This window comes from Metopolophium dirhodum, chromosome 2 (assembly GCF_019925205.1).
Source record: "Metopolophium dirhodum isolate CAU chromosome 2, ASM1992520v1, whole genome shotgun sequence".
In the NCBI taxonomy this organism is placed as follows: Eukaryota; Metazoa; Arthropoda; class Insecta; order Hemiptera; family Aphididae; genus Metopolophium; species Metopolophium dirhodum.
The window spans coordinates 29,419,146-29,563,324 of record NC_083561.1 but is presented as its reverse complement, the minus strand read 5'-3'; the positions used below and the strand labels follow the sequence as shown (position 1 = coordinate 29,563,324).

General features: G+C 33.3%; 2 protein-coding genes and 1 pseudogene across 3 annotated transcripts; 1 reads left to right on the top strand and 2 right to left on the bottom strand.

Annotated features, from left to right (window-relative positions):
* Positions 1-24,719: 24,719 nt before the first annotated feature.
* Positions 24,720-52,189, bottom strand: LOC132938870 (tigger transposable element-derived protein 4-like). The gene is made up of 2 exons (XM_061005864.1): positions 50,807-52,189; positions 24,720-24,944 (listed from the first exon to the last, which is right to left on the bottom strand). Exons 1-2 carry the CDS (start codon positions 52,187-52,189, stop codon positions 24,720-24,722), a joined length of 1,608 nt encoding a protein of 535 aa, XP_060861847.1.
* Positions 52,190-64,486: 12,297 nt separating this feature from the next.
* On the bottom strand, positions 64,487-124,879 carry LOC132938065 (LIM/homeobox protein Lhx2-like). 2 transcript variants are annotated; one of them, XM_061004731.1, is made up of 6 exons: positions 124,351-124,879; positions 110,251-110,441; positions 105,018-105,739; positions 87,972-88,441; positions 75,163-75,401; positions 64,487-65,341 (listed from the first exon to the last, which is right to left on the bottom strand). In XM_061004731.1, the coding sequence occupies exons 2-6, from the start codon at positions 110,296-110,298 to the stop codon at positions 65,090-65,092; spliced, it is 1,731 nt and encodes a 576-aa protein (XP_060860714.1). In that variant the 5' UTR covers positions 110,299-110,441; positions 124,351-124,879; the 3' UTR covers positions 64,487-65,089. The 2 variants fall into 2 exon arrangements, with proteins under 2 accessions (XP_060860714.1, XP_060860715.1); XM_061004732.1 differs by having other exon boundaries at positions 105,018-105,736; positions 124,351-124,877.
* Positions 124,880-141,938: 17,059 nt separating this feature from the next.
* Positions 141,939-142,755, top strand: LOC132938868 (uncharacterized; annotated as a pseudogene).
* The last annotated feature ends 1,424 nt before the right edge of the window (positions 142,756-144,179 follow it).

The window sequence follows — 144,179 nt, the reverse complement described above, 5'->3', positions numbered from 1 at the left end:
ATTTGGCGCCGTCATTTCGTTTTGATCGTCGCTTGCGGGGAACTTCCCTGGCGGCGGCGGCTGCGGCGACATTGCACACCGCACACACAAAACCGCGATATTATATTATTATATTGTTATATTGTGTGTTATTATTATTATTATTATTATACTCGCAATTATTGCCTATGTCGCAAGTGCCGCCAATAGCGTGTAGACACTAGACGCCGCGCATTATAGCGCACATATCGTGCGTCTCACGGGGTCCCGGACATCCGCATGCGACGTGTTAAGTTTGCAATTTTACAGTTTCCAACAATGTATTTAATAGCTATCGTAGACGTAGGCCAATAATAATACCCACATATTTATTTTTCTTATAATATAAGAAAAATAAACACATAATATTATGTTTCAAGTGCAAATGTTGACGTGTTTTCGATGTAGGTAGTTTACTGCATAATTTATAATAGGTATAGGTATACACTGAAAAAAATATATTATATAGTTTTACCAAATAGGCTTGTTAGAGAATATATCACGCGTATAGTTACTACTAGAAAATTTTAATACGCACAACATTACATTGTTTTTACTACGCAGCCCGAAAAACTATGACCACATATAATAATTCCACGTTTTAAATACGGAGTAATCCATTTAACGCAATACATTTATTATTTCCGTAAACACTAACGTTTTGGAAATATTGCTTTTACTATTTCTTATATTGTTGTTATTTTTTTAAGTTTTTACTCTTTTTAATGACAGCGTGCGATTTTAATTTCATTTTCTGAACCTCAATATTATTCGGAATATTTCGATCTATAAAACTCAAATTGCCGGAAAACTAGTTTATAATTTTTATTAGTATTATAATTTATAACTTATATACCTAAGTATTTAAAGTTTAGGTGATTGGAGTAATGGACCAACATTTTGAGGAGTACGCGTCTTCTCTCCGCTAATCTAAACTTTAAATACTTATAACGGTTATAGGCGAGTTATAATTTATAAACTATATATATAGGTACTCGTCCATTATTCGATTTTTATACATCGAAGTACTCCAAAAAATATTCTGTTTTGGAGTTTGGAATAAGAAAATTAAAATTCATGTTGTCTTTAAAGGAAATAAAAAAACTAAAAACTGAGAAAGATAAAATAGTAAAAATATATGTACTTTTTAACAATTAAAAATTATATTTAAAAAATGTAAATATAGTTATTTAAATAATGATAGTGTCCCGTTAAATGGATCACCCGATATATACCACGAGAATTAAATACTCTGCGACAGTCGTCGGCTCCTCTTCTTGACATAAAAATAATATAGGATGGTTATTTTACCGTGGATCTGCCGTCGCTATATCTTAAAAAATACAAAGAATATTTTTATCTACTAGGTATTTCAAGAGAAATTTTCATAGAAAAATGTCGAACAAACCTATGCTGGTAATCGTTTTTAGAAAAAAAAAACAGAGAAGAGTTCAGAAAATCCAATAGGATATCCTAATAGATTTTGCCTGATCCACGATTAAAATAAACACCGCCACCGCCGGCAACAATATTGAAGTGTACAAATGAATATATATAATAATATACATTATTATAAATAAAACAATATAATAATCACGCGAAAACTGGCACCGCTGGAGCGGGTAAGAGTGACGTACTCCGCCCGCAAATTTGATTCGCCGCACGCCCGTTTCCCAAACGAAGCTCATCATCGTCCCGTCGTGACGGCCCGTCGACAGACACATTTATGTACGTATTATATATATAATATATTTAGGCGGTATATACACGTAGGTATACACATTATATATATATTTATTATTTATAATATACTGTACATTTGTACATAAAATACAGAAATGTTCACGCTCTCTATATATATATTCCCACCGCGCACGAGAATACACTCTTCTCTCGAAACGTTAACGCTTATCCCCGGCAAGCGCACGTATTCGATAAACATTATTTATTTGATTTTGATTTACCAACCGTGGCCCGTGGCTGCACGAACCCTTTGAATTGTGCAGTAGACAAGTGCGAGTGAAGTATAGGTACTCCGCGAGATGTACCTATGTATTATATTATAATAGTATGCGCTCAATCGAGATGTTTAATATAAAACAACAAGTGTAACGCTGCGATTATTATGATTCGCCAAAAAGTTTATGTATAATACAACATTTATATGCGTCTACGTAAATGATGTGATTTTTTTGTTTGACCAGCACTAATATATTAATGTTTTGAGCCAATCTTCGTGACGCGCATCCCAGCCACAATGGAATAAATTAAAAAAAAAAAAATGTTTGAAAATATTTGAAAATATTTTGCATGACCATTTATGATTCAGGTAGGTACAGTATTATATAGGAATAATATTTCACCTACAAATTTAACTTTCATTGAGTGTAAAGTTTAAACCTAGATTCTATAACACGCACGTCTAAAAAACAATTTTAGATTCGTATTTCGATTTGTATCAGGTGTACTGCAGCTAGTGCTCGATGTATAATGTATATTATACCCCGTTAGGGAAGTCTTTGAGATTCTGAACGGAGCAATGAATGACATATTGATTTTGCAATGATGTGTGTGTTTTTTTTGCGTTTGTGTACACGTTTTATATATAATGATTCGATCTCCAACTTTAAGGGTAATTTCTGATAGCAAATTGAATTTAGTTGGTTCATCGATAGTGAAAATAATTCTTTGTCTTCGCTCAGTTTTTTCGAACATTATATAATTACCAACTATCATTTATCTATAATATCTGCAGCTATAAAACTTGGAATATAGTTCAATAATTTCATGTGTTATTAAATATTTTATCATTTAAATCTTCCTCTCATTTTAATCTTTTATATAGTGTATACTGATTACAGTATATAGTGTATGTACTTACCCCAAAATACATATATTAGTATATTACATAATATAAAATATAAATATAGTTATTAATTACATTATATGTTATATCGTAGTAAAGGTGGACATTAACTAGTTTCTTTACTGTCTAATCAACTTATGAACTTAAAGAGTTTAATTGGCAGTTAAAATAACTTAGCTTTCCTTAGTCGATTTAAATATAATCCATCAAGTTAAAATTGTTTTGAATTATTTTGTTTTTAAGATTTTTTACTAAAATATTAATATTAATATAAAAACAAAAACAACCCAATACTACAATAATACAAACATTTCTCTTATTTTTCTTGATAAAATAATTTTGTATATAGAAATATTTTAGTATGTTAAATACCCAGGTATAAAATTATGACTTTAAATTGCTAATTGATATTAAAAAAATTAATATTTGTTAATTTATTGATTGAGATGTGTATAGTTTAAATATTTAATTATTATGTAAAGTAAAATAGGTAAGTAGATATACACTGTATATTACGATTAAAGTTGAATAAAATAAAACAATTTGTTATAATTTAGGAAATGAGAAATAACGCAGTCACTGTTTATGTGAACCCCAACCCACATACTAATTAAAAAAAAAAAAATAGAATAACTTTTTTAAACTGAGTTAAGTTAATATTTTATTCCATATTAAGTTTTAAGTTTTAACTAATCAAGTTAAATTTATGATTTGTTAACTGTTAGCTGTTAACTTCTAAGTATTATATGTACGCCAGACTTAACGCACGCCAATTGAATAAAAATAAAAAGCGTGTAAGTGGATGTCGCTCTGATGTACAGTAGGTTACAAGTGGGTCAATGTATAATGATGACTTGAAAATTCAATTGAATTATTCAATGATATGATATCATTGTATAAGAAAACGATTCTGAGCGGAGCCGGTTTGTCAGTCTAGATAATATTTTATATTGTTATCTAGTATTTATTATAGCTTGTAAGTTGAATTAATATTATAAAATTATTATTTTTTATTCGTTTCTATGGCGATAGGCAAAATCTGTGTATAAAACTGCATCCAAACGAGATTTATTTCAAAATATTTAATATTGACTACATATATATATATATGTGTATACTGCAGTCTATTTATATTAAATGTAGACTTAAGTTACGGACAGTGGCATACTATAGTACATTTTGGGAAGTCTTAAATCGGGCGAGGTTTACTTACCAAAGAGAGGGGAAAAAATATCCTCGTCCATATAAAATATGTTAGCTATATCTTCCAACTCCCCCTTCAACACTGGTTTCATTTTAATGTAGGCACTGTTTTCTAGGTATTTTATCGTATTACTTCTTAAATCATTGACTTAAGTTTTCCGGAAACATTAGGGATATAACATGCAGCCCTCATTATTAACGTTATCTTCACAGGAAAACAAAATAACGTTGAACGAATTAAATTCCCTATATTTGCACGGTAAGGATAAACCCACGAACCCATCGAATTCTCAACCCTGATTATTATATTACGATATTGTATATTATACATTTTAACCGTAGGTACCTATATGCTATATCTATTAAATCCATAACGTAGAATTATTTTCTCAAAATACATTGGTTTCGCGCGTAAAACGATATCGGATAATAATAATATGCACGTGTATGCACACCCTGCACACCGTTGTATTAATATATTACAAGATCGATTACCGAGGATTACGTTACGTTTTCGGTATTACTTTTGGATATATCTACCGTCTAAATTATAATATTATGATACACGTATAGTCATGTAGACATCGTAGCGGAGCAATTATTAATTTAACAGGTGATTTAGTGATTATATAATATATTATGTACCTATAGAGTATAGGTACCTTATTATTATGATTTATGAGACAAATCGCGTTTTGGACATTATTTTCGACAAATTGTACATTTTTACCATTGAAACCTTCTCAAAAATGATCGGAACATTGTCACGGAGCAAATTCTAACATAAAACTCGTTCAAAATTTTGTATCGGAATAAGTATATAGACTACGCGACGGAAATTTTGTTCAACAAACAGGAGCATATTGTACGCAAACTGTACCTATACTTACGAACATTGTTCAATTTGTTTGTTTGTATGTATGGAAACGAGGCTAAGTAGACCCAACAAACTAAATTATTAAGGCCCGTTTCCATACAAACAAACAAATTGGACTGCATGTTCAGATCAATAAGTTTCTATATAATATTATCCGATACAAAATGTTGAATAATATGTTTTATTGGAATCAGACGAAAATTTGATGTGTGACTATGTTACAATGTTTAATTAAATTGTTTCTATACGATAACATTTCTTAATAATCATGTATCAAACAATATTCGGGATGCGATTTGTTTGCGCAGAAACTCATCCAAATCGAATGTCATATATAATGGCAATGCACTGGCTCAAACAAAACACTAAATTGAGAAAAATCATCAACACCATATTCGGCTGCTATAAATCCTCCTTTGAACAGAAGAGATAAAGTAATAATTATCAACAGACTCCACGTCGGCCACGTCCGTCTTGCACAGGGATACCCCAAGGAAAAGGAAGAAAAACTAATGTGCAATAATCGCAGAACCGAACCCTCATTCAACCACATAATTACAGAATACGTATAGTAAGTAGACGAACTCAAAAACCTGGGGATCTCCAACACCTTACATACAGTACTCGGACAAGACGTGGACACTATCACACAAGTTTTAAAATTCTCAAACAATACTAAGTCATATACAACTCAATTAAAAAAATAAATAATAATAATCGTAACTATGTATAATGGCTATTGTTTCTGATGTTAATTAATATCAAAATAAAAAAAGTCTACTGTACGTCTATACACCACCTCAACCACTGTTTGAAAAATGTCTAATAAGTATAGGTAGGTACATGGATATTGGATACCTATAATTTGACAAAATAATAAATATTGACCCAGGTGACGCAAAGAAATATTTACCTATATAATATAATTGTAATTAGAAAATAATAATTCAATAAAATTAACCACGAGTAATAACATTGAACGATTAAATCATCGTACGACTTATTATACAATAATATATTTTACGAAGAAATTCATTTTATTTCTGCAGAATAAATCATCAATTCGAAAATAATTATAATATATAAGTTAAGGAACGAAAGAACGCATTTCTTATTGCTGATTCAATGTACTTATATATGCTGGATTAACGTTTTATAAACGAAAATGGCATCAAAAATCTGATGAAAAAAAAACTATTAGTTAAAATGAACTAAACGCCCATTCACGTATAATATATGCACATTGTATATTATACACGCGTGTAAAATGTTTAAAAATCATTTTAAAAAAATTAATAAAAAAAGGGGGAAACTATTGGTAACCGCTCTGATGTACAGTAGTTGTAGCACTCGAGTGTACCTCATCATTGAGCAGGCACTGCGGTAATGGGAACGTGTTAAATTTGAATCGGATACTGCGCAAATAATTATTCGAACGTCATGGTTTCTCCATAAATTTATATTTTTAAATAAGACGTCATTTTTAATCGTTTTATCACTCTCGGCGGTCTGTCTCGCGTAGTATGTAGGTACCTGCAAACGGACGCTATAATAAACAACAAAATAAATAATAACTACAAAATATTATAATAATCATATTATTATGTGTCCTTATGAGAGGTATAACATTACGGCGCAACAATACGCGTTATAAGGCACACGGCTACAGTTATGTACGTCAGTCGTTATTCGCGAGTACTTCCTGCGCTGCTCGGTACATAATATTATTATTATTGCGCGATGATGGCCGTTAATTGTTATCGTACTTATTATTATATTATTATAAATAAACCGTAATATAATGTTTTGTTTTATTAATATAATAATAACAATTACTTACAATAAACGCGGCGGGTCGTCCCGGTGTTATATAGGTAGGTGGTGGTTGTACACGGAGAAATGATTCATTGGCAACGGACGAGAATGTTTTGTAATTACGCGTGTGTGTTGGCTCGCATCCGGGCGAATCCATAAATTACCGGAGCAGACAACGCGAGCTCACACACACACACACACACACACACACACACACACACACACACACGGCTGGATCAAGTGTGTGTGTACATAAAATTGTGACTAGTGAAAAATAGCTGGTTAGCCGCCGCCGGTTAGTTCTATCGTGTTGTAACGCGTCGTCTCCGTCGAATCTACATATATATATATATTTAAATTATATATACGCGTATGAGTATTAAATGTGTACGAGTGTAGGCTATAAATTATTTCCCATAGTTTTCCATTATTTTATTTTTGTTATTTTTATTATCAATCGTTTTTGCGTTTTTATTTTTCTTTCTCCGTCGATATGATACACGCGCGGAGAGTTTCGCTGTGTTTGTTCCCGTCGATAATTGTTTTTTTCTATTCAATTCTTTTGAAAAATCGTTACACGTAACTGTTAACTAAATGCATGCACTTATGCACTAGTAAACGAGTTCATGCGACTTGACTTAACAATGAAAGGAAATTCTCTAAAACTGTGCACTAAAAATTCTAGGATTCACAAAATTATATGCGTAGTATAATATTATAAATTCGTGATAAAGTTTATTGCTTGAAAATTGCCTATTAATAATATAATATGTAAATCATGAATATGTATACAAACAAAATGTATATTATGAATTTTGAAAAAAATATGATATAAATTCGTTTCCTTAAAATAAAACTTTTCATACTAAAATTTTTTATTCGAATATTATTTATAACGGTAAAAATGCAAAATTCATCATTCTCTCCCTCATCACTCTCCAAATATAGGTACACTAAAAATTATTAAATATGTAGCAAGCTATTAGATATATTTTTCCTCTGCAAGGAAAATCTAGTAATTAAAGATATTATGTTTTTGAGTACAGCAGTGCATTCGAAAAATATCTATAGTAGCATACTAACATGCTACATTTAATTTAATTTAATTTTTTTGTTATTATAATAATTTATTTGTATTTCTATACGGTAATAAACTAAGTGTTACAAAAATCGGCCTCGCAAAATCGATTAGGAAAAAAAGTCTCCAAAATTATCTAAAATTATACATAATATGCAATAAACAATTTCATCTTTGATATGCTTTGAATCATGTAAGCATATCACTTATTTTGAGAGAAAAATAATTAAAAAATATATTTGTGTTCTAAAAACTAAAAAGTATTTATACATATATAGGTACATTTACTCCACAAGTTTTCGTTCATATTCTAATATACGTATTTACTCTTTAAACCAATACTTTTTGCCTAGATTATACTGACTGTCAATGCTGCTTGAATCGTCCAACTTTAGTATAACTAAATGCTCGATGGAAACCATCAGTAATTATTCTACTAAAAAGGTATTATTAATATTTTAAAGAAATTGAAAAAAAAATATTAGGTATATGATTTTTATATAAATTAAGTATAAACTAATATAACAGAAATATATAATCAAGTTATTATAGATATATAACTTTATCATTTTAGTTATTATGATTAACTTTAACTAGTCCCTTGAATTTCATTATAAACGGTTTCTTTTATATACATATATAGGAATATATTAATATGTATGACTCTTAATCATATTCATAAATCATATATTAACTATGTCATCAATTTACAGGAAAAAATGGATGCTTTAAAGAATAGCCTGACAAAGCAGTCTAATACAAGATTCATGTCGGTAGGAGATCTGAATATAGGACAGCTATACCGGATAATAAGGATGGAGAATCGGTAGACACAGTACGGTCTCACCGTACACTGTGTATTAGAGGGTGGTGATGACGGAGGGTTAATGGAAGTTTATCTACCCAGATCAATTAAGATCAGTGATGAAGACATCCTTCAATTCAACCAGGGTGCAGGAGATGATAAAGTGTTGAACCTAATTTTCAAAGGACGGCGTGGGCAGTCGTTTAATATCAGATTTCAATAATGTATAATATAAAATATAAATAAACATGTATAAATAATTATTGTTTTATCATAATAAATCGATCATATTTAATTTGATTGAAAATATGTTCTATCTTTAAACCTATTCGTTATGCTCAAACCCTCTATACAATTTAATATAGTATATATAACCATTTAAGTAAAGAGTTTAATTATAGTTATAACGTATTAATTACATTACTATAATTACATCGTAGTAATAGGTTAAAATATAAAATATTATATATATTCACGTATATGGTATATATTATAATAGATTTTAAGTTATTAACATTCAGTCTATATGTTAGAGGTATTATATATATTCACCTATATATAATAGATTTTATTATTTTAAGTTATTAACATCGAGTCTATATGTTAGAGGTGATAGTATTTGAAATATATAATATGTAAATGAAACAGTTGAGTGTAATGAGAATAATACGAGTGATATTCTACTAGTAATAAGCGTATAGTATTTTATAAATATTATAAAACTATGAATTTAGTGTAAAAATAATTTAAAGTGATATTATATAGTTCTCAGGTAGTGAAAAGAATATCAATATCGAGAATCTTGATATCATTATCATATCATTATCATCATTATCGTCTTTAAAACATAATAACCATCGTGATACGAAAATGGATATTACATAATATTATCCTTATCTATGCATGACATAATCGTGGGGGGGGGGGGTACACGTATGTCATCGTGCTCGAAATACTATTCTATCACGAAGGTGTCTATCCTCACCCTACCTCACCCCATCAACTTTCTTTCCATACGTAACCCAATCATGTTAAATCTTACCCCCTCCCATCCTTTCTATATCTATTTCATACACGTTAAATACTTAAATCCCCCACCCTTATCATCAATTCTTATATATATATGATACGAGTGATATTAAAAATTGTTCCAGTGGTTGCTTGGAAGTGAATCTGTTCGATACAACACATTATTATTATTTAAAAAAAAAAAATCCGTAAACTAATTCATCTATAATATGTCGTCAACCATCTTAGGCGTTCACTGTATTCTCGGAGTCAACAAGGAGTACTTTATTAAAGAAATGTCTATAATAGACATCGACTCATCGTTCAATCAACACTGGATATTTAAACATACATCTTTGAAACAAGATGCAAAAAGTCGAAGTGTAAACAGTTGGCTGCAACGGCTGCATCACGGTTTATCGTTAGATTACGGTGATGTAGAGTATGAAGAAATACATAAAATACTCCAATCGTTAAAATTCAAGAGAATTTACGTAAAAGGTCTGTATAAACAACGGATTATCATTGACTTTATGCTGCACGCCACCGTATTCGACTTAGAAAACTTTGAATGCCCCCGGATGTGTCAATTGACCAGAGACACACTACCATGCTGTGATTTTCATACGGATTTTAATCCACAACAATGTACATTGAATAAAGTATTTGCATTGAAAAAATGTTGAAATTTTGTACAGAAATTTTCTACTATGTATAAATTACCATTTTTTTACATTATCTATCTACAACAGTTTTAATTGTTACATACATTATAAAATATATACAGTTTTTTTTTTTTTTGAAAATAATTCCTAAACCCCTAATAAAAACCATTGCACGGCCACTCACGGAACGGTATGGACACTCACGGAACGGTATGCCCGCCTACCGTCAATTCAATAAGGATTCAATTTAATTTTAATTTATATATATATATATATATATATGTATTTAACTAGCATGTGTACAATTATATATTTTATTTTTAATTTCATATGATACAATTATTACATTTATTATTACATTTTTTTTTTTTATTATTATTTAAATTTGATATGGGGATATTACACACATAGTTTACACATAGTAGTATGGGGATAGTTCACACATAGTAGACAACGCGTTTATCGTCAAAACGATTAAGGGTCATTTTCATACATATTATAAAAATTACACAAATTATAAATATTATAAAAATTACACAAATTATACATATTATACAAAAATAGTTATAAATCAGTATTTTTCGGTTGAACCTCTCCGTTTTTAAATTAGTAAAATACGAGAAAATCTAATATTTCAATGTTTTTTTTTTTTTTTTTTTTATTGAAAGACTTAAACGATACGAGTACTACTGAGTCCTCACGATATGTTTATGTGTGGAAAGCAATAAAATCGTTAATTTCGCCAAGTACCCCGGAATTAATGAAAAATACAATAACAAATTCGACAAAATCCAGAATATATGACAATAATAACATAACCAATAATAACATAAGGGGACGGAGTGGCCAACCCGAGTTCGATACCTTGGCCGCGGGCGGCATTTTTCTTCGGGCAAGTCACGGTGTCCGGAGAACAAGTGCCGCCATCCCCCCACCCGGGGCACGGCAGAAACCTACAGGTACCCCATTAGAAATTCTGCCAAAACACAACACACACGTGTACCAACCTACAGTGCCCTCCCCCACACCCAATGGCCTATGTTGCCGCGGGTTACCCAATAAAAAAAAAAAAAAAATAATAACATAACCAATATTTACTATAATTGTAACCATTCGAAAAATAAGAGGTGAAATTTTCAACTCAAATGTTTATTTCACTGATTTAAAAACGGAGAGGTTCAACCAGGGAGGCAATTATTCATTTTACTATAAATACAGAGGGAGAAAAGAAAACAGTTTTTACTATGTGTGTAAGTTTAAGTAGTTTAAATAAAGGGTTTTAAGTTTTTAGGTCGTTGCTTATATTTGGTGTCACCTTGTACGTTTGAGTCGGATCTGAAATCGATTAATTTATGATCGTTGAGGACAAAGGTACTATATTTCGCATTTCTATCTACCTTTGATAACAAAACTAAAACCGGTTAATTCAAGGTCTTTTTGTTACTTAATCAAAGGTAGATGTATATGGATTGAAAAATACATATACGACAATAATTAAAACACCCTTAAATGTTTGTGCAACTGCTACGGGAGTAGGTAATATTAGTCGGTTCTATCCCCTTTTTTAAAATTACATGAAGATTGAAAAGCGTTTATCCACGACTTTCCCCCTTGAGCGATCAGATTTGTGGGTGCTTCCTATCCCCGTTTTTAACAGTTACAGGGAATTTTAAAAACGTTTATCCACAACTTTTCCGCTTGCGATGGCATTGTCGTCCCCGGGAAAATTTTTACTAAAAATTAGCAAGAAAAATATTACAGTTGGGTTATTAATAAATAACCAGATTTCAATTATTTTGCTATTGGAATGTAAACTTTCAAAGAAAATTATTATATTAAGTTTAGAAGAATGGTTTACACTTATGTCTGAATCTAATTACAATTCAACTATTAATAATTTGCACACCAAATGTAGACGTGTAAAAATAACTGATAACTTTTCATATTCAATCAATGTTAAACATAGTTCAATTACCTTGCATATAAACGACAATAATTTTTTTTTTTTTTTTTTGTATTTGTTCATTGAAACGACCTCAAGGTCTTCGTCAATGCTTATCACAAGTGGGTAGTAGGGAGATCATGTGATCTATTTATCTATGTATATATATCACTATATACATGATACTACCCCCCTTCTCCAAGAGGAGACATGTGCGGTCTTCACTCCCAGTGGAGTGGGACCTAGTTGGAAACCGGATGACGCAATCGGACGTCAGCATGGGGATTTTTGGTGGTTGCGTAGAACCACACAATTTTTTTTGCACTTTGCTATGAATCGAACCGATGACTGTGTGAGTCGTAGTCAACTGCGTGACCACTGCACCACTCCGGCCCCAAATAAATATATTACATTAGTTTGACAAACATTGACTTCGCCCGTCTCAAGCAAATACAAAATTTGATCTAGTCGACTATGACACTGGCTGTAGTATTAACATACTTACTTACCCTAAATTCAAATTTAACAAACTCTACACCCAACGCCTTAGCCCACTAGTCCATGAGCCCACAAGTTATTTAATTGATATTTGCGCATATAAGTTGAAATAACGAAGAATAAAAAACTATGATAAAAAACGAAAACTGAGTAAAATATCTTTTTATAAATTTTCCCGGGGACGACAATGCCATCACAAGGGGAAAAGTTGTGGATAAACGTTTTTAAATCCCCCTGTAATTTTAAAAACTGGGATAGAACCGAATAATACTACCTACTTACGGGCCTAGAAGTTTGTCTTACAGACGTACGAAATACATTTTCAGTTGTGACTTACCAGTATCGGTTCTGATTTTTTCCTGTCCTCAAAATGTATGACAAGTATAAGTAATAAACAAAATATAATTATAACAAAAACAACATTTAAAATTGTAGAGTACATTTTAGAGTTTTCTTTGGTTTGGATATCTTCTTCAATTTATAACATAAGAATAGTTATTAATTATTATTATTTTCACCCGAAAACTTCTATGAAACTTACTTCTACGTAACACGATTTGTTGATGTCCACTGTCTTTACAATGTTATTTATTACGAATTGAATTGATATTTACTTATATAATAATAATTCAGGTTGCCATGTTCCTAATATTTGTTATTAGCCAGTTAAATAAGGTTGTTTGAGCAATAATATTATTAACATATTTTTTAATGAGTGTACCTATATTATTTTATATACTTTTTTTTTCAATCAACATTTTCGAAGGACTTATAAGATAAGGGTAATGAATAGGACTTGATACACAACGTTATTATTTGAATATATATACATATATATTTTATTTACAATTTAAAGCTTTAAACAAATTTTTATCTTCATGTTAATAGAAGTTAATAGAAATCGTAGCAATGTGATTTAAATTTCATACTAATGTGTTAAGAAACTGAGCATATCACTCATTCTCTAAAAGGTGTGATGAGGAGTAATATGTTATATAGTCAATGTATAGCATGTTTTCATGATATTTTAGAAATCATCAACACATATTACGTAATATAACGCTAACGGAATAGTTAATATATATCACATTAAGATACGAGATTTCATTTGAGGGGGTGCATATAATTATCCAACAGACATACCTGTATATCGAACCTACACAGACTGAGAGAAAAATGGTATGTCATTTTTTTATTTTGTTTTGTTTCATGATAGGAAATAATTCTAATTAATGGTTTATAACTACTTTTATAGTTAGCAGAATTGACGGGTGACACCACTCCAGACATTTCAACGTGTAGGAAAATCATGAAATCATCGTCAGAGAGTCAGGAGATAAGAAACTCCATAATATTCGATCTATAAACGTGTAATGGTAAACTATTTAATGGCTAAGAGGAGAGAGTTATACCGTTATAATAATTATCCCTTAAACTATATCAGGAGTGGTATGTCAACGAATCGATGTGTGTATGAAAAAATGTGCACACGTACGCATACCGTTCCTGATAAGAGGTGGATTAATATCTATCGTGAGGAAATTAATAAAGAAATAAATTTAAAACTGGGTCCTGCCTCGTCGATATTAACAGATTATCATTTTATTCGCGATACTCGGAGATTACTTGATGTTCAACTGGCTGTCACGCTAGCCGATGCACTTGTATATTCAAATAAGCGGTGGGGTTATTTATGTTGTAAATGCTCCTTCACCCACCCGCGGTATCCATTCGAATATAAAAAATGTTTAGAAATATACCCATTAATTAACTATGCGACATATAAGTTTATAATAAATAATGGCTTCAAAATATAATATAATATAATATAATATAATATAATATAATCTATTGTTAATTAATTCATAAGTATTTAACATAATTTAGTATACAGTTTAAATTTATGTATATAAGTAATTTCTATTAATCTACATTGTCTTAATAATCACCACATTGTGTATATTATGTTTAATGCCTTTAACATTGTTAAAACAAATATATATATTACGATATTTTCATGTTTAGCTAGTTTATATATGATCTACTATTATGTAACGTATATCGATTAAATTGTTTTAAAATATTGACTTAATTAATAATTGATTATAATATATTAGTTGGATATCTCAGATTTTTAGGAAACACGAAATCAAAGTATATACCAACAACTATAATAGCAACCAAAAAAAAAAACTACTGCAATAATATTGCATTGGCTCTAATATAAGTATACATTATTATATTGTTATATTGTTATATTTAACACAATAATTATTATTAATTAATAACAATCATAATCAATAAAAAAAGTATAATATTATTAATTGTGTCGTTAAACAATATTGTTATATAAAAAACATGCAAATATCACATGCATAGTGTTTTGTTGACAACCCATTTCCCGCCGTAATGTTACTACCACCTCCAGGACTATATATATATTTATATTTTATATTTTTATACGTAGGTACACAATACGCCTCTGTACACATATCGGATAAAAAATATAATTTTATATTATGTAGTTATTATTATTATTTTTCGAACTCCACAGCAATAAGTATATATTTTTATAGTAGATATCTTATATACGTATAGGTATGTATATACGAAATCGGACATGATTTAAATATATTATACTTTGTGTTGAACTATAATCTCGAGATTACTATACAATAACAAATGACCTGCAGAACAAAATATTTCACTTTACGTGATTATTTATATTAAATAGTTTTTTTTTCTTTTTTCGTCCCGAGGGCTGGAGCCAGTTTAAAAAGCAATTCAATATATTATTATAGTATATATAATATGTACAAACGTGTTTATAAATCATATGATTACACGTCATAATTAATTGTTTTGAGTACCTACCTTATATGTATATATGACTAAAATAAATACGAGCCTGGACTATGCATAGGACGGGGGTAAATTAAATTTTCACAATTCTTTAAAATGTTTACCGTAGTTGTATTTAAATTAAAACAGTACCTGTATACCGGGCTGTACTATTTTACAGCTGTACATTATTATTATTTTAATTTTTAGAACCCATTTCAAACATTCGTATATAGTGCATCGTTGTATAATACTAGAGAAGATTATACGGATGACTAAATCTTCTGCAGTTTTGAATATTATGATGTTATGTTAATATACAAATATACATAATATATAGGTAGTATTGAACTGTGACCCATAACGAACAAAATATAGTCCTGCGTGACGTCCAATAAATAATAATTAAAGATTACTTCCAATGAACATTTTGAAGCAAGTAAATAAAAATTAATTTACTCGTAATATATTAATGAGGAAAAAAAATTGTTTTTAATAATTTCATCGTGATCTTAAGTACTATTATATATACAGCCGTTGTATAGGGCTGATATGAATACAGTAAACTGAAGCTATACACAGTAGGTACACTATACAGCTGAATACAGTACACTTTGGCTGGCAGCCGGAATATACGCCTTTTTATTCGGCTAGCGCTGCGAATTAAAATTCAGATTTTTCAGATTTTTATACGAAAGTATGCGAAAAAAAGGTCATTTAAATTTAACCGGGCCATTGTGACTTTTGAAGTTTTAAAACTATGACCCTTTGAAACCTTTGATACAGTTTGAATTACTTATCCCCACATTACACGTACAGTACCTATATGTATAGTCTACAGTATCTGTATACTGTAAATATACTGCAGTCTATACAACGAATTAAAAATTATAAAAAAAAATGAGAAGCTCACGCTGCTGTATAATGGATAATTTACATTTCACTGTAATCTGTAAGGATGTATTAATTAACTATCAAAAAAAAATGTATTTTATATTTGAAAAAATATTAAGTTACATATAGGTACCATCATATTTTCTTTTTTCTTCTAAGCATTGCCGTTAGCTAAATGTTACGAAAAGAGTAAAAATTGAAGACTTCAAGTTGAAATACAATCACTTACGCACAAGCAATGTCAGCGCAATGTTTGTTTTTTCGCTCTAACTCGTGTGCAACACTGATAAAACTCAATCACGTAGATCGTTTTTTATAATTTTTGAGTAATCTTAGCATGAAACAACTGATCACAAAAATTATAGAGAATAATGTTTTTAAGGGTTTGACGTATTGAATTATATTATTATTTGGCTTTATATATTCGACTTTTAAAAATAAAAACTGTTGATTTAAATGGATATTAAATTGTTTTGAGACAATATATAGACAAATCGATATAACATGTCATATCTAGCCTCAAAAATATTATTCTCTATAATTTTAGTGATGGGTGATTTTACTCTAGGGTTACTCAAAAACATAAAAAAAGTTGGTTTATATTATATAGTTTTATTTTATACGGTTATTATACTTCTAAATTTTAGTTTATGGTAATTATGTTTGTAACAACTTCCTTCCCCTTCACAAGTTAATCTTAAAGAGGGAGATATTTTCGTATTTAATTTATAAAGTAGAAAAATACAAAAAATAAAAATAAAAATGATGCATTTTGTGAAAGTGTTTTGTCTAAGTAGCGCGTGGGCCTGCAGAGAGATAAGACAAACGTGCTCTGACATAATCCTATTATATATGTATTAAAAACTTATCGAACCGTGTTGCACTAAGTAATAATTAATCAAAATATGTATACCTATGCATAACATATTAATAAATACATAAGTGAGCTGAACACATGTACCTATAGGTATTATATGCAATTTGTGTTGCAACTACCGAGTGTACCTAACGCAAAGTTAATAATAATAATATATATTGTACATATAAATATATATATATATATATATGTAATATGTATATAATATTATATGCATACTTTTTATATTTATTTTACACTATTTAACATCAGCTAATGTATTAATCATAGTTAATAATCGATAATAATGTAATTATTATTTTCGTAAACTAATCATATTTTATAATTTAATTACTACATATCAAATAATATTTTTATTGCATGTGTAAACATAGTCAATAATTAATAAACGATACATACAAATCAAAATAACTAAACGAGCATACACCTTTTTTCTGCGTGCGCTGCCCCAGGACCTCTACATACGATTTTCACAATTTTTTTTACAAATATTTAGTATGCAATATGTATGAATTGGTATGCCTATTTTTCAAGTTTGTATATCTTTAGTTTTCTCCCAACATACAAAAAAACAGAGGTGGTACTGGAAAAACGTTTACCCCGTATCCCCGCGACAACCAGTGGTGTTGGGGTGTTTTTTTCGGTCCCATAACTATTGGCTCCTAAGCAATTCATCATATGAATTTTCTTCTTTTTTTATTATTTTAATAAAAATCTATACCTATTCAAATGTTGTACAATACGCTCAAGTGGTATTAGTATAAAGTCCAGCTGGAAGTCTTGAGGGGAAAATTCACCCACTGACAGTGATGACACTTCTTAGGTACACACTTACAATTCATTTCTTATTCGTACAACTTGTGTTTTGCAGTCAAGCAGACTCTTGATTTTTTAGGACCTGTTGTTTAGCGTAGTAGGTGGTACATATTATTAGTGTTAAATATACAACATTTAATTTAATTACAATAATATATTCACAATGAATGAATATAATAAGTGTATATAGGTAGTAATTATATACCATCATACCGATATACGGAAACTCCCACGAAAGAACATAATATAGCGAGATCCACTTCAGACGACCGAACCGGCGCCGGAAAATTATTTCGCCGACTTACTGGTCGTATTAATTATACATTTGTACCTACTTGTATAAATTAAATTATTTTTATTTTCGATATAATATGGTTGGAAGAACGCGTCGTTCAATACTTAATAGACACAATAAAAGATAATAATGAAAATAAAAATGAAAATAATAAACATAATGTTATTATATATTATATATTATATTGACAGTATATGCGAGTTTGTCGAGTATGCGTTTTTGGATTCTTGCAGCTACAGCACCCTTATAACGCACCAAATACAAATCGTATGCGTAAGCCTTTTATCGGGAGGGTGTAGCAAATCCCCTGACCCGTATTATCCAAGTTATGCAAAATAATCATTGCAGGAGCCGCGTTTGATCATCTGGTTCTGACTATAGTGGGTTTATAGATTTGTTTAATAAAACGACGCTATTCAAACATATTATATTATATTCTTACAATTTAACAATCATAAACAAACATACATTCACGATGTCATATGTAATACATTATATTATTATAATATACATTAACACTGAAATATATTCAAATAATATGTCACTGCAGATGCCGTCATATTTATCAAAATATTGTTGATCATGATTTATATAATATTTGAATATAAATAGTACGCGTTTGATTTTAAACTCCATTATTTTACGTACATAAATCGTACGCTTAGCATATATATTAATATGATATTTTATTATACGAAGTTGGATTAAGTGAATTCATTTTGTGCGATGAAATATTATTTTATTTTTTTCGGCGTTTGGTAAAAAAATACAATAAATATTACGCAGGAGCAGGTATATTCACATTTATATAATAATATAATTATAGCGATTGCAAATTGTATTTACTAGTGTGTTTCGTGTACAAATATAAGAATTAACTACAAACATTAATACCCAAAGATAAATTATTATTTTTGCACATAATAGTTTTTTACGGTTTTTATATGGTATCGATGTAACACTTCATACTCTTGTTATGATGTTGCTCATGGTTTATTCTCTATTATGCGCCTTTAGATATAAGTTATTGACATTGACATTGTTACATAAATTATAATAATTGAGCGTCTTCATTTTAGAATAAATGTAGTTAATGCTATAGAAATAACCCATTATTTTACTTACCTTATATTTCAAAAAAATGTGTGTCTCATAATATTTAATGTCTGCGCTGCTAATACAATAAATGATTAAATTTTTTTTCATTCATCATAGTACTGTTTGAACTAGCTATAATCTATTTTAATTTGATGTAATTGTTAATTAATAATTTTCTCCTCCTTATATTAATTGTATTTGTTCTGTTATCAACTATGTAAAAGTGTAAGAGTGTAACTATTATGTGTTTTATTTTATATTTTAATTGCTTAAATTGGAATTTACTTCCGCAATAAAGATTATTATTATAATATTTTCACTCCGTTTACGCAATTCGGAATATCAATCCTTAGAATTATTTGTATTTTATAAAATATCTAAAATACTACATAAAACAGGACAACGGTAGCCGGTAGGTTATATACTTACGTATCCGACGTCGAAACGAAAACACTTCGAAAACAGGCGAAGCCCGTAAATACTATATTATTTGGCCTTTATATATTTCTTTAAACCCCGTGTGACGTCTGTCGTCTTCTGTTTAAGCGCCTCGACAGCTATATACATAACACTAAATAATGTTCTACATAACATTATACATTAAATCGTGTACACCTATATATATATATAAGCGTACGCAACCCCATCACGTGGTGGGCTTCTCGAGTCTACCGTCTACGCGACGCACGCTCCGGTACACATATTATTACTATTCTCCTTTGGGCAATTAAAGAAAAATAATCGTCAGTCAAGTTTTGAAGTCATGCCCATAGGTATATGCGACGTCGTATGTACTCTGCAGCCAGGAGAAAAAATGTTTTGTTTTTTTCCTCTCGAGTATTATTGTATTGTTGTTGTCACAGACATGCGGTTGCTTTCACGACCCATTACGTTTTTCCTTTATCGCCGCCCCGGCGCATCATGCTGCAGCATTATATTATATTTATATACATATTACGACTATATGTGTAATATAATATAATGTATACGGTTCGTCGGTGGTTTTTTCCACTCCGCGCGGGGAGTTTTGGTCCGTAAAAACTTTTAAAACAAAGTAATGAGTAGATAATATAATATTATACCTATGACGAATTCAAAAATAATTTCGACGCGTCTGCGATCGTAATTGTTTTCATTCCGTTATTTGGGCGGAGTCCAACCAATTTTCATATTAATTTAATATATACTGTGTTACGCGAGTGTATAATATACGCAAGTTAAATAATAATAATTGTCGAGGCGTGTTTTCAAAGTTTACCGTACAGACACTATACGAGAACGATATTTAATTATACGTATGTTTATAAATAGTTATATACATATATATTATTCCCATTTCCCAATTCATCGTACATGACTATAATAATATGTAGGTAAATGAAAAAAAAACGTATAATATTATACGCGCCAGTTGTAGGTATAGTTACCTACTACAATAATATAAGCACGTTATTACAAAATAATAATGAATAATAGGATTATATATATAAATATATTATTTTCTTATGTTATTGGATTTATTTTTTTCAATTATTACAATTTGGAATGACACGCGGGCGTTTAATATTTATAGCGTAAAAGCTTAACATCTCTCTTATAATCATATGACTTGACCCCGACGCGAGCAACGTTGTTTGTCGATATTCATAATATTAGAATATTAATATTATAGTATATATAGGTAGGTACGTGACCATAGATTAAGAAGGTTATCAGAAAAATAGCGGCTTTGAATAGGTAGGTACGCGTGAATGTCTGATGATTATAATATCTAAGTATAAAATAAAAATGTTTTCCGTGGTTTAAGGGAAAATCACATATACAATATACGGTAAAAAATTATGTCTGCAGATAATACGTGCATATATATGTATATTTATTAGGTAGCTAATTTATTGGCAACTGTGTAATACTTAGTATTTATTAATTTACTATAGGTATTCTTATAGGAATATTATTAACACATATTTTTAATCGAGATTACCAGAAAAGTTAAAAGTAAAATTAAATATATAAATAGGTAACTACTATTATAGGCACCTAGCTGCCAATAAGCTTTTATATTGCAACAAATTAATTTTATATTTTAGTTCTGAGCACCTAAATTAGTTTTGGGATACGAAAATAATTATTTCAACTTTAAAGCGGTCAGATTGGACGTTTTTGACGTCGAATTTGACAAATCAATAATTCATCTTAAATAAAAAAAGGTGCGTAACACTCAATTAGATGTCTATATACAGAAGTCGCTGTAATGGATGTGTTAAATTTGAATTCAATGATATAAAATCATCTTATACAAAAACTGATTATGAACGAAGACGAAAACGGTCGAAAGAGCGAAAGCCTATAATATTACTAAGTATATTTTGTAATATTATTGTGATTAAAGTAATTTATTTTAATACTACCTATATAGGCAATAAGCATAATCCAAAATCGATTTGGTCAAAAATTGATTTTGCGTAAAAATACCGATTTTTCCTTAGTTTTTTTTTTGTTTTTCCAGGCGCTTTTTGAAAATACTGGGAATTTTAAATGTTGCATCAACTAGATTTAATTTCCCACCAAAATAGATCTGACGTTGAAAATCGAAGTATTATTTTGATTATTATCTTGTACACGGACAAAAAAAAACACACACATAATTCTAAAATCAATATATTCATCGCTTAGAATCTAAAACAAAAAAAAATATATAATATTAAGTCATAAAATGCGTTATATAACGTGGGAAACATGTTTCTTATTGTATATATTTAGTTAGTTTATAATAATATGTTTAGCCCTAACGATTAGTTGAAAATTTAATTAATACATCATTATTTCGAGGATTTATTTCCAAAGTAGTTTTTTAACCTGTAGACTAATTAACACTCCACTATAATAACTAATAAGTATAATTTAGAAACAGCAATAATTATTTATTTTTTTAAAATTTTTATTGATCATTACGATATTAAATTATTTTGAATTCGTTCGAACTATATTGCTGTTTTCTTCATAATATTTTTATTTAAGTACAAACCACAAAAACATACTTTTGTGTTTCTCAGAATAGATAATTGATCTAAATGGATACACTGCAATGTTTATTATACTCGTGTTCCAAACATATATGGAATAATAAATGGTATTTAACGCGTCTCTTGCGACATTTTTAAAAAAAATTCAGTAAAAAGATAAAACTGTCACGTACACGTCGGCAGGTTATTACAGTATGTAAATGTATAATATTATAATATAGGTTGATTCATCAAACATTCAAAATATTTTAAACATAAAAGAAGATTTTTCATTGAAAATGGTTATGTATAACTAAATTAAAATTTGAACAATTAGTTTCTGAGTTATTGAACCTATATTTGGTACCTATGTACCTTCTAAAAATAGTACGTCACGATAATTGGCTTATAGAAGATGTGGGAGATATGGTGGTTTGAACATTTTAGTAATTAGTGATAAACATTTTATAATTTGTAAACATTTTCCGATTATAATATAATAATACAGTCGATGTCAGATAAATTGAGACGGCGGCGCTTTTCAGTAAGCATAGCCCAAACTAGTCGCTGGCAGTGTGGTGCAAAGGTCACACAGTTGTCAACGACGCGCGCAGTCTCCAGTTCGAACCCGGCTCAGTGCAAAAAATTGTATTTATTATTTTACAATTTCTACTTTTTGTTCTTAAACAAAAGATTATTATGGGGGGACGGAGTGGCCGACCCGAGTTCGATACCTTGGCCGCGGGTAGCATTTTTCTTCGGGCAAGTCACGGTGTCCGGAGAACAAGTGCCGCCATCCCCCCACCCGGGGCACGGCAGAAACCTACGGGTGCCCCATTAGAAATTCTGCCAAAACACAACACACACGTGTACCAACCTACCCAATTTAAAAACCTACAGTGCCCTCCCCCACACCCAATGACCGATGTTGCCGCGGGTTACCCAAAAAAAAAAAAAAAAGATTATTATCAGAATATTTGATTTTAAATTAATATTGTAAAATAATTTTTGTGCCAATTGTTGGTTTATTGATGTATTTTCGGTATTAATATTCAAATACAGAGAACCACTGGTTTTCCGTTAACACGCCGCCGCCGCCCTCTCAATTTATCTGGCAACGACTGTACCTACCTAATTTATACACTACATATTACATAGTATATAGGTATTTTATATTTGATAAAAATCCATTAGATGTTAAGGGTTATGATCCTTGGCACACACAGTTTAATAACTTAAAAACTATACTTAAGTATTTTAAATTTAATCTAGATACTTGATTTTCAATAATTATTTAATAATTTGCTTATCGACTAATAGGTCAATATCGACAAAGGCGGTTCTCATTTGAAAAATGGCTTAAAAACTCTAAATAATTAAAAACATACGGTGTTTAAGCAGGTGAGCATCGATATATATATATATATATGTATTGTATGCATCAAATGATACAAACTAGGGGTTAGCCTGCCGGTGATGAATCACCCTGTATAATATTCAGCATATCAAACCTACACGATCCACTTTCAAAATTACGCATAAATCGTCTAGAACGGAATACAATGATTATTACTTGACTATTTAGTCGTATTATATTATACGCGTGTGAAATGGAAGAAGATAATATACTAACTATATATGTTATTATTATATCCTCCCTCTCGGGTTCCGGACGTACCTACTCGTTTATTTTTTTCGTCGTCGCCGTCGGTTTCTAAAAAGTGCAGTAAAAACCTTCACCGAGTATTTTTATCGCCCCACCGCCGACGATACTTCTGCGGAGGCGAACCGATATTTTTATGCGTCCGCGTCTCGTTCGTGTGTGTGCGCGTATATTATTGAATCGTCAGACTCGTTAAAAAACGACTATAAGGAGGCAAAATAATATACGATACACATAATACACACCACGAGCTATGTATACATAATATAAGTGAGCGTGTGTGTGTGTGTGTGTGTGTGTGTGTGTGTGTGTGTGTGTGTGTCAGAAGGGGCCGCGGGGGAGAAAACATAAAAAAAAAAAAACTCTCGTCATTGCTTTCGGCCGCACTGACATATTACGGTCTAAATAAAAGTTAACAGCCCGCCGTCGCCGACAGAATCTCGTTTTTTTCCGCTTTACTCGGTCTTTATTCCGATGGCGGCGGCTGTCGGCGCTGTATCAGCTGCTGTGGTATTATCACCGCCGCCGCCGCCGCCGCCCCGGCAACCACCGCGTCCTTCGTCAGGACCACTGTTGATGCTGCTGTTGATGCTTCTGCTGCTGCTGATGTGGCCGTGTCGATAATCATCTTCGCGCGCGTTTGAGGAAGTTTTTATTACACCTCCGTCGTCGTCGCCAGACTATACAGGTGGTCGCCGACCGGAGGAAGCATTTACATAAACGCGTATTTTATAATATATACTTTATATATTTTAATATACGTATATAATATATTATAATATAGTGTGAGACCGATAACTGTGCACGTACGCGAGACACGGGCGCAGAGATTAATTATAAACGATGTACATGTAAATACACGTACCTACCCGCTGTATTTATATTAGGTAAGTATTATACTTTCGTTGCTGTACGATTCTGTCACGCGAGACAACGATATACGTAAAGAGGAGAAAAAGAATATATTGAAAACAATTTCTATACAACAAGATCTCGCGACGCGTGAGGTATAAGAACTATTGAAGTACCTATACTACATATTATTATTGTTTAGGTACATACTAAACCTATTGAGTTCCTAACATACATATCTAAATAATATAATATGTAAAGTATACACACTGACAGGATTGGGGGAGGGGGGATTTGTCCCGAGGAAACACGAAAGTCATAAAATGTATTATTCAGACCCTATATCTACTCCATCCTTTTTTTTATAAATAGTTGCCTTTGCAGGCTACAGTCTACAAATTATAATTGTAAATTCTTATAGTAAAGAGCTATAAAACCTGAGCTGAGATACACAAAAACCGAGATACATCAATACATAACGCCGTATTTTGTATTAATTGCAGATAAGTTTGAATCATATAGAGTTGGCATTTTCAACGGACAATAAAGAACCCGGGTTATGCAGATAGTATATAATATATATAATATAAAATGAAATACAACTGCTCCTATTTATACTAAATGTCTAAATGTATAGCGTACAATTCATCAAACGGTTTTGATTTGTCTATAGGTGCTTTCGGGAGTGCAGGACCAAAAATTGTATAACCACAACAACATAACATCTGATACAATGATATATAATTATTGCACTAAAAGTATTATACTTTTATGTGTACGGTTAATTACAGTATAATAATAATAGTTATAATATGTCTATATTATGTTACATTATAATATGTATATTTATTAATTTAATTAATAATTACCTATATTATAATAATAGCTGCAGATCAACTTACTATAGCTCAACGGCCCCATGGATGGTCGGTCCGTGCACAGTTTGGGAACCATCACCGCCATAACGTTCGCGTACACCTACTACACAGTAATTATATTATATTATCGTGTATACCTACCGTTCATTTATGTACATAGTAGTGCGACCTCCGAGATTAATTGCCAGGTAATTGGTTCGCGCACCTATGCGTCCGAACACTGTTGCACAGCTCCTCTCATAAACAATTTGTAGTCATCGCCCGCCGCCCGACCACCCTCCGTCACCCAGCACTGCCCTGTACACGTGCTCGTATTCTGTCTGCAGTGAGTATAATAATATAGTCGTCGTCGGTAAATGAAGATGACGACGACGACGACGACGATAACGATATAATAATATTATTTTTATTGTGGAAGGGGCAGGGGAGACTGATGTCCATCAACTCTGCCGGGATACTGCAGCTAGTTTTGAGACGAACTATCGATTCCACCACCTATACTCAATTTTGCCTGAGATTTACGCCTTATAAAGTATTTTACTTGATTAATTAATTAAAAAATTAATTTTAATTTTACTACATTTTTTAGATGCTATGCGCTAAAGGAATAATATAACCTTTTATTTCTATACACGTCGCAGTTAACCACAAATTATATTTGCAGCTAACTTGTTATGGAACATCAAGCGTAGGTTTGACTTTTTGGAAATAGTTATTCAAGTAGTTATACATGCAAAATAGTCATATAGCTTATACCCAACATTTAATAATTATTAATAATTAGTTATGGATGTTTATTAGTTTAAAAATATCTAATAGATAAATATTCAATAAAAAAATAATAATTTCGGTATCAATCAACTAAATTTTGAAATCAACATTCAACACATATAGGTATACAATTATGATTTGAAATTTTTTTCGTGAAATTTATATTTTCTCAATATTTGTATGATTTGACTTGTTGGCGATGTTTTTGGTATTGAAACCTTGAGTTACTTAAACTGACAACTTTACATTGGTGGCATTGACGGCATTGACGGGTTAATTGTAACAATTTAACACCAGGAACCAAAGTACTACGCGGTTCCTGGTGTGGTATACATTTTTTCAGTTTTTAAAAAATTTAATATTCTAATAAATAGGTTATTTAACTAATTTTGTACTTATCTTTTATTAAAACAATATGACATTGTATCTGTAAGAGAACATGCACTTCACATTAGGTAATAGGTTTTGAACTTTAACATTAGAACATAGACGTCACAGTTTCGAGTTTACTTATAGGGAAATGCTGTTATACTTCTCATTTGCTAGACTGTATCCTCATTATATACTGTATCCACTGTATTTAATAATAATAATAGCCGGGTATCGTGTCTTACTAATTCCTAAGATTATATTTCAGACCAATGTGGGTTGTCAAAATACACGGGATTTTCTAAAATGATGTGAAATCAATTTCAACCAGTAAGAAAACGTCTTAACTATGAATGTATTCCAAATAACTAGCTTCGTTTTTCGCCATTTTAATAAAAAGTGTTTACACGATTTCAAGTGTTGTATAATATAAGACAACAAAAAAATAAGCCGTAAATAATTTGAAGATTAAAAATAATATGACATTGGCAGCAGCTATATCTGTAACATACATATAATAGATAGTTTCGTCAATTTATTTTATATCTAACAAAAAGCAAAATAATAATTAAATTGAGTTGAAATATCATTATTACCGTGAATTTTTTGGAGTATGAAATAATAAATCAATACAACTTTTCACCATTGCCATACCAATGATATACGATAACGTAATGTTTTGTCTCATACGAAATCGGTCAAAAATATATAAAACGTTCGGCGAAGTATATTATAGAAAACAACATAAAACCGGATTTTTAAAACAATTCCTATCATGTTTCATAAATGATATATAACAATATATTACACATCGAAGAATGACATGTATAGATACATAATAATGTGTAGTATTTTTACTTTTATACATATACAGGAGATATTGTTAATATTTTTTATTTTTATCAATTTCTACATAGTATGGGTAGTAGTAGAGTGGTAGTAGTAAATATGATTATAAAATGATTTATTTTATTCAAAAATTTGAGACTCCACGAATTCAAAAATCATGAACCGACAATAAGGCAATAATAAATTAGTATAGGTTCCTGCTACCTATGTCAATTACAGATAAACTTAATAGTTTTATTAAGATTTAAATATTATTTTTTTTTTATTATTATTGGTCAGAAAAACATTGGCTTCATAGTCAATGAGTAATTTATTATTAGTATGATATTTACACAAGATTGGTTTTTATATTTAATTTACATATTTATTTTTTTAAACTGTTCAATGGTTTTTTTTTAAATTAAATTGAATTGTATAGTTTTGTTTCTTTTAGAAAATTAATTATGTTTATATTTGATTGAAGATCCTGTCCCAGGTCCAAGGCTTATGTAATCTTTTGAGGAATGTAGTGTTTTTATTTTTATTCTATTTTTTTATTTATTCTGAATCCTCGTACAATATTGTATCCTCGTATTTGCGTCATTCAGTGATGAATAAGTGATGTGATTATGTTTAAGTAAATTTTTTTTGTTTCCCGTTAATTGGTGTATTTTTGGTGTTTTCCATGACACAAATGCAACCTATTTTTTTTTTATTTGATTATCGATTAAACTAATGAATTTTAAACTAATTTTAAGTATAACATATTCTAATTGTATAACTTATTAATTCATTAATTTAAAGAGGTTTTTTATATACCAGTACATATTGATTTTTTTTTTATTGAATCTTAAGACATTGATCACTTTACAAAATAAGTGAACTGTTTACGGCCTGTAGCAATTTTCGTAATTAATACCTGATATTATTAGGATGGAATTATATATTATTATATATGAAACTCATGTCTTATAATTTAGTTTTCACGGTGCATAATAATATAACATATCAATATATTATCCCTACAAAGTTAACGTTTCGTTACCTACGTTAAAAATAATTTGAGTTGAACATTATATGGTGTGACAAATAATTAGATACCACTATTCGCATAAAATATACGATATTTTAAACTTATTATAATATTATAGTTGTTACGTTAATGCAATAACTGTTGGAATACATTAAAATACGCTCTATAAAATATTATACATATTATTAAAAATATAATATATTATACCTATAGGTACATCACTCTTTTCATATAGTATTAAGGTATTAGATAATTTTGTAAACGAATAGCAGACGATGACGACAGCGGCGATAACAATAAGTAAACGAAATATTGCGGAAACACACAAAAAAAAAGAAACGAAGATTCGGTTAAATCGATAAAAATCATGTCCCCACATCAGAGGGGGTCGGCAATAAAATTCTATGGCGGTCCAAAAGATTTGAAAAACATTTTCGAGGGCCAGAAAAAGCTTAAAGCTAATATAGTTAATGTATTTATTTTTGTGTTAAAAATACAGTTTAAACTTTTTAAAGCAAATTATTTAATTATTAATTATTTAATATTGGCCAGTTTTTTAATATGTTGTACCTTCTCTTGGAGAACAACTAATGCGCAGAGTGTTTTGAAGGTGGTGATCAGTTAATCTTGAACGATATTTATTCTTTAAAAACGTCATTTTGGATGACGAAGTTTCATATATGTATGTGGAGCCAAAATACATCCAAATACAACATAAAAATAAATCAAAATATATCTATTATGTGTGGAAAACCAGAATCAAAATAAATATTCTTTGCGGTCCAGTTATTTCCCCTCCGGGCCGGATTGGGCCTGCGAGCTGCCTATTGCCGACCCCTGCCCTATATCTTAATATGTATTAATATATTTCTTCTGCCCGTGTGTAGAGTATTCAAACTCCTCCTAAGCGGCTGCACCGATTTTGATGAAATTTTTTGTGTGTGCTTGTGTGGTCCTCGAGTGGTTTAGATTCACAAATTCACAATTGGACCCGGTATGGGCCCAACCCGGGGAGGTGCTCGATCAGGGATTTTGAGATTTACGATAGAAATGTTTGTTAATAAACGGTTGCTATTGGTTCTTCAGGCAGATCTGGTACAAGCGCATGCATCAAATCGAATTTTCGCACATTGCCTACCAAGGTGACTATGAGTTACATTTATAGCAGATGAATCGCCTACTTGATATGCTGTCATCACACATTGCCTACCAGGGTGGCTGAGTTGCACTTACTGCGGCGAGTTACACCCTGCACGAGGAGTGGAACAATTACAATTTTCTTAAGAGTTGTCATTTTTTTACGGGCAACGAAGTGGGCGGAATCAGCTAGTATAGAATATAATACAAATTACAATAATAGCAATAATAAAATATAATAGTAATGATATAACACGCGTGATACATATTATTATAGATGTTCGAGAAATCGTCGAACTCGCGCGGCTCATAATACATAAATATAATATTATTATTATTATTATTATTATTATTATATTATACATTTTTCAGACGCTGCACCAATGAGTTATTACGGCAACATACCGAATTTGGACATGAACGGATCAAACGGTGAAAGTTATAATGACCATTTAAGGGTCGAAAATCGCGAGCGCAGCGGCCACCGCACACGCGCACTGCACGTCAAAACGCATCCGAACTCTTATGTTATATATTATTGCCGAGATGCTCAAACGTCAAACTATATACAATAGTGGTAATAACCGATATCGTAAAACCTATATAATATGTGTGTGTGCAATATATATATATATATTATTTTACTGTTCTCGCGGTCGTCGGCAAGCAAAATATAAACCGTATATACAACACTCGATATAATAATAATAATAATAATAATAATAATAATATATAATATTATAACATCGTCGTCGTCTCGTAGATAATAAATTACTGTCGAATAAATTACACACCGGACTGTCGCGGCGCGACGATTCCTCGAATCGACTTTTATTACTCGTTTGCTCGTTTAATAATAATAATTCTATAATATTATACAGGGCCGTATTTAGTGGTGGTTCGCAGGTTGCAGGCACGTGTTCGGGGGGCGAAAACGATATAGGTAGGTTGATAGGTAGGTTTAAGAAATGTTCGATTCAAATATTATATAAAGCGCGATATGGTATGGATATGAACGAGTTTTTTGACGTACTTAATTTATTTTGATATATTGAACCACGCGTCAACCCACTTATCACCAAACTTATTAGCTTCCAAAATATACATGGCAATTGGCAATCCACAAAAAATAAGGTTTAAAAAAAGTGGCAGTGCAATGACCGGCACGTGTACTGAATATTAATAAATTATTGTGCAAATATTCTAAATATATATATACGTACCTATATTATGTAGTTCATGACTATATTATATTATGTTCCTCCAATGGGAAGATCGTTACATTCTGTTTGTTAAGGTCTGTCGTTATATTCATCATACTAAATCTCATTTTATCATATATTATACACTTATTGCGTTTATTTTTCTGAACAGATTTTGAAAAAAAAAAATCTAATTTAAAAGCAAAATATAATTTATATAATATACGTTGTGTATCGTAAATATTTTTGTCTGCAGACAAATAACCAGACTGTCACATGCTTCAGTACGTTGGAATTATTGTAAATCGGTATATACCTTCCTCGTTATATTGTATAAATATATAATATTTATATTATGTGTGACGATATGGCCAACTCACACCCTGCATGATTGCAATACATTATATTATGATATTATTCATACGTCATTACTAATTTCAAACCGCACTGTAGAGCCGAAATTGAAATACTCCAACCCTCCAACCCACCGCACCTATCCGACAAACGCCACAATATTGTATAATATTATACGTGAAATAACAATTTATTATTTTATCCAATATCTCGTGATTTTATTCGCGTGATTTATTAAATCAGACGCGTACATTATAGTCGTATTTATTGATTTATACAATTAATTAACAATAAAGATTAATGGATTGTACTACGCATATAATAGTAAGTGTCTTTCGAATAATATAATAATCACTATATTATAGCCATTACTCGTTTTACGATCATTTAATTACTCTATATATAGTAAACACGCGCGTGCAATGCACTATAGTCGGACCACAGACAGTTAGACGAACAATTTTATTATACGACTTTCGGTGGCCCGAATCAATAAACCTTAAAAAAATGTCTCGGCTTCAGGATATCGTATGACATAATTAAGTCATTCTTAAAATCTATCGTCTGAATTTATATAGTAGGTATAGGTACAAAATACTTCGGGTATCCAATATCACGCTCGTAGAGTTTTTTTTTTTTTAAATTAATTTCATTTACCCATAAAAATATAAAATAATATTATTAAGTGCTTACTACTTATCATAATAATAATAATTTAATAATAATCATAATCATAGTAATGATAATAATATTAACAACACGTGTAAACAATTTATTATACTATATAGGTATTCAAAAAACAAATTGGTAGGCATATGCAATAAAGAAAACGCATATTATTATTTTAATTTTTAATTTTATTGCATGTTCGATATATATTTTGTGCACAGACTACGCTACGTTATCACTACCACGAGAACATTTTTGACAATTTGGCGTATTTCCGGGATTTTATTAACGAGTGACATTTAAGAGTACGTGCACGTTTGTAGAGTTCAACTTTAACCTATATACGAGCATAAAAATAAATTGTTTCGTTAAAAAAAAACGATGATGCAGTTTACACAATCGTTGTATTATGATAATCGCATGACATCGTGTTCGGGTGTTCGTAATTTATATATTTGGTCCTCTTGCATGTTATTATAATGTATTAGGGATATCAGCTTTATATTAATTATACTTACTCGAAAGTTTATGTTAAATTAAACTAATATTATATTATATTTATATTTTTAAATTTTTTTATAATAATCTATTCGTTTGATTGTTGACGTAATCTAGACGATGGTCTAAAATTATATGTAAATACGAAATCGTGAGTGGAATTTTAACAGCAACTATTTGTCTAAGAACGGTTTACAAATTTGCAAGAACATTTTGGAAATGTCCCAAATATTGTGTGTATGTGTCGTCTAAAAAAAACTTTGCAACGACCACTTTATACACGGACAGAACACTTATCAGATTATAGTTTTCTAACCAGGCGATATCAAAAAATAATTTCAATGTAATATTCCTAATTGTTATTTTTATGATGAGCCACGAGAATATACCCACTGTTATATTAAGGTAATATAGCCGGCAATAGGTGCAGGTATACATTTTATTATTATTTTGTTTATCAGAGAGAGAGAGAGAGAGAGAGAGAAAGAAAGAGAGAGTATGTATGATGATTGTGGAATGTTTAATAATCATTAATCATTGATAAATATACTTATATAATATATACGTGAATCTATAATAATATAGCGTATTGCAACATCATTTGCGATACAAACGATTAGTGTTTCCGATTTAAATTGTTCAAGTCAAATGAAATGTTATTTACAACCGTATTATAGAAAAAAAAAACCTATCTCTAATTATATTTCATAATACAATTATTATTTAGATCAACTTATGAAAAGCATAATATTACTTAATAAGCCTGGATAAATATAAAATATAATAATACCTAACCTTATATAAATGCTCGTATAGGCACGTCATGAGTATATTGTTTGATTTGAAAGAGTATTACTCAAAAGATCTATGAATTAATAATTATGATTGTTAGTAATTAAATATCAATGATAGGGGTATTTTTTATTTAATAATAATATTATATTATAATATGACACATTATTTTAAGGATCTTAAAAAATGTATAAGCTCCTTAACATTGTATTATTATAACTTATAAGTGTAATTGTCCTGTAGCATGCTTATTTTTAATTATAATTAGAGATTATTATAAGTATTGAAAAAAAATAATCATAATATTACCATGTTATTTTAGTAGGTAGTTATAATTTTGTTTTTTTAATGTGTACTCAAACAATTTTAATATTATTAAATTTATTTTAACCTAGGTAAGAAATAATGTTTAATCTTTAATTATGATATTTAAATTTCAAATACACTTTAATAAAAATAATGTGATGGAATTAAATTTCTTGATAAGCCTCTCATACGAAATCCTGGTTGTGGCATTTGTTTTCGTCATTGTTGTTGCAAATTGCAATATGGGTAGTGGTCAGTTGGTATTACTTATATCGTAATATTTAGGTGCATGGAAACTGCATATTTTGCTTATCATCGCTGATTTTCTTAAATTATTTACCCATTATAAGACAATGGCATACTTTAAAAACGATCGCTACGGTAATCGCCAAAACTAGCATCAATAACCCTTTCCTCGGCTGTATATTATGGGTACCCGACTTAAGACGCAAAACTGAAATCATTATGCCCTGCAAACAGTTTTTAAAAGTCGAACTGGAACAAAAAAAAAAAACACCGAATAAAGGTTCTGAGCCCTGGACCACGTGTATAATAATAATAGACAACACGCTAGTATCATTCGTATTAAACAAGGCTGGGCAAGTTTTTTAACTCAGTTAATTTAATTATAAGTTAACTCAGTTAAGTTTAAAGTTAATACACACGGTTTGTTAACTTTTTACGAAGTTAAAAAAAAGTTAATTTGTTATTTTGTTTATACAACGCTAGCGTACTTAATTTTTTTTCCCATCCCAAAACTGAATTATAGACTATAGTGTTTATACTTTATACAATATTTCCATATAAATTAGATTGGAATAATATACATTTTTTAACTTTAAACAATTCACGGTAAATATTTTTTGTCGTGAAAACAAATAGACTCAAATACCTAGTGAAATGTATTGAAATTAAAAGCAAAATAAATTAACTTACTTCCTAAAGTAAAAAATGAATCCGTTCATTTCACGTTGATTAAAAAAGAAATTTGGAAAGTTAACGGTTAAATTAATGAAAATCCAAAAGCAACTGTTTGAGTTAAAAAGTTAAATTAAAAAATTAAATCAACCTTTTAACTTAACTTAAACTTTTTAACTCGTCAATGCCCAGCCTTGGAGTTAAAGGTAGGTGTAGGTCTGCATAGTATAGGTGCAAGTCGTATTAATCTATATCCGACTTGCACAGTACGTAGGTATATACCTACGTTTATCCCGCGGCGGCAGTGGTGACCGGCCATGTTGGATTTTTAGACGGGAACGCACTCTCGCACACGCACACACACTACACACACACACACACAAACACACTGCACACACACTCACACACACACACACAAACACACTGCACACACACTCACACACACACATACAAACACACTGCACACACACTCACACACACTGCACACACACTCACGCACACATCACATCCGCACCGATGCGATAACACGTTATAGGTCTGTTGGCTGCATGTGTTGCGCATATGCAGGTCGGCGGCATACGATAAATTCGATGGTATACACACACTCACACATACATTATGCACGCTTACATATCATATACATATAGGTAGTAGGTACATACTTAGTTACACACATATATAATATATAATATTATGTATATATATAAATCATATGACATATTAATAATATCGCGTGTAGTATACACGTAGGAGGACCCCACAACGATCGTCACCGAAAATCCCTTCGACTCGTATGCAGCGTAAGTAACGGATGAACGACATTTGGGACCTCTTAAAAATATAGTGTGCGTCTGTGCAATCGTGCGATCCGGGTATAAAACGTCACACACGACTATATATTATTATAATAGTATATGTATACACGGCGAGAACGGCAGCAATATACAGTGTATAATATAATATACATGCGTTTATAGACGAACTTCCCACAAATCTCGTCTTCGTCGCGTACCGGTGCCATATTATAATGTCATATTACGCATCTATATCCTCTATTGCGCCGCGGCATCTTACCACTGCGCATGTGCCATAATAGTCTATACCTACGTGGCCTGCACGCGCGCGCGTCCCGATGTATGCGCGTACACTGTGCAATGGGCATACGCGTACGGAGGATGTAATAGGTACCTATACCGACATTTCTGCAGTGTTGGACTAAAAAATATATTTAAATACAATAGGTATATCAACTTTGAACTCGGGCACAATAATAGCACATTAATAGCTTATATCGCGAAAAAAAACCACAAAATATATTGATTTAAATAAGACAAATATATTCCTGAGGTCCTGATCCGGTTTAATAGGCCCCAACCACTCCACCTCTAAGCTTGGCAACTATTATTGTTCCCCGGGACCCACAAAACTTTATTCACGCTAACCATATTGCTTATATATTAAACTGTACCTAGACGCATGTATAACCATGCTTCAAAAAGTCAGTTACACGTATTGTTGACGTTATACAAACTCAAAGACATTATAACAGTCACTTTCACTTGATTTTACGGAGTCACTTCAAACTTAAATTATATACCTAAGATATCGTATTGAACTTATCCTTTAAGTTGACTTTTGTCAATTTATGATTTATTTTTATAATATTCAATGTATGACTTTTATACGAGAGTTGACACATTAATACAATTTTATATTATAGTAAGTCACTATGTATAATATTTCTCAAAAACCTATTTGAGACTCAAGCCTTATGTATTTTTAAACCCGGTTTTTACGTATGAGTACCTATTATTAATCCACCCTATTTATGTATTCAATGTTAAGTCGTATATATGGACATTATAATGTATATTTGCATATACCATATTATGAAGATAAAATTTTCCATAGTGCATACTGAATATAATACCCAAGTACAGTTGAAAACTCGAGTTTTAAAAGAATTTCACTTTGTACATTGAACTCTCGTGATATTATACACTGTACTGCACACATACATCACACTTTTAAATATCGGTACACGTTATTTGTTCATGAAGGAGACGACGGTGGAAGCGCTTTATGAATTTCATTCTAAGTATATATATATATAATATTATAATATATTATAGGTACCTACACTATATATTACTCTACAGCTGCGCAGTAAGTTACAATGATTTGCAGTACTTATAACAAACGTGCATTAAAATCTTTGTGAATTTATCGACAGACATTATGTAATGCGTTATGTATTACAGCTATATATATATATATATATATTATTTATATTATGACGTGTTCTAATTTCTAAATATAGGTTACCTAGGTTACAGCCAATCGTAGGTAAACTTTATACCTAAGGGGCCGCGTGTCGTTTTTTGACAGATCGTTTTTGGAGGTGCCGATGCCAATTTCGAACGTCAATTTCATGAATAAAGGTTAGGTAATTATCGTCTATATATTATTATTTATTATATACGATGACCACGGAACGTATTGATGATGACGAAAATAAGTTACTCAAACATCATAATATCGGCCTTATTATTTTCGCGTCAACTCGATAGTCCATATTATGCTCTATGGACTGCACCCGTGACCGCGACGCATACCTATATATTATTATATTATTACAGAACGAAATATGTAAACGGCGAAGTTGCAGGATTTCGTCGCACTAATAATAGTAAATAAAATATATATTATGGTACGCGTAGGTATTATATTATACCTATATCTAAGCACCTATATAGTATAATAATATCACATAGGTATATAGGTTCATAAATCAATAAATTAACAATGATATATTTTATATAGTAACACCGTATAGTCGGTAACTATAATAACTCGTATTATAATATTATGTGCACGAAAATCGTTATTCATCATGTCCGTAAGTCTGAGACTCACAGTCGCGACAGCAATGATTAAACGGTAACACATTTTCTAGTATCCCATCCATCGTTTATATAAACTGTAGCACTGCTGTACGTAATTATTATAATATTTTAACGTAAGTGTTCGCGATCTGTACATATAATCACTCCTCATTAAATCTAAAGCGAAAATCTTCAACAACTTCCAGATCATGGTTTACGCCCGGGCAGAGACTTTTATTAATAGTGTTTATTTTTTTTTTCTAGTAAGTAATTTTAAATCGTATTCAAACAACTCGTTTAGATACACTGATGTATACGATGAAATAAAAAATTAAAACTAATCCCAAATATTACACTTGTCACGAATTTAATAATAATTGATCCGTTGATATTAAAAATAAAAATCAATAAATACAAAAAATAAATATTGATCCTCATATTTTTTCGCACATATCAGAGGTTTTCTGCCCTAACCATATCGTATATATATATATATATATAGAGAGAGAGAGAGAGAGAATAATATTATATAAACATAAAACAGGTGTATTCTGAATACAGACATAATTACATGTAACTGTGTAACTGCAGTGTAAGAACCTAATTGTTAAATTAATTTTAATTAAACCAGATTTAAGTATATAGCTGTATATAGGTACCTATCGCACATGCGTTGCAGAGTAACGGGCCACTGTTTTGGGTAGGTCACTTGGACGTTCCAGTTTTAAACTGTTACCTAGGTAGGTATACATAGTCACATAATAGGTATACTTCAACACCTCGTAAGAAACGTTTCCGTCCAGACCTCCAGACGTAGGCGCATAGTTTGTTTTCCGACAACTAAGGGGCAAATCATTTGCATTCGGCATACACATGTCGAGATGTTTAAATAATTATTTAAGGAAATTATAATAATTGCAGTGAAACGCAGCAGCAACTGCATGTTGCATAGATAATGAAAGCCGGACTGCAGTGACTATATATATTATACATATATGTATAGCTTCCCTCACCTCGACCCAGGATAATTAAGACAATAAGACGTGTGGCGATAGGTACAACGTTTGAAATATGCAACGAAATGACAACGACAAATTACACGGACAATGGACATTCTTTTGATTCACAGACTATATAAAACGCACCAGCTGATGCACAGACTTTATACTGCATTTTTTTTTTCAATAATTTGGACGTTAAAATATATTAGCTCGTTATCGTATAATATTGTTACCTATTTTGTTTCCTGAAAAACTTTTGAAACGAATATAAAATATGTATTTTTTTACGACGGTCACCTTGAATAACATTCAGACTACATATTATTATAATATAACACAGCACGATGCTGTATAATATATCAAATAGTAATATGTGTGTATAACTATATAATCGAACACTACAGCAGCATTTGTATGTTTGCCGCGGTTCGCGTGAACGCCAGAAGTCAGAACGGACTTTGTTCGAAAAGCGTAAATAAAATAATAGACTTGTGTATATAGAGTGCAGTAATAATAAATATACATATATGATTAGGAAAAAATATTGATTGCATTATTAAGGTAAAAATTTTTTTTACCAACGTTCTTATCGTGTTGTTTATTAGTTGTTAGATCCTCGGCTGAAATATGCGCCTTTACATAATAATATAATCCGAGCAGGATGCTGAAAATTAAAAATACACGATATGATAAGACGCACTATAATCCGATCGACCAATTTTTTACGATGAGTCTGTCGTAACGCAGTCGTTGCCGGACGCGGACCGATAAAAATGTAATGCCGTTACACCTTGACATCCATATATAGGTAGGTTACCATATAAACACGCCACAGCACGAGAAATAGAAAATACGACAGGTTTTTCTTTTTTTTTTTTGGTTACCAATCGTCTTGGCGGACACATTCTGTTATCGAACGAGACGCACTGCTGCGGACGGCGGTGGTTATGAATCGGTATTCTCATATATATATTATATTATAGATATCTCACCATGGAGTCCAAGTATAATATACATATCCGCTAGGCTTGAATATAGATATATAATCGCATCTTGAGTTTAAAAATGTTAATTTTTTATTACTCTGAACTCGAGTTAATCACAATCTTCGCTAGACGAACTGTAACAATATCACGTGGCGAGACAGTCTGTGTACCTATATATTTTATATACTGTTTGATTAGTGTTTTCTGTTAAATATACCAACGATATGTCATGGGTATTAAAACCGTTATAATATAATATATATATATATGTTTTGGTCGGTTCAAATCGATATCGTATTATCGGTCGGTATACAAGTAAAAAATTACTTGTACCGAAAAACAAAACCTGTTTAATAACTAACACGTATATATTTTATATTTATACCTCTGCGTATATATTTTTATTGAACCAATTTTTTATTAAATTGAATAACATGTATGATAAACGACAACCAAACAAAGAGGAAACAAAACCGTTTGTGTATATTATTTTGACGACCGTGATAATTGGTACGTCCAAGCACTGTGAACGTAAAGCAATATTATAATGTTCGTGCTGAAGACGAGTATAATATACATTATACCAACTTGTTTATTTTGACATATCCGACACAACAATATTGTCGAAATTGTCGGTTTTAGAAACGTACCTATATGAATAATACGATTATTAGGTTATTATTTTGTCGACAGATTTTTACCATAAAATGTGTTTTTATACTAAAACCGACCGATTACATACATATATGTATGCTTATATCAATTTATGCATAAATATATATATCCAACGATGAAACGTATTCTCATATCAAGTTTAAACCATATTATTTAAGTATGGTACGAGTTATCAAGCAATCGAACACAGCTGTATGGAACCTTAAGAGTTTGGTTCACGGAGTTCATACCAGATCAATGTTCGAACAAAACAAGCTAAATTTAAATGAGAATTTATTTTAACGGCGATAACCGTTGGCAAGCAGGACGCAGTTATATAGATATAACACTGCGCGATAATAATGACATATCGTTGACAATTAACGCATTAAATATTCTTTGGACATTAATATCGGTCCAGTTTATAATCCCAAATTTTAAACGCATAACTTGCGTGGGACACGTTGTGACTGATATTATGTTTTTTGTATTGCCTGCAATACCCGCGTGCAGGTATATCGCATATAATAACGCTTTAACACGCTTTAATATAAAAAAAAATAGGTATGTATTATATACATACTTGCATGAGCTACGAGTTGAAATATATAATTTTCTAAATGTATATGTCAGTGTCATATTTTGATAATACTTTAGGAAAGGGTATAATTTTATTACCAATCGTAAAACAATTGTTATTGTTGAGCTCTACTCGAGATTTGAATTATTTACTACCAAGTTATATATTTATAATGAATTATAATTATTAATAATTCGATAGATGTGCCTATGAACTAAATTAATATTTTAATAAAATAGGTTTTAAAATAAATTTTACATCGATCGATAATATATTGTTTAGTTTTCATCGCTTAACCTAACTATATAATTACTAAACTCAGACTTAAAACGAGTGGCAATTATATTTTGGATTGAAAATAAAAGGCCAAGCAGCGAGATACGTATCTCACTCGTATACCCCTTTCTTTGTATACACATATAGTTAAGCGATACGTCCGAGCAAAGCTTTATGAGCGCTACGATAGAGACGGTTTTGCTGAGCCGATTAATTTATTTTATTTTTTTGTAGGACCAGAAAAGATTAAGAGATATTATGTCAAACGATCGACTAATGACCATCGTCATTGTCGTCATCGCCGAACCCCGCTAAAGCGCAGACGTGACCAGATAGAAATGGATCACAACTTTATTCGCGTCTCCCCTCAACGTTTCGCTCGCGCGGCGCCTGTGACAATGGTTTGCAGCGCAGTGCAGAAAAGGAGGGACGTGACCGAAGAGAAAGACTGTGATCGGACAGATAAAGAGGGTGATACATAAAGGGTAGATACAGAAATAGAGAAAGAGCGAGAGGAAGAGAGAGAAAGGTATAGTGGACAAAATAAAAAAAAAGATGGGCGGGTGTAAAGCTGCGTACGACCCTTTTCCGCCTTTGCCACGTCGACAATCGTCATGTCCATAGTCCCTCTCACCGCTCGCGTGTTCCGGCGCTAAAACTCTGCGCCGCGAGACCCTCGAGTAGCGATCAGTAATGGTGAGGAACGGGGGGGACGGAAAAAGTTTTGAAAATTAACGAGAGTAGTCATGGCAACAGGGAGACCCCGCACTCACCTCCAGCCAGAATGAAAAAGATTTTTCTTCTTATTCTTTATTATTATTTTTTTTTTGCCCCTATTCCCGGCGGACCTGCAGTTGAATCCCGCGGCACATCATTAACTTGACAAAATCCTCGCCAACAGCTTTTTCCCTCGACGTTCTATCTCTGTCGTACAAAAACCAACCGTCGGTGATGGTGGCCCGGTAGGTGGAGGTTCGAGGGAAACTGTATAATGTATATAATATATATATATAAATATATACACTGTAGGTGTACTGTATATATAAAAGAACGTATTGTGTCTGATTTTTATCCGAAGGGGTTTACAGATGACGTCCTCTGTTTTTTCCTACTATTCCTTTTACCATGTCCTCGAAAAAGCGGATAAACGTTGCTCTTATAATATGCTTTTTTTTACCCGTTATACGTTTTCAAACAGAAGTTGACGACTAAAACTACTTGCAGGTTTAGTCGTCCATCTCATTTAATGACAACAGTATATCGTTTTGTAAATGTAGGTACCTACAACCAAGGCTGCAGCTCTGCGAGTAATAGAATATTCTAAGAGTATAATATAGTTTGAGTTATGGTATATGAGGTCAAGAATGCAAATTATTTTAATTTTCTTAAAACCTGCACTATTTGTTGGATTAAAAACTATTATAATATATTTAATTTTTAATTTTTTTAAAATAAACTTCTACCGTTGCCATGTACCTCAATATATAATATTATATACCATAATATTATAATCATAACAAAGTTTGATAATATAATATATAGATTTCGTGTGCCAAAAGTTAAGAGCATCACATCAACAATACAACATGTGATAAATATATAAACGGAATAAAAAGGCTTTATGAAAATGCGGTAAATAGAGATGATAATATTGAGGGCTAGTAAGAACTGTAGCAAGCTGGTAACTATCATAGATACCGACGTAGATATATAAAACTTATAAATTAATATGACCATGGTTTTGTATCCATTCGACTGCAACTCCATAGTATTGGCTATGTGAATATCATTTAGAACGCGCGAATCGGGAATTCGGTTACGGTATACGGGAAATAGTTTGTGATTCATATTATAGCCACAGTCACAGAAACGAGTATATAGTTTCCGTTCGTTCAACAGATGATTGCACGTTCCGTGGCCAGTCCTCGAGGTTAAGTTTAACGTCACGCAGATTTTATTCGGCAGATCGAAGCCAGGCTGTTTGATTGTTAGATGGGTAACAATGTTTTGCCCATCAGAGTTCTCCGATATCCAATCCTGATTCCATTTAGCGTCTTTCCCTCGACAATGACAATTTAAAATGATGTAAAATGTACTTAATATTATATCATTGGTTTGACATTCCAATTTTTTTCATGCAATAGGATCGAAAATGCATCGTTAGTCAAAAATAACTATAAGCTCGTATATACGAGTTGTGTATGGGAGATACCTGTGCACCTGTATTCGACATAAATCCACATTAATCCAGAGGCTGTGTGATATGTTGCGCAGAACATGGTCGAAAAACAGTAAGGCAGATAGTGTATACGTATACGTATTACTGTAGTGAGTGGATGCCAGCTTGTTCGCCTGTGCAAGCAATAATAATAATACTATAACAGTGCAATGTTTTCGGAATAAGCAGACCGAAACGAATAACACAAAAATATTTTAATAGCCATACGGTAAACTTTGTGGGACGCAAATATAATATTATAATTTATATGACGTTCTATACAGTGTATATTATACACTGTACATATTAAAAAAAAATAAGAACAGCGAGGTCTGAATAAGTCCAATACTTGCTGAAGTCGATCGTATATATAGTCAGTACAGAATAATGATACAAGCACCCGTTGCACTCACATTGCATATTATTATATTTTATGAATTATGAGCATCACGATCGATCCCAGTGGCGTACGCAGAGAGGTGGGGCTAACGGACTGAAGCCCCCCCTCCCTATTGCCCGTATTATTATTATTTTTTTAAAAATATTTATCAAGTTTCAACTACTGTCGTCAACTAGTTAGCATGACGGACATTTATTCATATACGTCTTACCAGAATGAATTCATATTTGTACACCAATTTTCCTAAAATAATCAGTAATCTTTTTCTTATCTAAATGTCTGAAATTATTAGACTAGACAAAATAAAAATAAAATTGTAATTAATTTTCAATGGATAACGCAGACAGATTTGATAAATAAAATACCCAAACATCGTAATACTCTATAGTATTATGTCAAATAGATACTGCCAGAAACTGTTTTTTTCATTCGTTTAAACAATACGAATTTCGATTAAAATTTCAAAACCTGTCGTTAATTTATATAGCATATAATATACCTATATATCATATTATATTAAAAATTATAATACGATGACGCTCTATAGAGGTGTTGTCAGAGTGTTAAGTCTATAATCGTACGAGCATAGGTATTATAATAATATATAATATTATTATGTATAAAACGTACAGCGCATTCTATACAGACATGATAGGTGCCATAATATCTATACAGACTATAGGTACATATAATATTATAATATTATGTGTGTGCGATGATATAAAGCAATATAAAAGCGAATAATGTCATTGCCGGTAACATATAATACGTAATAATGTAATATTATGTATATATAAGTGTTTGAAGAAAATAAAATCATATCAACTTCGGTACAGTATGTACCTATTTGTATATAGAATCGCCTACAAGGTAATACAGTATTATAGTGATTCGTGTATAGAATTTACATGAAAAATATAAAGATGTATAAAATAATACCTGTTGTGCGTGAGGTACCTACTGCGTCAGTTTTCTGATCTATAACACTAAAAATATTGAAAAGATATTTAGCTTTTTGTCTTTTATAATAATCCTTTAGAACAGGAAGCATAATATAAAACATCAGAACGCAGCTTTCAATGCCTAAATAAACGTGTGTAGAAAAAAATTAATACTAATTAAGTTATATATATATATATATATATAGGTACTATATAATAATGATTGATATATTTTATTATTTATTACGTTGGAACTGAAATTGTTGATAAAACTTTAAGAGCGTCAATTTTTAAACATATAGGTAACTATGTTTTTGAGCTGGATACACGTTTTTGGTTTTTGACCAATTTTCCGTAATGTTTTTGACGGCACGGTTCGTTACTTATTATTGAAAACATATTTATATGATTCATAGGTTTGTAGACGGAAAATACCGAATAGCGCGTGCTATGGTAAGTTTTCGTATTAGGATAGCCGAATGAAAACAATTCTTTATTAATGACCATAGTGTAATTAATAAGTAGTGTATATAATATAAAACGTTTTACTATATTATCTTATTTATCTATATTATATGTATAAAATTCTTAGTTACATCAAATAAAACAGAAAATCATATTATATTATTTGGCTAACAACTGTACACCTTTCATGTTGACATTTTAGTAGCTATAAAGTGTATGTACATGAAATAAAATATACCATCTCAAGACAGTCGAGGGAGAGAAGAAATGTCATAATATTTTTATGCAGATTTGCCTGGAAAAATTAAACCCGATCGATTTTTGTGTCACCCACATAAGGATAACACATTGTTTGGTGAACTAATCGATGGAATAGAAAAGAAAAACGACCTAGAGCTGCGTGTAATCTGGAAGATAATACCTATAGACCCACAGAACCCCATTCCCCCCCCCCCCCTCGGCACATCCCAAAACATTAATTACGACACACCTTGATACATACAATATCAACAATCACAATGACATAATATGTCAATATTTACCCGCCGCCGCATTATTCGCGGAGAGCATTGAGTTAGTCGGTCATGCGGAAACGTCGATTATTTCGTGAAATCCGCCAAACAAACAATATTATGTAATGTTATATTATATTTATAATATATACGTCGAGAGGAGGTGAAGTATACTCGAAATCCGTTTGCAAACACGTGAGACCAAACTTACATACCGTCAAGTTTGAATTCTGCACACACACACACACACACACACACACACACACACACACACACACACACACACACACACACACACACACACACACACACACACACACACACACACACACACACACACACACAAACACATCTAAATATATAAGCACAACGTATGTGCCCGGAGGTTGTTAAGCAAACGTAATCAATTCCGTTGGGTATATATATCTTCAGTAGCGTCAGCTAGTCTCATCGTTATAGTTGGATTAAGTTTTCAGTGTTGTCATTAGCCCGACGCAACGGGATCAAGCGACGATAACAGAATATCTATGTTATTAAAATGTATAATTTATTATACAGTGTAAAATATAAGTCAAATGTCAATCACACATGCGCAATGACGTAAAATACGCATTCCGGTTTTCAAGTTTATACCTATTACTAGGTATCTTGTATATCCAATATACCAAAGTACGTAATAGGTACATTGTAAATTATTGTAATAATGTAATTTCTGTGCACCTACATGCAATTGTATTATTATTAGGTGGTTAGTATATGTTTTAGTTTAAGTGAAAATAACTCTCTACATAATATTATTATTATTGATTTTAAACATCAAAAATACAATATGTTAATATTTATTAATCATTTAAAATACGCAACACTTAGGTACTGAAGAAGCATATTATTACATATTATTTATTATTATGTATATTAATATTGAATAATAGATTATAATTAATATTAAATAATATATAATATAATTATAACTTATTAATTAAATGTGAATTGTATACAATTATTTTGTACCTAACATTTTAGATTCTAAGTGAAGCGAAGAATGTATTGATTTTACAATGATGTGTGTCTGTCATCACCTTTTAGGACAGTAAAATTGCTTAGCTTTTTTCAATAATATATTTTCTGATTTCGAGTTAGAAATTCATAACGATTTTACCGTACCAACCTTACCAACCACAGTTCATAATCCCTACAACAGCCAATGGTCAAAGTCGTCGGGCTTAATTTCAATTAAAAAAAAAAAAAGTTGAATAGTTATTATATTATCATAAATAACATACTTATAGTAATATAGCCATATAGTCTGATAGACTTTCATTCACTCAGAATCATTTTTCACATTTAATGATTTATTATTGAGTTAAAATTTAACACATCCATTACAGTGACCCACTCAACGCCTACATCTGTACAGTAGACTGGTCCACCTTTTATTTTTTCAAAATTATTTCTTAAGTTTCGTACAGTTTTCTATTTCAATCTTTTAGATCCAAACTTGTTATGATAAATCACCGTCAAAGTTGAAGATCGAAACATTTTTTATATCTTGAATACAGACATATCATCATTATTATAAAATCAAGACATTCATTGCTCCACTCAAAATCTAAAATATGTGTTTTAATTAAAATATGATTATTATACATATATATTACATAATAAAGATTTATTTTTCATTAATTTTAACTAGGTAATTGTTATGCTCAAAATACAAATTATATTCTGATGTATTCATATTAAAATTGGTTTTATTAAAATAAATATAATGTTTTGGCTGTACCTATGTCCTATATTGTATTTTGTTGTCAAGAATATTATATTTGTTTCCTCGTACAAACAGTTATATAATGTTTTGAATCAACCATTTATATTTGTGATTTTGACACTTGATTGTAGGTAATAGTACTTATTTTGTGTTTAGTTTGACATACTTCAACCGAAGAATGGAGAGCAAACCAAACGACTTTATTACAACTTCGGGTTCGGTAGTGTACGACAAGGCCAAAGACGGAGATGACAATATGCGTTTGACCACCCGCACAGACGTGATTAAAGAATTAAAGTCTCCTGCGGGAACGAGTAAAACGGATGATTTACCAGGGATCGAACATTGAAACTTGTACGCCGAAAGTGAAACTTGTTCTGCAGGTACGACGTTCGTTGAATTCAGTTACGCCAGCACTATTTCCACGGCGGCTAAATATGACCAAACTTTTGACGCTGATGTTGGGCTGTGATAGTACCACGCCAATTAGCAAATCAAATTCTCCTGCGGGAACGAGGGGAACGGAGGATATACCTTGGTTCAGGTAATTATTGTGTGTAGAAACCGTGCCAGCCGATCTACAACAGCCGTCAACGGCTACACACTTGACATTCTTACGCCAAAAGTCTAACGTGTTCAAAAAAAAAAAAAAATGATTCGTGGACGTTTGCAGGAATACGCACAGGAAAAGCTGCGTATAACGACATATCTCTCGACGGGACAGGCGATGTCGACGGTGAAGGGCTGCGTGCAACTACGGCTGTGGTAGAAGTGTAGATGTCTGCAGCAAGATATCGTCCGCAACAAATATTCGTCGCAGGTCACAGCTATCGGAATTTGGGAGATGACTCCTAAAAATAAGAAGGAGTTTGTGCTGATGGTGGTGTAGGATCAAATGAGGAGGCTTTGCATGGCTTTGTCGTGGAATATTTTCAAGTTGTGTAATAGGATTAGTGCATAATTTATTATTGTTATATAAAAATTAAAAATACTTATTTACAAAAAGCTTGTTGATACGATTGACTAGTAAATAAAAGTTAAAACGATTCAAACACGTTAATTTTATAATAATGTATTATTTAAAATGCAGATCTGTAGTTTTAAATTCTGAGCAGAGCGATGAATGTATTGATTTTACAATGATGTGTGTTTTTTTTTGTGTCTGTCATCATATTTTGGGGAAGTAATATGCTACAATTTTCTTCAACAGTATGATACAATACTTGTTTGACGGGAAAGTGAATCTAGTTGGTAAATTCGGGAGGTTGAAATTTACGATGGTTTTCAAAAGTTCCAGGAAAAACAAAAAAATTAAGGAAACCCGGTAACTTTTTAATTTTTACGCAAAATCGGTTTTTGACAAAATCGATTTTGGTCAAAGTAACTCTAAAATAAATCACCGTAGCTACATGACATTTTCACTGAATGCTTACATTAGCATTTTCTATACAACATACAATTTTCAAAATATGTTGACTAGTTTTGAGCTGTTTACGGACATTTCCAATTGAAAAATATTAAAAATACATAGGTAGACACAGTTTATTTTTATAAGCATTTAAGTTTTAAAGTTCAAATTTTGACAAAATACGTAAAAATCACGAAAATGTGCAAATTATTTTGAGTTAGATTCCTTATAAGTTTGTCAACCTTTATCAAAAAAAAAAAAAATCGGAAAGTTAAATTACATTTTTATGAGCGTTAGAACTTCAAATTATTACAAAGTACATTTATTTTTAAAAATATCCAATTCACTCGATTTCTCGTGTAGCGATTTTATTATTATGCTGTAATTCAAAAATGAAAAACTGTAAATATATTATGTACTTGAAATTTGCACCATAAGTTTATTTTATCAATTCCTATGTTTGGTAAAATTTTCAAAATATTTTTGGCTGAAGCAAATATCTCAGTCACCTCACCTTTTCTACGGCTCTGGTAAGTGATATGTACAAATCTACGCTTTCTTTTATCAATTACCTTAATACACAAAAATATATACAATCATGTGCAACAAATCTGTTTTAACTGTATTGCTAATCAGTATTACCAGTTTCCGATTTTGTGTCTTTGATCTTGTCAACGACTGAAATAGATTTAAATCACCCGCTGCAGGTAATTTTTCTTTGAAACCAAATGATAAGCAATAAGCAATACAATTCAAAGTGATTTGTTTCACATTCACCCAGTAAAAAAATTAGGACGTTATTTGGTTTTCGGCTGCTTTCATGGGACGAAACACTTTTATGGATTTCAGTGGTGAATGATGATAACAACAACACGCTTTACGTTTAAACATTGCGGCAATAATGTGGTAAAATTATCGCAGTAAAAACGTCACGGCCACTTTATCACATGTAATTTATATATGTCGTGCGTCATTTCGTCGCATTATCTACAATTACATCGATATATTATTATATCGATGCCCTGAACGTATTTGTACTGGTAAGTATATTGTTAATAGTGCTATTAGTATTGGTTTGGTAATACAACAAACAACAACAGTAACCATATGCAGTATATTACTAAGCAAAAAAATCAAAGTTTAAATCTTTTTTCTGCACATTTCAAAAATAACATAAAACAGAAAATAAAAAAAATAAGGTGAGTAAGTGGATGTTGCTCTGCTTGTACTGTAAGTAGGTTACATGTGGGTCACTGTATAATGAATGGTATTAAATTTGAATTTAATGGTATAATATCATTGTAGGTTTACAAAAAACGATTCTGAGCGGTTTGCCAGTGTGGATATTTTATACTACATTTATATTGTTATTATTTATTATTAATATACGGTTGCCGGTAAGTTGAATTAATATTATAAAATTACAACAAAATAACTAACACCGTTACTCTTGGTTATTTAATACAGTAAAACTCGCTTAAGACGCTCTTTAAGGGACCAGCTCTCTAAAACGTCTTATGCGGGAAAGCGTCTTATGCGGGAATGAAACAAAATGATGTGGTTGAAATATCGAGTTTATTTTTTTATTATTAAACATAATTTAATGAGAAATACACTTAAAAATTAATTATAATTACGATATACATACATACTTATATTTTTGTGCTACTGAATTTAATTTAAAAAAATATTATTATTACATACATATTTTATTATTGTTTATTAAAAAAATGATCTATTTTTGATTGTTTAAGGTTCTGACAATGTGTTTCAGCAAGAAAGTTTTCAATTTTATTAAGACAACCTAACATTTCTTCGGAATTTTCAACACAGAATAATACTTTCCGAATTTCCGATAAATGTTGCAAACCAGTAGTTATTGTAGGAGTAGATACTGGAAAGTCTTGATCTTCTTCTTCTTGATCGTCGTCTTCTTTCTCATTGTCCACTAAGTTCGTATCAGCGATTATTTCATCTAAAGTCCGAGTGCTACTGGTTACGAGTTCATCATCTACTGTTGCATAATCAGCAAAATTTTGCAGAAGCTGAAAGTCCTCTTCTTTTAAAGGTGAGCTATCAGCCTGTTCAGAGTTGTTCAACATACCAAATGCAGCTTTCCGAAAACAGTTTATTATTACATCTGGTTTAATTTCATCCCAAGCGGCACTAACGTAATGTATGGAGTCCAAAACGTTAACTTTAGTTGAAATTTGGTTGGTACTCTCCATGTCTCTCAAGTACCGCTGAACTAACTTTTTTCGGTACTTTTGTTTTATCACTTTAATGATACCCTGATCTAGGGGTTGTAACTTAGATGTAGTATTTGGTGGAAAGAAAACAAGTTTTATATTGGTAGTAGGGATATCTTTAGGGTGAGCCGGACAATTGTCGACGAATAGAATAATTTTTCTCTTTTGTTTACCGAAAAATGCATCTAGCTGTTGAATCCAGTTTATGAATAGTATTCCTGTCATCCAAGCACGACTTTGAGCAAGGTATTCACATGGAAACGTACGAACATTTTTGAAACAGCGAGGAGACCTACTTTTTCCAATGACGACCAACTTCAATTTATGGGTTCCGGTAGAATTTGTACATACTAAAACCGTGAGACGTTCCTTGCTCAACTTTCCACCATGGCATGTCTCATTTTTAAAAACAAAAGACTTATCTGGCATAAGCTTAAAAAACAATCCGAATTCATCAGCGTTGTATACATCGTCAGGAGCATAGTCACGCAGTAATGAAGGCAACACGTTATTTTTCCATGAAGCTATATCATCATTATTAACAGATTCAGCCTCACCTGATATTTGCCGGTACACAATGCTATGCCTACTCCGAAATCTATCCAGCCAACCAGTCGATCCACTAAATTCGGTTAAGTTGAGACGTGCGGCAATCTCCATCGCCTTTTCCGTGATTATACCTCCATTTATTGGATAATTTAAACTACGAGCTTGTTGAAACCACTCCAATAAAATATTTTCCAACTCTTCATACTTCCCGTGTTTTAATTTTTGTCGTTTGCTGCCACCTAACAAGCTGCTTTGTTCTATTTCATGTCTGTTTTTCAATAAAGTTCTTAAAGTGGAAGGAGGTATCCCCAGTTCATTAGCAATATCTTTTTGTTTTTTTTTCTCAGCCAATCCTTCATCGTACTTTTTCAAAATGTTGAGTTTGTCCGAAATCGTTAGCGCTTTACGTTTTATACCACTAGCCATAACGAAATTACGGTTATACACATGCGAACGAACAGCACTTACTAAATCTCATAAGACGATGAAATACAGTAAAACTGTTATAATAAGTAATGATAAAATAGGTATAGCGATAAAATAAAACGATAAGAACACGTATAATACTAAAAATTCTATTTTTATTTTCACAAAACTACTAAAATTTATCGTAATCTGCTGAAAAAAAGAGCGTTTTACCCGATTAGACAGAGAAAAACTGAGCGTCTTAACAGGTGATTTTTACATTGACTAGTATAGGAAATGTCTAGGGACCGACTAAAAACAGCGTCTTATGCGGGAAAGCGTCTTAAGCGAGAGCGTCTTAAGCGAGTTTTACTGTATGTAATTTCCTCCAAATTTGAACATAAAATAACTATAAAAAAAGGTGGGTAAGTGGATGTCGCTCTACTGTACAGTAGGTAACAAGTAGGTCACTGTTATAGACGGTGTTAAATTTGAATTCAATGATATAATATCATTGTATAAGAAAAACGATTCTGAGCGAAAACGGTCAGTCAGCCTATATGATATTACCAAGTATATTTGATGATATTATTGTGAATAAAGTAATTTATATAGGTATAACCAATTTACGTGGAACCTTGTTTTAAATTTTTAATCCTTAGCTATAAAAGTTGAACATTTTATAAATTTTCAACTACAAAATAATTATTAATTTTTAAATTTGATACATTTTGTCAAAATTTGAACTTTAAATACTTATAAAAAAAAATTGTGTCTATGTATTTTTAATATTTTTCATTTGCTATTGGAAAAATATATCAGGAGCCTTGTATTAAATTGTCACGCTTTTTTACCCAACAAATAAAATTTTATTGTTATTTATAGAAAAAAAAACGGAAATCATTGAAAACTGACAATGTCCGCAAACAGCTCAAAAAGAGTCAAATTATTTTCAAAATTTTCTCGTGTAAAGAAAATGTTTGTATTTTTTCAGTGAAATTGGCCGACTGAAATATAATTTATGTCAATATAAAAATTCCCGTTTTTCCTTAATTTTTCTTTTGTTTTTCACGTCGCTTTTGAAAACTACTGGGAAAAGTTTTCTTTTGAGTAAGTAACAACTAGATACACTTTCCTATAAGAAAAATTACTGTTGAAGAAAATCCAAGCCTTTTTACTGTACTAAAAGGCGATGACAGACACAAAAAAAAAAAATTAAAATTAAAAAAAAACACACATCATTATATTATGTATTATAACTGGGTTTTTATATTTCTGAGGTTTTTTGGTTGCAGGTTTACGTGGAACCTTGTTGTAAGTTTTAAATCCTCAGCTATAAAAGTTGAACATTAAATTTTATATTTTAACATTTAAAATTTTTAACTACAAAATCTTAACTTATCCATAGTTAAACTTAACTTTAATTTCACTGGAACTTAACTTAAATAAAACTTTTATGGAACTCAACTTTAATTTCGCTGGAACTTAACTGTAATAAAACTTTTTTGAACTTTACTTTTATTTGACTAGAACTTAACATTAAATTCACTGGAACTTAACTGTAATACATTTTTATATGGAACTTAACTTTAATAAAACTTTTATTAAACTCAACTTTAATTTCACTGGAACTAAATTTTTATTTGACTAGAACTTAACTTTAAATTCACTGGAACTTAACTGTAATAAAAAATTTTATGGAACTCTTCTTAATTTTACTAGAACTAAACTTTTACTTCTATGGAACATAACTTTAATTTGACTGGAACAACTTTTTTTTGACTGGAACATAACTTTGCTTTAAATTCACTGGAACCTAACTTTAATAAACTTATATGGAATTTAACTTTAATTTAACTTATTTGCATTTTCTATACATGATAAAATTTTAAAAATATTTTGATATGTTTTGAACTGTTTAGGAACATTTTCAGTTTCTAATTTTATTAGTATTTTTTTCGATGGATGACAATAAAACTTTATTTATTGGGTAATAAAGTTTGAAAGTTTAATACAAGGCTTCTACTATATTGTTGCAATGATATTTAAATTATTTTTTCTTGTGGTTTGTGTATGTGGATACGTATTCGTAATAAAGATTCAATTTTCGTATATAATATTATATTATAGGCACTCAGAATGTATTCATATGTTTATTTTTAGTTTAGTTGTAGGTATTTAGTAAATAATAATAGGTATACGAAATTGTGTTTTCGAATAATAATTTATTATTTGTATTATTCACAATACATATATATGACAATTAGTTTATATTCTGAAGCTGTTATGTTGTACCAGTTCAAATAGTATGAGGTACCTATCATAATATTTAAACATCGTACAATACATTATTTATACATCAAATCTATAATTTCAATATCTTATTTATTATTTTAAATAAAGCTTATAAAAATAATGTACCTAATATATAATATTATAAAAATATATAATTTTTAATATAAAATTGGTTAGAGGTAAAATTGATGACTTAGGAGTTATGGGTGGCAAGACGACTACATGAATAGGTAGAACAAACTATTGCCCCAATTAGGACTTTCCAGTATTTTTCAGGAATCGACGAAGACTTATTTGTAAACTAAATAAATTGATTTACCAAAAAATGAACCAAAATAATAAATAGAAAAAACTAATTTTGTATTTTAAAAACAGTATTAATTAAACGGCTTTTCAAATAGTTATGAAAAGAAGACATTGGTCTTTATAAGTGTATATTAGTATATAAGTGCATGATGTATTCGATTTCCACATAACCTCCACATACATTTGAAGACGTTAATGTTAAGTTGGTTGCTCCCAAAACTATATCGTTTTATTTTGCTCGAGCTCATGACTGACAAAAAATAAAAAAATAACTTAAACTAATGTTTATATTTGGTCAGCAGTTTTAGTTAAAGTAGTTCTATACTTCTAGAAACGTGATTTTGTATTAAAACTTGAGAATTGAAAATTTAATTCAGTAAAATATAACAAACTAATTTTATCAAATAACAATATAATTATATACTCGTATACAATAGTAATACAATGTAATTACTACCATCGATGAGTTATTACATTTAGGTAAACCGAAAAACAAAGATTTTGAAAAACACCAAACACCTGCGTACCTATCCAATAAAGACGCTGTGTGCCAGTATGGCGTCGTTACAGCACTGGGACGGGGGATTTGGTTTTGCGTAAAAGGGAGAGGAGTACACATTTTCTTATGGAAGGTACAATGGGTGCAAATCGGGTACAAAACAATGAGATATTTTAGGGAGGGTTTTGACGATTTATGGGTGCCAAGAAGAAGCACCTGTAAATAACCTCATAAGGAATATGTTAAATTTTAAAATCTTAGATTTAAAAAAAAAATTTTAGAAATTTCTAATTCTAAATAATTTTCACATTTTCGTGATTTTTACGCCTATTTTGTCAAAATTCAAACTTAAAATGTTTATAAAAAAAATTGTGACTGAATTTTTAATATTTTCCAAATGTCATTGTAACAATATATTAAGAGCCTTGTATTAAATATTCATGCTTTTTTACCAAACAAATAAAATTTTATTGACATTCATAGAAAAATAACTAAAAAAATTGGAAACTTAAAAGGTCCGTTAACAGTTCAAAACAAAATATCTAAATATTTTGAAAATTTTATCGTGTATAGAAAATGTTAATATAAACAACCAGTAATAATTTAAAGTATTTACGGTAATTTTTTTTAGAGCTACACCAAAAACCAAAAACGATTTTGTTGAAAACTGATTTAGCTAAAAAATTCCCAGTTTTCCTTAAATTTTTTTTGTTTTCCCAGGCGCTTTTGAACACTAATGGGAATATAATATTTTGACTTCCGTCTAACCTATTATTTCGACCACTTATCGTGTACACAGACAAAAATAATAAAAATTTTTAAAAACACACATCATTGTAAAATCATTCCGCTCAAAATCTAAAAAAAACTTGGAGATGGATTTTTGTATATAAAAACAAAATTTTGAGGAAGATTGCACTCAACTGGTGAAGCTGTTTTAAACTACTTTAAGCTACCGATCATAATTCTCCAGACATTGGAAAAAGCGAAGAAAAAGAGGCGCAATGGCAATATTTTTTCTATGATGTATTTACTGAGATATAATTGCCTTGATAATATTTCCGTGATGTTTTGACATGGATTCCAAGTGGCAGTAACAATGCTAATTAAAATTCCAAGAAGCTTCACTCAATATTTTGTCACATACATCGGCGTATAATAAAGTTGCTGCATACTGCGCACCTTATATTTATTTAAGACAGAAAATTATGTGTCTATTTTTGGAACTTACCTATAAGATATTTTTGATATACTTTACATCATATTTGTATGTTTTATTTGGTCATTTATTTTAATACATTTGGTAACCTAGTGATTTTATTATATTTATGTAAAACCATGAAGTTATTATATTTTATAGTTGATCTATACCTTATCAAAGTAGTATTTAAAAACGTATAAAATAATACCTAAATAAAACGAACAACCAGATGAACTTTTTCATTTTTTTAAGAACGTGAATAAGTTTAATTTTCAAATAAACTTTTCGAACGCTGCACACATTTTATATGTGTAAATACAATATACATTTCAAATAACGGTTGTGAGGATAGCGTGTGAATAACATTGTATGTTCCTACGATGAACCTAGCTGTGAATAATACATACCTATAGGCTATAAGTGACTACAGATAGGACAAGACCCGTTTGGATGAATTAAAAAAAATATAAACCTATTTGAATCTATTTTTGGAGACTCGTTTAACCAAATAAAAATACAATTTACTCATCGTGATTAAACTCATGCGCACAATAATATATTAAAAATTATAATATTTTGAACTATCAGTGAATAACATTTTATGTCTTGGATATAAATACTATAATATTGGACATTAAGATTTTTGAGTTATGATCCTAAATCATATTTCATTTGTTGTATTCCATTTATAATATACCTACTGTATATCTATATACCATAATACATATACATACTATAAAGTACACAGTATACATGTAATCAGTGACGTCATTTGGACTGATCTAAGTATTCCTAGGTAGTAGGTATACATTTTCGTATTTGTAATTCTATAAATGGTTATTTGGCTTCTTCAATTGGCCTGGAAAATGGATAAGTAATTACTGTATTATATGTCTAATGTATTATTAAGTAAAATATATTTATTATATACTATCTAAATGTATATCTAATGCCTAAAAATAACTAGCAGTAGAGAGATTTTTATAGGTTTAGCGCTTCAGCTCATAATAATTTTTATTATCCACCATAATTAAAAAAACATGCAATAGCAGAAAATTTATTTTTTATTTTTGTACTTTATTTGAATTAAACAATCTATACAAATTTTGTATAATAAGCTTAAGTGTTAATACAAGAAGGTTACTGTCAGAAAGATTTGGTGGAGAAGCCGCCCCCCACTGGCCACACTCCTGGAAAGAAAATGTATTTAATCCAACTGTTTATAATAAAGATTAATATAAAATATATTAAACTATGAAAAAATCAAATAATACTTTCTTGAATAGTCAGAGCTCTTTAATTCCAGCTTTCATATTGGCAAATACTTTGATTGAAAATGACCTCTCTGATCTCCGATGAACAAATGTTTGTGGGACAGCAGAAGAAAATCCTTAAGAGGATTTCAGCACACTATTTTGTTTTCACTATCGCTGACCCATGCGCGCAACATGCCAACTTGGTAAATTTTAGTTTAGCAGAACCAACCCATTGTTTTGTATTAGTTTTAGCTTTAAAGTGAATTGCCCTGTTATCAACATTTAAGCTAAGAACATTGTCTGTGTTTGTAATACAAACTTTATACGATAATTTATAAACTCATAACTTGTATAAAAATTGAAATATCATAAAAAAAACTAATGTGAAAACACGTCACACGTGTATAATGTTCTACAGATAATGTTCTCAAATTTAACTTTGATAATAGTGACCTCATTTTTAGTATACTGCAGCAAACATCACAATTAATATAGGTAGGTTCTGCTGTACGAAAATTATCCATGTTGCGCGTATAGGTCAGAGAGAGAAAACCAATAGTGTGCTGATATCCTCTTAAGGCAATTTAAACATATTATGGATATAAATCTATTCACATTCGGCATTCATAATAATAATTGTGGAATACATTTTAATTATTGTATCAGAGACTTCTTCATCAATAGGCGGCAATGCCAATAAAAATGACTAAAATTCTTCACAAAATGCATAAGCGAGATCTTCTTTGTATAGTAGTTCTCAAGTTTTATATTGAGATTCCTCGATTTTTAGGATGATAATCGATTAGGTATGAAAATGTGTGATTTTCTGACATGATAACGCATGTTGTTATTGCGTCATCGTATTAATTATAATCACAAGAGACCTTCACGACTTTCTCACTGCAAAGATGACATGTTCCCGACCTAGGATACTGTTTTAGATCGAGTTACACGGACAGCCAGTATCAATCATAAAACAAGAAGTCGTTGTGGAGCACTCGCATGCACACGACTGTGTTATCTGCCACCCATAGCGCATAACACGCCCTTAAGGTGCAAACTCCATAACGCCGCAATAACATAAATTTAGAATATAGCAAAGACATTTTATTCTGCCTCATTAATATGTCACTGGCGGTAGGTGCTAACTAGATAATACATACAATTCACACATAATCTAATATATAGTTCAATACATACAAAATATATCCCAATTCCCAAAAATATAATATTAGGTATAATATATAGTTGCATCTATATGGAGTACAATGTATACACCGTCCAACCAAAATGCATGCATACCTATTGTGTAAATCATTGGCCGTGAATCTTTTACACGAACCGACAATAATCAGCAAATAATACTTGATATTAAATAATTATCATTATAGAATTATAAATTCCAATATAGAGGCATATAAAATCGTCAAAAACCACGTTATTCTTCAAGCATTCTACCATATGGAGTTTACTTCGGGTTTTTCAAGTCTACCTATATTATAATACTAGCTGTATAGCCCAACTTGACCTTTGAAAAAATATAAAAATATATATAGCGCTATATATAGGTGTATCTTGGTATTGGTGTTCCTCGGTTAATGTGCAAATCGACGTCAGCTGTATACCTGTATGTGTACCTACTCTATCGCTTTGTGAATTAATTCGACTGAGATGGACCATTTGCCTGTGGTGGATTTGATATGGCACTTTGTGTATTACTATGGTTCAAACTATTCTTGAAACTTACCTGATATCTCTATAAGAAGAATTTGAAATTTTCATCAAAATTGGTCTAGTAGTTTTTAAGTTTATTAAAGTATACATTTAACTCTCGTATTTGTTTTAAGATATAATTTGTTTATTCTAGCCCATTAACGAGACAATGAATGTTTTTATCTCATATGCCCTAGTGACCAAAGACAACCATTTAAAAATAAAAAATTTGATTTCCATTGTGAATCTTCAAATCATTGCGTGAGCACCTCTTAAAAATAAAAATGTTGGGAAGTCCTTTCTTAGTGGCTAGTGTACATGGTGGTACGAAGGTACCATGGAAATTTCAAGTTTCTATAGCTATCATATATTTTAGGCTCTGTCTTGATCAGTCAGTCAGACAATCTATATACTTCAGGACGACCATATACATAAATGTAATAAATACAAAAAATTTTAATTTATTTCTAAATAATAGTAGTAAATGGGTATAAACAGCTATTTATTCCAACGAGGAAGCCATGAATAATATATAGGTGACTTTGTGCATCCTACCTTGACGTGTAGTCGCGTAGGCAATATGCTCGGGAAATGGACGGCACGTGTCATCGGAGGTGATCAAGTAAAATTTTGCCGAGCACAACATTATTTAAGATATTATACCTACCTGTGACCTGCCCTACTTATAAATATTATTTGTAAAATATACACAATCGGTTACACAAAAACTTTAAAATTTAACTTTAAAACTTTGTATTTTTTTAATACCCAAAGTAACAAACATTATTATAATTCAAACATTTTTATTGCTTCGAAAGATTAATGACACACACACACACGCACACACACACAGAATACATTGTAAAACGGATACATTCATTGCTTCGCTCGGAATCTCAATTCTGAAATATATATTTTGATTTTACAAAAAATAATGATCGTAAAAATGTTATGAAAACTAAAAAGCTAATAAAAATAATAATTTGTCATGATAATAATATTATTTGATGAGGTCCCTAATAATTTGTTGTGTCTCCCCCCTCCAAAAAGGTAAATAGTATTGCTGCACTGGATATATTGGTTTACCCCCTAATATTATAATATATAATGTATAAAGGTATATAGGTACTATTGTAACAATTATTTTTCAATATGATTTTTTTCTAACTGGTCCAAACGTACATTACCGCTCTTGGCTGATAATACTCAGAAACAGGCGACGCGGTGTGCCATCGAACCGTTAATGAAAAAAAAATCATGTCTTTTGAGTAGTGACTCGTCGTTTTTTATTCGGAATTCATGGGTACATCCATATGGTACTTAATTACTTTAATATTATACACGCACTAAAGAAAATGGAAAATTTTCAAAAACTGATCAAACTATAATGAACTTTAGCCTATTTTTATTTGGTGCGAAAGTCTATCAATATGGTCCTATTGACACTATATTGACAGCACAGTCATCACACATTCGCACACCACTTATTTTCCTATACCATCGTAAAAATCAGACGTCGTTGGACCGTATTCCCTTCGGGGCGACGATGAACAGAAATTTATTTTTACACGACTTCTTATATTATAGAAGTTTCTCTTTCTCTTGCACCCGTGTGAGATTTTGTTCTCATCTTGTATACATCGATACGTCTCGATAATAATGTTGTGTTAATCTTAAATTGCGATGCGGTGCCCCACCACTGCGCGACTTTGTGTAGGTACAATTTATTTATTTACAGGTAAGAGTTCTTAAAATAACATAACAGAATATTATATCATAAAGGTGAGTCCAGATGGAGCAGCTTTTGCCGAGCGTATGACATGAGTGTGTCGTGAATGCAATTTCGGCTAATATAATTATGTTAAATTATACGTCTGCAGGGTACACGCATCGATGAATGGGTACTTACTATACCTAGAAATCTGTCGAACCAATAATTTCCATTTCGTCAAGTGTATCTCAATTAAATCTAAAATCTTGAGTTTATTATGAATCGCCAATAATTTCGCATTCAGACTTTATATATTACGGAATTAATGATAATCGCACAGGAGTGGTAATTTCCGTAACTTTAATATTATTATACATTTATACCTATATAAGTATATGGTATCAATAGTTTTCGAAATGTTAATAAAATAATATGTTCAATGTCGTCAAACAAAAGCCACGTGCGCAGACGGCACGTGCAGTTATTGTCGCGCACAACTGTATTGTATTACGTGTGATATCGTAAAATAAAAAATACCGAGTGCAACTATATCAATATTATTATTTACCTATACAACCTACCTATACTGTCGATACAGGTCGGAGGTTTATTTGCTCACAGCAGAGACGATTATTTCCACGACTAACTATCAAAACAATTCGAAGCGCAGCCATTTTTGTGTTTAATATTGCAATATTCAATATTGCACGGGAAAATATTATTTTCGATTTTTTTTTCATTAAATCGTGTCGGTATGTGTAAATCACAAATTCGTAAGTTGAAAACCGTTTTCCTAGACTTTTTGATCATCCAAAATAAGTTTTCGAGCCGATCGTTGAGTATATTAAATTTTTTTAATAGTTGTTATACATATAAATTATAATTAACATAATATGTACCTATATTATACATTATGAAAAACACTTCAAAATATTGTTTAATATGTATGGTATGAAGATTTTTGGCGCGAGCCGATGTTGAGTAATATTTAGCCATCACATAGAGCAATATATACCATTGTTTCGTCTCGATCCGACGCTGGACACAATTATTTGTGACTATAGATACAATAGTGGACGCGTATGGTGGACCAACCTAACCTACTGCGTGTAGATAATACCATTGGTTATCAATACTGGGTACTACGTGGTATAGGTTCAGAATTTTTCCATACCGACCGTATAGTATAGATTAATAATATCATCATATCATACCGTAGCTATGAATAACTGCGTATGCGTATATTATATTATGGTTTCGCCTCCATGATGGAAATTCAGTCGTCCACCACGAGTGTGCACGCGTTAATGTTATGCGCGTACAATGTATTATAATAAGTAATAACATAGATTGTTATAATATATTATATTGTGCATATATCTGTACTGTGCGCCAGTCGTTGTCGTCCAATCGGGCGGGGGCCATCTCCGCTGGCGGCGCCCCTCGATATTATCGCGCGCGCGCGTACAGTCTGTTCTCACGACCGTCGTATGCAGGTACCTACCTATATATTATATTATAATATATTATAATGATAATATATACCTCTATTCCTATTATATTATATTATATTGTATGCGCGTCATTTTGAATAAAATAAAAAAACTGCGCACACTGTACGACGTCCACGATATTATTCATATTGTGCGCGTGTGTGCACGGCACTGTCGTATAGGTACCTATAGACTATTGTGGCAGATAAACAGCTATATACGTAATATTATTATTACTACTATACGCGGGGTAAAGTAAAATATAATAATAATAATAATAATAATAACGACGAAATAGCAGTATGGACGTCACGGGGAGGCGGCGTGACGGGCCGGTGGAAAGGGAAGCACAGCGCGGTCGTAGTATTTACATATATATATTATATATACAAACATATACATATATATATATTATGTGCGCACATATACAGCGCGTACCTATATAACAATAGTGGAAAACAATGGCGACACACACACACACACGCGCGCGCTCACGCCGCCGGGACCCTTCTGCTCGTCGTAAACAACAATAACGAATATTATAATGCCGCTCGCGCATATATATGTTATATATGTGTGTGTGTGTGTGTGTGTGTGTGTGTGTGTGTATAAAATATATACAGCGGCGTGCGTATTGTATATGCGTATAATCGTGTGCGGATATCATCTACGGGACTGCCGGCCATTCGTTGTTGTCACAAACGCGATAGATATACATATAATAATATATATAATATATGCCGGGTCTCTTCTTTTTTTATTTTTTTCATCTTTTTCTCCGGTCGCGCGCGCGCGCGCGTGTGTGTGTGTACGCGTTCTCTCCTGTAAACCGTATACTCGTACACACACACACACTCACACACTCACGCTACACACATAATATGACCGCGCGAGTGTATAGGAATTTCCCATTGTTGGAGGTGCGTATATATATCGTATGGTCGTATAATATGTATCCTGCTGTACCTACCGCGCCGCCCCGGGTATATAATAATATAAAGTCGGAGGTCGTGAACGCGCCACCGACCGACCGCGGTTGCTGCAGTTGGTCCACATTTGCATAGAATGTATACACCGTGAGTGTGTGTGTGTGTGTGTTGTTTGCACGGGCGGAAAACGTGAGCCCGCGTCGTCGTATATAGCCGGCCGAGGCTGTGCGCACGCGTACACGCGTCCGTGTACCTATATATGTCTACCCGTGTATATATATATATATTATGTGTGTGCGTTAAGTTTTTCTCCGGGTCTTTGTGCGCCAGCAGATTTTCTTCTTTTTTTACCCTCCCCCCCCCCTCCGGGACGACGTTTTGTTTCGCCTGCGACGACCACACGACGACCACGTCGTTCCTTCTCGTTTTTACGACGACTACAATATTATATGTTATTATAATATATTATACGCAGTCTGCAGGTAGGTAGGTGGGTGGGTGGGTACCGCGAGTACACGCCGCCGCCGTGAAAAACCTATTGTCGTATAAACATACGTTTTTTTGCGTTTGTTTTGGTTTTCTGTTGAGGGGTTCGCGTCTGCAGTGCGATGCGACGAGATAAAGTTTCGCGTTTATATTTATTTCCTTGCCTGATACAGGTCCGTTGTGGGAATGTATCGTGACGTATAGCTGTTCACATCTCGTCATGACGTTCCATATATTATTGCCAATAGGTACCGCTATACGCTCGTATTGGTTTCGCTTCAGTTCGTAATATTTATACCATGGTATGTATATATAGTCAATTCAAATATACTACAGTGTAATATGATATAATATCAGCGAAACCTATTGTTACCACACATTTTGACAAAAAGTGTAGCCCAAGAATAAATAACGATACATTTTTATAAATTATTAAAATGTCACCACAATGTTTTTTTTATTTAAGAGAAATGTACATGTTTTACAAAGTAGGTAGGTATATTATGTATAGACACAAGGGAAGTAAGGACAACATCGATTTATACAAGTTACGCTTATTAAGTATGTATTCATATATATATACATTTATATATTATATACTACTCTCGAACATTGTTACTAAAGACTAATAGTATTTTTTTTCTCTCATTATTTTTTTTTCAAACCGTTATACTTTCAACAATATAAATATTTAATTAAAAAAAAAAAAAAAACAACAACTTAAGTTACTTATAAATGTTTTGAAAATATTGCACGTATACAAAACTGGCTCATCGCTGTTCGCTCATATTTTTTTTTTTATATAAACACCCACGTTTATAATATATTATTATATCATTACTTTATTCGTAATCCCCCCTATATACACGCACACACACACACACGCACACACACACACACACACACACACGAGTTACGTATAATATACTATAATATTTCTTTATACAATAATATGATAATAATATATACTTTGATAGAGGAAACGATAATATTATTATATTATATTATTGTTTGTGTAGTAGTCGTGGTTCTCTAAGAGCCGCATTCCATCGGCGACGATGTGCTCAAATAGCTTCTGGGGCTCATCTGCATAGCGTGGTGCTGTTGTTGCTGCTGCTGCTGCTGCTGCTGGTGGAACATAACCGCTTCGATGCCGGTCGAGCCCGTAGAGCTTTCCGAACAGCTTTTGTCGGGTTTTATGGACGGCGGCGCCAACGATCCCAGACCGCCGTCTTGTTTGGTGGCCGTCCGCCTGTACTTGGCTCGAGCGTTTTGGAACCAAACCTGTAACACACAACCGTATAATTTAAAATAATATATTGTATGAGTAAATTATAACAATAAAATATAATATTGTAAGCATTCGTATGGTGCGAATATTATACGGTAACGCACGCGCCGTATTGTATATTATTGCATATTGTCGTACACTCGTACGATAATATGCGGTGGTGAAAACTATATAATATAAAAGCGATTGCGAAAACCCTTAGCGCATGGAAAAATAACAATAACGTACATGACGGCGCGTACACTGCGAGTCACGCGATCGCGTGCGCTTAACGACGATAAATAGTTTTGTCCACTTGTAAGAAAATTAATTCAATTTATTTTCCAAACCCCTAAACGACGGCACGGGTTTTTGTCCGACCGCTGCACCGACTAAAATCCGACAACGCTCGCGTAATTGCCGGCGATAAAACAATATTCCACACGGAATAAACCTACACATATTATTATAATAGGTATATTATATTGTACGTACAACGCCGCTGTTTTGACACACACGTAATAATAATTATTATGTATTTGTGTTACAATCACATAGTATACGATCGGAATACACCACTACACGTCGTCGTCGTTCGTTTTATGGTGTGACACATGTGCACACCGCACACCACAAGTGGCCTTGTGAACACAAAATCGCCATGATCTCATCAACGTCAATACACCGTGTTAGTCGTTATATTTATAATCGTATAAATAATATCATAGCGTACGCACACGAAATAACACGTATATTTATACATTGTGAGTGTAAAAATATTATGTAAGTACCTACATGGGATATTACACGCGCACCGGAAAAGCGTCGTTTCCTTACGTTATACTTTCCTTCGCACACGCCACCGGATGTATCTCATCATCTTGGGCGATCGACGCCGCGAATAAACCGTGTCGAAATCGACGGTTTTTTTTTTTTTTTTGTCGGTTTTTAGTGTCTATTCATTTCTGTAGTTCAGCTCGCCTCTCGGGTGTACGAAAATAAACGCGCCGCGGGTGTATCTGTAATGTCACAAAAGTCGTGACTGCCGTTCGTATAAAGCGGGATAACCGTCAAAAGTGCACGGGGTCGACGATAAATCATCGGCCGGTTTTCAGTCAAAAACGACAATTTGTTTTCGTAGCTCAGCCTCCTCTCCCCCCCCCCCCCCCCCAAACCTCCATTCTACTTTAAATAAACGCGGCGTACGAGCGTATATGGTAAACTAGCATATATATATATATATATATAGGTGCATACAGATTTCACAACAACCTAAGCCTTTGTTTCGGAGGCGGCTGTGGCGGCGGTTTGTAGATTAATTGACGTTCATCGCGCGGTCGGTTACGCGGCGGTCTCATCAATCTTATCGGGTGCTTGGGCGGAAGCCAAAAGATCTCGCTGGGAGGGGCAAGTGTATAGATACCTACACACGAGCACACAGCGGAATGGAAGCGGGGAGAGAAACGCGTAAAACGGCAACGAGGATTATACGTGGTATGTAATATACTGCAGCGGCGGCGGGACGGAAAACCGATTGAAAGGAAAGAAGAAAATGGCCGGAGTGGAGGGCGTAGGGTCGAAACATATATGAAAACTGGGCGCGAAGTATATAATTAGTGTCTCGTCGACGGCGGGCAGCTGCGATCATATATTTTTAAATCTCGGCTGTCGCCCGAAAATAACGCGTGGGATATCGCTTATAGTAACTGCTGCAACAGTGCTGTACGGAAATCCGATGCTCGCTCTGAACAACACGGAACAAACGGACCTGTATACAGTCGAAAAATTGGCCCGGAAACCGTGTAGGTAGGTGACGCATATTATTTGTCTGTTAATCGTGTAGCCGAGCGCGTTGTCCAAACAACAGATTTATAATAACAGACGAAACGCAAGGTTGAAGATGTGTTAAGTATTAATGTATTATAATATACGTAGATACTAAACGGTGATCGTCGAATAGTATTATATACCCGCTCGGTAAGACGCACCTACAACAAAATTGTTATAGCCATTTGTTATTTTATCATCATATCTGATTTATTACCTACCTATTCACAAAAACCAATATTGTGAAATATTATAAATACCTAATATCAATCATCTGTACAGAACAACATAGATATGTGCGGGTATTCTACGAGGTGGTTAGTATTATGACGTGTCGTGCCGCGTGTGTCTACTTAGCGTACCTACCGTCATTTTTCGAGTTTTTTGTTTGCTCAGGATTTTGCAAGTTCATTGCAATTTATAATGAAAATAGCATTTATCATTACATTGTGGATAACCGAGATAGAGATTCAAGATACAAGGCTGTTAATCCCTGTATAATATTTCACGAAATGCGAAACCAGGCTCTACAAATTATTCCGACCAATGGGGAGCATAATAATTAATATAATAGGTACACTAAATAACAATTACAACTCTGAAAATTTTATTGGTCCCAATACTAAAAAAACCCAAACTCAAAACATTGTAACGAATTATGGCGGCACGTACAAATCGAATATAGGGAGAAAAACGAATGTGCAATTCTTGTGGAACTGTACCCCGTCAACCACATAATTACCGAATGCCTCCAATGCGTAAACGAACTCAGCAGCCTCAATATACCCAACACCCTAGATGCAGCACTCGGGCCTGACACGGATACCACTACGCAAATTTTAAAGTTCTTAAACAAAACCAAATTGAACAACCTAATTTAACAAGCAAACAGAATTGAAACTATAATGGCCATTGTCACCATTAAGAACAATAAAAAAAAAATTGAATGCGCAATAAAGACGAGAGGTGCTATAAATATGCAATAAATACATTTAAAAGAAAGACACATGAAGGAATAATGCAGGTGGACATCTATAAATCCTACACTATAATTCGTTATTGAATGGTTTTTACGGTCTACATCTAAGTTTTACTTCACTGCTGAACAATTCGTTAATAAACAAATTGGTGACAGACACACATTTTCCTGCAGAAAAATTGTGATGTATTTTTGATATTATTCTGTTTAGAATTATATTTCTGTTTCCAGTCCATTATATTATCTTAGTCCGTGGTTTAAATATATATATAGCTGATTATTAAAGACAGGTCGCACATCCAGTGTAGGTACATATATTATATTTCCGAGTATATGTTAGACGAGTATACCGATATCATAACTATATAATATCATCATCGTTCTCGCAGGGCTATGTCGTGCGCGGCTATATACCTTTGCGATCGGGAAAAAGAAACATCGGCGGAGTATAATATCTATTTCGGTTAACCGACTGCGCGCGCATAGTATACATATACAGTTATTATTATAATTATGAATTATTATAATAAAACATATTTACACAAGAGCAGATAGGGCGTGATAAAAACCGTCACGGCCGTCGATCGCATACGCGCTAATTAACGGAGCTTTATTTCAGCGGCGGCCGCCACGCCGTTGCGGTAGTCACGCGGAACACGCGGCCGCGACCCTTTTCGGCTGTGTTGCAGCGGCGATGTCGCGGCGAGCGCGCGCGCGATAATAATAATATATCACATACGTCGTGCACGCCGCCGCCGCCATGCGCGTTTTTTCGTCGACCGTTTTAACGCGACACGCCTAATTGCCGGCGGCCGAATATCATCTCTCGCGGCGGTCCCTTTGCAGCGTCTCCTTTGGGCCCCGACGGCGGTCGACCGCGGACGGAAATAGCGCACCTCCCGGGGATCCATGTGGCGTAACGCTGCCGCGACCGTCCGTCTAACTCCGGTGCAGTGCGATAGAGGCGTTTCCCGCACTTGCGTACACCCGCGGAATATTCAAATAATGTTTTAATAACACGATATGATTAATATAATATTATCCTCTTGGCAACCTGCGTGTATTTCTGAGACAGCTGTTTTTCCGGTATGACCCTCGATTTTTGGGATCGCGGTTAGCCCCGTTGGCAAAACCACGGTCTTGTTGCCATCTCTCTGAGAGATCAACTCCTAAACTATTGTAGGAATCGCAGTTCAAAAGTAATCCATTGCGCGATACCCTGTAGCCGGCAGGGGTGGTCCTAGTCTGCGCACATTTACTAAAACTAAGACTCGTCTGCGCACAGATCATTTATCGTAGGTACGACTCGCACAGATTGCATTTACAATGCGATACAGTAGAATTATCCTTTGCATTATTAAAATGCCTATGAAGTGCTTCAGCCCCGTCCTTTGTGCTTGCCGGTTGTCCGCATCGTTCGGTTTACCCCTCTCCCCACTGGGATGGGTTGAAGTTTGAACTATGGGTAAAATATATACGATGCAAAAACATAATCAGAGAAGTACAATCCATCGGGTACATCAATAGCTATTACATTTCCAAAATACTATACATCTATTTCTGCAGCAGATAAACATACCTATATTGCAAACCGAAAAAATATTTAAACCTACCATTAGGAATTATTATTGTTATATCCAACAACAACTGACCACCAGCTATCTACCTATAGGTCTATCTAAGTCATACGATTTTTGCTTTGAACTATATACACCTAAAAATTATAATACATATTATATATACCTATGCAAAATGACTGTAAATGTGCCGCCATTACTAATATGCGTGTACAGACACTGCGAAGAACATTGTTGACGAATGGCAAGCGACAATTTGTTTGTTAAGAAATTTCCCACGACGAGCAAATAGATAGCCGCTACTGTAGTACGCTAATTGTTACACCGTGTGTTTTTCTCGAGGGTAGAATTATAAAATACCGACCAAACTAATTATTACTAACAATGTCGTAATTGTTTTTAATAATTATACTCTGAGCTTCGTGTAAACAACGTGCCGGCCGTTTTTATGCGGAATTTATGAGAAAACAAAATCCCAGATATTATAACCTAAATACCCGTGACCCTGTCCCGTCTACAAATTCACACATTGCACTATATTCGTAATCGACTGGTAAATTATTATTTAATTTGGCAGTAAAAATAACCGGTTTAATTGATCAAATCGGATAGGTACCAAGTGCATGGGACTATGGGAGCAGTATAATATGTAGAATGTTGATATGTATTGTAGCTATAGTGTAGGTACATAGTTTTAACTATGCGTGTTAAAAATCGTTGTTTTATTTTAAATTTAAATATTCTTCTAAGATAAATAGATGATCATTGAAAACTGCACACACGAATTTTAGAGCACCATTCCGGGTCATCGGTACGAGCAATAGGAGATGAATAAGGTTTACAATAATCGTAGTGTATACCCACGTGATGGATATAAATTATTATCCCGGTCTAACATGCGCAGCGAATGTTATATAGGTATAATACATTACAATTGTTCCCACCTGGATATGCCAATCGCGTAAGTGTATTGCGCACTGTTGGCGGGGGGAGGAATGAGAGAAAAACGGTAAGATATCGAATACGGCGGCTGGAGAAAAAGAGAGGACAAAAGAAACGGAGCGAAAAACGATCGTTCTCCTTTAGGAATGGTGACGGACGGCCATTACCGTTTGCGCGCGGTGTGTAAAACTCGGACCCCGGCAGGTAATTGTGACAAATTACGAGAGCATGCGAAATCGGTTGGCCATCGGCATCAAAGCGCCGCCGACCGCAGCAAACATGCCGCCGTCTCCGTCCGTGATGACGACGACGACGATGACGGTCTTGGAGAGGAAAAAAAACTCATATTGCTGCGCGGCGCAGAGACGGCAGCGACCGTGTGTGTGTATCTACTATAATATCTTATAGAAGGGATGTGTGCAAAGAACGACAAAAAAAAAAAAAAACAACGATTCCCGACCGAGAAAAATAGCGTACGGACGACGTAGAGAAAAAAAATAGCGAAATACACATAGTACAATATATATATATATATATACGCATAAAGGCAGATATACGCGAACAGAATGTTAAACGGCCATCAAACGGGTTTGCACTATTAATATGTCGTCTCTTCGCTCTCTCCGTCCATCTCTCTCTCAGTCACACACGCGCACACACACTGTTCACTGCTCTATGAGAATAGTGCGGCGGCGGACCATGGTGCTGGTATATATTATTATTATTATTATTATTATATACGGGAGGATGGCCGCCGCTGAATTGTTCATTGTTTTCAAACAACGCGTATTGATAAATGGATATTTCGTATCTTCTTTTTTATTATTATTATTTTTTTGTTGTACAATGTATAATGTATATTATTATATGTATTTTCATGCTCGTGTGTCGTTTGTGCGTACACCTCTCTTGCGCATCGTCCGCCGCCGCGGCCATAGTCGCGTCCTACGCCCGCCGCACTGCCACCGCCCCGAGGACGAGATGGGTTTGTGAGCGTATAATATACGGCACGACGGCAGCAGAAGAAAATGCGGCGAAGCACCTGCCATTTTCTATATGTACACGGAACGTATATACATCGGCAAACCAGTTGCGCGTACTATACATACAATGTTGTGTCCGTGTGTGTGAGTATAAACATCGACCGTCGAGGGAAAGTTTTTTTATTTCATATTTTTCTCTCCCGTTTTGTACATGATATATATATATATATATATTGTATATACTCGGGAAACGTTATATACGATGCGAATTCGTCTGCAGCGCGCCGCCGCCACCGCAGCGGGGCGGCAAAGAAGAAGCGAAGACAGTGCTTTGTCGGTCCGGGAAAAAAAATATACCGTTTTATACGCGGTCTTACCAAAGTGTATATAATATGCCTACTATATATATATACATGACGCACATAAAACAATATGACGTAGACGCGTAATTCGACCGTAGACCGCTAAATTTATATGTATATATATATATATGTGAACATTTTACTGCATATTACGATATAGTGTAACGATACTATAAGGACATAACATAAGCAGCAGCATAGTGTATATTAGAGTCACGTTTGCAAGGCTATTTTTTATCCGTCAATGACACATGCCTCCGTCAAAACATTACAATATCGTTGGATAAACAATATTTTTTTCGAGACTCAACTTTCATCACCCGCTATATTGTTGTTATAAGACACGACTTCGTTATTGTAATCATAAAACTGTGTTATAGGTACTTAGGTATATTATAAAATATATAACAAATGAATTATACATGTATAAAATATATTATATATGATTTTTTGATTACAATACACCGCTTCGTTCGATACGTATTAACATGTATTATTGTATTATTATTATTATTACTTAATATACGAGTATAATATAGGTTTACTCGCGCATGAATCGCATACGCAATTGCGACGCGTGCATAACGGAAACGATTCGACTTTGCGGCGCTGGCGGAGATCAACACAATTATTATTATATTATACTATCGAAATCGTGTAAAGCAAACGCCGTTGATTCGACGTGCCGGGGCTAAGGTGATATTGTTGTGTTGCGTGCCATATATTATAATAATAATATGTTATAAATATATATACATCGACGCGCGAGTATAGCTGTGTATAGGTATTATACCTACGTGTATTGTATATAATATATTATTGTAATTTATAATACACGTCTGCGGCGAAATAGTTTTTGTTTTGATTTACGAACCGCCGAAAAATTTATGTGACGCGCTCGTTTAATAAGGTACTGGACAGTGAGCTTTTGGGTCTTTGAAACGCAGCCGGCGACGAGTCTGCAGCGTGTCGGTAAATCTGTCGTCGGCGCTTAAAACTACTGCGAGAGACCGAACCAATTATTATTGTTTCCTCTCTGTACACGGCCGATGTCAGACGCGTTATTTGTCAAAGTTCGTGTAATTATTCATCTGGTCGGTGTTTGAAAATCTATATAGGCATTGAGCACGCGCACTGCACGCTGTAGGTACATCGAAATACTTGGCCGCGATGTGTTAACGTTTTGTCAGATTCCAAATACGAATTTATTATTTAACATTATAATGCGTGTCTGCGTGATGTATTGCACTTAAAAAGTATATGTGCACATCGCGGTAAACAATATACCCTCTATTTTTCTATACACATAATTTTAAATTAACGTTGAAGTGGACATCATTATTATTATTTTTTGAAACGGAAAAAAGTACAAATTGTACACAGGTAAAACGCATTTCTTCTTTTTATGTGCAATAAAAAATATACATGTAAATACGAGGATCACACATAAAGTCCATCAATAACTTTAACGCTTAATGAAAAAAATTGTGCATATATACACTGTATATATTAAAATATTTCACCGGTAGTAGGGTAATAATACTGTATGTTCATATAATCTATTATATATATACAGATTTATGTATAATATTCATATACAATGTATATATTGTAGATGAGTGTATACATAGTAGTATAAAATGAAGATCTGTCGGAAACAAGAGAAATAAACATAAAGGTTTATGACGTGTTAACTCTGCGATGACGGTCGTATAATATTAATTATGTATTTATACCGTACGCATATAATATGTATATTATGTAATCACGATAAGATTTTTACTATTGATTTTTTTGATTTTTTTTTTACCGGAATGTTTTTAGATGAGACAGGTACAGTAAATTAGACATTTATTATACAGTAAATAAACGAGAGTCAGCTATTCATATGAATAAACTCTTGGTAACCAAATGTTTTTCGAAAACCCACCACAGTTATAATGTATGTAGATACGTATAAGAATTATAAATATAATAAAAATATAATATAATATACCTATTTATTATAGCGCGATGTAATATAGAAAAGTCATCATTCGAATGGTCGCCGCAAAAAGCGATATCTTTTTAAAAATGGTTTGTCATCTAGGCACACGGTTAAGTGCACATAACATTAAACAAACACACATATTATAATAATATTATGTATAGTATATAATAGGTACGAATAACGTATATACGAAATGGCCACAATTGCAAATGGATTTAAACACGCGAATCCCATAAATCGTCAATACTGTGGCGGACCGTATACAGCGTATAATATGTATATAATATAATATATTACAGTGGTACACCATAATGTAATACGCATATTATAATACGGTGGTCGCCGAAAGCGAAAACGACGTCCGAGCATAAATAACTCGTGTAAATAGGGAGGGTAAGAGAGGGGCCCGAAGCGTTACTATTTTATTTTATGCGCGCGCGCGCGTCTGTGTGTGTGTTTTTTTTTTATTACTACTTTGTTTGTATTTTATTCATTCGGTGGTGGTATATATACGCACTGCCCAAGGACGATTTATATGCATTTAGAAGAAATATATACATGAATAAATTATAAATCACTTGTATCTTGACGCGTTTTTTATATTCTTCTCTTTCCTAATAAGTTTTTTTTTTATCGTTATTATTTGCCTGCCCCCGTCGAAAATCACGTGTGTCAGCAGTGGTATTTTCGTCTTACAACGGAAACGATCAAATCCTATTATAGACCCGAGCTATTTCAGAACTATGGTCGGCGGCGGTGACGAAGGTGGCGATCATAACGTATTCACCGTGCTAATAGGAATAGACAACTACCGCGCTAACATTATTATAATGCGCCATCGCAGCATTTTCCGCGAACGAAAACATTTTGGTCCGATACAATATAAAAACAAAGTTTTGCGTCGTATATTTGTACTATATTATACTCTATCAGTGCATGCTGATACGCTGCGAAAACCCATCGGCGGTGTTTTCGCATGGAATCGCGTTTACGAATCATCCTCAATATATATTACACATATTATTATATACATTAAATAATTAAAACGTTGTGTTCGGAAAATGTAAATTCAAAAACTACTGTATACAGTGGAAATTTCAAAACCCATGCATACATATAGGTATATAATATACCTCGTACCTATATCATAATATTATAATGAAAACAACATTTACCTGTAACACCCGTTTGGGAAGGCCGGTCTTTTGCGAGAGTTGTTTGAGATCCTTGGCGTCGGGGTTGTGATTGTGATGGAAGTACGACTTCATGGTACGCAATTGGTGGTGCTTGAACGACGTGCGCATGCGTTTCGTCCGCTGGTGACCGGACCCGGGACCACCGTTACCACCGCCGCCGGACAAGCCACCCGGGCCGAACGCCATTTCCATGTTGTACGAATCGCTCGAGTTCATGTCTGAAACACAACAAACCGTAAAAGAGACTATTATTACTTGTGCCGCACATAAAATAATGATAATCGCAAACGTGGGCATGATTTTCGATGAACATGAACTATGCCAATATTAGGGGATGATAAGAATAGACTTATTAGTATACATCTAATTTAACCACACAAAATCAAAGCAAATATCTTTTAAGAGCGCAGTAAACGTTGCCGAGTACCCCTCATACCCTTACCCACACCAAATTTCATCCGTTCTCGAGAAACTACTCGGGAATTGGAAATATATTACATTATATTCGACAGCAAAATATTTACGACATAGTGATTTATTTATATTATAGGTATACGCTTTTTTTTTTTGTTATCAGAAGATCGTATCGAAACTACGTCCTTCACATCCCAATGGGTTTTATTGCTTCTGAGCTTGTGCGGTTTGGCTGTGCTCGATGTTTTTCAAAACATATATGTATACATAATGTAGTAGAAGATTTGAATATTCTCGTCCTACTTACTGCTGCATACATAAATATTATAGTTGGTACACAATAGGTACACCGTCGTTCTTCGACGTGTTTTAAGACATTTTTACGTTTGTACATTTCGTGAATATTTAATTTAAAATGACGTTTAAAAGCAATACCGCACTGCGGATCAAAAAATTCAATACCCACCTACGGGATGATATTGTTTATGTATATGTTGTGATAATTATGCAACGAAATTAAAATGTTTTCAAGGAAACCTACATTTAGATCTACTACATAGGTGCGAACACCCGTGTATGATAAAAATGCATTTATTTATAATTATAAAAATGCACATCACGCAACATTATTTTTTATTATACTCTACACAGCAGTAAATATACGACCGTTACGATGCTTTTATCGATTAAAAAGTCGTCGTTGGCAGTCGGTGCAACGGTACATATTATATTATAAGTATACACACACACTCGTTTATGCGCGCCGACAGTTGATTGCAGCAAGAGGGTGTGATTGACGTGTAATGGCTATATAATAATATAGGTGTACATAATATTATATATGTATGTGGAGACGTCAAAGTATATAGTTTTACCATAATATAATACTCACCGCAAGCTGTCCGTCACCTCCCTAACGAGACCAATTAAACTTTTTCGAACTAAAATAGCTACCACGGAAGGAACACTGAAAGCGGTAACCGCAGGATTTAAGTATGTACATACACGAAAGGGAACCGTATCGTATAGTTATACCGAAGTTATGTATACACGAATAATTATTCTATTTCCTCTAACCACCTATACCTAATAATATTATTATCATACAATCCGCCGAGTTCATAAATCGACCCGTTCAAATAATATTATACACACACGCACACACTACATACATATCTCTGTATTTATAGGTATATTTTATAATATAAAACATTCACCGATGCCGATTACAAAACACGAAAAATGTGCTGCAGTTTTTTTTTTGTTCTCAGAACGATATAGGTAAAAGTACACAGTATATAATATTATTGTTAAAAACATGTTTTATTCTTTCTTTACATTATTATTATTATAATTATAACTACTTATACTGCTTTTACTATTATTACTTATTTTGATATTTTAACGGTGGCAGTTGCCACACCATAATAATAATAATAATAATATATAATAAGATATTATTATAGCACAAGTGTACATAATAATATTATCACAACCAGAAAGGTTATCGAAATGTCTTATAATAACGTACTCCGACGTGTTGGGTGTGCGTGTTCCTCCAATATTTTTACAATGCCGTTAATATTATAGTACCTATATATATATATATATATATTATAAAGAGCGCGAGTTATCACTAAAATAATCGCACTCGTACCTATGTGTGTTTGTGTATGTATATGTCTATACAATATACATATATATTACAATAAATGTTTATACATTAATTGAAGCACCGTGTGTGAAACGATTAGATAATAACGTTTCGGAATGCCTTCCATATATTATTATAACGTCCGAAAACATAGTTATGTAGGTACTTATGAAACGCGGTAGCGCGGGTCAGGCCGGAGTCATCCATCGGGTGATAAAAATTGTTACTGCCGGCTGCTGGAGTTCATCGGTGCTCGGATAACCCCGATATGCGAGCATTATGTATATTATATTTAAATATATGAATGTATAAACATCGTACATAATATTATATTTTATCGATAGCGGTGTTTATGTTATACGCTATATAATATTATCGTCGTGAAGCGACTGCAGATACCGAAAACATCGAAAGATAAATAATATTATAAATTATAATATCATGACATAGTATATTATAATATACTTTAGATAAATGGAAAAAAACGTTAGCAAATTAAAGTAAAAACTAAAAAGTATAAAATACATGTATGATATTTTATAGGCATGCCTAGTGCCTACTAATATAAATATTTTTTCCCATATCTATGTGTACACTGACACACTTAAGATAAGTCTACTACACCTATATAATATGTATATGCATAAACAAGTCTGATAGTTCAGTCATATATTAACAGTTTTAAATTTTGCACGAACTACTAGTCACACAGGTAAACACGTTTTTACGGAAACGTTTAAAAAACCATAAAACTAGTTTATTAAAAAATTATTTCTATACGCCAGCGCGGGGAAACAAAACAATTCAATTGTCACATTTGAACTACACGTCTATAGTTAGTCCAAACACTCCAAATTATATATTTAGATGTATATTATATAACATAAAAAGTTAGTGCACTCCTAATTACTATAGGTACTCCTGCTACTATACAAAGTGCAAGGTTCCTCAATTTACTGATTTTCGGCGCAATTAAACACGTTGTTATAAGACACGCAACACGTGACGGTATAAAAATAATATTGTGACATTGCGCAGTAGTTCCCTCAAGTTTTGTGTACATAATAGAAATAATGTAGAACCGTATGCACGGAAATTTATACGATCAAATTTCAGCGGCAGTTATCGTTGACCTCAGCTCTCTGTGGTGGTGTGCAGTGCATAGGTATAATGTTTGTATATCATATATTATATTCGATGTACCTACGGATTTCCCACGTATTGACTAACAGCTATTCACAGTGTTCTGCAAGACTCCTGCAAAGTGTTTACTACGAACGTTGCTAGGGCCACGCCCATATCTAGATTTTAAGATGATAATTAAAAAATGCCGATATTTCGGTGTACTACCAGAAGAGCCGAATGAAATACGCAGACTCGTTTGCGAATAGCGGAGACCGCATTCCCGGTGAAATCGCAGCCGTTGAAATGCAGAAAATATAATATACGTGTCTGTACACGTAATATTAACATTTGCATGCGTAAACAAGCAGTATAATACTAAAACAGCACGTACATATATCATATTATATATGTATAGCGCATATACGGTTTACTGGACGATGCGGACATGACGAGACAATATTCTGTGCGGATCGGATACGGCTTATAATGGCGAATAAAATATATTATATAGATAAAATATTAAATGGGTTAATAAAACACGTCGATGGCAATCGAACACACGTGTCAAACTAGTCGACTGTTAAAGTCATTTGAGACAAAATCGATTTTCTAAAGCCGGACCATGTTATAACCGCGCGCCATTGTAATATATTATTATATTATATTAACACGGCAATGTCAGTAATTTGCGCGGTTACAAACGATAATCGATTAAACGGTCGCGGAGGATAAAATAAAATATAATATCATAATTGATTTTTCTAAAGCATGTGCTGCGAAAAAAAAACAACTCGTAAACACAAATTGCCATATAGAAGAAAACTGCACGAAGTCTGCACGTGTCTCGCGCGACCGATTTCTATCGCAAATTGGTATCATATACGAAAATAACGATTTCCCGCGATACATAGGTATATTTTATTATACTACATGTATAGACGATAAGTTTATATATGATTATATTACTATACGAGCACAATTATTATTATTATTATTATTATAGTCGTAAGCGAGGTAAAAAATCAATTACGCGCGATCCGGACACTATATACGCAATACATAACGACTACGACGGAACGGAAACAACCCGAGAACGGTATTATGATATTATTATTATTATTATTGTTTATTGTATACCAGACGTGGTAACCGTTATAAGCACGCGCGTATAATATAATATGTGTACACAGAGTGTCCGTATGACCGCAACACGCGGACGCCATTATATATTGTTATGCATACAATATAGAATATATTATGTGTTGTATATGCGCAGAGGGTATTATTAATGGGCAACCGATTACCGAGCTCGCGAACGGAAGCGTCAACACCGGTGCGGGCGCCGAGGAGTGTCGCTCCCACAGACCAATCCACCGCAAGCGCGCGTGTACGCCGTCCATTCACGAAATCACGTCGGATCTCGCGGTATTTTATATGTTGTTACTGTCTCGACCGATCTATATAATATTACCCATTACCGTGGTCACGTCCTGGGGGGGGGGGGATCAGCGTAAAATAATATCATTTACCCTGCACATGCAGTGAATATTGTGATGGACTTGTTATAATATTATAATATATATACCTGTCGTAGAACGGTGCGACGGACGTTTATTGTATCGGCGTAGGTATATGTGATTCGCGCCACGTAAAACTTTAGACAAGAGGGCGTATTGAACACGATAATGTAATCTGCGCAATCTCGTACGCACAAAAGTCGTGGTCTGCGCCATTATACGCACCTCATATCGAACTTTGCGCCACTTTGATAATAATTTTTACCGATTAGTCGGCAGCGACAACACCACCCCGCGGGCGCCGACGAGGAGTGTCGCTCCGAGACCACACTCGCGCGTACGTCGTCCATTCACCAAAAATCACGCGGTCGGTCTTTTACGATAAATATAATTCTCTCGTTCGATGTACCTATGACCGCGACCACGTCCGGGGCGATCGGTATAAAAAATATCATACCCTATAATAAGATGTAATGGAATCGTAATAATATGTATTATTATAATAATATATCGTAAAATGGTGGCGACGGACGTTTATTTTACGTTTAACGTACGATACACGCGCGCGCGCACCGATTATTGGCGTTATTATTTATAGGTACCTATCGTATATAATGACATGGGCGGTAACACGCGCGTTGTACCCACATACGCTGTGTTGCGTGTATAGTATAAACAATTTGATTTCGTCCAATTTGGACACGAGACACGATGGTCGTCGCACTCGATGATGACGATGATAATAATAATAATAATAATACGCGAGTAGACCGCAACCGCGCGCGATATATCGATATCACGTACCTACCGTTTTTTTTCATTTTCATCCGGATGATTAGATTTTTATCCGTGTGCATGTGAGTATACGTATAATATACACAGAGCCTTATTATACTTGAAACGGGTAGGTTAACGGGGGTAGGCCAGTTTCGCGGTCGGCTAAACACGCGGCGGCGGCGGTTGTTCCCACGATCTGTGAACCCGACCGACGGCGGCGGCGACCGAGTCCCACATGAGCGGGCAATAGTGGAATAACAATAATATTATACACTTCTCCAACCCGCGTATGCGTAAAATAGAGGAGGTGCTTTTTTCCCTCGGACAGCATAGTATGTGTACCGCGACAACACGATATAACACACACGCGCGGGGGCTCGACGAGTGGGTTCGACATACATCATATTATTATTATATACGTTTATAATATCATATTATTTTATATATATTTTTTATGTGTGTATAACACTAGGTATATAATGTGCGTACGTGGTGCGGCGGGTCTGCTGCAGGTGATCGCACCCACCGCGGGTTCGCTCGTGCGGTTCATTTGTTCACGTCGTTCGGCCGGAACGGATTTAAAAACCACCCAACAAACGTGGTTAATCGATTAAGCACACCCGCACACACACAAGTAGGTACTTCCGACGGAATACTCGGAAACAGTCGATGAGAAACAGCGCGCGTTTTCTTTCGTATGGACCCGCGGTTTGGCGACTTTTTTCTGTGATTATTTCGGAAGAGTTAGTATATTGGATTATAAACTCCCGGGCTTTTACTTCCTGCTTTAGGATTTGGTTCCTAAAATTACAGAAAAATGGGTTTCGATTCATGTTTTAGTGAATGCCGGTACCTAAAGTACAACATTTTAAAGTGTAAGATATAATATAAAATATAAACAAATATATTTGTAAACTAAAAAATAAGTGATGACAGACACAAAAATAAAAAAAAAACACACATCATTGTAAAATCAATACATTCATCGCTTCGCTCAGAATCTAAAATAGTGATATAAATCAAAATATTATAGCCTATTATATTGAAAATCATTACGACAATTTGTATCCAAATTTACGAAAAAAATCATTGCACTGTACTTCGTGTACGGTTAGTTATTACGTATTAGTGTTATTACTTAACTAATATTAATTGTATCGATATTAGAATATAGACAAAATTTCCTGATAAAATAATATGATTGTGTTGTTTTTTTCCCAATATAGAACTAATGATAAAAATAATAAAATCAAATTTTAGTTTATAAAAAATCTGTACCACTTGGGCACCAATTTCTATTGAAAAAATTTAATAATGGTTCTTATCTACAGTTTCCTGTTCTGATTCCAATAAAGCGAGTATAATATCATGACTGGAATCGACGATACATTTTAAGGGTCCGTTTCCTGCTATAACCTTCCTTTAAACATATTGTTGTGACATATTTGACAAATCACGATCAAATATTGTTATTGAATAATATTATTATAAGGTTATCATTAAAACAATTTCATAAATATTCAAAATATTGTATACTGAAGGATATTTTGTTCGAGACTAAATCTAATGAGACATGTTCGAAATGTTGTTTCCGATAAAGTAGGGCTAAAAGTACATTTGATAGGCATACAAGATTGAAAACATGTTTTATTCAATGATACGTAAAAAAAAACGATAATAATTTATATTATAATATTATATTCATTTGTTATTATGAACTATTAAAGTGTAGTTTCACGCACTGATTGTAGAGTACTATGCGACGACCCAAAGGTACTACTGTGGTGACGCGTTCACCATAATATATTATACAGGTATATAATGTTTGTGTACTATGTCTATAGGTACATATAATAGGATGCGGCGATACAACCACAACCGCAAAGGTGCCTTAGCAGACACTCCGCACTCGTGCCTCGATTTGATCTTCGTTTACCACGGTTGTTTCTTTATTATTATTTTTTCACTGCAGTCCTCGACACATATAATAGTATCATTGGAAACACGTTGGGAAACGGTTCAGCAGCACTTTTCCCCGGCAACCGCATAACCATGCACCATAACTACCGAATGATGGTTAAGTATATAAGATATATTGTATATATAGTGTTTTCAGGTTGGTATTGAATATATATATATACAATATACATATTACATATATTATGTGTATAAGGACAACGAAGGCGGCAGAGGGGAAAAAAATAAACAAATCTTTACCGAACGAAACCACCAGACGATTCACCTTCACGCTTCATCGGCATAACTCGTGGGTGCCACCGGATACCTCAATAATTGTTTTATCTTCCCCGTTTAACCCGTGAGACGATTATTATTACTGTGCGGGCATATCAACCACGGTAATGGTTTTTGAATGAACCGAGAAAAAAATTTAAAATAAAATATCATTGTATACACGCCTCGATATTTAAAGGTCTCGATCCCGCGTTAATGCATATCATTAATACATAAAACATGCAAATTATATCGAAAAAATCAATTTTACTCGTATATATAACTATAGTATGATAAGCAATAAGCATATCACATTATCACTATAATAATATTTATAGCATTTAGCTCACGTTTTGATCAATATTTTGCGGTAACAAGTTCATTAAACGTGCGTTATGGTCAAGATGTGTATATTATTCAAAGTATAACGCGTTTATATACGATTCATAAATTCATAAGTCGGAAATTGAATAATATGTAAAGGTATAATATAATATATTATATACTTATTACTTATATTCTGCAAATATATTCGTATAATATTACGAGGAGTGCAGCTTCAGGCCCGATATAGTATAGAAAACTCATTTTTTAATATCGGATAATAGTATGTAAGGCATAGGTATAGTTCCTATTAAAAGTGTCGAGCATGTTGAAAATTCAACTACATACTCGAAGAAAGGTCTAAAACCAACCTATGCGTAGCTGGTGTAACGATGATCGACTAATACATATATACGAATGTACAGGTTGCCGGTCCCAGCCGTCTATATTACCTGCGGAGACATCTACCCCATTGACACACACACGACAATATAATAAATATACGACATACACCGCGTGCACACTATACAGTATTATTAGTATGTATACGATCTCCGAGTCACCGATTAAAACCCGGTGACCCGGGGAGGTCTTGGGTAAGCACACGCACGCACGCGAAATGTCGTGATCGATCATTACACGGGAGAGGCGTTCGTTTGTGTATTTTTTTCCCTCCGCCACACGTTATTATTATCCGGTGGCCATCGACCTGTCAGCAGGTCTCTCGATTTATTATTACGTACTAATCCGATGCTGCAGTGGACTGTGGGAATCGGATCCGATATATACGGTTTTTTTCATTCTTTTTTTTTTATATATATATTTGTTTTACATTATTATTATTACTATTATTTTTATTATTATTATTAAACCCGATAACTTTGTCGAAATCCATCGGGACGGCGTTTGAAATGAGGGCCAAGAAAACACAAAACCGGACAGACAGCATATTATTATATGTATATACCACCTATACATAAAATATATAGCATACATATACTATGGGTATAATATAATAATTAAATATATATATATATATATATGAACCGGCCTTGGAGACGCGTCGTACACGTTATATATCGGATCGTGTGTTTTCCGCGACCACGTACGTGCGTAGGTACCTATATAAACTTTAACCAAACATATGAGATGAATTTATACACGCAGAAACGACTTTCCATAGTCTCATCGATTTCGTGCACGCGCCAAGCAATATTACCTTTCTGCCCTAAATCCTACGTGACGTATAATAATATATTATTGCATGCATAAGGTACGTACATCAAAACCCGTTAAATCATACAGCAGGCGCCGTGATCTGAGATTTCCACGCACACGACTTGGGCCGCTGTATAATTTATTCATATCGATAAACGGGCATCATAAACAGTTTTCACGACGATCTTTATCGGTGCCGAAACTGCATTGCAGCGGCTTCACGCCTCTGTGGCCAACGATAATATTGCAATACAACGATAGTGCACGTTGCCAAATTTATATTTTATGACGGTATATTATGAATGGTAATAAATAAAGATAATTATACCCCTCGGTACCGAGTTGATTTTTCGACGTTATGACGTGTACCGCGGTCGATAAAGAATTACTCATAAATGACATATTATATAGGCATGGAATATAATAATATAATGTGTTTGGACATAATACTTTTTGATTACACCATATAAATTAAATATTGATTGGATGTTCGCCGCGGCGTTGTTTCAATATTTAATGAGAGCGTAAACATAAAATGTGATACTATGCAATATTCATCTAATAATAATTATGAGGCATTAACGTAACGCGATGTACGCGATTGAGTATAATATTGTATGGCATAACAATACGGTGTTTACTTTTGTGCGTGCAATTAATATATAGACGAGTATCGATGAAAATATAATCACACCACGCCCCTTCCCGATGAGGTTGTTGATTTCCTACAAATTTGTCACCCTATCCTCGCACTCTTTTCGAGAACCAATAAATCAGCTACATTGCTGATAAACACGAGATTGTGTACATGTATGGAATACTTATCTAACGTTGTGAGATATTTATTTTGCAACTTTAAAAATTCTCATAACCGATCTGCAAATTATCAGCCGACCACGCGTATGATAACAAACAATATTGCTATACGGGCACGGGAATATAATAAACGTTTTAAGTGCATACAATTTTGTAAATGACGACATACATAATAATATTATGTACCTACACGTGTCATAAAATCGATGTGCCTCTACGTCGGTATAATACTCCGTTGTCATCGGCGGCACGGCGCTACTATCGTTTTCTCACGGCACTCAGTCGGACCTCGCGGGTGAAAGCTCCACTTCGCGAGAGATGAAGACATTTCACCGCGGTCGTCGTCGGTCTCACGCGGGACTATACGGATATTGTTATTACTATTATTGTTATAACTATATTACAGTTTACACGACGCTTTTACGATTTGTTTTCATATTTTTGCCGTGTAAGTTATAATATAGCTATATCATACAGGCGGTATACGTGTGAAATGGTCGTCATCGAGAACTACCCCCTCTCCTCCTCCTACACCGCCAACAGACGAATAGAAACGAAAGGGTATTACGCGCAGTGTCCTGAGGCTTTTTTAGTAACCATGGGCAATTCTTTTTAAATTTATCACTTCTATACATACGTCGACATTGTAAGTTTAATTTGTGACGTTTAAAACTGTTTTCTTGTTTCAAAATTTTAAATGATTAGAAGTGTTTTTATTTTTTTAAGCCGATTGCCAGATAATATAATTTCGGAAGACAATTTGTTTTTAGATACATTTTTGTCATCAGTAGTACATGCTAGTCGATGGATTTAAGTTAGGTACTGACAAAAAATATCATTAATAAATAATACAAAATACAAAAGCTTTATTGACAAAAGATTTTTTTATTATAATATTATAATATACTTTCTAATTTAAGTATTTAACTATACAAGTTTAACATGACATAATTTTATAGGACTTTAAAGTGCACGATTTCGCATATTTTAGAGCATTTAAAGCATATTTTTGGCAATTTTTAGTGCATTCAATTCACAACCCACACTCGCGCCATGCTCACAATGTAATAGTTATTATAACCATTTATAATATTTATATACCTATTATGTGTAATGTATAAAACCCGCGCACCTTTTTATTATTTTATTTTTTACGCCGTCTCCACTTTGACGAGCGTTTTCAATGTATGTTTTTTTCTGCCAATCATTGTGAAATACGCACGTGGAAAAACGGTATATAGGTGTAGTACATGAATGCTCATGCGTAGGTATAGTTATTTTATATCGTTTTTTACTCGTAGTCGGTGTACATTCTCACGGGCTACTTCGTGTGAATCTGACAGATTTTAAGTTAAGTATTAATAATAATAATTAATCTCTCTTCGTTTTTATAGAGGTTATTAAAAAAAAACCGATTTTGTCGGAATACATATAAACGCTATATATTGTATACATATATTATTATTATTATTATTAGATATATTAAATAGTAATAGAACCCATAATGACTCCGGACGTATTATCATTACACGCTTATGTATATTATGTTTATTGTGTATGTATTATAATCGAAGACTTCGGCTGTGCACGATTAAAATACTATAAATCCGTAACCGTTTATCTGCAGTTATACATTAATTTCATTTCCGACGGATTTGTTTTTATACTATAAATTTGACGGTAATCTAAAACGCATTAAATACGAAACCTGCAATAGAGATGAATTTAAATGATCGGATAATAGTTATAGGATCGTATATTCAAAAACAAATAACGATGAAACCCTATACAGAGATTTATGGTGGAAATAATACTCTTAACTTAAACATATATTAAAAATAATTACGTCCCAGCAATAAAATGCACCAAATTGTAACGAAAAATTCGGATGACCTTGTCATTTGACTTGATTACCTCACTCTCCTAAAATAATGTATATACGATTAATTCTTATATTATAATATCTTAATATCGTATATCCTAGGCAGAATTTTGAAAAAAAGTATATGTAGGTATAGTATAGGATTTATTTTGAAATGCGCTAATGCCAAATTGATTTTGTACTTTAATATTTTCAAATATCTAAGATTACTATAGAAAGTAATAAGCGTTTTATATTTTATATTACTATATTTGATGAAGGAAGATACAAAAATAAATTGGAAATTGTTTGAGTAAGGAATAGTAAATCGCACATTCAGTTCGAGTCGAGTTCCTTGAATTTTAGAGTTGGGTTTGTTCTCAAAAATTTGGATTCGTAACATGATTTATATAGTAACTATATAATAATTTATGGTATGTACCTATTATAAAAACCCAATGCGATTTTAAAGAGGCTGTAACAATATATAGAGTACATTTCATGCATTTTGAAAATATTAATTTTTGATTAGAATAGTACTTTAAACACATAAAACGTACCTGTACAATAATGTTAATTTTGAAACACGCGAATAGAACTTTTGCCCGAATAACGACTCGCGGTATAGATATACCTAACTATAATATTGTAAACGGTGGCGGATTTAAGGGGGGAGGGTCAGAGGTGCCCCCCCTCCATTGGCCTAGCATCTGGGTTAATAAATTGGGTCGTTTTTAAATATTTATGTCGTAAAACTTCAAAAAAGACAATGCTCCCCCCCCCAAAAAAAAAAAAATTCTAGACCCGCCATTGATTGTATAATATTAGTTACTATCTATGTACAACTCACCCATATTGACGGTCATGGCGTCCAAGTCTTTGGGTTTGCGCTTCCTGGGACGGCCCTTCTGCCGGGGTTGGGTGGGCGCGGGGACAGCGGGCGCGCCGCCGCCACCGGTCGCCGCGGCACCGCCGTTGAAAAACGCGCCGGCGCCGGGCGCGGGCGACTCGAGCGCCCGGGACGACGGGTACGGCGACTGGACGGGCGTCATCGACGGCGGCATGATGGTCCTCGGCAGCGGCGACTGTTGCTGTTGCTGGGCCTGCAGCGACGCGGACGACGGCCCGAACTGCTGGTAATGGTGCTGGCAAAACACCGCGCCGTCGCGCATGCCGAACTGATCGCCCTTGGTCAGCACCGCCAAGCACACGGTGCAACTGAAACACGGCACGTGGAACACCGTGTCCCGGGCGCGCATCACCAGCTCCGACGGCGAAATTCCCGCGTGGCACCGGCCGCACCGCCGTATGCCGTACAACCTGCGGACACGCACAAAATATTATTAATATACGTTTCCGGTTAAAATATAGGTACTATATATGTAGGCATTTATCGTCCTGTTTATCATTAATATAGTCGACGCGATAGTGGACGAATAGGGTCCGAGATTCGGGGCAGTGCGCTTTTCGGCGGGGTCGTCGATAAAAAGCATTTGATGTCACATCGGTGAATATACGAGTAAGATTAATTTTATTGTTTCGCGTGCGTCTTTGCAGGTCTCAAGAATTGGACCTATTATAGTACACGCATTTTTTCGTCGTCTCTCAACGCTATACTCTATAGACACACGTCTTGTAAGCACTAGAATCAGCTCTTCATCATCATACGAGTATAGATTTTTAATTGGAATTATTCCAAACCAAATATTATATTAAAAAAAGTATGCGTTCAGGCACAACACATAAGTATATTATATGCATTTTAAATGTTTCTGCTGTGAAACACAGATCACATTAATGCGTTGTGTATTCGCGGGTGTATATGTGTGAGTGTGTGTGTCTGTGTTGTGTTATAATATTATTATTATCTCCCTGTAAAAATGTCGAAACATCATTAACGTCAGCGCTCAGCTCGTTTTTACAATTGATTTCCGTGTTTCCCATTCATCATACTAACATACATATTATTATATTATTATAAAATATATGCGGAGACGTTTATATACGACAACCGTGTGCGTGTGTGTGTTTATAACATGGTTATGGAAAGGTGGTCGCACAGCGTGTGTCTATTTGATGTGCCTAAAAGAGGTTGTAGGGGGAGAAGGCGACCGTTGGATCTTTTTCGCACCTCCAGTGTGGGCGTGGTCGAACGGCGAAGTCGAACAAAAGGGCCCGTTGGGAAAAATAATGCACAGAAACGTATATAAGTATATATTATATTATAATAATAATAATATACAACGTATGATTTCCTACGCGTATCGTCGTAATCGCTGCAGCTACTGCCAGCGCCGCCGACAGTAGTCCTCTCCCCGGGGTCCACAAAATAATAATAAAAATACCTCAGCGGGATACCGGCGATACCGCCCTCGTCCCTGCCCGGTCGAGGGCGCGGCGGTTTACATCCCCCCGGTGTGTGTGCGTGTGTGTGTGTTCCGGTTACCGGTTCAATGAATGTATTTACCGTGTTGTTGTTTGTTACACTAGTGTTTATCCCGTTCTAATAATATAATATATAACATAACAATATATATTATTATACACGCATAATGTGTAACTATGTGCAGCGTGTATAGGTACTTCCACCGTCACCGTCTCTGCAGTTTTGTTTGTTTATTTGCGTAATATATATATATATATATATGTATACCTAGAGGGAGACGCAATAATATGATTATTATCCGTGCACGAGAGTGTGAACTCGAGAACAAAAAACAACACCCGGGGGCATACGTGTGCGCTGGTTTTTTTAACGGTTTACTGTTCGGAGGAGAGACGGCCGCCTGATTCGAGTCCACTTGTGCGAAAACCACAGAAAAAAAAAACAGTCGTTTTATATTTGGCAAACGGATAGAAATCGTCGTCGGACGCGTCCGGATTTGGGCACGAAAACTGCGGGAAAAATGCCGATGTATATTATATGCACTCGCCGCCCGCCCGCCAGCCGTCTAGCGCGCACCAGTGTAATATATAAAAATTATATAATATGTATAACGTCCAATTACGCGTGTATAATATGTGGCGCGTGAATAATATGAAAAAAAGGAGTGTCCTCTCGACCGCAGACACATTCCGCGCGCGTAATTCAAAACGATTTATAAGCGATACGCGCACACATTATTATTATTATTACAATACAATATAAAAATACATAGTATCAATAGTATATATTGTATATCTACGGACTCTACGGAACCCGATCGGAGCGCACTTATCGCAGCACAGAGATCTTCCTAGCGGAAACGCTGCGCCGACTCTGGTGCTCCGGCCCGGCGGCTGCAGCGTCGGTGGCAGAGCACGATAATAATATTATAATATATTATATTCTGTAGGCGGCGGGTTGGCGATTTTCGCCACGATTACCATAGAACGTCAAGACAGCGCTGCACCGTACGCTGTCGGAGTGGATTACACTGCACCCGCGATTATCGCGAACTACCACCCCTTCCTCGTCCTAACCCTCTACCCACCTCACGCATCGACATTGGTCCAGTTTTCGCGTTTATCCGTATACGCGAGTTGATATCGTTAGCATATAAACCTATAAAATAATAAGAATTATATACATAGGTAGTGCAATATATACCAATAACATGCGTTTCACTATTATATTGTTGTGCCGATACCGCGCACGGTATCGTTATTGGTGCACCGCGACGGAATGGTGTGCAGTGAATTTTTTATAATTTTTTTTTTTGCGTGCGCATCGTCGTGACCCGCCGGTGACTCGGTGCAGCAACCTTGGTTCGTGCGTCCAAACCGGTATGGCACCGCGAGCGTATACCGCGGTTATCGCGTCCGACCGATCGCGCGTCGTCGGAGCGGACGGCGGTGTATATATTATTATTATCGCATTATTATATTACAATATCACGTGCGAGTTTGAAGACGCGCGTGGAAAACTAGTCGGGAAAACAACAATATTTTACTATGGGGGGGGAGGGGGGGATATGTTATCTTGTATACGCCACCCGCGTCTTGAATAGTTATTTTATCATTATTATTTATTTCATAGTAATTTCTAGTAATATTTCGCGATATTTATTCGTACAGGTATATGTATATTTTTTGTAACTAGAATTTTAACCATGCCAAACCTAAACCTAGCCCGAACGTCGGGTACGAGCGCGGTCTCGGCGTGTCACCGAGCGTTTGTTTTTTCTTCACCTCCGCGGCTGTTCTATCGTATGCGTATATATAACATGATCATTGGTGTATGATATACCACGCGAGACACCGAGAAACGCGCCTCGGAGCATTATTATTATAATATATATTATTATAAAATATACAAAACCGAAACCGAATCGACGGTCTGTGTCGCGGTGTCGCGTTTACCGCGGAACGGTTCGGGTCGGTTTGACTCGCGGGACCGTGAACCACTATATAATATAATATAGGTAACGACACACAATACAGCAGCAGCTCAAAATGTGTGTAATGTGAATAATATTAAATGAGTGTACACCGCGTTAGTTATGTATAGAATATAGTAATATAGACGTGGTTCCGTACTAGGTCATACTACGCCATCACTGCCACGACGACGACGACGGACGTGTCCCGCCGATAATTATTTTTTTTGAATTTTCATTGCAATGCGCTTCGTCGTTAGACGAAAAAATCTGGTTTAGAAATTTGACGCGCCTCGCGGTTGTTGAATACGCGAAAACAATTAACAAACGCGCCCGGTATGCATAGGTATTATATAATATTATATAGGATAAGGAGATAGGTCCGATACGAGATCTCGTCGTTTGCGCGCACTATATACATGCAGCTGCTCCTGCAGAGAGTACATAAATAACTATTATTATGGTCGCTGTCGTTGTTTTTATTATCATTTTTTTTTTTCTTAATAACCAAAAATTTTTACAGGTTTTCACGTTAAAATATAATATATAGGCGACGAGGCCGGCTGCGGCAGGAAATCCGTTTTTGGGGACACAACACGCGATGTGTTCGCGCGGCCGGTAGTAAAATATATAAATACACGTTGTTGTGTATAATATACTTTTCTCAAGACTGCCGGGCGCGCTATGTCTCCTGTTGCGAGGTTCCGGGACGCGTGAAGTCCGAAAAATCAACGGCTATATAATAATATATCATGCATGTAGCGCCCACCCCGTACGAACAAACACTAAAAAACAGGTAGGCCGTATAATAAACGACAACGATGAAATGTTTTTTAAACCTAGGTAGCAAAACACAAACGCATTGTTCCGTATATGTGTGTTATTATTACGGTGTTAATTAGGCGCATCGCTCGCGCATACATGTACAATAATAATAATAATAATAATAATATCGTCTACACGTTTCGAAAAATCGTTTTAAAACCACGAGCGTCATACGATGTGTACGGTGGTGCACGTGTGTGTGTGTGTGTGTGTGTGATAATATGCGTGTGCAAGTCTTGTTACTTCTGCAGCGCGCGGTTCTCACTCTTCCGTCCCGATGGCTCGGGTGTGCCGCACTATCTTTACATAACAACACTATCCGTCGCAACAGATAACATCAATGAGAGATTCACACGTACATGCGTGAGCATATCACACACACACACCACTGTTATTAAGTGAGAGAGAGACAGAGAGAGAGAGAGAGAGAGAGACGTAACATAAAAATAAACACGCGCGTGTAAAACAATATTTCGGAAGGCAACAAAAAAATGTGCGAGTACCGTAACGGTGGAATGTGCGGTATAAAATGGTTTTTGTGGTACCTACCTACACTGTTTCGGTCGGAGTATGACGACGAGTTGGTATTGCAGCATTAAACAAAACACAACGCGGGGAGAAATATTTTTTTTTTTTACTACGCTCTGCGCCAAATAAACTTCAATCGAATTTTAATAATTAGACAGCATATTATACGGCCTACACCTACATAAGAAACCTTCCCCTCGTACGTACGACTATATGACGTATACTTCTACTGAAAACCAAAATATTTACCGGTCGTCGCATCGTCTGCATCAGTTCGCGCACTATGTAGGTATACATTTAGATTTTCTCAAACAGTTGAACATACCTATATATAAGTGTGTATAGCCACGTAGGGTCGACACTGCTGCTGCAGCTACTGCTATAATATAATATTAATATAAACGTCGCAGAAGTACCTTGCAGCAGAGATACGAATGCGCCGCGGGAGCAGCTATAATATTATATCATTATTATTATTATATAGACGAGCTGCAAACGGGCACCGGCGTCGGGGGCACGCGTCCGAGATCGTATCGTCTCCGGAGAATACGGAGAATAATAATAAGAAGATCGTAATAATAGTGTACAAAATAATATATATAGATGCTCACTTTGACGGTTTAGTCGCGCGCCCGGCGGGGTGTCGTCGTGTTGGACGCGGTCCGCTGTCGTATTATTTCATTTTTTACTCCTCTTCGCGGTCCTACACGCGCGTCTATAGTCGTACGCATATATACATATATACATACATTTTATAATAATATAACGCGTACGACTATAACTTAAATCTTTCGGATTCCGAGCTGCGTCCGAGATTGGGTCCAAAAAAATGGTCAAGTATGCGATAAAAAAAAAACTGTCGTACGTGTCGGGCGAGCTCTTGTCAGACGGCGGCGGCGGCGGCGGGGGTTCTTCTTCTTTCACCCATCGCGTATAACGTGGTATATGGTATAACGCGGCGTAATACGACATTATTATGTATTGTGCGTACCTAGTGTCCGATTACGGCCGCCCCGGCTAGTCGAGAGTGGTATTTAAATAATATATATATAGTCATCCTCCGTCGGAATTCTAAGTCGCGTCTGCAGTCATTGTCAGAGGGCGTCGCCGTATATATATTTTCATGCAGAACGTCGTCGTCGTAGTGTTAATCATTATTATTAATTTGACGTTCGGAGATAAACTCGAGCGCGAGTAAAATAATATCGTAGCGCACATTTGTTGATTTATTTTTCGCGACGATCGTTGCGACAGTAACAACCCCCCCCCTCCCCTTTTCTCCAGCACGACCCAAACGCCGTGACCGGAGAGGAGTCGCTCGGCGATCTTTTCTCGGCGCGTTTTAACTGCGATCACGTGCAAGCGGCAGCAGTGAGGCTGCACATGTGCAGGTTGCACCGCGCGACAAGCAAAACCGTAGTACTACAACTACTTCTGCACACGATATTATTTATTATAATATTATATACACGACTTACAACTCTACTCGTATATACATGTACACATGGATCGACCACACAATTCGCCGCCGCCGAAACTTCTTCCAGACTATATCGTCGTCGTATTATATTATTATTATTGCGTCGTACGCTTCCCGTCGATCGTAAATCGTAAATCATGTGTGTGTATATATATATAATATATATTATATATAGCTAATAATATGGTGGCGTCTCGCACACGTATAGTATTATACCAGTACCCGGGGCGCGGTATAGTGAGGGTGTGAGGGCTACCTACATGTTATAATGTACGCGAACCGTTTTCGCGCGTTTCTCGACGTATATATTATTATATATATATATATTATAAGCGCCATAAATCACGCGGGTGCACTGTATGCTATAGAAAATAATATTCTGGACGCGCCGCCGTTTACATGTGTTGTACATACATATTATACATAATATAAGACCCACGTGTTTGTAGCCGCACATGACGTCGACATTCAAAGGATTTTTCGATCGTTTTTTATCTGCTCCAGTTTTTTTTTACGGGTCTTTTTAGATTTTATTTTTTATTTAAGAAGCCGCCTTTCTCGTTTTTTTTTTTTTACACGACATCTCGCTGCCAGAATACGCGTATTACACGAACGCAAACCCGAAGTAGTTTCTTTTTTTGTCCAAACCTCCGCAGTCAGTCCTCGAAAATATCACAGATGGACGTGTCGATATATGACCGTCGCGTATAATACAAAGTTACGATAAAAACGCGTTATTAAAACAGCAGACGACACGTCGAGACGATGTGTTTTATCAATCGCGCACGATACTGACCTCTATCGTAATAATATATGACAATAATATTAAAACATCATGTATGCGCACGATCTTGAAACGCATTATTGAAACGGTTTTAATCAAGGATTTGAACAAACAATATTTATTTTAACGTAGGTACACATATTTTGAATATTTTTATTTTACGAAAAAAACAAACAATAATAAAAACGTTATGATATAATAATAATGATAATATGTGTAATGACCGCGTTTGGTGCGCCGCGACCGCTGGCCAGCAGCGATCGTCATGTCATCGCGTGAATGTGTGCGTGATCAGCTTCGATCACGGTCACCCGACTGTCGGATGGCGAAAGGATATATTATTATATTATAGGTACCTATACGAATAATATTATTGTACAGAGAGAGGGTCGCGGGTTGTGCCAAGTCATAGTGGACACAATGGTACAATGCGCAATAATGCGTGCCCTCTATCGTTTGGCTGTTATGTTTTTATTAAATTATCATCGTTATTATTATTATTATTATTGGGATAACAGCGAATAATATACCAAAAGGCCGTTCGTTCCACGTGAGAACTCGCATGTGTACACCTATATACGTTTTCTGTTGTTACCCGTGACGCGAACACCATTTATCATATAAACATACATATATATTTAATACACAACTCAGGTAACACGAGTAATAAGTAGGTATATCGAGAGGAATATTGTGCGTGTGCGTCCTCAATCGCGAGAACGTCGTCCACTTAAACGGTTTGACATTTTTTCACCCCCACGCCGGAATAATGGACTTAACGATTTACGCTTCATCACGAATCGAGCGGGGTCGAGCATCATATATAATGGTGTCCAGCTCCTTCGAAAACGGTCGAAACAGAGTTGGGAAAAGTATCCTAGGTGGTCACCCAATATAATGGAAATCATGATGTCACACTCTGCAGGTTTTATACGTTCTTTGAAGACAAAACCTTTTGGAATTCGTGTACTTGAACAACATAACATATTAAGCATCATCATTTGTTATCTAAATGATGATTTTTAACTCAATGAATAAAATAATATATTGAAGACCACTTCATTTTTCTAAACACGAGTTTTAAATTTGTTACTCTTTTCATCCGGTGCTGTAGACGAAATATAAACTGGTGGTGACAAGTGACGCGCATAAGTACACTTGTGGTATTAAAATTTACTAAATAGTCCACCGGGTTTAACAGCTTAGATTAGACGTCCTGGGTTGTGGGGGCAATACATATTTGTAAATTGTAGGAGATCCGATGATATAGATCTATAATATGTAGATCTATCTACAACACTGTATACGAATACAAAACGCAAGACATAATAATATCATATGCGTTGTAGAATACTAATATAGTGTTCAAGAGGTATCTTAATAAACTTTTAGTCCTGATGTCATAGACAGCTTTTTTAACATCTGCCTACCTACGACCTACCTGGTGTCTACATTCTACCCATATTATATAATCTTCGCGCGCGCGGCGACGCTCATCGGCATAACGTCACGTATTAGGTACACGAGCACCACTCGGGGACTCCCGTGGCGCTGGACACTAAGACTTTACACAGTTTACGGCTCGGCATAAAAAGCCGGAGACGACAAAAAAATGTAATGTGTATATCGTCGTATGGCATTAACACGTTATTTATTAAGCGGAGCACGGTTGACAACGGACGCGCACGACCAGCGGCCGAGAACTAGAGACCCAACACGTAGTTTGAAATTTCGTGTTTTTCATTTTATAACTATATATATCTGCGATTCCATCATATATTTTACGAATAAACCTACTCGGTATAGATCGATAGACGATAATAAAGGTGGACTCGGAGGGACCAAAACTAAAGGGCCAAAATTATTAAACGAAAAAAAGTTGTATATTATATTATATTATTTTGTATGGGTAGGTAAGTAATATAATAATAATAACTCACTATCGGTGTAGTCCATACGCGATATTATTTTTTTAGAAAATAAACCACAATAATGAGTACAGTATGTATTTATTATTCAATAGCTGGGAAACCAAAAATTGTTTGAGGTAAATTTTTACTCAAAACTGTTTTATGAAGTAATTTGGTTAAATCAAAGGTCGGTTATATCGTTTTGCCAAATAATATTTTAAGACTAAGACCACTATTATTTTTTAATGTGTATTCGAATTGAATTGTCTGTTTTTTTTTTTATTATTATAGTTTAAATTGATTTAGCAAGTTAATAATGTTCTTAAAAGTTTAATAACATAATTATATTATAGCTTATGATATTTATGTATTTAAAGATATGATACCATTTCAGCTGATTATAGATTATATAATGTTTACAAAGCAATTTTAGATTACGTTCATATTAGATAGATATATACAATATGGCTGGGAAATTAAATATAGATAATGATAATTTTAATGAGGTTTGTGGATAAGAAATTTGATATGCAATGAATGACTCATTACTCAATGAGGATTATTATCTATTATAGGCAGTTTGTTGTGAGTTTATTGAAAAGGACGGTATAAGTAAAGAAATTAGAGGTTTTGAATTCGTTCAAAATCTTGAAATTTAATCGGAATAGTATTGGATATGTTGGTTGGTTTTATGCTGCCGTATGATGGGACGCACGAGGTTGTATTTGATACGTGACGACATGTGGAAAAGTGTTGAGTTTGAAGTTTTAATATTGGGCCCTGGTACGTATATTTAGCGCCCTTAAGGCATAAAACGTCCTAAAATAATAGGTACCTACCACATTATACATCCGGACGTGTTATTATCAGATAACATTAATGATAGCCCTGCACTATATATTGTATTATGTACTTACTACCTATAATGGTATAATAATAGTTAACAAAAAATGAATAATCTATAATAGCTACATATTACATTATTACTTATTTCAATGAGGATTGATTGTTGTTGCTGGATGTCGTTGGTCCCCCCTCCAAAAAAAAAAAAAACTACTTAGATTAAGTTTAATCTTTTCAAGGGACGGTTTCAGTCAGGTCTAAAGAGTCAACCCCTTGTACTAATTTTTTCCGATTCGAACACTATATACATATATAATATAACACACGTAAGACATTATATACACAGTGCTGCAGGGATGATGCGGTCGGCGTAAACGTATGTTATATGTATAATAATAGGGTGGTTTCGCAGTTATTATTTGTTCGTACATATTATTATATATATACATATAAACTAGGGTGAACCTGCCGCCTGCGGGGGACTCGGAGCCGTCGACGAGGCGAATTCACCAAACAAAATTATACGGTGCACAATAGTGCTCAAAATATATAATATAATCTTGTGTGTGTGTGTGTGTGTGTGTGTGTGTGTGTGTGTGTGTGTGTGGCAGCAGCAGCAGCAGCAGCAGGTCGTCCGTGTCACGTCTGTGCACGACGTACGTGAAGTTGGCACCCCGACATTCTTCGATCAGAATCCAATCAACATCATTTTTTTGCAACCATTTTGCAACAATTTGCAACGCTCATTAAAAAATTTGCAACACATTTTTTACGGTGCTACAGACAAACATAGCATTGGGGTGCCAAATTCACGTGGCACCCCGAAACCTTCCGATAGGCTCCATGTCCGTGTCAATTTTTTGCAACCAATTTGCAACAATTTGCAACGCTCATTAAAAAATTTGCAACACATTTTTTACGGTGCTACAGAAAAACATAGCATCGGGGTGCCAAATTCACGTGGCACCCCGACATCGTCCGATCGGTTCCAAATCGGTGTCACTTTTTTGCAACCAATTTGCAATAATTTGCAACGGCTTTTTTTAAATTTGCAACACATTTTTTACAGTGCTACAGAAAAACATAGCATTGGGGTGCCAAATTTACGTGGCACCCCGACATCGTCCGATCGGTTCCAAATCGGTGTCACTTTTTTGCAACCAATTTGCAATAATTTGCAACGGCTTTTTTAAATTTGCAACTTCACCCAGTCTCCGGAAAATCCGATTTACTGATGCCGTGCCAACTTATCGCAACATTCCCACTTTTGAATTTTTATATCTTCCCACACTAAAAATATTATTCATATAAGTTTTAAGTTTGTAAAATATAGAAAATATTATTAGTATAAATTCCCTACAGCCGTACAGGCCAAGTTACTTACCTACATAATAATATTCAATCGTACATTACTATCCAAATGATGATCACTCATTAGTTATTTTAATACCTTTTTAATGAATATTTTTTTAACGAACTTTTGTTATTAATTTCAATCATGTTAAGTTAATAGTATTTATTTACCTAATTCAAACTCATTTTATGTATTAAAAATGTCTATGACCTTACTTTGTAGTTGAATTGAAAAAATATTCTTAACTTAACTGAGTTGAAAAATATTCATTAATACTTTCCCAAATGATACAAATCTACTACAGCTAATAGTATATCTTGCAATATATCTATTTTTATGTGAATCAATTTGGCTTTACCATATTAACAACATTTTTACAGTTTTTATGTGTGAATATAATATTAATTTATAGTTCTCAATCATAAGTACCTTATAATTTTAATTTTAATTTTTTTTTTATATTTTTATCTAAAAAAAAAAAAAGTATTTAAATTAAAATAATTAAATGATCAAAAATCATTTGGTTTGGTGGTCATAATATAACATATATATATAATTATTAATTGTACATAAACAGGAATGAATAATGACAAAAATTATTACAATTTATAATCCTTTATTCAATGTTACAAAACAATTGTTTATTTTTGGTACTATAAACCTTTAATTATAATTTCTGTATATTATAAAACTTTAAAACCTTAGATAAAATAAGCAAGAACTTTTTACTTAATTTTACAAATATAAATATTTGAGCACTCATAAAATGTTTTTTTCAATCTAACAAAAGTTAGTTAAAAAAATATTCATTAAAAAGGTATTATAATAACTAATGAGTGATAATCATTTGGATAGTAATGTACGATTGAATATTATTATGTAGGTAAGTAACTTGGCCTGTACGGCTGTAGGGAATTTATACTAATAATATTTTCTATATTTTACAAACTTAAAACTTATATGAATAATATTTTTAGTGTGGGAAGATATAAAAATTCAAAAGTGGGAATGTTGCGATAAGTTGGCACGGCATCAGTAAATCGGATTTTCCGGAGACTGGGTGAAGTTGCAAATTTAAAAAAAGCCGTTGCAAATTATTGCAAATTGGTTGCAAAAAAGTGACACCGATTTGGAACCGATCGGACGATGTCGGGGTGCCACGTAAATTTGGCACCCCAATGCTATGTTTTTCTGTAGCACTGTAAAAAATGTGTTGCAAATTTAAAAAAAGCCGTTGCAAATTATTGCAAATTGGTTGCAAAAAAGTGACACCGATTTGGAACCGATCGGACGATGTCGGGGTGCCACGTGAATTTGGCACCCCAATGCTATGTTTGTCTGTAGCACCGTAAAAAATGTGTTGCAAATTTTTTAATGAGCGTTGCAAATTGTTGCAAAATGGTTGCAAAAAAATGATGTTGATTGGATTCTGATCGAAGAATGTCGGGGTGCCAACTTCACGTACGTCTGTGCACGGTGTGCGCGATGATCCGATACGACCGCCGATAAGAGAGCGCGAACGGCACACAACGGCCGTGTATTGTACGACTGATTCGTATAATATTATTATGTAGGTATATAATATAATAATATGTGTAATAGCCGACGGAGATGAAACTAACGAGAAGAGATCGAAGAGTTGCTGCAGAGAGAGAGCCTGTCCGGACCGCCAGTCGGGGGCGGGGTACGATGATTGGGCGATTTTCGCTCTGCCGAGTTATTCTCTTTTTTTTCTCTCTTTTATTTTTTTTTTTTTACCATACGTGATGATGGTGCATCAGTAGTGTGGTGTGTCTCGTAACGATTTCGTTGCGTCGTATATTATTTTATGTAGGTACCCTATACATATAGGTAGGTGGGTTACCCGTGTATATATATATACCGTTCGGTCTATGTAGGTATATGCGCACGTCGCGTCGTTCCCATCGTGCGACTGCGGCGGTGGCGGCGGCCGCACACAATGGCCCCCCAGCCCAGCCGGTGACCTTTTGGCGCGGGGAGGTGTATAATAATATTAAATATATATATACACAGACGAAAGAGAGAAGGAAACTAAAGAATAAAAACCGACTTTTATCCTTATATTCTTTGACGCGCGCGTTGACGCAATACCAAAGTGATAATTAAGACATCCGAATCGACACGAGGCCGCCGCGCGTTGTTCGCCGGCACAAATCCTACACATATAAAACATATACGTACACGACGACGCGCCTATATAATAATAATATAATACACTCATATTATATATACACCGATATAGGCACCCGTAACTATATAATATTGTGTGTTTAATACACGCCGGCCGACCCGCGCGCACACGCTCACACGGTCGCTGGCTGCACATACGGACGCACAGCCCGGCGCCGGCGTATGGAGGTAACACGTAGGTATATAAGATACACGGATATAAGTATAATGTATATATATATATATATATGTGTGTGTGTGTGTGTGTGTGTGTGTGTGAGTGTGTGTAACCGTATAGTAAAACGAGTTGTGCACACCTTTCAATTTCACACGTCACTGGCCGGTCCGCCGCCGCCGTCACCGGTAGTCTTCGCTGCCGGGACGGACACCGTGCGAATAATAATAATAATTATTATTGTTAATTTAGAACTTGAGACTTAATGCTCTAAAAACGTATAAAACATGCATATTATGCAGTTATTATATGAGTTAAAAAAATAAAACGAAAATATGCGCATATATTATTATTATTATTATTCATGAATCGCGATTATACATTTTCAACTGTGGCAAGTTCATTTTGAATACAATTAAAGCATCAAATATTTATAAGATTCTATAATATACCGTCTTCACCGCATCTACAATCAGTTCACAATAGATGTACACAAAATACGCGTCACACGAAGACGTATTATATTACGTAGATACACTAAAATATAAGAGCTACGGAGATTAAATATTGCCGGACATAACACGACCGGCCACAAGATTAAAATCTAAAATAAACATCTTAATTTTCGAAGTTTTTAATCTGCGTGATATTAAATATCAACAAATATTTACGTTAAAACCGTCTCTAACGTGGGCATTAGAAAATGATAAAACCTGCAGGAAATGTGTTTTCTGTAAAAACTCAACAAATAAGTAAATAATAATTGAATCTTCATTCATAAAGTAATGAAATTAACGTACAAAAAACTTACGTAACGATATCGAGTTAGTGTTATAGGCCAAAAAAAAAAAACACGCAAATTTCACAAAATTTAAACCCTATAGTTATATGTTTAGTCGGCATATATATTATATACGATGATATATATATTAGGTTTTCCCTACCTACGACCTACCTATATAATATATCGTGCACAATACGCGCGCGCCGTACACCGGGTGTATCGTGCGTATGAGACAAGTGCTATATTATAGTCTTCTATATTATATTATACGTTATAAAGTCATAAATAATTGTTATGTAATGCGTAAGAAATAATCAGACTGGTCGCGAACACACACGCGTTAAATTTCGTCGTATAAAACATCGTGTGCTCGTTGCAAAACTCGAGCGATCGTTATCGCGGCGAAAAACGGGGCGAAAACCCCGAGACCGGGTCGGCCGCGAATGTATATAGTTTCGGGCCGTCGGCATAATATATTTTAATAATTGTGCGGCGCATCCCGAACGAATATAGCAATATAAATGTAAATTATACGTATAGGTATTTGTGTGTGTGTGTGTGTGTATAAATATATACGAGCGCTGCAGTTGTCCCGTCATGCGCAGGTGCCGAGCGTTTCCCGCTGTTTGATAAATCGCCCCGGACGGTTATTACTATTATTATTATTAATTTTTTTTTCGACGCCGTCGATGAAACGATACAACGATTATAATAATAATTATTGTTTTTTAGCGAGTGTATAATAATAGTAATAATATAACACCAGACTCTGCGGCGAATCCACTATAGGACGTATATAATAGTATTATGTACATGCGGCAGGATGCGAGCACAAATTATACGCTCGGCATTACGGCGACCACCAGATACGGGCGTTCGACATAATTTCGAGACGTAAACGACCGCAAAAGAACGGTTTTCGTCTAAAAATATTTAACGATTTACTACTACATACCTATATAGCTTCGAGTGTTATGCACACAGACACTGTTATTATAATTCATTATAATATTATGCGTGTGCGTGTTATATGCGTTCTGCTCCTATTCCCGCAAGTCTAATTAAAAGCGCGAAGAATGCGTGGCGCGTGTGTGTACATTGGTGGCCACGCGTGCACCGCCGAGAGAGAAGAGACCCGACAAGAAGATATTATACGTCCGCGAGATCGAGCGGTCACGACGGAGTGGGCACGTGCGTAATATTGTAATAGTAATAATAATATATACGTATATAGGTGATCTATACGAAATAACTCGGCGGGGACGCACAGGACGAGATAATATATATATATATATTGTATGTACGGTGCGGTTGTGATGTCGTCTGTTGGTCGGGTGCCAGTGCGCGCGCGGCGGTCGGTCGCAGGACTTTATATTTTTTAATTGCTTCCAGAAGTTTTCGTCCGCGATTTAATTTAATTTATATTATCGCGGACGCGTTCGCGGAGACGTTGAATAATTGCCACCCCCACGACCCGCCACTCTATATATAAGTATATTAACACACGTAGGTATGTAATAATTTATAAATAATATGTATATATATAGGTGATATATAGTGCTGTAGCGTCGTCTACAGGTTGGCCCATCATTTTAAATACGACAAATTATCTTATATTATACAACGCGATATATATTTACGAAATTACCTTTCATGATCAGCTAATCTTTTGATAAGAAAACCACAGCAATCCCAGAAAAGAAACATCGCTACCAGTTAGTCGAATCACTAAGCAATGATGGTATAGTATGTTATACGATTATGAGTGGAAAAAAATTCAACACATAAATGTGCAGTAGATATAATCCACTATTATATGGTAATATGTAGGGTATGTCTGAACAAGTCGTGCTTATTATTAGGCATTTTAGAAGAACTGAAAACTAGAAGGTCGGCGTATCGTCATTACGTATATAATATAATATGTGTTTGATGTTTAATCCCGAAGATCTACAATGACAATTTGTGCCTATGTACAACCAATGTAGGAAAATCTTTTTTTTTAATTCGTGAATTTGTGAGGCACATAAATTAAAACAATAATGAATATCGATAACTGCACGTTTTATATAAAGTAAAATATCATTGATCTCTATACAATCTATCATACTATATAGATGTATTGTATACAATATACTAATGCTACTTATTGAAAATAGATTTGTCGTGACATCAGTGAAAATAATTATCAAGAAAAAATAACAAAATACAGTTGTTAAATTTTCATTTTAAAACGATACCTATACGGCTATACCTATATCAAAAAAAGGGGGGGGGGGGGCAATTTCAGCCTATGTTTCAAATAGTCTGTTGAAAGTAGTATTTCAAATACGCTTAAATTACATATTTTTCCGAAGTAAGTCAAATATAGGTAAATTTGTTGTTTTGCTATAAATTAATATAATTTGTTAGTACCTACTTACATAATATATAATATTATATGTATTACCTAACAGCTAATACGAGTTTTAAGACACCCGCGCATCCCCACTGCAGCAATATAAGTATTTCGTCTATTATAAAATTGCGTGAAATATACAACTAATAAGACAAGCGGTTTTCCCGCATCCCTGTCCACACACTGCGAATTCTTCCTTATACACAATGCATACTATTATAATATGATACGCAAAATATCGTGAGTATAACAAAACGTAGGCCTCACCTTTGGTAGTCGGCCTTGCAGTATATGTTGCCGTCCCGGTAGAAACATTTGATTTCGGATGCCAGGGTCCGGGCGCACTGGGAACAACACAGACACGATGCGTGCCATCTCTTGTCCACCGCGAACAGATAGTAACGGTCGAGGATTTTCAGACCGCACCCGTCGCACAGGTTCACCTCGACCTGTTCCCGTTTGGGCCGGACCATCATGTCCGCGGCCGGCGGCGACGACTCGTAAGCGCCACCGCCGCTGTAAGACGTCACGTGGCCGGACGGCGGTGGAGGCGACGACGACGACGACGGTTCCGGCGGCGACCCGTAGCCACCACCGAGATGGTGGTGGTGATGGTGGTGCAATAGCTGGTGATTGTGATTATGGTGTCCGGCGGGCGACGAGCCCAAACCGTGGCCGGCGTCACGTTCCTGCTTGCACGGGACCGCCTGCAGCGGGCCGCCGCGGTAGTCGTCGCGTCCCATGATGGAAATCGGAGGCGGCGGCGGCGGAGGAGACACCTTACTGCAGCAGTCGGCGGTGGTGCAGTCGTCGTCGAACTCTGACTTGAACGCGCAACATTGCCCGTGCACGCCGCCGCCGACCACGCCGACCACGCCGAATACGTTGGTGGTATCCTGGCCGCGGCACGACGTGGTCGGCAGGTTCGGGCTCAGGTCTCTGGACGGGTCGTACGGGTTGGCCAGCATGGTGTGATGGCGGTCATGCTGCTGATATGCAGCACAAAACAAACAAACAAACAAAACACGTTATAACAATGAGTATCGCAATAATATTATATAAATTATACAAGTGCTAACGTGCTGTAGGGATTACTAATTAATATTTTTGAGGGTCACTTTATGAAATAATGAAGTTTTGGGAGTCATAAAAATTGAAGAATATTTAGAAATATAATATGTAGAATAAGTGAAAGAAGTAAAAATAAAATAATAATATAAAATCAATGAAAACTTCATTTAAATCACGACAAATTTTTATCATCACAAAATGTCTTGTCTGCGTGGGCCAGATAAAGTTTATCACCGCGCCACCATTTAGTGACCCTTTTTTCAATATTATGTTGTATAGTCACGCCCCGATATGGTCGATTACTAATATTAAGTTGTAACATACACTTAATTCGGAGCAGAAACGAACTGTTAAACGAAAAAATTTGACGGTTCCGGTTGCAGAAAAATGTCGATCGAAATGTCGTACATAATATGTGCGACAACTTTTAAACAACACTTCGGACGGTGAGCGATTTGAAGGGACTCAAACGCGTTCACGTTTTTAGAATTTGGCCTTCCGCGCTGATGAGATTCGCAAGCGATAGTTCAGACTTTAGAGGCGAACAAGAAAATTGATGGCTATGTGAAAACCATAACATTATGTATAGGTAAAGAGTAAAGTACGAATACAAACAAGATCGTATCGAGAATCGAGAACCTAACCAGTTTTCGAGACTGTACATCCAGATGCCCGTAGTATATACCTATACAATATTATATCTGACAAAATATCGATAACACGGTTTTATTTTAATCTAGACGAAGAACGAGTCTCGGATTACTTTTATTGTACACGCGAATTAATTTCTACGACGTGGACGACCGCGACGACGCATTCGATGCGGCGGCGGCAGCAACAGCAGTACTGCAGTAGGTAGTCTTTTCACGCGATTCAATTGTATAAGGTATATTATTACTACGAGACGAGAAAAGAAATTTGACCGATGGCGAGTAAAATCGGTGGAGGCGAAGACGACTACGGGACCTTGCAGGGGTGGGTTCAAAACGAGGTAAAAATAATATGTTTGCGAAATCCCTCTGTTATTATTATTTAGAGTATTATTATTTCGATGCCCTCACACGTCGTAGCGTCGTCATCACAGTCGTTGTCGTCGTCTCGGATGTCAAGTACCATCGTCAGTATATACATCATAATAATATATGATGGACACGCAAGAAAAAAAAAGAATAAAAGAAATGCACAGCACAACACAAAAGGGACAATGGTCATTTTTGCAAATATATATAATCACAAGGCGGGACGAGTTTTCTATTTCAGGTGCGTTTTTATATACTATTATATATATTATACGAGCGTCTCGTTATTACACATTATTATTATCATTATTATTCTCGCGCTACCGAATTCCGCCAAATCAACATTCTCTCGCAGTCTCGCACAAATACACACATACACGTATACACGCTTACACGTAGATACTTCACTTCACATCACACTTATTCGGGGAAAAAATACCCATTCACCACTACAACATACACTATACGTACGTTTATATATTATTATTTATATTATATAAAATACGTAACACAATGATAATAATAAAAGGTCACGGCGACGAAGTGTATTATCGAGTGGTTATTGTGCTCGAATGCCCCTGGTTTTTTTTTTCATATTATTATTATTCCACCGCCACCGGGTCAAATAGGGTAAGGACAGATGTCAGGCGCTCATATAGGGTTTGCCCTTGTTGAGATGACAAATCAAAAAATAAAAATAAAATAATACACGACGGCGGTCACCTGTAACCCCCGCCCTTACCCACCCACATGGCAATGATTATCGTCGACCTAATAAAATAATAATAAATAATAATATTGTAATAGACGGGCCCGCGTCGTATATCAGCTTTCTGTTGTAATTATTATTTTAAAAGTCGGTTCATCATTTCTTTATTTTCTAATACACATATATCATCGCTGAATAAAGTGTGTCGTTGGCCTGAGATTTTTCACGGAGTGATCCGCGAACAGTGGAGTTTCAACTTAAAGGCATTTACGATAGATGTGACGATGCAGAGAAACCCTCCGGAGCTGGGGGTTTATATTATGACGGACCGGAGAACTCGCACGAGAAATATTATTGTATATATATGCATCGTATTATAATATTAATATAATATTGTGTCGTATATAGGTACGTCAAAAATCCGATTGCGCAATGTATACATATAGGTACACAACTGCCAACAGCAATCCGAATCGAAGGATTTAATAATAATATTATTATTATGTTGTATTGTATACGCGCGCGAGTCGTCGTGCAGCACACCACCTCGCAACGACTTACCATTATAATAGATATATAATAATATTATATTATTATATGGTATATATATAGGACTACTATACGCACTCTCTCGCATACACCTATGCGTCTCCGACAACATTATAATAACGTTATTATTATTCGTATTGCATTGTCGTCCGACGACTCTCGTGGCCGGACCGATATACAACTCTATATTATACATTATATTATTATTTACTACTATATAACATATCGCGCGTAGAGATATCCAATCATTAATAATAAACTCTCGCCGGTGTACACACGCATACAATAATAACACAGCACACGGACACATGGCGCTGACTATACACACACTGCATAATAATATATTATACATAGTAATTTGGACGGCTGCCGCGGTGGGAATCGCAATGCGTCTTTTCTCTTTTTCGTATTATTATTATTATTATTATTGTTATTTTATTATTGCGTCGTTTATTTCGGAATCGCCTTTTGTCCGGCGCGCCGGGGCCGTTCGACACTGTTGCAGTTTGAAAAGCCCATCGTCGTCGTCGTCGTCGTGGTTAAAAAATCGACTAGGCCGCGATGGCGATGACGAGCAGCTTTTCCACGGTGCGTATGTTTTATAATTTTATTATACATTTGCGGCACTCGACCTCTATATACTTCTCCTCTTTCCGACCACCCCTCACCACTCATAAACTTCTCTTCCGCCAAGTCAGTTAAATACCACGGTCACGTTTTTTTCTTCTCGATAATCGGTACCACGAGTACCTAAACGCACTGCAAGTAAATGCGTGTAATATACACACAGTAATATACGAAAGTATTTATTGTCGATATCGAACGAGACCAAAATTGCGACCTATATACCGAGCGGTATGATATAATATTATGATATATACTACTGCTCGAGAAATTTATTTCACCCCCACCTCCACCTCCACCCGAGGGTGTGTACTGCACAGCCACTCGAATTTCGAACAACAAGAGGATTACGGGAACCACAAAATCGCATTATCTCGGTCTGTTTGGTGCGAACATTGAACTGTTTTTTTCACCTCTCTCTCGCCCGCCACACGCGCACAATACGCACCGCTTCTTATACATTTATATTATTATGTTGTTGCATTCATATATTATAATATTGTTTGGCAGCGGTCGTCGACACAATAAAATGATAATAATACGGTGTAGGGATTTGAATAATTGGTAAACTCGGACAATACGCGAACTCGACACGACACCTATATATAAACGCAAATACTGCACTGGGGCAGTTTATTATGTATTATATACTGCACCGCGTGTGCCGGTCGCTGTGTTTCCGCGATAAAAACCGTTCGGGAAATCGAAGATCGTGCGTCGATGATTTCTATCAATATACGAAAAAATATTTCCCAGTTTTAATGCGAAAAATACCTCGCGGATTTATACATCAGCGAGCGTTACATATAGGTACTTGGCACACCCCTCTCCTCCACAAACAGAAAGTCGTATTGTTATGTACTTAATCGGGTTGTAAGTATACCTGCAGCCCCGTCGATAGAGATTAATCCGAGGATTCCTACCTATTCCGTAGCATGCACCGGTATTTGTTTAATTGTTGTGACTGTTGATTTTTGCCGATCCAAGAGGTTTATACTTTAGACAGTATATAACGTTTGTCCGCGTACGTTCTTGCAATATTTAATATAATAACAATATATTACACTGATTTATACCCGACAGCATAACTCCCTTATCTGCAGCCCCCCTCCATCACGACGGTTGACACAAACAGAATTTCCACGAGAATTCCCTATAGCTGGTATAAAAACCGAGGTCGTGATCGAGATACTTCCAAATCGGAACAGCAGGGCCTAAAGACTTTGGATTTTCACATCACACGCAGCCACCCTCTCCCGCACATAAAATTTCGGGCCCTTGTACTAAATGTATTTGCGGGCCCTATAAAATATTACGTAATATATAATAATAAGTATTACTCCTATCAAAATTTAAAAATTACAAATTCATTTCAACGGGTCCCTAAAATAACCGAACCCCTGAACTCCAGGTCCAACAGCCCCCCCCCCCTATACTGACGCATGATCATAATATGATAATACTATTATGATTTATGGGTATTGACGCGCGACACTTACGCGAGGTCCACCAATGACCGTGTACTCACCCAATGCATTCCGGGTTTCTGATTGGCCAGGTCTTCAAACACGCCCATCAGGGCTGCCAATGCGACGCGTTGTACAAGTGATTCGCGTGCAACGAGTGTCTCGTATCTCTAGTTGTAGTCTTCCGGCAGCGAATGCGAGGGTGTCATCGACAAAGATCCCGCTGCAGCTGAAGGAAGAGCGGCTCGGACAACTGTAACAAATAAGCCGCGAGTTAGACGGTTTGGTGGATAGAAAAAGCGATGGCTCTTACAATGTACGTAACTATCGTGGTTAGTAAAAAAAAAATCAATTTTTTGGTACAAATAATAATAAACAATAATCACGATAGTCTAAATTATTGTAAAGCAAAGATGATATTAATATTATATAATAAATGTATATCCGGTCTACCGCTTACGAGATAACACGTAGTTTAGCACGTTGTATATTGTAAGTTGTGTACTATTATACCTAAACATACTGCATCAGAGGGATAACAGAAACAGAACAGCACGGGCAACGATAGCGCGAGAGAGCCGAACGAAAAGGTCAATGGGTGCGGCGGCGGCGAGAGCGCAGTCCGACAGATAACCGCGAAACGCCCGGGGGTTATCGCCGGCAGCGGTTTAAGACCATATACCTTTAATCTAAAGGCAACACTCTCTTTCCGGACCACTGGTCATTGTGTATATATTATTATATATTATTAAATAATATTATAATATATTATGTGATACCGGTATACGATAACCGGGTTTTCTATATCGGCGGTCGGCAAGACGAAAAAGATTACGTTTTTTTCGTTGTTGATCCTGTGTATACGCGAGTGAGTAAAGATGTCGATTCGGTTTCGATAACATGTTATATTATTATGCTTATTATGACTGTATTAAAATCTACTATATATATATATAATATATATGCGCTACTGCTACTTTCGACGATTATATCGAGATAGCGTATTATCTTTTATATATATATATATATAGATAGATAACAGTCGATATATATTATGTATATATAGAAGTCTTCAATTATTGCAATTATTCCGAGATGTGTTATGAGATACGATTTAGTATTTCCGTGTAGAAATATTAATTGTTCAGAAATGTTTTACAAATTCTAAATGTATATGCGCAGAAACGGATTATTACACTGTTTTGGACATAAGCACGCATTAACGCCAATGCCTGCAGCTGCGGAGCCTTCATCCGGTTTAAAAATATATTCATAATACCGACATATTTTTTTAAAAATTCCTAAAGCTGTCATAATATATTATACTTTACACAAATAGTAGAACATCTCAATCAAATGTATACCACGTATGAATATACAAATAATTTAAACATTTATAAAACAAAAATCACATGATTATTTATTAATTATCATTGTTAATTTTTTGTAATTTTAGGGATATTTCTTGATTTTAGATAATATTATGACACATTAAATATCAATACAATATAATTATATATAATAAACATTGTAAGAAGATAATAGAGTTGACAATCCAATTAAAAGTACTACATAATTGTTTTCGATAACGTTAAGTAGATGTAAAATATATGCCTATAATTTATTTTTTATTTTTGGGTTGCATTTTACTATCTGTGCAAAATTTATTTTTTCCTCTATATAAACTTTAATCTGGCTGTGTATCGAAGTAGTTTTTATATTATAAAACAAGTTTTATAGCTTAAGAATACTATGGTCTGTACTCTGTACTTTTTCTGTACGCAATCCAATATTTGACGAGATATTATTTGCAATATTATGTTATTAACTCATCATAGTATAAATTATAATATTGATCGAACGTTTGTGTAGAAATCCTAATCGAGTTATTGCATTAAGAATATATAGAGATGCGACTACACATATTATACGAAGTATATGTTATAATAGTATGAAATACTACAAGGCGTCAAAGGGATATGAAACTATATGTAATATTTTTGCACTTATCTCTGCAGTTTTATGATTAAATGCATTTTTATTGATGTATAAAATACGTGGTAGATGATATTATAAATTACGCACTATTAATGCATAATATATGTATTGTGCGTGTATAAAGTTTTGACGACGGTTATAAATACGAAACGAGTATCGAGCCCATATTTTATTACAGTATATATTACTCGTATTCCAAATAATACTTTCAGCGTGTGTTTTCTTCCGACAAACTAGTTTTCATTTATAAAACCGTATTCACGTTATAATATATTATATTTTTAAGACGGCAGTGACTGTTTGTACACTCGAATAAAATCAATAAATTACTATATTTGTCGTTATCGAATATAATATTATATAATATTAATATGATCGGTCTCAACAAATCGTTTTTTATTTCCACCACGTTAAAATATCGTGATTTTTTTCTGATACACCTCAGCAGTGACGCGTGTTTATGGCAAACAATGAGACATTATATACCTATTATCCATTATATGAACGTCGGCGTACTACCTCTATAGGTACAACGCACAAATCACATTATATGCCAATAGGTACATAATATACAAAATATCGTCTCTTTGTCGCGATAATTTGTTATTTTTTTTGTTAACGGCGACTGTACATATATATATATATAGGTACACTATTTATCAGATCATCGTCGACTGCAGTATAGTATGGTAAACCAAAACGTGGGCGTAAAAACAAAACCATATAATACATTTGTAGGCACGTCGTTTTTCGTGTGTCTAATCGATCGTCGTCGTCGATCATAGCGCCCAGGTCGCCGCCCGGTTTATGTATAAAACGAAGTACCTATACATCGCGTGGTATACCTATGTATCGTAACAGGTACGTATGTATATATATATATATATATATAGGTAATTGAAAACAAATGCTCAGACGAGCGGCGAATACCGAAACGCCGCGGTTATTATACAAAACGCTGCCGAGTCAGACTGCCATATCGAAATGATGATCGCATCGGACACGCCGCGCACGAGTTTTATCGCGCTTGTAGATCGCGATCGGCGGATTTGTCACGGTCGGGATAGCTAATAAATCGACGCGAAAATAAACTATCGACGTGTCGTCGACTTTATAATAATATATATAAAATGCTATAACTCGTGTGTATATGTATATATATACACATCGAACACTCGCCACGCCCCCGGCGCGTATAATATATTTAGGTATATAATATTATATGTATGAATAAGGCGAAACCATTTTATCTTCTTATCCGCGAACACAACGAGAGCCGAGTGTGCATCTTCTGCAGGGTATATGTACCGAAAATCTCCTGTGGTTAATATTCGATTTTTCCAAACGGCGTTAAAAATAAACCGCTATATAAGGTCTTTTTAACAAACTCAATTTTTCTCACCTTTTTTTTATGTTATACAAATTTAAAATATTTAGCCAGTCGTGTTTAAGAAAAACAAACTATATCATCTGAGCATTAAAACAATAGATAAGTGCGGGATACTAGTGAAATATTCGCCATGAATATATCATACCCATTCCGCCATCATACTAATTAGATACTTACCAATGTTGTTTTCTTGTTTATACTTAACGATTATATAGGTATAAATCATAGGTACGCTCCATTGCTCCATATACTTTTGATATATATTGTGTATAAATAACAACTTTCATAAACATAATAATATTAGAGATACCGGCTATAACTATTATTTTCTGGAAGACGATCGATTGAGAAATAACCGCAAAAATCGACCGAAAACGTTTGTGAATCGAGTTAGGACAATGTACATTTTGAATAAAGTGATGTGAATTCGACGAGATCTGCTCGCTATTTCATTATAAGTTTACTTGTAATATAATATATACATGTATAGATATAATAATATATAACCGGGGATCAAACTTCGAAGCATTATCATAATCTCATTTCACTTATTTGTTGGCTTATTATACTACCTATATTTATTGCCATTTGCCGAGTAAACAATATTTTATCTCGACGTAAAATATCAAACGTTTTTAATGCATATTTGATGATTTTCGATTAGAGCATTGGTGACTAACACAAATCTGCATAGGATAAAAAAAATCGTTAACTAATTTTAGATTTTAATTGTGTGTATATATTGCGAAGAGCATATTATAATCATACTAGTATTTATTATTTATAAGATTTTAAATGTATACCTACCTAAATTTAAAATAATTTTGCGTATATTATACTCTTTCAATATAAAAAGGTACAAATCCGTGAATAAAAGATTATTCATAATAAGTGCATAATATAATATATATTTTTGATTTTAAGTCCATTTAACTGCTTAATAAATTGTTATTATTTGTTCGAGCCCTGCAGTATTATATAGGTATAAATAACGATGACGGTAAAGTGGAAAAATCAGACTATAGCAAATATGTGCGGGAAGAAACGGAATTGGTAAAAAAAATTGCATTACATATTTTTATATACATGTAGTGCAATATTATATACAAGTCGTACATTGTAGTTTTGCGTGTATACGGAGTTTTTGTTTATCAATTATCACTATTGCCAGGCAATATCTTAGAATATTTACCAGACATTTTTTATATGATACGCATGTCAAATTTACAATTACACAACTTAATATAAGTTAAGCATAGGTATACCTATACATTGAAGACATTAAGTATAAAATGTAAATAATAGAATACTGCAACCGTGGAAATAATATGACATAGGTACCTAAACTAATGAGTAATAACTACGGATGTTAAAACGCTATTTAGATAAATAAAAAATAACGACTTAAACATTTTACAATTTTACTTTATATAAATTTTTACCATACCCAGAAGATGGACCATTATATGAATTGTTAAAAAAAAAATTTTATTCTTTCTTATATACAATTACGATAAAATAAACACAATATATATTATATACACTGTTTTTTTTCCGCGTTCGGCTTCCGCCTACTCGTGTCGAACGATTAATTTTTATACCTTGTTTGTGTGTGCCCGTGTGCCTATACCTATATAATATAATGTGTATAATTATGTTGTTTGTTTAGAGGTTTTTTTTTCTTCCGCCCGGTTCTTCTGCCACCGCGTCACATGATTATTGTTATTATCATTACACTGCGCGCGGCTGCGGGAGTGCGAAAAACGCGAATAAATATTAAATTGAATTCGAGCGAAACCACAATAGTATGTGTAATGTGTGAAGGTATAATAATAATAATAATAATAATACAATATTCTATTTGCGCAAAAACCATTCCAGCGGTAATTCGAAACCCTCTGTTACATAAATGCGCGTGTATAGTAATAACAATATAATACGAAAACCGCGTATACCAAAGTATATATTATAATATATATATTTCTTTTAATAACATACCTATACCTATGTATGCGTACCTACGCAGTTCCGAACGTTAATTTCACACACACACGTACCCGGCTGGCTTTCCGTGAACGAGGCTGGCTTAATCGTGAACGAGGGAAATATTAACGGGCCGGGTGAATAAAAAACACCGAACCAATTTTCAAACTCGACGAGTTCAAGTGTTTAACTGACCGTAACTACGCGTCGAATGGGTTTTATAAAATACCTCTTCGGCGTGTCGTCATATATTTTATTTATTTTTTCCCTGGCCGGGATAATCGTATTATATTATTATTAGATTGATTGCCAACGCTGCGAGTAAACTACATTAACAGCGATATGTGCGCGATCGGACACAACTGTGTGCACTTATCTCAAAACTTTCTAGCGTTTTAGGTTGATGGTGGGAATCCACATATCCATATTATATAAGTATAATATTATGCTCTAAAAAACACTTAATATGCATTTCTGCATCCTGCACTAAAAAAATTAAATATTTAAAGTTGAAATTTCTTTGATTAATCATAGGCAATAATATAATATATAAATTAATTATTATGCATTAATATATTATTATATTAGGAGTATATAGGTAGTACAGGTACCCTTCGATAGGTATATATTTTATTGTTTTGCCCACAATGCGTTATAATAATTAATAGGTATACATATAATACCAAATAAATAAGTACCTATAGTTTTTAGCCGACACAGTGACACCGTGCACCGCGACTCGCGAGTAATAATAATCGTTTTAAAAAGGAGATTTCAAACATAATATCACATATAATATAGGTCCGGAATATACGCACAATAAATCCGTTCTCCGAGTGAGCACGCCTACAAATATAGTTATTTAATGTCACATTATTATTATCGGCACATTACCACTGCAGGAGGAAAATAATATGCACCTGCGAGTTACTCCCGCAGGTTTTCTACGACAAATAACTAGTTTTAGTGGTGTTCACACCTTGCAGCGTGTGCCGCTGCAACAAACGCGCGCGTGTAGGTACCTAACTATATATACCTATACAAATGTATATTATATAATAATATACACATTGATACAGCGATGACGAAGACGCGACTCGTTTTTATCGGTTCTACTTTTTTGTCCTCCGACATAAGGGTCGGATTCTTTTCGGTAGGCATCACGAGAGGAAATTTTAACGACTGCTTACCTACTTGTATTATTTTACGTTTTACTCGACGACTGGTTTCATCGTTCATAAAAAAAAAAACAACAAACACCAAAAAAAAATAAAATCGTACTCGAGTGTATACAAATAATGTATACATAAAATATCTCGATTCCGCCTCGACCATATTGATACCAGTAGTGACATACCAACGATATACGTGGTATAGATAATTTCAACTTTCAGGGTATCATAAAATAGCACTAACAATAACTATATACGTAGAATTAAGCACAAACAAATATATTTCGAATTGATTTTTATAAATTTAATAATAATAGGTACCTATAGGTATAAGGATATAATAATATTATGATGAAAAGTATTAGGTATTATAATATTGGATATGAATTATGAATTAATATAAAAACTTTTCTTTTCCATAGAAACTATATTTTACTTTGATCAAACCAAACCTATAGTATTTCAGTACCTACCTAGTATAGATAAACTTTCGAAATTTAATTTTCGTTAATAATATGATATATACAATCCACAAATAACACAGACAGGTGAAAAAAAATAAATGAGTTGTAAAATCCTCATATCCAAAATATGTAAAAAATGTAAGTTATAAAATTTCGTATTATTGTACTATATAGGTACCTATAATATTTTTTGTCAAGTCCAGTACGGATATAGGTATAAAATTGCAATAATAGTCCCGAACCCTGTTTAATGATTATAATTTATAGCATAACAATTATATTATATAGCATATACGTTTATAATATAATACGATATGTAATATTATAGTACAGCCTACTGCAGTCAACTGATATCAGCCGCATAGAAAAGTTTAGGTACCTACCTACATATAATAATTTATATCACATTTCATAGCGTTCGATCGTTTATACTTTTACACATTATAATATTAGGTACAATCGAATATCAATATTATCATAAATAGGTTATCGCGCGAGTGTTACACTGTTCCTGATCTTTGAACCGATGTTTTTATTTTTAAAAATACCATAGCTTTACCTGTTATAATATTATGCCGTTGCTTGCAGTTATGAACGCGCACCATTTTCCCTGCCGCCCTATAATAGAGAGAAAAATTGAGGCACTTAGTATGTGCAACACCAAAACAGCTCGACCCGCGAAATTCAAATATTATTTCGTTTAATAAAGCATTAATTAATATAATCAATGATAGGTATCTGGTATATATTATAATATATGCTAAATAATATTTTAAAACCAAATTGTCCTGTCAAATTTTACCCAGCGTTTGTAACTTTCCCTAAAACAGTGAACGCGTCACGTTCACGTTCCTTGAAAAAAATAATTCGAATTCGAACGCGTTCTTTCCAAACACTGATTAATATTATAATTTTTTTTAGGAAAACACTAAAACAGAGTGTATCTTTGAATATAATCTGTCCTTTTAAATTAAGTTAGGTATAGATATTTTATGGCCAAATTAAAAAAAAAATCGACATTTAAACCACAATTTTCCAAAATGTATATATTAGAAAATAATTTGTGAACATAATATTAAATAAAAGTATAGAACATTGCATAATTATTATAGTAGCGACCCATAATAAGAACTATAATATATAAAGAAAACATGATCGCACAAAATATCAAATAAATTATAGATGTTCCAACAAAAATACGCCACACCCGCGTGTGTTGTTTACGTCTTATGATGGATTAATACGTACTAACCTTATCAATGGAACTATACATAATAAATTTGTGTTCTGAAATAACTGCAGTTACAATTGTTGAGTTATCCGTTTAGTAACCTTTAATATAATTGAGTTAATTGACCTATTATCAAACTTTAAGCATATTATCCATGTTTTCATATAGGTTTATTACGATATTTTAATTTTCCAAGTTATGAGCAATTTATGAGTATGTATAATATTACAATAATAGCATTGTATATAAGTGTATTATGTATATATTATATAAAGATGTATTATGTTATAAGTTTTATTCTTGCTTTATGTTTGATATAATAGGTAGGTTAGTCAATTCACTCTATTATTAAGTAGTGCAAAGAAAATAAATGTGCCCTGTGCAGGTACCTATGTTGTACGTAGTTATATTGATATATTCTGTGGTAGTACGTTTGTATATAGACGGAGACAACATAATATTATGCGGGTGTGGCGTTCCTCGCGGAGGAGATGGTTATGAGAAAATTAAAATTGGCGGTGTAAAATACGAAAATAATATATGTAAACAAAATCAAAAATAAATTCCAATATATTGTGCATTTTATATCTCCGAATACTTTTCCTGCTGCTTATTCGAATAGATACAATATTGGTACTTTCCGAATATACGAAAAAAAGTATTATTATTTATTGCAAGACTGCATCAGGTCTATAAAATAGACGGACGCGCGCACGCGCGGTGCATCCTTGATCCAAATACCGTTGCGGCGGATCCGGTCTCTGGTGCCCGTGACCATTTATTGTGCCGGCGGAGCACGCGCGTCGCGGTCGTCGTCCGTATACTTTTCTCAGTTTTTTCTACGTGGAAAATATATATAGGAGGCATATTATAAATCGCTGCTCGTCGATCCCGCGCGATTCCCGTAAATCTCCATCGCGATTTATGACGTATACATTCAATAAATATAATAGTAATAATATACGTTGTGGTTGTTATTATTATTATTATACACTCGAAGACGTTGTAACGTCATTTGCCCGCACAGTCTGTCTCTCTCTCTCTATATATATATATATACAATATACATTTTATATATTTTATACTCGTGGACACTCGTATACATTTTTATGACATAAAATAAAATCGTACAGGGGCTATAGCTGCAGCAGTATAAAATACATAATATAATATTATGTCTGCTGCTGCTGTGGCAGTCTTCCACACGTTTTATAGGTATATATATTATATGCGTTGAATATCGTTTTATACTGCAAGGCGATGATGCTACTTTTATCGCGAACCCGACAATGATATTGTCTTAGGAAACGCGAGAAATCGTTTAACGTTGAGAACATACAGTTTTATTTATTTTTTCCATGGCTATATCGATCGGATGTAAAATACCAATAGGTATAGGTACCCATTGTATTAATTATTAAAAGTAGCCCGCGGTGGACTATACGGACAGGGACAGGGAGGTATCCCGCAAAAGATCGATGCACGCGTTTACCTTTATACACGTTTTGTTCATCGAAATCATCAAAAAAACATCCTGTTTCAGAATATTATAATAACAAACATTTTAAGTTGAGATTTAAAAAAATAATATCTAAAACTTAAACATTATAACGATTAACGATAAAAATAATTTTGAAGGTGTTATGCGCAAATGAAGGGCATAATAGGCAAAGGTAATGACTAAGTTATGTAAAAATAATATCTTAACATATAGATACCTTTATAATATATTATAATGATAACGGTTATTATTTTATCGATATCTATATTAGTATAATGTTAGTGCGTGTAAATATGTAATAATGTACGCGTACAACGTACAACGTATATATTATAATAAGTACATCGTTTTTATACAAATTGAATTGTAATAGAAATAGTAAAAAAATAGGGCCAGTCTATTAAAAAACCGAGTGTTTAAGATGAAAGATATTCAAGACCTAGGCCAGTTTCTTTTCGCGTGGTTTGATTACATTTTTTAAGGCGAATTCGCTTGATCATATATTATAAATGACCCCAAAATCATTTACAATTAATTATGTCGGAAAATTTGTGTTGGACCAATTTCATGTTATCACGGTTATCTTCCACGTTGTATCAATATTGCGAGTTGCATATTTGTGACTAGAAATAACCTCTATCGCTCGGGGTGTATAATGGGTACGTCTCTACGTGGCATACAAGTTCAGTACTACATTTTTGGACCTTATAGGACAATTTATATTCGACGGAACACAAATGACGGGTCGCGCGCGAGTTAAATATTTTCTTTCTATATCGCGTTGATTGATTCGTCGTTATAGGCGTTTATTTTAATTATATCGTGTTAATCATTATTACGATTATGATATATTTAATTGTACCTATATATACAGAGACATGAACCGACGACGGCAGCGATCGCACGCGCATAATATTATTATTATTGATCGTGTGTGGTGGTGCGCGATTTGAACATTGAAATCGTTTCGTCGGATCCGGTTTTACGTCGCCGCCGTCGTCGCCGCCGTCGTCGTCTGGTCGTCATTGTGTGTACACAAAACAAACACATTTAATAATATATATTATACTGGTTTTTTTTTCGAGTATAATGTACGACTGTAAAATGTGTGTGTGGTGTCCATAATATTAAAATAAATAAACCTACTCGCGTGGAGTGGGCCGAAATCAAGCGGACGCGTGACCACTGACCAGTTATCTATCTATGCTGGAGATAACCGTATATAAACGCGCAACCGACGACAGATCTGTTTGCGAGCTGAAAAAATCATTGTTCCACCCCTTTAGCGATCACCATAATACACGACATGTCACATTGTCAGCATTGTATATCTTTATTTACTTATTATATTATTAGCTATTAAAATCATGGAGTTTAATATTGTTTATATTGTTATTTTAAATTATAATTTATAAGAACAGTATATAACGTCGTTATAAGGATCTATTACCTATAACTTACAATATAGATATAATATATAACACGATAACCCTGAATATCAGTCAGCCCATGTGCATCATGTAGGGTTGACGAGTAAGGTATTATTTGCCTAAATATTATATTATTAGAGCTGGTTCGTTTCAATTTTAAACTACCTAACATAGAGTAATCCTATACGCAATAATGGAAAACTCGACGCTTAATAATAGGTATTTTATAGCGTATTAAAATTATAATTATACACTATAAGGTGTGTATATTATAATTTTATTTGTATGACGTGTGCAGAATAATATTTTTATCGAGTGGGATGCAGTTTTTTTTATAGGAGCGAATGTATATTAAAAGTCATATGATATAGATATGATATGAATAAATTAAATGAAGAAGCATAAAAAAAATTACTAATAATGCACCGGCACAGCAACCGTGCGTATCTAACAAAATTCGACTTCTTCCCCAGACATGCTAAGAGACATAAATCTATCTATTAATCAAACACAAAGTTGGCTAGAGAGAATAAAATTTGTAAATTTGTAAATAATGTGTAAAATTTTGGCAGAGTAAACTCGCTAAAATACAAACACCATAAATCTTTGAAAAATGATCCCAAGAATAAGAAATATATTTATAAACCTGCACCATTTAAACACAAAACGTCGGTATATACCTCATTTATTAGAACGTATAGGTATAATTATTATTGAAATATTGTCAAAAATGAATGAATTATTCATAGTTTTTCAATATATTATAATTTATACGTTTTTGCCAAAAATGCAATTTTTGTTTCATTTACTATTTAACATTATGCCTGTACAATAATAATATACCCTAATTTAATATGTACCTAAACCGATTTCAGACATTTAATAAATAAAAAAACAATTTGTCATGACTTATAGGTATATACCTATAATAATATTTGTGTAATAAGTTTCTATATGATTATGCAGATGGTAACAATTAATCATCGTATACAATTTTAATTATTAAATAATAAATATTAATTTTCTAATTTTCTTAATTTAGTGTCAGTAAGGTTCCTACTGGTGTAAGATAAAATTTAATTATTCATCTATATTTATGGGTAGATAATATGTAAATATAATGGGTTTTGCTTGAATTTTAAAAGATGCAATATTTTATTACCTGTTTATGTATATAATCAGTAATTTGTTCTTATAAATAAGTTGTACTTAAATCTTATTATAGGTACATATTGTTCAATTATTATCACCGATAATAATATATAATATCTATATAACAATATTCATTTATCAAACAATCATTTCTAATTATTATATTGTATGCACCTACCTGCTATTATCTATATAAATAAAGAAATAATATAAAGTTTAATTATTTTTTGCACATTACTCCAAAACTTTGGACAATAACACTGATATAAATATTGATATAATATCTATTATTAAATACATTTTGGCAAGTACCTATAGGTAATTTTCTTAAATTAATAATATCATAATATACTATATTCTTATATTTCTAGCATGACCAACATTTCTCCGAAAAACAATTATTGTCAGATACCATAACTTTTAATTTTACTAATATAACGCTAAAAATATAATACCTATACCAGATACCTATTACCTATGTAATGTGTACCTACCTATATTAGAATATTATGATGATGAGTATATTTTTATATAGTATTAAATATTACTAAATAAATAATACTAAATGGTCCTATACTTATATTTTTATGATACAACTATTGAATTTACTATAGGTAGCTAGTCTATATTATAGCCTATATAGTATAGGTTAAAGGTATACTTAATAAATATTTAAAATGTAAGACATTGTCGTTTTTTGATAGTTCCAAAAACTTGAGACCCTACCTATAATTTCATAAAACTTATATAATATTTTAGTGCTGTTATCGAATACTCATATGATGTAAAAATTATAAATTTATAAATATGAGATAATATTACTTATGTGATTTTTGAGAGTTTTGTTCATAAAGTAGATATAGATTTATAATATTATACTATAGTAATATTCCAGCATTACGAAATTATTATAATGGGTTACAGGCGTTACAGCATAATAATTATACGTTATTGTTTTACAAAAATAATAATATCTTCTATTCCTATGCGTGTATACGTACATGCATCGTAATATTATATTATTATAGAAAGAGGATATTATAGAAGACTATAATATAGCCTATATAAATAAGTTTAAGTCAAAATGGTATACGTACTCAACTGCTCAATACAATTATATATGTATATTATACTTTAAAAACCGGGCTGCAAATCGCAGTCATTGTTAACGTGTTTGAGAAACTCTATAAAAAAAAAACCAGTTCATTGTCAATCTGTTGACGATTTCGCGACGTAGTCGTCGTCGGTTCGTATGCATATCGAATAATAACAATATTATAGGCATATTATTATTATTATATTATTACTATTAAGTCGCACTATCCCAGGTATTTATTATTGTCATTGCAATTGCGATATTGAAATATCGCCACACAACAGACGATCGTGCGCGCAATACCAGCTCGTGCGACGACGTGACTATTTACGGATTGTTTAGGAAAAATCGCAAGTATCTACGCCAATTACCTATTTTTACAATGATATTATATTATAAAATCGCTTATATTAAAATATTGTTATTTATTATTTTAATCGTCATCATTATCATAATAATTAATAATACCTACCTATATAGTAATATAAATGCAACGCTCGTAGGCGATCTGACGACGCCGGTTAAACCCGCGTGCGTAGCGGTATTTAGAAATATAGGTAGGTAGGTAGGTTTAACTCCGAATTTAACCGTCGTTGCCCCGATAATACCTGCCCAGTGCCCACAACAATGCAATAATAGGTAGATAGGTGTAACACAGTTACGTAATAACGCAAAACACATATTTGGCAAATTAAGACCTAACCAATATAATATTAAATGAAATAAATGTTCAAAAAAAACTTACCGTAAAGCGCGTCCGACCGATGACCGAGTGGGTTCGATATAGAAAGTGTTGGCGTTGGCGGTTAAGTACGAAACGCCGTGGATTGTTAAGACTTCGCGGAAGTATACCTACGTATACCTATGATATCGTGTTGCGGCGGAGGGTGCAATGTCTACGGCGTGGACGCGGGTTATTGGTCCGGAAGTCCGAAAACGCACTCTGTATAGGTAATATTAAAAGCCGTCGCGACGGCGGGAAACAGAAGAAAAATAAACGAAGCGAAAGTGATGAAAAGGATGAAGTGATAAAAAATCGTCTTATTCGTCTTCGGCGTTGTCCTGCTCCGGTCGCGATCTATATTATAATAATAATATTATTATTATTATTACTGTCGTCCAGGGTTGCGCGCATGCTCTTTTTCGCTCCAGGATCGGCGGCGGCGGCGGCGGGACACGACACACACGGCGGCGCGCGCGAAGCGTTTATTTGCGACGGCGTCGACGAACGTACACACGGGCTTGCGCGCGTAGAGACTGAACCGGCGAGGTGGTTTTTTTTACGCCGTCTCGGCCGATCCGTCCGTCGGCGCGCGCGCGCCGCGCTACGGTCGTCGGCGGCGGACCAGGGGACGACCGCGCGGCCAATGGGCTGTCGGGTGGGCGTGGCCGGCCGCCCGGCCAGACACCATTCCGCCGCGACCGCTGCCACAGCCGGCGTCGCGGTAAATCTCCCGGACGGACGGGCGGCGGCGGCCCCGTTGTTTGTTTCCGGTACGTCTCGGCCGGCCGGAAGACGGATGGCCGGAACTCGTGACTCGTCCGCGGCGGTAATAACATAATATTTTGTGTCCGTTGGGCACGGGCGATGGCTTGTGCGCCGCCGCGTACACCTCAATACCTGTGTAATACTCCTATGATATAGCGGATCTTAATATTATATATATATATTTTTTATAAAGGAGCATAAACTACGGCGCGGAGTTATTATACCTACCAACTGCTGCAGGGATTATAGAGACCTTTTAGTATGCTTAAAACCGTTATTGAAATGTATAAGTACCTACTCAAAAAACATCAAGATACTCATTTTTTTTTAAATTTAATAAAAGCGAAAACAATTATTTAAATATTTATTTCTAATGTTCTCCAGTCTCCACTTATATATATTTCGTAATATTACAATGTTAAAAAAAGAAAAAAGAAATTATAAAATACTTTTACACTCATGTTTGTAAAAATCCTTATGATTTCTATTAAATCTTCTCTATAACTATTGGCATGGAAACTTTTGTATATAGATACACGACTTTTAATTTGTCAGAAAAATGTCAAAATATATAGGTAATATTTTATATTATTCAGTCAAAATAAGAATTCGCGACTACATATAAATGCAAATTGTATTTTAAGCGAAAAAAATTATCTCATATCTTATATATGTGCAAAAATAACGTAATACGTTAACTGACTTTATTTACTTGTTATGTATACCCATATCTTCATATGGTTAGGTTATCCATATATACAAAAGATCATTACGTGAATTTATCTTTAGTCAGATTTCAAATAAATGAATGCAAAATCCTGCAAAGTACTAAATTTACCCAGCAAAAGTCAATTTTTGGTTTATGGATTTATATATTATAGATAATAATTTATCAATTATTGTTAAATGTTATCAAGTATAAGGCGTATATAGGTTATTAGGTTTTATCTAAATACATTCATGTTGTGTATTTGTGGTAAATATATTATAATAATGCACAAAATAATATAGGTATAATATAGCCGTATATGTATATATTATATAGGTACTATATAATATATAGTACCTATACGTCACTATATAAATTATTATATTATATTCGAATTCGATCTTATAATAATAACTACAATATACATAGTGTGTACATAATATACGGTGCAGACTGGTAAAAAAGGGCACGGGATGCTACACAATTTAAAGGGGAAATAACAAAAACTATTGGGGCCAATTTAAAACATGTAGATTATTTATAAAATATTAATATATTTTATTTTGTTTCAAAAATTGAATATACGTTAAAAACGTAAATAAGTACTAAGTTACAACAAACTTTCAAAATTAATTAATTAATGGGGTGTCTTGAGTCTTTAAATATATTATAAATAATATTAGGCAAATATATTTCAGGACAAGGGATGCTGTAGCATCCCACCATCCTAGCCAGTCCGCGCCTGATAATATAGTTATTAAGTAGTCTATTTATACAATATTATAATATTTAGCTATATCGTATATTATGTGTATAGGTATAGTTCAACATTACAAATAAATAATTATACACGGATCATTGGTCATATCTGTGTGTTTATGTATACCTAAATACATACACACCTACGTATTATATCTAATATCTATATAAAAATAATAAATTACAATATTTAATTCGTTAAACAATTATATCACATATTAGATTGTACAACCTAAGTCCTAACCTTGCAGTAAAGTTACAAATTCGTATGTAAAAATGTAAATGATAAAAAAATGCTTACTTTATATAACTTCAAATGAGATGTTTATACCAGTTCTATATAGGTATACCTATCTATATAATAAATATTAATAATATGTATGTATATAAGTACATATTATACCTATATATAACTTATACTTACGATAAATATTCACAGTGTTAGCACATTCATATATTTTACGTTGTAGGTGTACACATATATAATTAAACATGGTAATAGGTACTATATATAGGTAGGTATACTTAAAACAACACCAACATGTATATAGCTGGTATACCTACTAGGTAAGCTATATTATAATCGATGTACCTAATAACTTATACTTGAATAATATATAATAGGTACAATACCTAATCAAATACCAACGTTAAATAATGTAACAATGTCGGTCGTTGCTAAATTTATACGTATGTTTAGCCTCGTATAATATAATATGTTAGGTATGTTATGGATACCAGTGAAACCTAAGATTTACCGGTATACCGGTATAATGAAACTATACCGCAACTGTATTTTACTGGCGGACAAGGGTTAATAAGGTGTGACTGTTTGAATAAATTTATTACAAATCGATGTATAAAAGCCAATCCAAAAATGTATTGTGCAACTCTAGATGCCATTGAAGTAGCCAAGCACTATTACATTAAGTACTATATTTTTGAAGTAATATTTAATAATAATATACATTTTGTCACATATTATAATAATAATTTAAATGTGTGTATCTAATATATACTTATATATATATTATATATAGATATATAGATCCTATATAGTACCTATATAGATTATATAGGCGTATAGGCTGTATAGCTATAATGTAGTACCTATAATATTCTTAAATAATAATAATTATTATTTTAAGAGACCGTACCTTCATAGGTACTATTATACGAGTATAAAGCAAGGGAAAAAATATCGCACCGTTTATTGGTAACCAATTTTGGAATTTCACCAACATTGGTATTGTTTATCTTAAATGTACCAAATCTCTTTTTAAAAGTTCAAACTACAAAAATCATTCGGGTTTGACCAAACCAAGTTTTACTATAGTTTTCGTACTTAGGTATACCGTAACAAATATATTAAGTATATTTCCCAGCACCTCTGCAGATAACTACTATAACTTTCGCATGTAGGTATACTATTCAGTAAAAAATGCAATTCACGCATTTAAATCCGCGCCATAATAATTATTATAAAGTGATGTAAAATCAATAGTACGACAATATATTTATTGTATATAGATTTATACTCACAAGTTTTATGTATAAGCCACCATAATTCCTTCGTTAATAATTTACATATTTTGTCACTCCCTGAAAATCTTCGTCGGATACCTACTTAAAACTAGGTATAGTGGGCCATATATAATGGGTCATGATCTTTAATTTAATTCAATACTTAATTATCAAGTCAAGTGTTAACGGTGCGTAACCTTATTGCTTTAATTTTTTTGCTATCTATATATAACTCGCATGTTATTATTGTGCATGTATACATGCGTACGTATGGATTAAACCTATAATATAATATGTATTACTCAATACTCATCTCAATAAAAATATAAACAACAATGTTGTTCATATTATGTAGGTAGGTAGGTACTTATAAATTATAATTTATATATATAATAATTATGAAGAATTTAGGTCACTGTAGAATATATATTAGATATGACTGTTATTATTATTATATCATATTCTGTATAATGATAATAATAATACATGTACTCATCTACTGATCCACATCGCACTTATTTTAATTATACAGGATAATTTAATTATTCAATAATGAGTCAATTGACTCCCAAACAAATATATGCTCACTCACTATTTTATCGTTAAACAATGCAATTAATACAATTATGATTTTTTGGAATACCTGGCTATGGTACCATATTTTTAGGTACTTTGCTCTTCACACCATTTAAAATATAAAATCAGTAGATATACATCCATTTTTTTTCCAAATGAAAACCATTTATTTTTTTACTGTAAGTTGTAAAGCAGAAGATTTTTTGAAATTTTATTGTTGATATATTCAAATTTAAATTCGAACGTATACAGCAGGGTGTCCCGCGGGGATTTACCCATTTCCATATCTCCCAAAATAATAAATATATCATAAATATGTTTTTTCATTAGACTCACGGAGACAAGGACTATTTTATTTTAGATTCTGAGCAGAGCGAGGAAACCAGTGGTTTTACAATGGTGTTTATTTATTTTTTATTTTTTTATATCCTGTATACAAAATTTCTACCAGAAGAAGTTCTTCGATTTCAACATATTATAGTATCTTATCTTTTAGAAAATTAGATCAAGATGGTACTTTAGAAAGGTAATTTTTCGATTTTCTCAATAGTTATTTAATGCCACGGGAAAAATTACTTAGTTATCAGAGATAATATTAAATTTTCACGCTTTTTTACCCAACAAATAAAAATTTATTGATATTTATAGAAAAAAAAACTAAAAAAATTGAAAACTGACAATGTCCGTAAACAGCTCAAATAGAGTCAAAATATTTTCAAAATTGTATGGTGTATAGAAAATGCTAATATAAACATTCAGTGAAATTTTCAAGTATCTACAGTCATTCGTTTTTTAATTACAATAAAATAAAAAAATCGTTACATGAGAAATCGAGTAAATATCAAATGTTGTAAAAATATAAATTTCAGACGCTCATAAAAATTTAATTTAAGTTTCTTCTAGACATTTTTTTTTTAATAAAGGTAGACAAACTTATGAGTAATCTTATATTACATTTTCAAATCTTAGATTTAAAAAGAAAAATTTTTATGAATTCTCATCAAAATAATTTGCTATTTTTCGTGATTTTTCCGTATTTTGTCAAAATTTGAACTTTAAATGCTTATAATTAAAAACTGTGACTAAGGATTTTTAATTTTTTTCATCTGCCTTTGAAACAATAAACTAGGAGCCTTCTATTAAATTTTCAAGCTTTTTTACTCAATAGATAAAATGTTATTGATATTTATAGAAAAAAAAACTAAAAAAATTGAAAACTGACAATGGCTGTAAACATCTCAAAAAGAGTCAAAATATTTTCAAAATTTTATGGTGTATAGAAAATGCTAATATAAACAACCAGTGAAAATTTCATGCATCTACGGTCATTTGTTTTAGAGTTACACCAATAACCAAAATCGATTTTCTCGAAAACAGATTTTGCGTAAAAATTCCCGTTTTTCCTTAATTTTTCTTTTGTTTTTCACATCGCTTTTGAAAACTACTGGGAAATTAAAATTTTGACCTCCCCAATGCACCAACGATATTCACTTTCCCATCGAACAAGATACTGAAGTCGAAAATCGAAGCATTATTTCGACTACTTATCGTGTACACAGACACAAAAAAAAAAAAATAAAAAAAAAAACACACATCATTGTAAAATCAATACATTCATCGTTTCACTCAGAATCTAAAATCATAATAGTTTGAATAAATTCATTATTGAAGGAAAAATGAGGGTGGGCATCATGCATGCATTATATACATATTAATAAAACCTATATTATATTATTTGCTTTGTCGATTTTTTCTCATTATATATTTCATTATGTACATATTATTGTCGATGTTGCAAAATAATAAATCCACACAATATACATGGAAATCATATTGCTATATCGGAGTACTATATATATTCTCTAGTCTCCAACTATACATAATTAAATTACGTTATATGTATTTGTTATATAGGTTCTATTGATTCACTCGAACAATAAACTGCTGTATTCTCTCTCACTTTGCAGTTGTCAGCAATTTTCACGGTTATTCGGTAAAAACCAATAAACCTATATAATATAGTGTGTACTATATTGTGTAGTGATATCGCACCACTGATACACGTGTCTGCAGATAATATTGTGAACAAGAAAGCAGGTTCACTCGGGAAGTTTAAAACAAAAACCACGTTCATTTTAGTGGTATATCGTTCATATAGTAGATACCTATAATATTTAACTGCAGTCATCACTATGAAATATTTAAATCTATTTATTTTATTTGAGGATTAAAAATAAGTGGTTGAAAATACGATTTGTGTAAAACTTGATTAATTTCACATTTTCCGATGATATAATTTTTGAAACTGTTGATGACTTACGTACGAGAAACTATATATACTGTTGAAATATATATAAAAACTACCAAAACCTACCAACTATATAGACTCGATTTCCGTTTGATAGGTACCTACAACCCTTGAACCCTATACTTTCTTAAAACGTATGTTGAATACTATATCGTAGTATTGCGTATAATATATATCTCGCGAATCACTTAACATCTAAAAAGAATGTACCTATACTTGTGTACAGACATGCATTAGGTACTTGACTACCTATATAATATATCCTAAATATTTTTAAAAAAACCAAACGTATAAAGCGTGACTTGGTAAGGGGAATTATTTAAATAGTTATCACTTATTATATCAACCCTCTAGCTTCTAATACTATACATACATTGAAAAATGCAAATATAAAAAAAGGGGGTGTTACTGTATTATATAACCACACGACACGTGCAATATATAAACAATACACGAAGTATAATATAATAATATAATATTGTGAACAAGCAATCTAGTTCGACAAATTATTATCTATACCTCTATCAGCATAATATCTTATTTTATTTGTTAGTCATATTATGCAGGGTTTTCAACCATAAATCGGAATATATTTTTTTTTATTAAGTATTATTATATTATATCGTGTTATTTATTTTGTCTTAATGATCTTCTATATGGTTATTAACAATTATATTTATATAACATAGGTGTACTTGGCAAAAGAATTCCGCCTATAAAATGATTGGGATATAATTTTTAACAAACGTAAAATTGTATACAAGCTTATAATATGTTGTGGGGATGTGGCCTATAGGGTAGGTATAAATTAAAAACTTTTAATTTTATGTAAAACATTATTAGGTAATTGGTTTTAGTGGGTTTAATTGTTTTATTTTTTAGTTTGGAATAAAACAATTATAAACTAAATATTTGAAACGTAAAAGAAAAACGTTTTATAAGACATAGTCGCACATAATATTATATATAATATTGTTCACAGGTAACCTTAGGATGCCAGTTAGGATGACAGTTTACGTTTCGACTGTTTCAAGTCATTCGCTGCAGCGATCGATTCGAATCAGAAACTTACTTCAATATTCAATACTCGTCGAAAATCGATACAGAAATGATGATTTTTCAAATTTCCACTTCACAAAACCGGTATAAGTATATATTATCCTAAACAACTATGATATACCTAATAATATCGTGTTTATCTTCGTACGAACATTTTTATATAGTATATAGTCTAATAATATAGTATACCAGCTTATAAACCTATATACCTTATAAAGTTCTAAATGGTGGAAACAACCCAATAAATAATGATAATTGGTAATCATAATACATTAATATACTATCACTTAAAGTCTGCAGTGGATGAATATCTGCTGGTTCTATACTTTATTTATAAATAATATAAACTATTAAGTATTTAATAATTACTATGCCGTTAGTAATACTATTTACTTTTTACCTACTCACTAAGCTTAAAAATATTAAAACTATATATCAATACTTTATAGTCGCCAATATTAATGGTTACATAATAGTTTTCTTTTTTTTCATTGTATTTCACACCAATAACACCGAATCGAACTCGTTTTTTACTTAGGTATATGTATTATACATTTCGAATTGCCATAACTCACTATTAGATACGTCTTATACTAATAATTAATTGTTTCTCAATGATACTTTGCTATATACTTGTATAATATAACAAAATGACTGCACGCGGGAAAATGTATAACTTACTTATTTACTTCAATATGACCGGAAACGCGTGTAGAAAAAAATTGTCATTTTCGAACGCGTGCTCGATTCGAAAACCTCGAAATACATGTGTTTTTATCGTATATAGTGTTCGTAAAATATGACGTGACTTTTGAAGTGGCGTTTGAACGACTCGCCTTTCTAGTACACCTCGATGTGCAAGTACTTAGCACAATACATATTCGTATCTTGACCGAGTTTTCGAAACAGAAGAGTAACACGAATCCCCGCTCAGAGTGACGGATACACACAAAATCGTTGCAATATATTGTAATAATATAATATTATGATTTATAATGGGTACGGCAGCGGTGTACACACGCTGGGAAGTATTGTCTTTCTTCGCCTGATTATGTAGGATACTCAACGCAACACACACACTTCTGCATTGAGATTTGCCTACACGCATATTTCATGCCGTATATTATTGGTGAGTATCACTAAAATAACACCGTCCGTATGCAAACAATTTGTGGGGGTGCATTTGTCCCCCCTCCACCCTAAACTCTTGAAACCCCGACTAATATTCCCTGACTCAATTTCGTAAGTATACAATAAATTATGTTGATACGTGTTACTTTATATTTATGGCCTCCCCTCCCAGATTTTTAACCATATTTACGCATTTGACACGGTCCCTTATAATAATAAAAAAAAATGATTAGGTAACAATCATAAATATTATGATTTATGATATAGTAAAATATATAATGTACTAAGATGAGTATCACAAATCATAATGCGAGTACATATTATAATATTATAGTGATTGTGTCTATTAGTAAAACATACATTTTAAGAACTTTCAGTGCCGGATTAAAGAGTCAGTATATATACAGGATGTTTGGTCATGGGCGACGTGTGTATACTACATTACTACTGTGAGTACCTATAATAATATGCTCATGACTCGTGAGTGTATACTGTGTACAGTTTAGCTACCGTGAGTGCACAATTTTAATTATAAAAGTTATTACAATATTACTCATCTATATATGTAAAAATTAATGTTTGTCTGTCTGTCTGCGTGTCCTTTATGCATTCCTAAATGGCTGGACCAATGTTCATGAAATTTGGTACAGAGATAGATTAGACCTCTGGGTAGAAAATAGGCTAATTTAAAAAGGGAGAGGACCAACCCCGTGAGGTGTTCAAACAGAGATTTTGAGATTTCCAATGGAAATTTTTGTTTATAAATGGTTGCCATGGGTTTTAAAGCTATAATAATAATTATTATCGGTTGCCATTGGTTTAAAATGGTTTCTAACAGTTATTTTATTATAAAATAAAACATATTATTCGTATAGAGTTGACATTTTAATGGGCAACGAAGTGCACGCGGGATCAGCTAGTATCATATAAATTGCATTTTATTATTATTGTTAATCAAACTGTATATTACACTACTTGTATACTTGGACAATACCTGCACAGTACGTCCTTAAATTGTTAAATAAAATATTATACAAACGCTTCAAACATATTGTTATAGGTATAGCTATTATATGCGTATAGTCCGATATTATGTTATAATCGTAAAAAGAGGTAAACACTCGTTTTTTTTCACTTGTAATTTTATCATCGTAAACTCCCACCACTATTTGTCACGGTAGATTTACCGCCGCTTATGAATATAAAGAGGCGCTTATACGTACGATTATTATTATAATTACACACTCGTATCTGAAGATGTGCGACGATTTAACCGTCCAAGGCTGTAATTAACGACAAGGAAAATAATATGCAAACAAAAAATTACCATTCACGATTATTATATTACCCGGTGGCCATAATATGATATTATTATAATGTTATAGAGCTGTATAACGTTAACGTAGGTACACTGTGTATTAGACACACCGCAGTGTTGCGTGGCACCCGTGTGGCGCGTAGAAACCGTGTCGGATGCGGGGAGGGGGATGACGAGGAGGGAAATGGCAACAACATAGCTGTAAGGTACCTACACCTCATACCCGGCTGGCTGCCTGTCCGTCATACTATTATTATTAAACACTATTATAATAATAATATTATGTATATACCTATATTATATCGGAGTAATATTATTTTCACGATGGTTTCTCGATTTAATTGCATACACGAATGTTCGCGCGCAATTTGTCGGGAGAATTCATCAAGATCGTCGTGCCCGATAGCCCGCGTTCGGTGACCGAGTTTCCTGTATTAATGTATCGTATACCACCGTGCAATGTAATAACGTAAAGACGAGATGTGTAGACGAGTAGATGATATTATATATTATACTATTATTCGTACTCGTCGTCGAACTATAATACGAAGGCGTATACACAGAGGCGGGCAGACCCAGGAGAGTCGGGGTCTTAAGGAGATATTATATGATATATCCATGATGGGCCTGCACAGTGACGTATTGGACATTTGGAAAGCAAATAAAACTTAATAGGTACATATAGCAATTGTTATATTATTTGCTACTACTTAGTACTTACAAGTTACAACTATATTATGATGGTATACCTATCGTATTCCTTTAGATGTTTGATGGACTAAGATCCCAAATCAAATACTCCCTGGATTCTCACCAGACAATGCATTATATATTTATATATATGAATATTGTATAATGTATATAAATAGTTATATTATGTCATCATGATTATAAGAAGAATGGTTGAATTTTTTGGGTCATTATTTTTATAAACTGTATGAGACTATAGGACCGATTTACCAAATTAAATCATAGCTGAAGAGTTTGTCTATTAAAAGTATTGGGCTGCTAGATGTGTAATGTTTCAAATCTCCCGTCCGCTCTGAGCGTATAATACGATATATTATATATAGGAATAATAACGGTTACAAAATAGTAAAAATTGATGAAACAAAAATGAATTAAAACAGTAACGTGCGTATGTACCATAGCCAAAATGTGTATACATGTTATATATTTATATATTTAAGTTGTTATTATTACATTAATAACGATGAGCATCAGGCCCATGAAATTATGTCCACGCCGATATAACGCATTCACTGCGCTGTGAAATTATATTTGATAAATCGTAGGAAATATTCGTTTTAATGGCCATATAATGGTATAATATACCTATACGTATTAATGTGCAACATACGTGGGTACGTATACGTCCCTTACCGCGTGTAAGTTCCATCGCAGGTGCACCGTTTAATACTTTAATCTATATACACATGCATTTAATCTATACTTTAATATATACACACCAACTATACCAAGTCGTTTGATTTATAAATAAATGTAACACAATAAATTAATGCTCACAAAATGCTACGATTACCAACTCGAACGCTAATCATACTATTTTTTTTTTTTTATTATTTCCTATTTCACTTTACCTGCAATCTGTAGCGAGTGTATCGTATCAATGGAATGTTAAAAAATATACTTACAATTTGAGGAAAAATAAAAATTACTCGTTTTCCAGCAATAATCACGTCGAAACCTTGTAACGTCGAAATCGGTGGATTTATATTTTATAATTTATGAGTTGATCATTTTTCAGGGACTCAAGAACGTTAAACAATTGCAAAATCAATCTGTACTTTATAACATTACAAAATACCTAAGTCTAAATCATATTTTTATTTGACATTTTCACATTTATGGGGGAAGGGATTTTATGCTGCCCATGTTATTGAAAAAAAACATTTCTATATTTTGTTCATTATGTACCGACCAAAATGGTAACATATTACATTATTATTACCTATATTATTGTTGTATCTGAAAACAATTGAATTCGTTATGAAGCTTACTTGAAGTCTATTATAATTCTCATTTAAAAAATGATGAAACTAACGTTTTTTTTAAAATAAATACCAACTACATATTTTTTATGCCAATATCTGCAGACTTATAAAATGTATTTGTATGAAATACAAATGTCAGTCTTGCCGGTTATAAAATAAGACAAGAGTCCACAGCTACCAAGTTATCTTTTAAAAGTATAGCATAAGATTACTCATAAAATGTTGATGCTGACATTAGTAAAAACTGCGTTGTTATACTTGTAGGGAACAATAAATCAAGTGGAATTTGAAACCTAAATCATAAGGCAAACTTGTTGTATTTGAATTGTACAACTTTTAAAAAGCACATTATAATAAACGAGTTATCTCTTTGCACTTTCTTTGCTAAAATTACTTCAAAATATATACTGATAAAATAATGATAACGATATAACTGTTAAATAAACAAAAACATATGTTTATATTACGTTTATTATCTATTAGCTTCTCGACTCCTTAAACTCCGTAACAATTATTGATGAATTACTGATTATTGGTATTTATTAACTTTGAAGTATATAATTACATATCTATACAAAAAATAATTGAACTCACGATAAATAATAAATGGGGATGTTCGTGCATATGCGGTGAATCGACACATGTACAGGTAATATAGCTATTTACTCATACATTGCACTGAGTGCAACCTATACCATGGGAAATAAAAACAATTTATATACTTAACTAGGAATACGTCGGCAGTCACACACGTATAATACATACGTTCTTATATATTATAAATTATAATAATATCGAACGGGCGATCGAATAGATTATCGTTGAAACGTATTTTTTGGTCGATTTTGAAACGTCCATACGCAGCAAGTTACGTGTCCGCGCACATATCTCATTCCAAAAAAATCTTCGAGACGACAAAATATACGAAACAATTCCAATCGAGACACCTATATATATATATATAAAGTATACAAAACACATGCACACACATAAATATCGTATATAGACATAATACAGGTATATATACTCATTCCCAACACTCGACCGGCTATATATATATATATAATACGCTTTTGTATATAAATCAGTTGCAACTGGGGTTGTGTATATCGGTTGATATATATATATAATATGTGTATAATGTATTATATTATGTATTATATAGTTAACGCGCAACCTGCCGTTTCGGGTCAAATTCGGAGGACGTGATGATCGGCGCCGATAAGCAAACGTGTGCTCACCGATTCCAGTCCGGAGAGAACATATTATAATATATGTATAATGCATGTGTGTGTGTGTGTGTGTGTGTGTGTGTGTGTGTGTGTGTGTGTGTGTGTGTGCCGTGTGCGTATAATATAAAACGAGAGGAAAAAAATCTGAGATCTCCTCGGGGCCGCTTTCACGGACGGATTCCGTAAAATACCCGATGTACTTATACAAATATATAGTAAATAATATATCACACAATGTCCATATTAGCAGTCATATACGAAGCCACTGCAGGAGGATTATTACGTCGTGGAATGCCCTCGATCGTCGTAAAACGATCTTCAAATGCTCATAATATTATAGTATTTCAGACTATGTAATACGCATGAATTAATTAAAATATAACAACATATATATTATTATATAGGTATTGCATATTTTTAGTCAGGACATTTGTATGACTAATTAAAAAGCTATACCTACATTAATAATTGCGCCACGAAGAAAACATAATATAAATATAACGTATTATAATTTGTCTACTTAACATTTTACATACCTAGGTAATAAAAACATTTGATTATGTAGATTTATGTAAATTGATCTACCCACAGACTACAGTAAAATCAAGTAACTAATAATACCTATATAGGTTATAGATAGGTACAATGGTCTATATAGTCTTAACTCTATGTCTCTATAACAAATACCACTTAGATACCATAAAGAAAACCGGGGAAGTCACTCTGCCGTATAGTCAGCGCCGCGCTGTTATTAGGTTTTGCAAGGCCCAAACAAAACCTAAAGACACAACAGACCACGACACTTTTAATACAATTTGTATTAATCAATTCAAATTAATTTTATACTTTAATAATTAATAGATAAATATATCATAGGGACCTCTTATAGCCTATAGGTAGCTACTTAACAACTATTTTTCTGAAAATCATTAAATATTCATTTAAATTTAAATCAGATTTCTGATACCACTGAATATTGTCGAATTCAATACAATATCAATAATGAATTCTATTCGAAGAAGATTACCTACCTATATGGCTATATCTGGATCAACAGACATTTCATCAGTCATCATTGCATCCATAAACTTTATTTTCTAGATCATTTAATTTTAGAAAACCTGCTGAAGATCAGCTGAAACTATGCCGCAACCATCCCAAAAATCTCGAGGTTGAAGCCTCTAAAGTCTAAATATATTTCCTTAAAATTAACCCGTTAGAGATTTGCCTTCCTCCCCCCCCCACGTTTTTTTTAAACTTTGGTTATCTAGGACTCTAGACCCTGTAATTATTAAATCCTAGTTACGCCCATAAAGTTTTAATAAATTAATAGGTAAACATTTGCTTAAGTTTGGGATCACAAGACGTAAGCTCAGTTTATTGATTTTTTATGTCAGTAGACATTTTAACTGTCATTATATCTACTGTAAAATATGGATCTTCAATTCATTCATATTCATAACTTATTCAAATTCATAATTTATAATTTTATTAACTTGTTTTTTTTTTAACAAAAAAGAACTGTCAACGACCCATTTTTATAGATCACGCGACTCAATATTGGGTATAGCGACCAACCGGTTGAATACAACTGGTTCAGACTTCCTTAAACCTTGTTAATTTTTTTAATATAGTTTGTTTATATTATATCACGCTTGTTCTTTGTCTAGTTTAATAGTTCGCAGATATATGTACCTATAATAAACTATTGTATTATCAAATATCTGTGGACTGGTGTTCACAATTATTGACATATGTATATGCGTCTGAAGCACATATTATAATAATTATTAAGATATTATCTTTGCTTCCCACGGGTCTGCGTTGAGTAATTTTTCACTTGGAACGCAGTTTATAAATTATTGGATTGAGCTCCTCTACTTAATAATTAAAATACATCATCGGCTGTACCTATTAATATCATAGTACAGTTCCGACCATCATCACACTATATCTGAAACCGTCTTGAATCTTTAAAATGTATCATTACTATTTTTACATTTAAATATCTTCATTTAAATTAAATTATCTATAACAAAATACGGTGTTAGTGCTTATAATTAATAAGTTAATGTTGAGTTTAACTTAATATTCTAATCCCACATCTAAATATTTCTGCTTCAAATTACTGCATTTAATTCAAGAAATAAATGTTAGTTTCTTGTCCTCAAGTTATTTCTAAGAAGCCATGTAATAAAATAATAAACTTTGATTAGTTGATTTTAGTTTTGATTCATTAATAATATTCAAAATATTATCGTTCACCCCTTGTGGGTGCAGTTAAATTATGAAATATTTATAAATAATATTAAATCATACATGTAATAAAACAATTTTATAATTTAAACAATAATTAGCCGTTGCCCTGAATAGTTAATAAATATACCTATATTATAATTTATAATATATATTATGTAAAACTAAAACTATAATATATTAATAATATAAGAAGGATGCAAATTGAGAATAATTTAAATTCAACATTTGATGTTCAGTTCCACTTAATTTTTGGTTGGTGGGTGTCATAATGAAATGTTGTCGCACCTTTTTTGGTGGTCAGGCGCCACTGCTCAACAATACTTAATACTAAAGGTCCGCTCAAACCGAAGCGGTAGTGGTGGCGGTAGAACATTAAAGTAACGCCTATTATATGTCCTTGTGGCTTGTATGATAGTAACGCAAAATAACTCACACGTCTCTATCAGGATTTTTTAACACTCTAACCGCCAAGCCGAATTCTACGATATATCTATGCGCGCTATGTCAGTCAAATTTGACTGACAATAAGTTATCTCATGCCGCCGGGGCGAAAACATGTGTACCACTCATAAAAGTTTACACGCGATAAAATTAGTTTCCGTTTAGATAACACGTTTTGGATCAGTGTAGCCAAATAAGGGGATGCATATGAATCAAAATGATAAAAAAAAGTGTCGATTTTCATTTGACATTCTGATGGGTGATTGCTGATGGGTGAAGTGTTTACCTATGATATGAAGTCCGAACAATGAAAGTCTCCGTGCACCAACATGATGTTATACCCGTATTGAAAAACCGTTTCCGCCTAATAAATTGATAACGTATGCCACGCCTCCCGGAGACCGTGTTCAAGGCCACAACGGCCCGATTCGGCCAATGCACAGAGTTTCATACCCCTATTATTGACTATGCATGTTATTTTTTTAGTTCGTACCACAGAATACTTGTTGTATAATATAGTTCAAAATTGAAAATGGCAACGATGCAGAGTTTTTTATGCTCAATCAAGTAGGTTAGGTGTTCCAAACATGGAACAAGTGTTTGGTGGGACAATATGTAATATCCCAAGTATGTATATCACAAGCACGATGTAGATAATATTATCTTGTAGTAGTGTTCACACAGATCCTCCTCTGCTGTCGGTCCAAACGGAAAAAAAAAAAAAAAGATAATATTATCTACATCGTGATCACAACTCACAAGATACATTAGAGCTAGTGTTCTCTAACGGTTAACGTGTCAAATAACGAATTTATTGTGTAAACTATCTTGCCCATCGGCCATCGCAGACGGTAGATGGCGCGCACACCGCTTCCTTGTTTGTGAACAACCTTTATTGCTCGCGGAAAAGCCTTTTTCATTAACTTATAACAAATATAAAAAAAATCTGAATATATAGTGTCAATCCATATCATGTATTAATCATTTGAAACACATAAAAACCAGAAAACTAGTATCTAAATAATAAAAAACATAGAATTCAAAATCGCAAACTGATATTAATTACTGGGACCATATTCTATAAAAACCAGTCAACTTGGCCGCGGAATAGGATAGTTCACCGGACATGAGTTTGAACGTATCGCAATATCCATCAACAACAATACATCCAAAATTCGATTAAGATCGTCTCACACACTCGTACACTGAACCCATATGGTGTCAAACATCTCCTGTGGAAACTACCCCGTATGAATCGGCACCGTAATACAGTTCTTATTTCGTTGTCATCTCGTTCTGGCAACCGCCAGGCGCCAACCGGTGTCCGGTTTGTGATTACCGCTGCCGGACCGTCACCGCCGCGACCATCAGTGCTGCCAACTGTACGGAAAATTCTCAATTACTACACACAGGTCGGTGACTATAATAATTTTATTGTTATCGCTGTCCATCACCGTTGTATTCAATTGATAGTTACGTATCCATTTTATAGTATTTAGATATCTACGTCAAAATGTCTTCTACTAGTGAAGCTCGAAACAGCTCTAAAGATGATAAAACATATGGTGCTATCTATCAAGACGATCTAACTCGTCATGAAAAATTAAAAACAGGTAAGTTTATAATTATTAATTACTTATTTTTTTCCTAATGTTTATTTCTCATAAATTAATATTTTGTATAATATAGATATGCAGCCACCTAAAAGTGTTCAAAAAAACGAAGATGTAGTATTAGAAGTATTGAAATTGTTATTAAAGGAAACATATAAGGACCAAATAAACCATATAGAAACAATAGCCAAAAAAGAACCATCAATGCGTGAAGACTTATCAAAAAGAAAATATGTAAATTTCAAATGTTCAAAGCTACTAAATTTGTATTGCGTTTAGAAAAAATTGTGTTCAGCATACCACTTAGTTAATCCTGTAAATAATGAGTTTGTAACAAATAAAAAATGGATGAAATGTATAGAAAAAAAATTTGAAGGGAGTAGTTATTATTGGTTATCTGAACAAATAGCCAAATACTCTAGCTACGACTTTGAAGTTGAACTAAGAAATATTTTCGATGATAATTACCATTTTATGGCGGAAGACGAAAGGCATCGTGATTACAAAGAAAGAATAAAAAAGATAAGTATAATGGACAGCATTATTGATACCAATTATTGGTTTATATTAATACCCAAGATTATAACTTCGATTCCAAAAATGCCAGTTAAAAATATTGAACATAGTTTCAAAAACCAAGTTGAAAAGTGTACTCACTTTACTCGTGAGAAAAATGAACATTTCAACGAGAATATAAAGCTTGAGAAAAAAAAATAAAACATTTTTTAGACACAATAGGTATCTGTTATTCGAATGTAGATTTTAATGTTAAAATATTTGGTAACAGCGTTTAAGATCCGACTATCTAAAAGTGTTCGAAATAAAAAAAAAGTGTAGGTAGTATCAGAACTAATTGAATTGTTATTTGGCTTAACTGCTGATAAGAAAAGAGTAGGCCCATGGAAGAAATGTTCAATTTCTATAATTTTGAAATTGAGAAAATTATATTGTATATTTTGGTGACTAAATAATATTTTTTTTATTATTATAAAACAAAAATAATTAGTACATAAATACAATATAACTAATTATACCTTATATTTATTTTTGTAATTTTTTGTTAAATAATGTATTTTGTTAATAAAAATCATATTATATTATATAAATGTTTGTATCTTATTTAATACATTAGTATCTACAATAGTATAATTCTCCGAAACAAGATAAATTATATCCTAATTTACGATGCTAACATACATGGTGTTGTAACATTATTTTTAAATATATTTATAATACTTATGTGACACCAATTCACCAAGTTATTATGACTACAAAATAATGCTAAGACTATTAAGCTTGACATTTTCCAACATTTACAAGAATTTTATTCCACTGTAAATATTATAATAATTCTAAACAGTATTAGATCATATTCTCATGGCCATATCAGTCTAGGGGCGTAAAATTAGCATTACAATTTAGTATTTACAATGTTAGCAGAACTTTTAAAAACCTTCCAACAAGTCTATTGAACAATGTTCAATTTTTTTTTATTTAGATATTCCATTTGAAACTGTGTACCGCTAACTTCACACCTAGACCTAGCATTACAATTTTATTAAGAGAGGGCTATACCCGCATGCGTTGTCTCCGTCTTACAAATGTACAACATAGAAAAAAAAGGTGAGTAAGTGGATGTCGCTCTGCTGTACAGTAGGTTACAAGTGGATCACTGTAACGTATGGTGTTAAATTTGAATTCAATGATATAATATCATTGTATAAGAAAAACGATTCTGAGCGAAAACGGTCAGTCAGCCTATGATATTACCAAGTATAATTGATGATATTATTGTGAATAAAGTAATTTATATATAACCTATTTACTTGGAGCCTTGTTTTTAATTTTTAATAAATTTTTAACTACAAAATAATTATTACATTTTAAATTTGATAAACTTTGTCAAAATTTTAACTTTAAATGCTTATAAAAAAAAATTGTGCCTATATATTTTCAATATTTTTCAACTGCTATTGTAACAATTTATAAGGTGCCTTGCATCAAATTTTCACGCTTTTCTACCCAACAAATAATATTTTAATGATATTTATAAAAAAAAAAAACTAAAAAAATGGAAAACAGACAATGTCCGTAAACAGCTCAAAAAGTGTCAAATTATTTTCAAAATTTTATCGTGTATA

Excerpts from the sequence above, each read along its gene's own strand:
- LOC132938870 (XM_061005864.1), bottom strand. The coding sequence starts at position 52,189 with ATGGCTAGTGGTATAAAACGTAAAGCGCTAACGATTTCGGACAAACTC. Across the intron at positions 24,945-50,806 it reads ATTTATCGGAAATTCGGAAA|TCTGGCGACGACGACGGAGG; the intron begins GTATTATTCTGT and ends CCACCTGTATAG.
- LOC132938065 (XM_061004731.1), bottom strand. The coding sequence starts at position 110,298 with ATGGGCGTGTTTGAAGACCTGGCCAATCAGAAACCCGGAATGCATTGG. Across the intron at positions 88,442-105,017 it reads TGCAAGGCCGACTACCAAAG|GTTGTACGGCATACGGCGGT; the intron begins GTGAGGCCTACG and ends GCGTGTCCGCAG. Across the intron at positions 75,402-87,971 it reads CGCCATGACCGTCAATATGG|ACATGAACTCGAGCGATTCG; the intron begins GTGAGTTGTACA and ends GTTGTGTTTCAG.